Below are 144,179 nucleotides of genomic sequence, written 5' to 3'. Positions count from 1 at the left end.
CAGCAAAGGTGGGTGGGGGGAGCTCAAAAGGTTAAAATTTAGCCACATTAGGAAAGAGAATATTTGGAGACCCAACCGTGCAGGGGGGAGGGGGGGTAGCCCTTTATCTTCCCTGAGTGGATTCCTGCCACTGTCACCCCTACGCAGATCTACTCCTCTTTTGAATGCCTCGTCTGCAGGCTCTCTCTCTCCCCTGGCCACTCCCTTACCGTGGCTACTATCTATCGGCCACCTGGTCAAATCTCCTCCTTCCTCTCTGAGTGGGCTGACCTCTCCTCCTCACTCCTGTCCTCAACCACTCAACTCCTCTTTCTTGGTGACTTCAATATCCACTTGGATGCCTCCTGTCCCCCCACCGGACTCTTTCGTGACCTCTGCGACTCTCTCGCACTCTCTATTCTCCCATCTGGACCTACTCATTCTGCAGGGCACACCCTTGATGCTCTGATCTCTTCCAACCTTCCTCTCTCCATCCCTCTCTCCACTCCTCTTTCCTGGAGTGATCACTTTCTCCTATCCTCACACCTCACCCTTCCTACCCTACAGGCAAAGCCACCCTCATCACTGCCACCCACCTTCTCAGACATCCGTCCTATGAAGCGCGTGTCAGTTGAGGCTTTCGCTGCCACCTTCTTGCCCCCTCCTCCCTCTTCGGCTGACTCCCACCCTGACACAGCCCTCTCCACTCTCCACTCTGCTATATCTGATACTCTTGATATCCTTGCCCCTGTCATGAGAATCCGCCTGAAGCCCAAAGCCAAATATAACTCCTGGTATGACTCGGATCTTGTCACCCTTAAACGCAAGTGCAGGGTGGCAGAGAGGAAATGACGTGCCTCATGTATATCCTCTGACAAACTGGCCTGCCGCCTGCTCCAAAGGCAATACCGTCTCTCCGTTCTCACTAAGAAGAGATCCCTTATCCAAGACCGCATCTCTGCGGCATCTAACAACTCGGCCAAACTCTTTAAAATCTGCAAGGAGCTTGCCAACCCAGCTGCTGTCTCTACCTCTCCTATCCCCTCCCAGGCCCTCTGCACTGCACTGGCCTCTCACTTCATCTCTAAAACTCAGGACATCCTGTCCTCACTCTCCTCCTTTCACCTCCCTCCTTCTCTTCCCATCTCTTCCTCTGGCCCTTCTGCAGCCACCCCTCCTCCCTCCTTCTCTGCCTTTCCCCTTTTTTCTGCAGACGAGGTTGCCAGACAAGTCCGATCTATGAAAGTCTCGTCAAAACAGGTCCACCCCTGTTCCTCCAAAACTATCAAGGACCACATCGATGCCCTGGCTGACTTTTGCAACCACTCCTTCGCCTCTGGAGTCTTCCCATCCCCCCTTAAGCACTCCCTTGTGCACCCTCTTCTTAAGAAACCCTCTTCTGACCCCTCCTGCCCGGCTAACTATCGCCCAATCTCCATCACCCCCTTCCTTGGCAAGCTCCTGGAGAAACTGGCCATCTCCCCGCTTAACCTCCATGCTGAATCTGTTGGAAGTCTCCATAACCATCAATCTGGCTTCAGAGCTGCCAGAAGCACGGAAACTGCTCTCCTGAACATCTGTGAGGACCTGCTCTTGAATCTCGACTCCAACACTCCTTGTTTTCTCATCCTGCTTGATCTCTCCTCTGCCTTTGACACTGTCAACCATGCCATCCTGCTCAAGCGTCTTCGTGATAACCTGGGTATCACTGGTCAGGCTCTGGCGTGGCTGACCTCTTTCCTTTCCAATCGACCCTCCCAGGTCCAACTGGGGTCCTTCCTCTCTGACATCTTTTTCTCCACCTGTGGTGTCCCCCAGGGATCTAATCTTTCCCCCTGGCTGTTCAACCAGTATCTGGCACTCCTTGCCCACCGCATCGCTGCTCTCTGCCCCAACTTTCAATGTTATGCGGATGATACCCAGCTCATTTTCAGGCTACCCTCGGCCTCCTCCTCCTCTCCTTCCCTCATCTCTGACTGTCTGCTATCCAGGAATGGTGCGCCGCTAATGACCTCTGCCTTAATGCCAGTAAGACTGAGATTCTCCTCATCGGCACACCCACTCCCTCCTTCCCTGCAGCTCTCTGGCCGGCCTATCTTGGCCCCCTTCCTGCTCCTACCTGCAATGCAAAAAACCTCGGGGTTATCTTCGACTCCACACTCTCCTTCTCTCCTCATATCTGACGTCTCAAAGAAATCACACTACCAGCTGCACCTCCTCAGAGGTATTCTTCCCTTCCTCTCCTTCCCCCAGAAGCTCACTGTCTCCCGAGCCCTGGTTCTCTCAAAGCTGGATTACTGTAACAGCCTCTATCTTAATCTGCCTGCCTCCACTCTCCGCTCTCTGCAACTTATCCAGAACTGACTGCAAGACTTGTCCTTGGCCTCAAGCCCAGGGACCGAATCTCTCCAGGACTGAAATCTCTACATTGGCTCCCAGTGGCTGTAAGGATAAAGTTCAAAACCCTCTGCATTGTTCACAAGGCCTTCTGGGGCCTGGGGCCTAAATACCTTCAACTCTCTCTTCCTAAATATCTTCCTTCCCGAGCCCTTCGCTCATCCGTCTCCAACTCCCTCAGGGTCAGCCGCTTCTCGAAGCAACGAGCTGGGGGTAGATCTCTCTCCGCGGCTGGGGCCTCCCTCTGGAACAACCTTCCTGTCTCCCTGAAACTTGAGGAGGACCATCTCCGGTTCCGGAAGCACCTCAAAACCTTCCTCTTTGCCTCTGCTTTCTCTCTCCCCCTCCCCTGCTAATTCTTGCTGAAACTGCACTGTATCTGCAACTGGGCCACTCTTACCGACCCCGATCCTGGGCCCTGCCACTCTCGACTTGCACTGCCTACCTGGCAACCCCTCCCTGGCAATCCCTGCACTGCGGGACTGTCTCTGTATCCCGACATCCCCCACTTCCCAGCACTTGTCTGCACTTACCTTGCACTTGCCACCAGCTGGCCCTCTTTATTTATTATTTATTTATTTTTATTCTACTTACCTTGTACTTCACTTTCCCCCTTCCCCTTGCACCTTCTCCCTTCCCCCTACCCCTGCACTTGCGCGATCTGAATGACACCTGGCCTAGTAGGATCGTTGTCTGTCTTCCCTTTGTTCCCCCCTCCCTGCCTCGTCGCGCCTTGAAACACTTGTGTATAGGCGCGCTACAAATGCCATATCAGATCAGAGACATCCCTGCAAGGACAACTTCTCCCTTTTAGTTGGTGGGACCAATCAACTCCAAAGTGAGCTATCTGGACATCCTCTCAGAGCTGGTTCAAATTTCATTGAAGTCGCTGCTGGAACCAAATAGCCAGGGAGAGGTACACCAGTTCATGTGCGTTGCTTTTAAGCTAGCCAAGAGCTCCAGACTCCCAGGAAGCAGGACTGACCAAGCCTGAGCCCCCTCAATAGAGTGCGTTACCCCAGACACAAGGAAAGCCCATCTTGACAGCCAAGAACCGCAGTGTTGCTATTTGCGGTAGACCTGAGGCGCTGAAACACCGAAGTGCCACTTGTTTGAAGTTTGCCGTTTGCAAGCAGTGACCATCCGATTGTAATACTGTAGACCTCAGACATCCTCCCCACAACTGAGGACCAGGAACAACATGATCTGCAGCGATGCACAGGAACAGAAGTCATCTGCTGCACTTTTCTTCAACCTAAAGGTACTGTACAGTCTAAGAGAACTTACCTCTTGTGGTGTTATGTTATTTAGCATTTATATAGTGCCTTATATACCATTGGTATGGTCTGAAGGCGCTGGCGCCACTTTTCCTCAGAGACTTGTTGGTTGCATTTGTAGAGTTGCTATCAGCTTCGTTACCTCACAAGCCTAATCAGATTGTGGCCCTACTTTGATTTCTTCTATTCTACAAAGACTTTTAAAACATTGTGCAAGACTTTCTACCTACCGGTAAGAAGTGATTCAGCTCACCTTGACTTTGCCAACTTAACAGTAGCTGGCCTGGCTCCCTGAAGGACTCTTCTCCCTTCTGATTGTGTGTTTTGCCTTCTTTCCAGGAAAGGGTTAACTGACTTTGCATTGTGGGGTTATTTTGAAAGTACTTACCTGCTTAAGAATAACTGAATACTCGTTTTATTCTGAACTCTCTTCTCTTTAACACTACTCTCAAGAATATTCTAAATGCAATAGCCTATAGTGGCCGCCACACAGAGCATTCTGCAACCACTTGGGACTTACATCGACTTTACAACCCATCATTCAAGCTATGCCAACATATGTCAAAGACACTACCTATTTTCTTAAAATATTAGACGAGATCGTATTAACAGACTATATATTGTACACGATTGACGTAAGTCTGTACATGAGCATCCCTCACGATTTGGGACAAGAAGCTGTTGGAACTCTATTAAATACAGGAGAAATTGGAGCCAACAAAGAGTTTGATGATTCTACTGGACTTTATTTCTAAGCCCTCATTTCAGGTACAATCAAAAATATTACTCACAAGTATCTGGGACCGCGATGGGTGCCACTATGGCACCCGCATATGCGAACTGCTTTATGTATCAATTCGAAACCACACACATTCTCAGTATCAAAGATGGAAGAAACATCTGAAATCATGGGTGCGTTATATAGATGACATTTTCGGAGTGTGGAGAGGAAACAGAAATTAATTGGAGGAAGTACCTCAATGGTATCGACGGGCGGATACAATTTACCTTAGAGATAGGTAATCCTGATATACATTACCTTGATGTACAAACTGTAATTAAGGACAACAAAATCCGTACTACCCTTTATACCAAACAGATCGGAACAATATTCTACACTGGTTGAGTTTTCATCCTCCAAACACCTTACAAAATCTCCCAGATGGACAGATGTTAAGAATAAAAAGGATTGTCAACGATCCCAAAGATTGTCCAATACAGTTACAAAAACTACAAGAAGGGCTACAATCAAGAGGATACCCAGAGACCGATCTATCAGTGGCCTGCACCAGAACTAACACTCAAGAACGCAAGCAACTTCTAACCAAGAAGACTGAGCATAAGAGCCCATAACTTGTTTTTGTAACAAAAGTTTCCATTCAAAGTAGACAAATCAAGCCAATCATTCAAAACAGATGGAACATACTTACCAGCGATGAAAGAACAAAAGATCTGTTCCCGCAACCACCAGTGTTTGCCCATCAGAAAAGCAACAATTTGTGCAATATGTTGGTCTACACTGGAGGAAAAGCAATTACAACCAAACCAGACCAGACAAACATCCAGGTACATATCCATGCATGAGTTGCAGTAACTGCAACAATGTAATCAAAGGCAGTGTGGTAACACATCCATGAACAGGAGAAAGAATCAAACTTAAACAACACACCACATGTTTATCAGAAAATGCTATTTATGCGATCAAATGTCCCTGCAGGAAGTATTACGTGGGCGAGACGTCACGTAAGGTCCAGATACGCATGAATGAACATAAAAGAAACATTAGAAACAATAATCAGGCTTCAGCAGTCAGGTGACACTTCAAAGATAACGGACATTCCATCACACAGTTACGATTCCAGATATTGGAAGTGATGCCAACCAAAGGACAGAATATAGATGAAGAAATGGCAAGCACAGAAGGAAGCCTTTTGTATTGAAAGGCTAGACGCGTTAGCACCAAATGGAATGAATGAAGAACTGGATCTAAGCTGTTTCTTATGAATGATGCATAACCTTTGTTGAACCCAATTTTGAGATCAAGCGGGATGCAGTGCCGCACCTGACTAATGCACATTGGAGTCTATACGATGGATCATGGAGGAGTGGAGTTCCATGAAAATGGATATTGAATCACATTTAGGGTGACACCAGAGTGCTCAAAACAGATTGCCAGTGTAATCTTTAAACAATGAACATGAGACCCCAAGTAGGGTGACTGCCCAGATTGGTACTTGCTGGCAAAAGTTGACACCGTATAAGGTTTTTACAACAGGCTCTTGTCGCACATGTTTTGACAAAGGAAAGTTCTCATGGGAAAGTAGAATGGTAGGGCACAGTATTGTTAGCTCCTCCACTTTAATAATTGTATGGCTCCGACAGTAAACACCAACACCTAAACGTGTACTTACCTGCCTCGACCTCAGTAGTCAAAATTATCTCAGATGCAGCCCATATGGCATCTTGTGTCATAACGTAGACCACACCCTTTATTAACAGTGTTTTTACCTTACTTCTGTTCTAATCACGCATCAGGATATTCCCAAGTAGGGCGTATTTGTTACAATACTTTTTTTATATTTTAATTTTTTTTATATAATGCTGCTACAACGGTGCACAGCTAGTTTTTGTTGCTATACGGTAAATTAACTCCGATATATTGATAGTGCTAGGAAACACATTGCGGATAGTGTAGTACACTTTATGAGCTTGAAATACGAGGTATGAGCTACGAGCATGCATTTTTTAAGTGATGTAGAAATAGAATATTGCTCACATTTTCGTTGAGTACTCGTTATATTTACCTGAACAACACTATAACTGTTGCATATTAAGAAGATTAACATATACCAGCTGGCATGACCTTTACTACTCTAGGATGGCCGATGCCTTTTTCACCTGCAGCGTTCCCATGGTAACTTTCCAAAAAATTAATTTGCCCAGCAATGAGGCGTTTGCACCTTTGGCGTCTCTGGAGACAGTTATCTAAGAGGTAAGAGAATTACATGGCACGATAACAATCTTTATTTATATCAGTAATTTCTCATCAAGTTTTTACAGCGCATCATCTGCGCTTGTAACATAGAAACTCGTTCTGGAAGGCAATAATTGAAGCATACGCACACAGCATAGATAAATATCAGCATTCTGATGTTTATTTTTTGTGCTGTTTTACAGCGCAGGGTGCGCACTCTTAATAGTAATTTGCTTTGGAAGTCCATAATTGCTGCATATAGGTAAGATACAACAGAGATTCTATTATATATAAGGATTTTATAAAAAGCTAAACTGTTAATTGTGATGCACCGTCTCCATCCATATTCTTATCCATTTGTTTTAGATGATTTATTGGCAGCGAGGAACACATGTTAGTGTTTATGTCGGACCGTTGGTTAACATATGTGGAGTTAATTGATCACTTCAGGAATACCTTGCTAACTTAGGTCACCTTATATATATTTTTCTCTTTCCATTATTCTGTGGTTTTGATATCGCATGTGGCAACACCAACACATGTGTCTATACGTTCCATATACTCATTTATGACAATACCTCCTCATGTTTGCATACATATTATGAAAATCACAATTTGGTTTTATGCATCCCATATGGTTCGTTTGTATTGGATTTTGACAATGGGGGTTGTAACTGGTGAAAATGGGTCACATGTATATACAAAAAAAGTTTGATTTCTTTGATGGTTAATGAATTTGACAATATGATACTGATCATTCATGAATATGTGACCGATAAATTCTAGGAATATGGGGCATTCTGTTATGAACATTCTGCGATACTTTTCGTACACCCGTGTAAATGAATGGCGATTCTACGAATGGTGGTCTATTATCTAAATTGGTCAATTGGTTACAAAAAGGTACTTATTAGCACGAGCTGGCCCTGAGGAAGGATGTTAAATCCGAAATGCATAGGCCAATACAGCTCATCTAGTGCATCTGACACAACAGTGACTTTAACTTGTTGGACTCAAAAGCATATTTTTGAACAAAAATCACCTGGAATGGAGACACTTTTTTGAACAAGCTATTCAAACCACAGAAAGTGAATTTACCACAGTTGTGGTAAGTGGGAGCGCAGCCCAAACCGCTGGCTTCACAGCCAAGGTCCTTTTTTTGCTTTATTTAAACACTTGTCACTGTGAATCTCTGTGTAACTCCCCTATAGCTCACATTGAACCCTACTGAGATAGACCTGGCTACTCTACCACACTACCAACCTGTGTAGTGCAGACTTATACCAAAGGTTGGGTTCCCATTGCCAGGTGGTCAGGGATGTTGTAGTGCACCCAAAGGGTACTGCATACAATCTTGCCTTACAACGGTGGCAGGCGGCGAGGATCTATTGTAGAGTTGTTACACTAAGCATTTACTTTGCTTTTGTTCAAGGCTAAGCTCCACTAGAAAAGCAATTGTAACATGCCAAATATGGATAACTTCAGTCAGGAAGCCCTGATCGTTCTAACAGTAGAGCAACTGAAAGAAATGTGTAAAGTCGGGAGTCTCCCTGTTAAAGGAAAGAAAAATTAATTAATTGCAAGATTGTTGAATCATCAAGGTCTGGGTAGTAGGCCTGTCACACCTACTAACCCAGGAAACGTGAAAAATTATAATGAGGATGATAGAGTCCAACTCTAATGTCTTAGAAGAGTCAGAGGAGTCTCAGGAAGAGAACCCCTCTATGACCCAGCCTGCCCTTTTGCATCAACCTGTATCCACGGGGACCCACACAAGGTCCATCACTGAGTCCAGAATGTGCATCTCTTGAGAGAATGAGACTTGGAATTCAAAAGATTACAGATCCAAGCTGAAACCAAACATCAGGACATCAAATTTAGGGAAATGGAAATTCAACATGCGCTTGAAATTAAGAAATTGTCTCTTGAAAATATTTCTATCCCAGAGTCCTCTAGGTCGTCCAGTCCAAAGAGGCCATAAATGCCCAAAGAAGCAGTGAGTATGTATGATGTGAAACTATTTTGGATTGGTTGGGTGTTTTTCAGGGTTTCGCAGGGAAATCAGTTGATTCCTTGGCTTTTGTCTAGGCTCTCCCAGGTTGCAACCAATGCTGTAATGGAGGTGGGGGAACTTGAAAGATTGCAGTATGAAAATGTAAAGCTAGCTTTCATAGCTAGATTTGGGAAAACTTCTTCCTAGTACCTTAAGCGGTTTCGGACCCTCAAAAAGACAGATGGTACCCCTTGGGTCACCTGGGTGTGTGAATGTTTGAGTTAAGGGTTACAGAGTGAACTCCTTTGAAGGAATGAGAAATCAATTTTTGATACCTGCTCTCCTGTGCCGAGACAGCACTTGGCTGACTCAAAAGAGATTGATCCCAAGAAGCTAGCAAAAGCTGCTGACTGGTGGGTTGCCAACAGGGCTACTCAAGGATTCTGGGGCCACTTACAAAAAGGATGAGGGGAAGCAGCACAAGAAAGATGACCAAGAGAATTCTAAAACATCCCATCCAAAAGAGGGCCACAAATATAAGAAGGGTAATCCATATGGTAAACCAGGTCAGTATAGTGGAACCTCTGGTGCCAAACCAGAGGGAGGTCAGCAGAAACCCCCATTCCAGAAAACATTTGGTAAATGTTATACGTGTGGGTCTACGGACCATGTGAAAGGGGATCCCAGATGTAAACCTTCAGGGGTCCAAACCGCCTCCTTAGCCTTCACCCCTGAGGGAGAAGTACATATAGCAAGTGGAACATTTCATCTATTGGCTGAGGAGCCCATTGGAGTCTCAGCCAGTGTTTCTTTAGTGTCCCTGGGTCTGTGGGAACAGCAAAATTTAGATTGTATAACTATCCCAGATAACAAAAGAATACTACAAGGACAGTGTACTTGTGAATGGTCAGGAGATACCGGGGCCATTATCACAGTGGTGAATGAAACCTTTTTCAAACTGGAGGATGTTGCTAAGGCACCCAAAGGCCCCACTAAACTCCCTGGAGGCCCTGTCCAGATGGTTTCAGTACGACCAGCTCTCATCCAGTGCAACAATATGACTGTGAAGAACTGTCAGTGTACAAAGTGAGGTGCCTGGGAGAGTTCTGTTGGGGAAGGACTTAAAAACTCTGAGTTGTATCAAGCACCCCCAGTAAAAAGGAAGCAGGAGCAGACTACGAAGGCCAGAGAGCTCACTTTAGATGACCCTCAGTGGGTTGTTAGAGGAACCTATAATGCCCAGTCCACAGGAAGAACAATCTTACTTCCAGGATTACAAAGGGGGAACACAAGGTCTCACGAAACAAGAAGAGTAGCACATCTGTGTACAAAACCAGGACAGGTGCAGGTCACACCAGCGACCACTCCACCAGCTGAGGGTGAGGTCCAACCTAAAGATGGTGAATCAGCTACTGAGGACACAGAGCTGGAAGACCTTCCCCCCCCCCTGTTGGAGATCTGGATCCTAAAGACCATCCTGAGCTGCAGACTTGCTTGCAGAAGGTGGGCCCTGTAGGCCAGACTTCAGAGGTCAAAGAGTGTCCTACTCTTGAAGGACTTTGCCAACAGGCAGCTTCCCAGCTTGAAGGGCAAGAGACAAGGAAGCACAGGTTTTACTGGGAGGATGGCCTCTTCTAGTGAACCTATTGAGTCTACCCCAGGGGACTACAGAAGACTTATAGTGCATCTTGAGGAGAGACCCCAGTTTCTACAGTTAGCCCATGAGATTCCTATAGCTAGTCACTTAAGTTTTAAGAAGACTGAGGAAAGGATTTCTCTTTATTTCTACTGGTCCAAGATGGGGTCTGATGTAGATACATGCTGTAGAAGCTGTCACACTTGAGACTTCTGGCAGGAGTGGAGCCAAGAATGTGGCACCCTTTGTGCCTCTCCCAGTGATGGGATTCCCTTTTGAGAGGGAAGGAATCAACATTGTTGGTCCCTTAGAACCTCCCACAACTTTAGGCTACAGATTTATATTGGTTGTGGTAGACCATGCTACCAGGTATCCTGAAGCCATACCTATGAGGACTGTTCCTGCCCAGGCAGTGGCTAAGGCCCTCTTTGGTATTTTAACCTGGGTAGGGTTTCCTAAGGAAGTGGTGATCTCAGACAGGGGCACCAATTTTATGTCCCACTGCATGCAAGTCATGTGGAAAAACTGTGGGGTGACCTACAAGTTCAACAGCCTACCACCCCCAAACTAATGGGTTGGTGGAGAGGTTTAATAGAACTATGAAGAGCAGGCTAGGTGCTTTAGAAAAACCCCTTAGATGAAAGTGGGATCTTCTACTGCCATGACTTCTCTTTGCTTATAGAGAAGTCCCTCAAGAAGAGGTTGGCTTCACCCCCTTTGACCTCCTCTATGGTCATCCGGTTAGAGGTCCATTGGCCCTAATCGGAGAGTGCTCCTTCCCACAAGCCAGTGAGAGTCACCGACTATGTGTTAGGTCTCCTAAGAAGGAGGACACACGATGACAAAAGCTTCTGAAAACTTGAAACCAGGTCAGGCTCTAGTGAAGCATTGGCATGACCAGAAGACCAACATGGTTGAGTTTACTCAAGACCAGCTAGCTTTAGTTATGGTACCTACAAGGCAGAGAGCCTTACAGGACAAATGGATTGGACCTTTCCAGGTTGTGGGAAAACTTGGACAGGTCAATTATTTGGTGGATTAAAGCAACCCTAAGGAGGCATCCAGGGTCTTTCACACCAACCGCCTAAAGGCCCGTGTCTGTAGACCAGAATTGGAAGCTTTGCTTCTAGCCTCTGTTCAGGAGGAGAGTGAGCCTCTACCTGACCTCCTCAGTGTATATCCTTTAAATGGGAAGATAGGAGTTAATCTCTCTTCTGATCTGACACTGGAACAACAGGAGGAGTGCAAAGTTCTGTTAATCAGTTTGCCCCTCTGTTTTCACTATCACCATGCTTCACCCCTTGGGGCCAGCATGAGATTCTCAATGGTGACCATCTACCTGTCAGAAGCAGGGGTTACAGAATGTCAGACCATGCAAGAACCCACATAAAGGAAGAGGTCAAGAAGATGCTTAATCTTGAGATAATAGAGCCATCTACAAGTGCATGGGCTAGTCCAGTTGTACTAGTCCCAAGAGCAGGATCCAAGGAATTGAGATTCTGTGTGGACTATAGAGCTATTAATGCAGTCACCACGACTGATGCCCATCCTTTACCTAGGACTGATGAGCTGGTGGACAAACTTGGTTCAGCCAAGTACCTCTTAAATTTGACCCAACATCAGGCTATTGGCAAATAGCCCTGACAGACCACGCCAAGAATAAAACCCTGCATTTTCAGCACCAGCAGGCCTCGACCAGTTTAAGGTTATGCCTTTTGGACTAAAGAATGCACCTGCTACATTCCAAAGGCTCGTTAATCATATTCTGAATGGGATGGAGGACTTGAGCATGGCATACTTGGATGCCATGAGATAGGTTAACACCTAGCACACCGTAGCAAATCTTAGTAAGTAAATATAAGTTTAACAAGTAGATTTTTTAAGTCTAGGTGCGGGGGAGAAAGATAACAATCCTGGCATATGGATTGTAGATAACATGTGAACAGAATAAGTTCCCAATTCGGGAACTCCATCCCCTGAACACTGTATGGGGCTATATAGCCAAATTCCTATTGAATGAGGTCATAATTTTCTTAATGTTCACTGGCAGCGATCTTAAAACATTAAATTCCTGAGTATATTTTAGACATCGCATGGTCTGGTTAGTAATAACATTTTCAATCGATGTCGCTTTCCTAGACCCAAAACGACTGGCTGGTCTCACTAGCTGTGGAATCCATGTACAAGAGCCTGAGAAGTGGGGGAGACCCCAAGTTTGAGGGATCACGTGAGAACCACCCAGACACTAAAGCAGCAGGATAAACGGCCAAGCCAGAGTTAAAGCATTAAAAGGCAGCATGTCAGATGAGACGCAGCAGTAAATGCAGAAACACCTAGGTTTGAGTTACCTGGATAGAGAAATGCCCCAAATGGGGACACAACAGTAAATGAAGAAACATCGGTACAATGTCCTTTCATCGCGGGATTTTTTTTCACGGGTTTTTTACCACAGATTTTTTGGGGGGGTTAAAAAAAAAATTATTTAAATTGGGTGTGGGTGTACAGGAATATAAAACAAATTAAAAGGGAATGGCTTTGGGGGGTGGGGGGTAATCTCTCCCAAAAAAAAAAAAGTTTTGGGAAAAAACCCACTAAAAGAAAATCCTGCGATGAAATGACATAGAACCGAAACATCTAGATTTGGGATACCTGGATAGAAGGAGAAATGCCTAAAATGGGGACACAACAATAAATTAAACAGTACTTAAAGGTTGGTGGACAGCAGGGAATGGACTACAAAAAGCTAATTCTGCGGAACCACATTCTCTGGGTTCATTGCTTACATCTGGAACACCATGCCCAAAAAAAAATTAGAACCACAGAAGACTGCATCACATTCAGGAAATTACTAAGCACTAAACTGATACTAGGCCCTCCATACAAGTTGACCTTAGCTATTTTACGCTAAACTAATCTTAACCTATCATTGTAAGCTGTTTTAGCCCACTCGCAAAATTGTTCCCAACCCGCACCTTACTCAGCACACGGCGTCAGTGCTAAGCTTAGCCTCCAGCGAGCACCTTGCACCCAGCTACAAACCTATTGCCCCTCTCTTGGCAATCCATCTTAGCCACCACATTATGTACGCTAGCACCCCTCTACTACTACCAGCTCTTTTGCTCCTCGCTCATCTAACATCGGCAATTATGGAAATTAAATATGGACCCTGCCATCTCCAGAAACACTAGGCTTAACGCCAGACTCTCGCTCGTCCATGAACCCAAAGCGCCCAATACGCAACGAAACCACCGCAGCTACCCCAAAAACACTCCCACGGACCTGCCGCAAGCATCTCAACAAACCCCTGCTACTGCCATACGGAATGAGCGTACCTCCACTACCCTAAACATCAAATGCCTGTCTAAAACTACAACAATAGCAGGAGCCCTAATCGACGCAAGATCGATCGTGGCCCATGCAACTGAAATAGCTGATATCCTAACCTCAGATAATCTTGACCTCCTCGCGGTCACAGAAACCTGGCTGCATGATGCAGCAGGCCCAGCACAGTCACTGGCTATTCCAAATGAGTACCAACTCCTAAGAATGGAAAGACCGAACGCCAGAGGAGGTGGCTTAGCCATCATCACCAAATCCAATATGGAACTAAGACTCACAACGCTACCACCACTAAAATCATGCGAATTACTATCTGCTAAACTGCCTATATCCCCGTGCCGCACCCTGACCATCTACCTCATTTACAGGCCGCCAGGGCCCATAGGCTCATTTGAAGAGGATATCTCCAGCCTGATAGCCAGCAATACTAAAGAATCATCTCAGATATTAATCCTTGGTGACCTTAACCTAGGACTAAACAACCCTGACGACAAACAAGCCCAAGCTGTCGTCACCATGTTCAACGAACATGGGCTATCCCAAAAAGTCCTCACCCCCTGCCCTTGACTGGGTAGCCACCTCAAACTGCCCAACCAAAATTACACCCCAAACCTGGACCAACCATTTGATTGATTTCAGCTTAACACTCAAAGAAGTAAACACACTTAGCCAGAATAGTGAAAATTAGCATTTCCACACTTAGATACAATTGTGAATATTTGCATGCTCACACCTAGCCGGAATTGTGAATATTAGCATGTCCACACTTAGAATTGTGAACATTAGCCTGCGTTGCATCTGGATGGTACTGTGAACATTGGACTGCGTCGCGTCTGGATAGAGTTGTGAATGCTTACATGTCCACACTTGGATAGAATTGTGAATGTCGGCATGTCCACGCTTGGTTAGAATGGGAACATTAACCTGCGCCGCATCTAGATAGGTTTTGATTGAAGGATAGCATGCCCGAGCCTAGATGAAACTCGAATGTTAGCATGTGCCACACTTTGATCAGCCTGCGCCACTCCTTGATAACATAATGAATGTTAGCATGCCCACACCTAGATAGAACTGAACATTGGCCTGCGCCGCTTCTAGATAGGACTGTGATCACTTAGAGAGAAAACTGTGAATATTAGCATGCTAAAAGTCAGGTAACACACTAACCAATATAACCTCAAACTCTGCATACTTCTCTCACTCAAAACTCACACAACCATCTCTCGCACCACAAGCCGCACGCATTTCACAACACTGCAACAACACATAAGCCGGAGCAACAGCACACGCGGACTGACACCGATCCAATACCTGCACCAAAGCTCAGTATCTGGTGTATACCGAGCTGAAGCTGCCAACAGAACACCACTCCTCTCACTATCCTACTCCCTCTTCACCTTACTAACCCATCCCACCTTATCATTTACAGATCCGCCAGAGCGCCTGGGGACCAATTCCTTTGGTGACGGTGCGTGGTACAAATACCTTTAACATAACTTATAACTTGAATGTTTGATAGTACAGGATTTTACAATTCGGAAAGCTAAAGAACGCTGGACAAATCTTCCATCAGGACGTGCAACGAGAAATCATTGCACGTCCTGGTGCAACTTTGCTGGATTTTGTGGACTTTCATTTTTAACCTGAAGAGAGCGAGACTCTTCACACTCATGTATTTAATGTGATTTTGAACACTGTTTCTTATTGGTTGTGGAGTCTGACAAACTCCATCGGCATCTTTTACATTGCGTCACACAGTACCTTCAGTGCAGTGGCACAGGGAAGTCTTACAGATTTCCTCAAGGTTTAAATACCTTCTCTTGGATAAAATACTGCTTCCAAGAGCAGTAAATTGAAATTGACTACTTACATTTGTAAGTTTCTAGACCCAGTACACGCTATCTTACTATAGGGTGCTGGAAGGGTTACTTTGTATCCTTTTGTCTAGCTTCTCATGTAACAATATCATGTTACCCTTTCCTCGATGAATGGCTGGTGGCAGTGGTTTACTTTTAACTACCGTGGTGTGCTTTTACTGTGGGCTGCGTTCACAGCCATTGTTAAAATGGCCCCGGTCTTCTTTTTACGCCATTTCTTTGAGGATAGGTCCTTCTTGAGATTTACTCAGCGTCCCAAACCAGGTTTGGTACTTTTGTTAATTTTATCTTTGCCGGGATTCACGACTGAAGAAGGCCTCTGGCTCCAGGGTGTCTGGCTGGGGCAGGAAGCGAGGGAGGTGCCCGAAACTCCCTATGCTTAGTCTCCTAGGAGACAGGAATGCACTCTTAGGTGATTGGCCGGCTAGCTGTCCGAGAAGGACAGCCACCCTGCTGGGTGACAGCAAGGCTGGAATGAATGTGAGAAACCTGCATAAAAGGCGAGGCTTTTTGGCTTGGAAGGCGGAGTCGACCATTGGACGAAGAATTCCGAAGAATAACTTGGAAGAGGCGCCTGCTGCAACTCCTGGACTGTTGGGTTTGCCCGGTGAAGCCCTGCTGCTGTGCTGAAGCTCCGAATTCGTATTGACAGAAGCACCGCAAGGACTTCTCCTCCCCTTGAGTTTGTGGGACCAATCAACTTGAAAGTAAGCCACCTGGAAATCCTCTCAAAGCTGGTTCAATTTCCACTGCAGTCGCTGTTGGAACTGAATAGCCAGGGAGAGGAACACCAGATTGTGTGCGTCACTTTTAAGCTGGCCAAGAGCTCCAGGAAGATCCTCCGGATTCCCAAGGAGCAGGACTGACCGAGTGGAACCCAGATGCAAGGAAAGCCCATCTCCACAGCCAGGAACCGGTGTCTTGCCATTTGCAGTAGACGCGAGGAGCTGAAACACTGAAGTGCCACTTGTTTGAAGATTGCCGGTTGCAGTTGGTGACCGCCCCATTGCAGTGCAGGAGTCCGCAGAAGTTCTCCCTCTTGTCCCCATGACTGAGGTACAGGAACACCAGGACCTACAGAGCTGTACAGGAACAGAAGCAATCTGCTGCACTTTTCCTCAACCTAAAAGGTACTGTACAGTCTAAGAGAATGTAACGTTCAACTAAACTCCTCAGGAGCGTAGTGTCTGCTCAGCCTGTGAACCTGTATTTGGACACTTTTTGGATTACTTTTCTGTAAAAACGAGAATAGAATGGCTATAGCATCTAGTTACTGAGAAGGTACTGCCTTAAAATGTATACATTTATAATTCTCCCCTCACCTGTGTGCAGCTCTCCATCCTGGATTCTACAGGGGTGTGGAGAGATGGATTCTTGGAAAGCTGAGGACTCACTAGTTGCTTGCTTTGAAAATGCCTATACCTTTCCAGAAAAGGTCTTTGGGAAAATGCTGTATTCTTGTAATATTCCTACATTGGAGAGACCTCTTTCGAATAATTAACTTTTCTATTGTAGGTTCTCAGAATTGTGAAAGGTTTATGGCTGCGGATGACTAAGAGTTTACTCAGGATGAGGAAACGTTAATCAACGTAGGTTCAACTATACGGAGTAACTGCAGTCTTCAGAAAGAGCGCGGAAATAACTGTGCTGTGAGAAACTTAAATACATCGGTTTTATCTGCAAGTTTTCGGAAAGCGGAGGAAAATCCGTTCGGAAGGTGTGGAGGCTGCAGAAGAAACTTCTGACTGAAGATGCTGCGGCTTCGGACAAAAACTGCTGTCGGATGATGCTGCGGCTGTGAGTGAAACTTCTGACAGGTGCCGCTGCGGTAGCAACGACCACTGCTGACTGAAGATACTGCTTCAAGGAAAACTACAGTTCATTAACTGTTTTCTATATGCTCGGAGATTCGGTTGTCTTTTTCTGTGAAACTAATGTCTTATTATTTCTCTTCTTGACAAGTTCTGTGAGGAGAAAGTCTGTAGCGTTACCCGCTATCAGCGGAGAAGACACAAAGCGAGCGCTTCAGCGGAGGCGGGGTTTAAGCAGCTCCCTCTGCAATATCAATGGAACATGCTGCAAGATATGAATGGATCTTGCGGCAGCCATGTTTGGAGTGTAAGGCCAATGTTAACACTATGAAAGTCTATGGAAACAGATGCTGGAAGTGGTGCAAATGCCATGTATGCCAACACCCACTTTTGACCCACTGACTGAGGTGATTGGCTTATCTAGGATGTCCGAATGTAATCTGTGCTCATTGGCTGGGATCATGACAGTTTTCCCCCACCCAAGACCCCTCCCAAGGATACACCCTCCGGTCCTGGCTTAGTAGGGTGATTCTGATCTTTCGTAGTAAACCCTTTCCAATCTACAAGGTAAAACAATTTCAGACAATCTTGGAATCTAAGATTTTGTTCACTACGAATTCTGGTACTCCTTCTAGGACTGGTTGTGGTGATGGTTGTAGTCTGGTCCCTGGATTCATTGGTTTTAGCAAAGAGACATTGAATACAGGGTGAATTCACATGTGGGGTGGCAGGTTCAATTTTACTGCTACTGGATCGACAAAGGTTTCTACAAAAAAATGGGCCCAGAAATCTAGGCTGGAATTTACGTGGACCTTTAAGTGCAATGTGTTTAGAAGACAACCAAACCTCGTCTCCCACTTATACTCTGGAGATTCTCTTCGAAGGTTATTTGTGAATTTCTTTTGGCTTTCCTTTGCTGTGGTTAAATGTTTCAGGACCCCTTTCTGTACTTGGGTAATATTCTCGTGACGGTTCTGTACTGCAGGCATCTCAAGGGCTTCTACTGTGTCAAAGGTAGAGGTCCGAGGATGTGAACCATTAAGTATGTAGAAAGCAGTGTAACCTGTGGTAGAGTGTTCGTAGTTATTATACGCATACTCTGCTATCCAAAGGACATCCACCCAAGAATAATCTATCTGGTGGAGAAGACAGGTATTGTTCTAGAGTCTGATTGGTTCTCTAATCTAGTCTGTTTGGTCGTCAGTTTGTGGGTGGTTACTTGTAAATAAATGTACTTCGACTTTAGCCAACTCACATTTCCTCCAGAATTGGGAGACAAATTGACTCCCTCTATCAGAGATCACCGCAGATGGAAATCCATGGAGACATACTATTTGTTCCAAGAACACCTTTGCTAGGACTGACAAAGTAGGAAGCCCCTTGAGGGCAATGAAATGCACCATCTTGGAAAACAAGTCCACCACTACAAAGATCGTATTAAAGCCCAAACAAGGGGGCAATTAAGTAATAAAAGTCCATCGATATGGTGTGCCATGGTACTGGTGGGACAGTTGGCGGTTGCAGTAGGCCTGGGGGTCTCTGCTTTGAGCACAAATGCCACAAATTCATATGAATTCTATGATATCTTTGCGCCATGTTGGCCACCAGAAATGCCTTTGGATTTTGGCCATCGTCTTGGCAATTCCAGGGTGGCCTTCCAATACGGCTCCATGATAATCTGCCATAACTTTTTGTAGCTCCTGATTTGGTAGGTAGACCCAACTCTGGAAATAAGGTAAACCTTCTTGAACGTCAAACTTGGGTCCTCTGGATTTCTAGCCCTCTAACTCTGAAGTGGTCATGCTAAGGAGAATGTGTGCCTTTAAGTCTTCTTCAGAAGATCCTGTGACTCCTAGCACCTTTTCTTCATTTAACTATATTTAATGGGACTAAGGTACTTTGGGTTTCTTTCTCTCCAATCCGTGACAAGGCATCCACATAACACTTTCCGTCCAGGAGTACGTAATGGTAAACGAAATCGTATTCTATGAAGAACAATGCCCAACGAAGTTGTCGAGATGATTCAGCCTTTGCGTTGCGTAAATATTGCAGATTTCGGTGGTCTGTGAAAACGGTGACGCTATGCTGGGCCCCTTACAGATGGTGTCTCTTATCTGTAGTGCTGTAGTTTAATTCTGCAATTGAAAATGTCTGTCCAAAAGGCCACTAAATGCAGTTGTCCTGTTTTAGTATCTTTCTGGGATAATACAGCTCCCATTGCAGCACTGGACGCATCAGTTTGTACGATAAATGGTAGTTCAGGTCGTGGGTGTCTGAAAATGGGAGCGTTGGTAAATTTGTCTTTTAAAAGGTAAAAGAAAAGCCTCTTCAGCTTCATTGGTCCAGGAGAATGTCTTGTGTTTTTGCAATAACAAAGTTATTGGATGGACTAGTTGGGAAAATGCTGCTACGAAGAGTCTTTAGAAGTTTGAAAATCCTAGAAAACTTTGGACTCCTTTAACTGACGTTGGGGAAGGCCAATTTAGGATGGCGTCAACCTTTCGGTTATCCATTTGAATTCCCATTGGTGACAGGGTGAATCCAAGAAACTCCACTGAGGTTGCATGAAAGGAACATTTCTCTAGCTTAACAAATAGTTTGTTTTGCCGTAATTTCTTAAGTACTGCTCTTACATGGGTTATGTTTTCTTGAACCAAACGAATTAGGATATCATCAAGGGACACTACGGTACAAACGGAGTAATTCACAAACATCCATCAAGTTCTGGAAAGCTGCGGGGGCGTTGGAGGCCAAAGGGCATGGCTTGATATTCGTATATACCATATTTTGTGCAGAAGGCAGTTTTCCATTCATGTCCTTCCTAGATTTTCACTAAGTGGTAGGCTCCTCGAAGTTCTAGTTAGTGAAAATGTTTGCATCCTTAACTTGATCAATTAACACAGGAATGAGTGGAAGGGGCACTGGTTCTTAACTGTGATCTGGTTTAGTTGTGATCTGTGGGTTTTGTTTCTCTAACCATGGGATCCCTAAAATCACTTTAAATTGTGGAGCACTAATTAGGTCAAACAAGATCTTTTCTCGATGTCCCTCTTGGCAAAGCAAGGTGCAAACTTCAGTACACTTCGTCACAGGTCCGGATATCAGTTGAGTGCCATTTACTGCAGTGACATTTTCTGACACAGCCTTTTTGGTGCATACCAATAACCATCTTGCCTGCTAGTTCATAAACCATGTAGTTCCCCATCGCACCACTGTCCACATATGCTTCTAGAGCATATGTCTGGGAAGGTTGAAGGTCCCTGCTTAAGAAAACGAACAACAAAATGAGAGATCTGAATTTTCTTCTTCTGGCTCGACAAGTCGACCTCTACACTTGTTTTCAGTCAGCTCATTTTCTTTGATATTTATTGCCTGGTCTACTGCTCCCACTGGTTTCCAGTGTTTTCACTGGACAATTTTGCAAGTGGTGACCTGCTGACCCACAATAGAGGCATAGATTCTGTCTTCTTTTCTATCTTTCTTCCTTAGAAATGGGACCCCGAACAACTAACTGCATTGGTTCAAAGTGACTTTCAGTCACTAAACGAGTTCCACAATCTTCAGAAGGATCTAGGTTCTTATTTGGCCCTATCGGAGCACCTGTTCTGCAGTCAGTGATCCAACTGTATAGTTAGTCTATAAATTCAGCACAACCTGTAGGCACTACTTGTGCTAATATATCTTTGAGTTCTCCTCGATAAAAGAAGTTTCTTTTCTCCTCAGGCCAACTAGTCTCTGCTACTAATTGATTAAAGGAAGCTATGTAAGCCAACAATTCCTGGTTACCTTGACGTAGAGAGCAGCTCATTATCCAAAGCCTGTCCCTGGGCCGGATGGGCGAACCTGGGAAATTCCTCAACAAGGGGTCATCTCGATTGACTAAGGGTATAGACCAGTAGTCAGCAACATGTCTCTCCCCCCACCCCCAGATATAACACAAATGCCACCTTGGCTTGATCTGAAGGGAAAACCCCGGGTCTACAGAGAAAATGTAAATTATATTGGTTCATAAAAACTGCAAAGCACCGTGGATCCCCCGTAAACCTCTCTGGGGCTGCTAATGGAACGTTCCCGGGCAAGACTACCTGTAAAGGAGGACTGGGAGCGGAAATGGGACCCTGTGGAACCCCACTAGGGAGTGGTGCTTGTCCTGCTTGGGACTGTAGTAATTGGTGACCCAATCCGTCGGTGCATTCTCTGCTAACCACAAACTCTGAGAGAATTGGTTTCAGACCTAGCAGCGTGGACTTCTGCTCTCAACTCTCCTAAAATCTAGGATAAATTATCAATTCCTTTGTTCTCCATTACGCTCAGGTGGAGTTTTTCGTTTTTAAAAACATTTTTAAGTATGGTTTCGCGTATTGTATCACTTATCTTGACTCCTCAGGAGCGTAATGCCTTCTCAGCCTGTGAAACTGTACTTGGGCACTTTTTGGATTCCTTTTCTGTAAAAACTAAAACAATAGAATGGCTGGAGCATCTAGTTACTGAGAAGGTGCTGCCTTAAAATGTATACTTTTATAACTCTACCCTCTCACCTGTCTATTATGTGTGGAGCGCTCCATCCTAGTTTCTACAGAGGCGCTTGGAGGTGGAATACAATGAATCTTGGAATGCTGAGGACTCAATAGTTGTTTGCATTGAAAATGCTTATACTTTTCCAGAAAATGTCTTTGGGAAAACGCTGTATTCTTATATATCTTGTACTATTCCTACGTTGGAGAGATCTCTCTTTCTAATAATTAAATTTTCTTTTGCAGGTTGTCAGAATTCTGATAGGTTTATGGCTGCGGATGACTACGTGTTTACTCAGGATGAGGAAATGTTAAACAATTTAGGTTCAACTAAACAGAGTAACTGCAGCCTTCAGAAAGAGCGCAGAAACTGTGCTGTGAGAAACTTGCGGTACTTCAGGTACATAAGCTTATTTAACTTTCTTTTCTATTCAGTTTGTTAGATAATTAAATACCTCTTTTATCTGCAGATTTTAGCAAAGCTGAGGAACATCCATTCGGAAGGTGCGGAGGCTGCGGAAGAAACTTCTGACTGAAGATGCTGCGGCTTCGGACGAAAACTGCTGTCTGATGCTGCGGCTGTGAGTGAAACCTCTGCCAGGTGCCGCTGCGGTAACGACCACTGCTGACTGAAGATACTGCTTTGAGGAAAACTACGGTTCAGTAAGTATTTTCTACAAGCTCTGAGATTCGGTTGTCTATTTCTGTAAAATTAATGTCTTATATTTCTCTTCTTTGACAGGTTCTGTGAGGAGAAAGTGTTGGTAGTGTTACCCGCCATCAGCGGAGAATACGCGAAGCGAGCGCTTCAGCGGAAGCAGGGCAGAAGTAGCTCCAACTGCAACATCAATGGAACACGCTGCAAGATATGAATGATCTTCCAGCAGACATGTTTGGAGTATAAGGCCAATGTTAACACTAAAAGTCTATGGAAACAGATGCTGGGGGGAGTGGTGCAAATGCCATGTATGCCAAGCTAACACCCAATTTTGACCCACTGAGGTAATGTTCCTGGCTTATCTAGGATGCCTGAATGTAATCTATGCTCATTGGCTGGGATCACGACAGAACTTGCCTCTTGTTGTGCCACCTTGCTTGATCTCCGTTGAGACTTGTCTCGGTTGCTCTTGTAGAGTTGCTTGCATCTTCTACTACTCACAGTAGTAACAGCGTGTGACCCTACATTTGATTCTACTTTTGCTACAAAGATTTCTAAAACATTGTGCAAGACTTTTACTTACATGCAAGAAGTGTTTTAGTTCACCTTGAGTCGTGCTAACTTAACATTGGCAAGCCTGGCTCCTTGAATGACTCTTCTCTCCTCTGCTTATGTGTTTTGCCTTCCTTCCAGGAAAGGGTTGATGACTTTGCATTGTTCTTTAAAATACTTACCTGGTGAAGAAGAATTGTGTGAATACATGTCTTATTCTGAAACCTCTTTTCTTTAACACTCCTCTGAAGTATATTCTAAATGCAACAGCGATATATTAATGTCCACAACACCCTAGCTATTGAAGTCACTTGAGGGTGTAGGTAGTTCTGTGGGTCATTAAAATGGGTATTTGCCGATTTAGAAAAGAGTGTATTTTTGACGTTTGTGTGTTTGCTTTGTATTGCACCCTTCTGAAGAAGGCTTATTCTAACCGAGTGATAAATTAATAATTTTTTAATCAAGAAACCTTGTGTGTAAGAGTATATTTGAATATATGTCACTGTGAATCTGTAATGCCTACAGCTCACACTGACCCCCCCTTGAGATAAGCCTGGCTATTCGACCGCACTACCAACCTGTGTAGTACAGGCTTATAACGAAGGTTGGGTTCCTATTGCCAGGAGTTTCAAAAAAAGGTAGCAGGCGCTCCTCTCCAGAAAGAACATGGCATGATAACCTGTTCTGAGGCAGCACACGCTTTTTGCTCACCTATTGCCAGGAGGCCAGTGTTGTCACGATCTTGCCCAACACATCTCATGGTTTATGGACACATGGGTAGAGATTAGTCAGTTTGAGCATTGGCATTTGATATTTTAACTGATGGGTGGCTGCTGTAATCAAAGTTATTTTGTAATTTATAGCAAACGGGAATAATGCCAATGAACCCGACATATGGTACCTGAAGCACTATGCCTCAACATGACTAGGGACAAGGATCTGTGACTTTAGTACTAGTGGTGACTAGAGCCATGAACAACTGAAGGGCAAATTGCATACCGGTATCATCACTGTCTTAGTTAGGATCAACATTAATGTCCTCATTAATGTTGATCGTAACTAAGACAAGCTGTCAGTCACTGATGCAGACTCTGATACTGGCTAGTGATAGAGGACAAGATCACTGTCATCAATGGGGACCAGTGTGTTGGAACTGTACTCTGGAATCAACGTGTCTGGGTCATGAAGGACAGACTGCGATGGTGGCAGGGGTCACTGAATACTGGCGAACAACTTCGGAAGAGGTCACTCGCGCGCAGAGCATTTAATGGTGGTAGATAGCACAAATGATGAGTGTGCACCAGCATTGAGGACAAGTACTGGCAATCATGGCAATTAAGGAAAACAAAACACCTTATGGGACTGGTCTGGAGTGCACTAGTGCAGGTGGTCCCCCTCAATACAGATTGTGTCTTAAGGCATCAGCCCCAGACCACTGGCGCTAGCGAGAGTAGCACAGATGGCCTCAACCCATGTCAATGTCCACTGTACGAATTTCCCTTTCACAGAGGTCACTGCCACTTGCTGCATTCTTCCTGAAAAAGAGGATTGCAGTCAGGTAACGCATGCTGACTCGCCCAATACAGACATTTGTTGTGTCATGGTACAATTTAACACCTTCTTACTAGGTGACCATGCCTTTTCCAATTCTAGATATGTGGTCTAATGCTTTGTTGTTCAAGGACAGAACCGGCACAAAGTCAGAGGCAGCACTTCAATAATACAGATGTTTATTTTATTAAAAAAGTTACAAACGAGTGGGCTGTAGGGTTGTCTTACAAAATGGAAATAATGAAATCATTTACAAAGTGTTATAGGTAATTTCAGTTTTTGCACTGGTATTCCAGATTCCAACGAGCACTGATATGGATTACAGTACATTATAAAGACATTAGAATATCTTTCTCAGAGCCCGGACCCCAATTTGATTTCCTAACACAACCAATACATACAACTGCCTTTTATATTCACTCCTGATTCTAAATATGCAACATCACATGCAATCTAATATGAGGAAGACTTGGCCTAAAACATTTGGTCCCTTGTGTTTTCAAAATGTGCTGAAGAAACCATCCATCAGCTCATGTACAAAACGTGTGTTACACTGAGCCTGTTCTCAAGTCAAATACTCCGAAGTCAATTTCACTTAATACTATTCTTAAAAACCATCCCTTAGGGGACACTTTTATAAAATAACTCACCAACTATGCAAAATAATTTGCATAATCTATCACTCCTAGTTAAGATGTGGCATATCTCCTAAAAGATCTTTCACCACATACTGAAACTCAATGTTTGGTTTGTCTGATATTAAAGTGCAACCCTTGATGTTAACCCCGGCCTGTTTGTAATTATCAAGTGGCAGAAAATACATTTCAGTCAATTAACCATATCCCAAAATAAAATATTTTGATAGAATGACCTGAACAAAGTAAATGAAAGATGGGGCATTACAAGGTGTTGAGTGAAAAGACTCTGAAGAGTGACAGCCAACATGATCACATTCTACCCTGTTTGAAGTATATGCTACAGCCGACAATAGTTTTGCAGATACAAATAGCATACAGTATGGACTGTTTCGATGGGTTCGGGGGTCAGTTTTTTTCTGTTAAAGAAACGGCTGATACTCATTTAATGCCTTAGTATGAAGTCACAATGCATGGGCTGTGGCTTGCCATTAAAGATCAGTTTTTGCGTGTTTCCATTTACGGGAAGCATGTCGGAATGACTAAAGCTGGGCTCCTACGTTCTAGAACTTTGGTGCATTGGATGGGTGAGCTTTCTAGGTTCTGCTTAAACATGAAAGGGAAAAAACACTCTTCTGGTATGTTTTCATAAATGCTGCAATTCTGTGCAATCAACTGAACAATTTTTAATATCTGGTCTTTATATTTTTCCTCAGTTTTAATACCTGTGTTAGTAAAATGTTTCAAGTATTCAGACAATAGACTGATCAGGTAAACCTGAAAACCACACCTGCAGTTAAGGTCACTGAAGCCTAGTGTTGGTCGTCGACTCCATCCCACCCACCCGTTACATTGGGTTTGCCTCTATCCGTTCACTGAGAAATAACTAAAACAATTAAATCTGTGACAGCTAAAAGACCACGTTAAATTTTAAAAAAAAAAAAGAAAATCAAACTATAATATGTTATACTTTTTGATCTCAATGTGCAGAGGTCAGCCATGTCACTGACCTCACGAGGCAAAGCTTAACAGCATTTTGTTTTCATGACAACAAAAAATAAATGGAAAAAAGACTGGAGAGTCAGCATCCCTATTCAAATTATTAACCATTTCGAAAGTAAGAGACATGGAAGAGAGATTCCTGGGCATGGACAGAGCTACCAGGAAAATGATGGAAATAAATTATGTTCATGCAACTTCAATAATTCAGCATATTAACTGTTTAAAACAAAAGCACATCTGCTATGCACTCGTAAAACCTCTGAAATAGCTGCTTTTTCGGTCCACTTCAATGAAGTATCTTCTTGTCGGATCCGATCCGTGGCAACAGCATCAGAAAGATTGCAAGGCAATGAAAAAACATTGATACTGCATTCACACGGGGTGACTTGTTTAGGGGGCTTTAACAAATCATGCCACAAAGGCAATGCATTCATCAATTTGAATAAAGGGAATTTGTTTACATAATTATGGAGTGTTGTGAGGTAATATACAGAAATAACGTGTTTAAGGCTAAATGTCTCTCCAATTTTTTTTTTTTTAAAAAGGCATTGAGTAGGTAATACTGAGTTAAGTATTTAATAAATACAAGTTCAAACATTGATTAAGGAAATCAATTAAAACATTAAAAAGGAACCCTTGCATATTAGCCATAATGAACATAGAATGCTAGAAAAGGCTCGAACAGATTTTGTAATTTATGGTAAACGTGCAAAGCATTCCCACACAGGTCTGTGAATCTTAAAGCAAACAACTTCCGCACTTTAATCAGATGTATGGCAAATGTGCTGTAGTAGACAGGTTCACCAAGGCTCAGCTCTGCTACCTGGGGCTGTAGAGATCTACAAAGCAGCATCTGTGCAAATTTCCTCTGAGTTTTATCTGCGGGAAAATAAATTTTAAAAATTGTTAAAGGAAAGCAAATAAACAACCCCAAAATAATGCGACCACGTTTACAAACAATGACACTTTTCAGAAATGTCAGAACGTCTCGAGGGTCAATAAGAAAGTCAAGCAATGCATTACAAGCTCCACAGTAGAAATCCAAATACTTGGTAAAATCATTAGTATTCTCTGCATGTAAAGTATCATGAGTTCATGCCATTTAGTGAAATGAAATGCTGAGAAAACTATTGCAATTTCTTTTCAGATTAATACAATACAAAGTATTTTTGTATTTGGGTTTATATAGCTTAAACGTAGCTGGGAAGCTATGGAGCGAATTAGGGTTAGCAGAGTATCAAGAAAGATTCCTCTTTACTGCACCTTTCCTTCCATTTCTATGGACCCCAAAACGTTTTGCTTTTATTTTTGAATGTGTTCTTTTTACAGTGCAGTGAAGTCTTAAGCTTCACTAAATTGACTTTCTCATCTGTTATGGGGAACTTACATGTCCTTCAGGCTGTCGGTACTGGGAAACAGTATTACTTTGTTACTACTTTTAGTAACTGGTTATCACTCGTGGTAACCTTTTATTTGTACAATGCATTACAATGGGGTACACTTTTGTTTTACCCCAGATTTATACCAAGACGATTTTTTGGTTACTCTGGGTGTAACCAATGGACAAGCTGGAGGCAGAAGTTTCTTTTTGGTACTTGTTTTAGCCTTAAGGCGTTTGGCTACACTGTGGTGTTACTGGTCAAACATGCACAGTTAAATCTGGACAAAGAAAGTCGAGAACCTTACCTACACACTCACACCTGGTGTGGCACACTGGTTCTACTTAGGGGCTTGACAAATATCACATAATCGTATAAAAACAGTCAGAAATATTTTAATCAAAACAAACCCTTTTGATTAAAATAATGTTGGCTTATATTTATACAATTGTTGTGTCACATTGGTCAATCCCAAGTAGGACCAGTGTGCCACACCAGGTGTGTGCGCGCGCAGGTAGGTTCTGGACGGTCTTTGTCGAGACTTATTTAGTGTGATAATTACTTCAGGGACTTGGGAGTCAGTCATATGTGAAGCACTCTACCTAAGCACTTTTATAAATAATGACTTCTAATACCAGAACCTCCTTGATATAATTAAAATAACTTGAAAAGTACCTGGTTTTGAACCATTAAAATTGAGTGCAGTCCCCTTACTTCAATACTGGTCAAACAAAGCCATACCACGAGATTTTTCGCGTGTCCTTTGGCGATCTTGTCTTTTAGCCTTCTTCCTGACCTGTGAGACCAGGGAAATCTTTATATGGACTTCCAGTGCCCGTGAAAGCAGAGGCTTTTGGCGGGCTATATGTGTTTGCTGCCAGGAAGTGGGCTGGCACCTTCAGGTCCCAATCCACATACTGGTGCCAGTGTGTCTAGGTGGAGTGAATACGTTTTGCCGCCAGGGTCCTTACTGGATCACTGCTGTTGGGGGAGGGGGAGAGGGGTGTGAGAGACACAGATCGGTCATTGACTAGTGGGGGCTGCTGAGAGTTCTTGGAAGAAACTGAAAGAGCAAAGACCGGCAGCAAGTCCCGCAAGGAAACCTAAGACCCGTCGGAAGGAGGACTGGCGACCAACTTGTGCTGTTGTCCTGGGAGAGCCCTTTCTTGAAGGTGATCTCCAGCAGTCCTGTGAAGGAGCTGTGACCCTTGGAGTGGAGGGAACAAGTTGGCAACACGTTTATTAGTTAGATTAACTAATGTCCCCCGACAATTGGAAAGGTTCAGCTTCAAAGAACTGTATGAAAGTTTGTTGGGGTTTATGCATTTTGCCCTACACCAACAATTGTATATATGCATCTACTTTTAGTGCTGTGTGATAATATTACCTGTTAGAAGTCATTTTTCACTGTGTGTTTTGGCTATAAGTAAAGAATAATTTTTATACTGATTGTCCAAGTGTAATCTTTGACTGGTGCACTATATGTACTCCTTGTGGACCCCTTAAAAGCTCACCACCTCTTGAGACTCAGCCTAAATCACTCGCCTAGCTACCTTGAACTGGTTTGGCTACTGCTCCCCAGAGTTGTCCCTGTCACAATATAGGATGTCATTCTATACATTTGTCCACCAGGCCAGAGTATAGAAAATCAGTCCTAACCCAGAGGTTGACTAAAGGAGAGGTTATAGTAGCTTAGATGTCCCATGTTACAAGGGTTGCATATAGCTAGGAGTAGCAGGCCCTATGTGACTAACAGGAATTCCCCATAAAATCAGTACCTTTAGTTCCTTCCACAACTGCAGAACCATTCCAGATTGTGACAAGGATGGTGTTCAGTTGTTTGGGGCATACAAGTGAAATCCATTTCTTGGGATTCTCTTTACAAGCCAGTTTAGACCAGAACCTCAGAATGGTCTGGCTTCTAGAGGAGCACATTCCGCGTGAGCCAGAGTTGTGTGGCTATGTATGCAATGCAGTGTTTGGGAAGTAGTTGCCTTAGATTTGATGTGGGCAGTTTTGAAAAGTATCCTGGCTGAGACAGGAGGTCTGTGTCATTCTTTTAGGATGGGAAAACGTCACATTTCTTACACTTATGAGGCGTGCAGCTGTGGATGGCCATTGCCTAAAGGGTGCGGAGTGGTGGCCGTGAGGCGTGTGAGGAGGGTACTCCCTCCAAGGTGTGAAATTAAGTGTTTGCGAGATCCAAATATCCTTGGACAAACTGATCACCCAGGAAGTCTCAAAGAACCCCAACGGAACTCCCAAGGATCTGCAGGCCACTCACACCTTGACAGATTGATTGTTCAAGAAACAACTATAATACAAAAAAACAGAAGAATGATGTACACAGAAGGACAAGCAGGAGAAGGCACTGCTGTTAATAAAATTAAAAAATGCATCCGTACCATTGCTGGCAGCACATTTTTACACAAAAGGACATGTGGAAAAACGCCTCCCTGGAAAAAAAAATTAAATTTAGACCTTTGTGGTCTCAAAGTGAAAAGTTCAAATAGAAGAACTTCATCCCAACGGTCAAGAATGGCAGATGGTTTGGGCTGCATCAGGATTTGGACAACATGCAATCAAAACTATGAATTCTGAATTCTATTATAACATCAGATGAGCGTGTCAAGCCATCTGTCTGCAAACTGAAGTAGTCCAAGACAATGATTATAACAAACAAACACATTTTCAAAAACGGTGCAGAAATTGTTCCGCTTGTTTTTAGAAAGGCTTAGTCTGCAACCTTCAGCACTCCACATGCTATGAACTACTACTCCCATCAGCCATGGTTAAATAATCAATGGTTATGGGCCAGCCATGGCAGTCTTAGTAAAAAAGATAGGAGAGCCACAGGTTGCAACTTCTGGCTAGTCAAGGTACCGACCTTAACAGCAGGGTTGAAAATTGAGGGGCGCTGGGAGCCATGCATCTCCTGCTTGGAGCCTAGAAGTACCTAGTTAGCAACACCAACAACTACCATGAGCTACTTTTCGCTCCCCAGGCCCATCTGATGCCGAACATACATACCTATGTGACATTAACTCTATCCTTTTGGGACGATCTATAAATGAGCATGAGGACCCATTTACACAGTTTAAGCATAAGGGCCATGAATAATGGACAAATTGTGTGCATCTCGTGGTGAAGTTAGATTTGTGGAACGCTATGTATTTGCTTCTCGTTATGCATTGGTAGCTCCTGGGTCACGTGGGTGCAACAAAACCTAAATTGCTTGGAGGATGGGGGGTGGCGGGGGGGGGGGGGTAAATGGTGATGGGTGGCGCCACTTAAAAAACTGAGCAGGGCCAACTTTGAGGCTCCACCCACTCTGGTCTATCCCCAAGGGTCGTCTGGATTAGGGACCAAGTATCAAAAGGTACATTTTACGGCACAAGTGTTTTGCCACGCCTTAAACACCGGTGTATAGGCACATTATAAATGCCATATCATATGAGCGGAATGCAGGAGGACATTGTCCCCAGTAATTTCATGCATTGCCTTAGTGAATTAAACCCCTGGTTTGAATTGAGGAACCAATGACTGGAGAGTGTGCAGTCTGTCCTGAGAGGGACGCACTAGAGCCGCGGGTGTTGCAAATTGGGCTCCTAGAAAAAAAAAACACACTGGTTTTTGGATGGGTGCAGCAAGGATTTCTCAAAGTGCATCTCAAACCCTAGACGCAAAGCAAGTCTAAAACTGACGTGCGTGCCTTTGCGATGTTTGGTGTTCGCACTAACCAGTCCTGGCGATATGGGTATGTGTGCTGTTCTCCTCTTCGGAGGGCTGCTGCGACTGGCGCGAGGCATTTGGTGAATGTTTGTGGGGCGGACCTCAACTGATCATGCCGCTTGCCTATTGCGAATCGCAAGTACTTTTGATGTTTTGGATGAATTGGTAAGTGGAAGTACACGTCTTTGAGAACTAATGAAGATAGGAAGTCGTTTGGTTGTACTGATCTTAGGATTTGTTGAAGACTCGCCATTTTGAACTGCTTTTTTTGATAAATGTGTTTAGATTTCGCAGATCTAGTATCATGCGCCAGCTTCGGTCAGGTTTTTTCACTACAAAGTACCGGGAGTAAACCCACTTCCCCCCGTTAGTGTTTGCCACTTTTCGAATGCCGTTTTTTGAAGTGTGGACAACACTTGCAATGGCAGCAGAGTTTGCGGATTTAATAGCAGTTCTGGGGGCTGCGCTTGAAGAATCGGCCCAAGCATATCTTTAGGATCCTGCGGAAAACGTAGAGACCTGAGGGGACTAACTTGGGGTCATGAACCCCAGTGTGAAAAAACTGCAGACTCTTTATGGAGTGCTTTGAATTCGGAGTCCATGCCATACTGTAGAATCTCTTGAGGCATGATCTAGGAGTATGTTATAGGGGAGAGTGGAGATGTGATTGGCTGAGACTGCGTCCCGCCCTGCGTGAGGATGCAGTGTTCGGGGCATCTGTGCAGTGTCCTGGACCTGCATGGCCTTATCCATCTGTTTTGGTAGAGTTTTGCCATGTTGTATCACTTTGCATGTTGCTAGGTGTCATAATTGCTAGAATTGGTTGTCTTTCGGTGAACATTTTTCTCCCGTCGTCGACTAGCTTTGCCCGGGTGTTTCTTTGTCCCCTTTCCTAGAGCTTTTGCTGGTTGACAAATTGTTTCCCGTCTGATTGTTTTCTCGTCGACGACCCAGTCAACAAGTGCTTTCTAATCGGCGAATGCCTATACGGCGACTCGCCAACGAGGGCTTTTCTGCGTCTCAAAGCTTTTTCTGTAGGCTAGCGTGGCTTGTCCGTCGGTGGGCTCTTGCTTGCCGACTAGCACCGCTTGTCTGTCATCAGGATATTGCCTGCAGACTAGTGATGTTTTTCCACCAACAGTTTTTCTCCCCTGGCGGGTGTAGGCCCTTCACCTGGCTATCCCTTGTGGCCATCAACCTACCGTCAGTCTGTGGTTTGACTTTAGGAGACTAATTCTCTGCTGCCGATGAGTGTCATTGATGAGAGTCCATGATTAGCTGATGACTGCACCTGAGCAGTTAAAAGCGCTAATAAGAGCTCCTTTATCGAGGACAGCAACTCCTGTGGTTTGTTGCCCATTCTCATTATCAGTTATGGTGCCCCAGGTGGTATTTCCTCTCATCTAGCCCTTTTTGTGGTAGGCTCTCTTTTCTCAGCACCTATGGCCCGTCAGGCTTCTAGAAGATTCTGCTTTTGAAGGGGGTTGGTGACCTTTAATTAGCCAACAGACCAGTTGTATGTGCCAGTCTGAGTGGTTTTGTGCTAAACACCTTGCAAGTTTTACAATCCTCAGAGTGATGGATGTGTAAGCAGTAAATGCATTCAGTATGCTTACCCCCCCTCAAATATTTTTTAAGCCACAGGTGGCACAGGGTTTAAATAAAGATTTTTCCCTCCATTCTTTGTCACACGTTACCCTCACTTATCTGTAGACAGGTGGAATAAAGGTTGTGGAGGTATCTTCCAAACAGTCGAAGTTGAAGTTGTGGAGATTTTCATGGAGAACCAACACGAGGACTCCTTCCAGCAGGACATCTGGTTAGAATCTGAAGGTAGGCTGCAGGGGAGGAGCTATGCACTCAAATGTCCCATTGATGGAGGCCAAAAGCACCCAAAAAGGAGGGAGATGGAGGACTATTTTTTCTTGAATTACTAAATCTAAAAGTTAACCAAGGATTCCTAACTTGACGACTGGGAATGTTCACAGCATGTGAATCTATGAAAGATAGAATGCTGGCAAATGGTCTACAATAGAACATACAGTAATGTAACATTTGGGCCATTTTGTTAAGTGCTGTCACAACTCAAATGACAAATGGTGTACTTCTAAACAAGAGCAAACAACCCTAGACTGAACTCCATGGAGGGAGAAATAAATAAGCAATGTTTTCGATGGTTTGCTTACAGGCCATATCGCCTATATCTGTTAAAAGAAGGCAACACGTTCACTTTTAAAAGTTTCTCGCCCCTGGCCAATCGGTCATCTAGAATTAAGCATACAAGTGGCTCCCACTGTTTTCTGCAGCTAATCATCTATGATGATCACCAATGTCCTACCTTAAATGAGACTTTCCCTCCCTGCACTCTAAAAGCCTTCCCCAAATATTGTTGGACAGGTACAATTTTCAATTCCAACTCCAATCCTAGAAAATATAGGCAAAGATCATGGATTGTTGTGGTGGTGAAAATTTGGGGAAATTTCGCCCACTGGTGGCCTTTGCTGAATAACAGGAGCAGGCTGATGTGGTGAATGGACACGAAAACTGCCCTCTCCTAAAAGAACCAAGTATACAATGATCAATAACGAAACATGAAGTGACACCCAATAACCAAACTCTCCTTTATTTATCAAGCAGCAACAAAGCAATGAGGTGCGTAAGTGCACTGTACAAAAGTGACAAGATACAAAATTCACAAGTTATGAAGTACAGTACAATGTAAGCAAAACCATATAGACCCCGCCCAACTAAAATAAAAAAATAACCAGCACAGAACAAAACACCTGTAATCGCACAAAAAAAGTACTGCAACTTTAAAATACCTTATCCCAAACTCACATCTTCAAATATTCTGTCGTATGCAAGGAGGGAGCATTCCCGCAATAGGCTGCTCTTTATCGAGAAGCTCTTTGGAATGGAGAAGCTGCAAAACCTAGGAAAGACAGGATTTTCCACCTCTGAGCCTCTGGTCCCACTTGAAACTACCAACTTAAAGGGCAAGTAGCCAGGGGTATGAACACGAACAGGCTTCTGCACCAAAATGACAGCTTCATGCATTATCTGGACTACTTCAAGTGAAGTGGAACTAGGGAACCACACATGCATTACAAGCTATAAGTAACTTCCACAAATTCATATGCACCAGTTCCTTTCTGAAAGCTCCCCTACAAGAACCTCTCGGTGAAAACAGAACATGTGCCACTACTAGTATCCTTCTGAACGAAGTGGTGTTTCTCAGGTTAATTTGGCATCAGAGAACCTTTATTAGTAAAATGGGCGGTTACTTACTCTTGACAATTATTCAGAGAGAAAGGTAGCACTGGTTAGCTTGAAGATAACAAAAACACAAGTCTAGAATCCAGCTAAAATTGCTTTTTCATGAGAAATGTTCAGCACTAGAACACGCACAACTACGATCCGATAAATTATGGAGCAGCAACAGAACCAAGCAGTAGTGATTGAATTTAAAAATAAACTTCATCAAAGCTGCAATGATACTAAAGCTTCAACAGGAATAAAATGGCAAAACAAAGAACACCTTGGATCCAAATGTATAAACTAAAGATTAAAACACACTGATGAGCGCATTACCAGAACTTACAAATACGTACTGGGATCAACCAAATGGAAAAGAAAGGACACGTTTTATAGAATATTACAACATTAAATGGAACATGCATGTCATGCAAGTTTGAAAACTTTTGCATTTCCTGTTCTATACCAAAGGACATGTAAGGTAAAATGATGAAGAACGATTAGGTCTGCCCAACGATGGGAGTTATATTGATGCAGGGTACACCTGCTAACATGATCCAACGCTGAAAAATTGTACTGCAAACCGATAATTAAAAGCTTCACCGACCTGCTCTGTATGGCCATGATTGAGGTACGTCTTGAATCTTCTCACTGAATGATGCAAGTTGTACAACACTGATCTTGTTTTTCAGGCAGGGAGGCATAGTTCATTTGCCTTACTATTTCAGCAAAAAGTTCATCCACCATAGTTTTACTCTTGGCTGAGGTTTCAATGAACGGACAACCCCATTCCTGGGCCAGAGATCGACCTTCGGCAGCTAAAACCTCACGTTCAGATTCAAGATCCACTTTATTCCCAACTAGGATTAGAGGAACTCTTTCATATCGCTTCACTCTGACAATCTGATCTCTCATTGGCTTGATGTCCTGGTAAAGTAAAACAAATAGTTATGTACAGCTAAGCAAACTTGGTTTTCCAAAAGCAACTTAATGTGTCGGGGAGAAGGAAATTCAAAATAGAGAATATTTCCATGTAAAGCAAGAAAAGATCTTGAATAAACACATTAACAAATCTATATGGAAATTAAGAATTACAAAACAGTCAGCATATACAGAGAATTTAACTATACATGATGCACCACGTTAGGACAGTGATAAAGAAGGCAGGCCTACAGAAAACATCCCAGGACAGTGGGGCTAAGAATAATGTGCTCAGATGGGTGATCCATCCATAGTGACAAACCTAAACCAGCATATTAATTTATTTACAGTAGTGTCGCCCTGATATGGGTACACTGTTTCGATACATCTCTCCTTACGGGAAAGATATACCACTTTAAAAGATGCAAGTGTTGGGAAAGATTTCTCTTTACTGCACCTTTCCGTCCATTTTAATGGACCCCCAAATTTAGCTTTTATTTTTTATCCGGACCTGTACTTTGTACAACGCAGTGAAGCCTTAGGCTTCACACTGTATTTAGCTCATCTGTTATGGGGAACCGGACATGTCCTTTAGGCTTCCACTACTGGGGAACACGGTTTCCCTTAACTAGTTAATAAAAGTAGCAGCAAAGTAACAAGACTATCACTTGCAGTAACGTTTTTGTACAACGCATCTTACAACCAAACATGGCCATGCCACAAGGTTTTTCGCTTGTCCTTTGGCAATCTCGTCTTTTAGCCTTCTTCCTGGCTATGTGCGTTGGCTGGCAGGATGCAGACTGGGACTATCTGGTCCCGATCCACAAACTGGTTTCAGGGTGTCTGAGTGTTATGCATGAGTGTTCCCACCAGTGATCCTGATCGAACCACTGCTGGGGGGTGTGTGGGGCTAGTTCTGCCATTGGCTAGTGGGAGCTTCTGCTCTTACCTGGCTTTTGGGATAAGAAGAGGACCCCTGCACCCACTCTTGCGAGATCCTGGAGAAACCTGAAAGAGATAATCCTGTCCTGCTGCGAGACCCGTGAGGAGACCGGAGACCCGTCTGAAAGAGGCCTGGCAACCAAACTTCTGCTGCTGTCCTGAACAGCCCTATCTTGCTGTCGACTTCAGCAGTCCTGCGAGGGAGCTGCGACCCATGGAGTGGAGGGAACATCCTTTGCCGAAGTCTGCTCGGTACCCTGCGAAGAAGAGCCTTCGGATGTGCCCCATTAGTTAGCAACACCGGAATCTTTCACTGGACCCCAGAAACCCTACCTTCATATTTTCCATCATTACAAACTGTCAGAACTTTTCCTGAACATTTGGGCATAAGGCCGAAGAGGGAAGGCCTTTTGAAGCTAGGGTCAATTCTCTGTGGACCTGTAGTGCACTAATCTATTATACTTTCCTTTACAGGGGTTTAATCTGTATTATGCACTACTCTAGTAACTGTATAGATGTTTATTAGTATTGTGTGATACTTCTACCTGTTAGTCATTTTTCATAGTGTTGCGGGCCCATAAATAACTGCATTTTTATACATACTGTCTAAATGTAATGTGTCACTCCCATTGTGTGTACTCATCGTGGACCCTTTACAAGCTCACCACCTCTTGAGACTTAGCCTACATGTCTCATCACTGCTACCTTGAACTGGTTTGGCTACAGCTCCCAGAGTTGTCCCCGTCACAACATAGGTTGGCCTTCTACACATCTGCCGCCCCCTCACCCCCAGGCCACAATATAGAAAAATCAGTCTTAACAGCAAGTTCCCCGGACATCCTACAATGTTAGGGTTCCACCCATTTACGTTCTCAGTGGTCATGAGGCCTCCCAGGGTGCTTTGTGCCAAGGGAGGGATTGCGTACAATCACCACCTGAGAAGAGGCGGGCCATAAACAGTAGCATATGGCTTTGCAGAGGACTAGCATGCGGAATAGAGACTGGTAAAAGAATACATTCCTTACTCACTACAGTATCATTCCAGGTTACATGTGATTTGGTTAACAAGCAGCAGACAGGGAGGAGAGCGTTTTCCGGCCATCTTTGAAAAATGTTTGTCACCTTAGCCAGTTACCAATTAACATACATATCTAAACGCAATCAAACTGGATTACAGGGCACATGATCTTTGAATTAACATCCTTGCTGGTCCACAACAGGGAACAATATTAACCACCAATTTGGTCAGCTCTGCAGTTTTGGAAGGAGCCTAAAGATTGCTAGCTAAGGCCATAAACGTTTTGGTAATAACTTGGGAGAAAAAAAAAAGAAAAAACTTGACTAGTTTCAAATATAATTGCCCTCCGTACCCTTTTTAGTTTGTGTAATGTTTGACGCAGTTGAAAAGGTATAACTACCCAGACATCATGCATAGGGACAATACAAGCAGCCAGCCCTACAGATAAGGGGAGTAACAGCCACTTTTACTCCTTACCTACAAATTGGCAAATACTCCCAAAAAATACAAATAGGGAGTAGTAATACTTCCAACAGAAAATAGGAAAAAAGACATACAATATTGTACCCCTGCTTTCACTCTCACAGCTTCACGCATATTTTTGGACCAGTAGTACCACAGGAAGAAACTACTATTTTAACTGCTTGATTGGAAGAAGTAAACGTCCAGGTGCAAAGAAATAAATATTACAAACAAAAACATTTCCGGTTTTCAGTTAAGATTTTTGGCTCGCTTATAAAATACTCTCATCGGTTATTGGATGTATATTTTTACTCACAAACAAGTCATTTTACTCAAAAAAATAACAAGTAAAATACTCCACTTCCAAATCCCATCTGGAGCACTGCAAGCAGCTGACGTTATTAAGTCATCCTTTCCGATAAAGCCTTTCTCGTAACCAGGGAACTGGGGATCAAACCAGCTCAAAAACAGGTTACAAAAGGCACATCTTTCCAGTTCAGGAAACGAGGCTCAAGGGAAGAGACAAAAGTAAATTTAACACCTCACAAGTGATGTCCAAACAACCTCCACAACAGCTACAAACTATAAGAATGTGATTCTGCTACTCTTCAATGACTTATCTATGTGATTACTGCACCGAGCTGAAAATGCTTTTTCCAACCCCCTTTTCACAGCATATATATGCGAGGGGCGATCCCCCCCCCCTCCCTATCCCCACCCCAAGTGGTCCATACCCATATACCCTGAAGCTCTGCTTTTCGACTGCTCAGCATGCATCCTAACTGTTTGAACACCACCCCATCCGTGCCCCCTTGTGACTGTCTTTTTTTAATACGATCCCTCCCTAGTCTGTATTCTCGGCCAGTGCAGTAACCTCGGCGCAGTAATGGTATGATCCTTTCACCAACTCGTCTTCTAGAAATGGAATTGCAAGCAGCATAATCCAAGAATTCCTCCTTACATTTTAACAAATTCTGACCAATGGTTGCTGGACAATGTAGAATATAACTAGCATTACAAAAGTGATAACTCCCAATGCATCACTCTGGTATTCTAATGGTTCATAATTTGGGACAAACCCGGTATATGGATAGACTCCCACCGTATTCATTTTAAGGGAAAAGTCTGGTGGAAGGGGGGGGGGGTTCCCATTAATACTAGTGTAAACCTTCGAATGAGGTACTGCTGTCCTCGATGAAAAATCCTTGCATGCACTTGAGCTTAAGGCAAACATATTTGCCACTACATACTTTATTGCAGTTGAATTTTTCACATTAAAAAGCTGGAAAGTAGCTGGAATAAAAAAACGTTTTCTAATCGCATATTGATGCAGTGTAAAATTCTGATGAACCTACAAAAAACCTCCAAATGAAAAAAAAGATAGGGCAGAGAGCAGTTCAGTGCACTTACCAACAAGCACATGGGGGAAGATTCCTTACCCCAATTAGATGAAACACGTAACAAGGTCTCGTGGTGGTGTGAAAAAGGGAATGATATTTCAAGGGGCATGTGCCAAGGAAACCGGGATGGACACGAACATTGAAGTAAATGAATTGACAGCACTATGAGACGCTAGCTCGATCAAGATCAAGTACGTATCAGCAACCAATGTTATGCAAATAGAAACAATACAGAGGGTACTGCTATGGATTAGACTAAAGCCGGCAAGGGACTTTTAGGAAATAGTTTGGATGAAAGGAATGTAATGTATGACAAATATGGGCGCCAGATTGAAAGGGAGCATGCTTAATACAATTGGATGAGAAGGTTACGACAATGTAGAGGAAGGGCCTATAATTACTGTGATGTATCATATTGCAGTACGAGAATGCAAGTGTTTTACACTATGCAAACATATCCATTCACAATCTAATGTTGCTAGGAAGCAATTGTTAAGTATTTTGCATAGCGTCAACATAATTCGCATAAAACAGTCAAGGATTAGATTGGATCCATTTAACTTGACTAAAATCTTCTGGGACAAATGATCTTACATGATGGAGATAAGAAGGTTAAGGATACTTGTGACAGGGTGCAAAATTTGCATTCCCACTAGCCATTGGCTAGTGTTAATGAACTCTTCGGAGGGTAATAATTGGTGTGCTGTCTGTATACGCGTACAGAATGGAGGTGGCGAGTAACTCAGCTGGCTAGTAGCTTGCTGCTTGAAATTTACACCCTGCTTGCAAAATAGATTATTCTTTAAAAGGTGCATCTCTTCACATGGAAGAGGCCTTAAACATTTGCAAACCATTAGCCAAAAACCTATTCTTATTTGCAGATTAACTGTTAATCTCCAGTCTCGTATATTGGCGACCTTTAGAATACTGCTCTGTTCAGGCATGTAGTATAAGAGTCAACATTACTACTCCTAGAACAGCGCATAGTCTGGTCATCTGAATGTAACGTGGTCCATAGAGTCCAATTTACATCCTCTATTGCATTTCCTAATGCCATGAGGATTGACTCGTGCTACCAACACATTTTTCCTAATGAAACTACTATGTTTTATCATGCCTTTTCTGATATTGCGCATAATCATAGCAGTATATTTTTTTTTAACTGGGACACGGATCATACAAATAACTTTATTTGTGCAACCCACTCGTACAATGGCCAACAGATTTTAGGCATTTGTTCCACTCTAGCCATATTGGAAAAAAAGATCTACGAAAATACTGTGAAGACAGCCTATCGGATGTCATTATTTCAGAATATGACCACCAAAATGTACTATCATTCTGGTCGCTGGTGGGGAGGAGTGTACATGTTTTTATCCTTTCCTGGAGAGAGAACTGCTTCAGGTAGTTTATGTCCAGTTTTGGACCCCACAAACATCATTCATCACTTTATTATCAGTCAGATGTAGTCAATCAAATCAATTGAAACTGAACACAACCTGGCACCTGGCCGAATATATCGTCCCTGCATTTTTCCAAATACCAATCAGTCCTCCTGAACAAAAATAGTCAAATGTGATGCTTCAAATTCAGGGTACTTCTCTTGAGACTATGAATGGATGCAGGTTTTTTTTTAATAAGTGCTGGTTGGAGTCTTGTACTCCAAGTGAGATCCAGGTGTGGTGGATGCTTTCAGGCGTGCGACACCTAACTCAATCACTGAAATCCTCCAATTGCAGAACGCTAGCTGCAATTTACCCGGCACTGCAGTATTTCAAATTACACTTGATGAATCCCTGATGTCCTAATGCAAATTATAAACACTATCGGGATGATACTGCAGTTCATGGCTGTGCTAACCAAGATCATTGTGAACTGGGCAGAATCCAGAGTACTCTTTAATAATTCTGGGGTAGAAGAAAATCATTGCAGACATTCAACCGGATTTTCCAGCCATGGCAGGAGTTTCCTTTTACAAAACAGTATTTTCCCAGATCAGTTGTGCCCAGGAACGATAAGTAGGTTTGCAGCCAACCTGGACTAGCAACTGACAAACTACATGTTTTAAACAGGAGTCAACATGTATAGGCAGTGGATGCAATTACCATTTCATCGATAATCGCACTTGTGTTCCGTCTATCTTTTTGAGAGTAGTACCAAAAATAAGGAGGGGAGGGGTCATCATATTGTACTATGAGATACAGTATTTGTGAAACCGCACACCACTGGGGAACATTATTCTTCTAAAACCCAACCAACCTCTTACAAGTATTTGACCAAAGGCTTCAAAGGGCTTCCCGGGGTCCCTTAAGGCACAACTAGCTGCCATTACATGGATAATGGGATGGTATTGACTTGACATAACCAACAAACGCCAACAGGTGGGGACTTTAATGGGTTAAGTAATGCACAGAGCAGAGTTAGAGGCCAGAGCAAAAGCAAAGACCTCAACATGAGGTCTGGACATTACCAGACTCAGTAAAGCACCACACCCCAGAAGAGTTTATTGCCATCAGTATACTGGCATGGTTTGCTAATTGTTTTTTATGTTGCAGCATGGTTGCAGTTTATCAACATAAAAATAAATGCAAAATAAACCCACCACACTACAAACCAAGATGCCCACCATGGTGAAGAGAGAAGGGAGCTACAAGTAATCCATTTTCCCTTTCCAAGGTAGCTATTTCTGAACCAAGAAGCGCTGGAGCAGTGTTCCAGGTGCTGGCGAGGGCCCAGGCAGCTTCGGGCAAGTGGGGCACAGGTTGGGGAGAATGTGGGTGGGGTGGGGATTGAGGCAAGAGGGCGTTGGATTACTGATCCGCTCTCCTTAATTAAAAATCGCATCCACCCTTTACACAGGGGGGCTCTCAATACCAGATTCAACAGGCGGTAAAAGCGTCGAGCTACCCGACTGGCGGAGCAGCCCCATGGCCTTAACTGAGAGTCCCACTGACAGCCCCCTCCGACCCTCCCCACCTACCATGGTGCTAATGGAACTCTTGCAGTGTTCTTCTAGCATGCAAACCCAATGAACTCTATCCTTCCCTGGGAGCTGTCCCGAATGCTAAAAGCAACTCCTAATTAACAGTTTGAACCCCTGAATTAAGTACCCAATAAGTATAGTGGAAAGTTTGATTTTTGGTGGCCATTACATCAGCAAGAGTGTTGGGTGTGCACTTCTGTTTATGTTTATCCAAAGGTGAGGTATTAGAACCTCTTCTCCACCAATGCCGCTCCCCCCCCTGCCTGCTAACGTCGTATCTCAACGTCACCTCCAACAAGAGATGGGGCTTCATGGTTACCTTTATCCATTACAACTTCTGCATTAGTAGGGTGGGGAAAATGCACTTGGAATGTACTGCTTCTTGGCATGTATAAGCACCTTACAAAAACACAAATAAAAATCCCTTTTCGTTTCCTATGGCTTATAAGGGCTCTGAACAGTCCATCCCTCCCCTTAGCAGATGATTAGGGAAACTATTTACTCACATAGTAGTGACAGCAGTAACTTCCTCCAGGCTCGCTCCATGAGAAAAGGAGAAGAGTGGCTTCTGTTAGGATAGATGGTCTTACCATTGGGGGACTGGGCATTCCCCCATCCCAAATAAAGGAGGGGTCCTGCAGATATTAAACAGATTGTGGGTGCCAAGTCCCCCCCACAAAGTAGAGCAGCCTGAAGGCTACCTCTGCAGTACCAGCATCTACTACAGTGCTGTCTTGGTGGAGCCCTACTCCACTTCCTGATGTCAAGAAGACCCCAGTCGGTGCTTCGACCCCTAAGCCAGCGGGAAAAACCAGTCTCAGCCCCAGCTCAAGGATCTGCACCTTGCGACGTGTCCCTGGACCAACTGGTGAACTGACCAGCTCTCTCCTTGGCTACCTTGCTGCAGCCATCGCCGTTATGGAGTACATCCTTTGAACTTGGGAGGATCTTCAGCTTACAGAACAAGACGTGTCCTACTATATTTTCTGCCTTCTTGCATGAACGGAGGCTGGACCTGCTCCTGTGATCGTCCTCTGAAGATCACCTGTCGCCCCCACGAATGAAGTCACCTTTCCAGTGCACAGACCGAAAGTAAATGCAATGCTGAAAGTGACCTCTGTACCCTCGACACCTGGGCACTCGACAGGCAAAGCACATAAAATGGTGTTACAAACCTGCAGTGGTCTCTGGAAGAATCTGAGCTGGGGGGGGGGCCGAGGAAGGCCGGAGGAGTTGGTGGTGGGGCTGGGGGGGGGGTTTAATACTTGGTCAGGGTAAATCAACCCATCTGCAGTCCTCCGTAGGGTCAAATAGACAAAGTCCTGTTTTCAGAGTATCTTGAAGTGCTCCATTTCTAAAGCAACCGAGTACCTGCCTGTTTTACACCGGTCATTGAATCAAAAGCTATTCTATTTCTCCTAATGGTGAATGTATAGATCTGCTTTATAAGGGTTTTGTTTGAAAATATTTACAAAAGTGTTTAACTTGTGTTGGGAAGGAGAGACAACCACCCCACACCCGCTAGGGGTTCAATATACCGCTAAGACTGAGATGCACTGCAATTAAAGGCGCTCTAAAGATCTTTACACAATTACATTATTGCATGCTTTCGAGATGTAGTGCACTTAGATATTAGCAGCCATATTGAAACTCGCGGAACAGCAGCAAGCATCAAAGGCTGCGAACAGGACGGAAGAAATAGGCTGTATGCCAGGCAGTGTAGAGAAATGTCAGAGCAGCAGAGACCAATAAACCATTCATTGTCTCCAACCCAAGGTGTCCACATTGGGCGAACATTGTGCCATTTAGAAAGTCAACCGATACAACTGAAACAACCGTGGCAAGTTTTGAAATGCTCATCTCTGTGCTTAAGGAGAGGACACTTCAACCACCCACTACACCCCAGTGATTATAATAAACACAGAAAGAAACCCCTGTCTGGCATTGCTGTCAGTACTTCTGGTCAGCCTAGCTTTTTGGTGCTGGCCTGTCCTGGTGGGCGGAACCAGACTGATTTGTAAAAGGATTTCACATCTGGTATGGCACAGAGCACTAAAACACGACGCCCCCTCCCAAAAATGTTGCATATAATCACATAGAACAGGTCACGTAGCTGCAGCAGGATTTAAAAAAAGACAAGTTGTGGCAGAAGACTGCATTCTTGGCTGCAGTTTTAAATAAACGGTCCGAGATTCCCTGTAATCCAGTTACGCTACTAGGCCTTTCTGTTTTCAGTGAGATTGTGTGGTGGACTCCTGAGAAAAATTCACATTCTGAAACCAGTCAGCTTCACACTGACCCTCTGTTGACCATCTGGAAAATAGAAAGTCAAGAAAGCAGACAGATACACAGCATTAGTACCCGGCAATGGGGGTGTGGCGGCGGCCCAGCCAATGGGGATACTTAGAATGCAGGCATAACCATATGGTAATCCTGCTGCCATGAGCCTCCTTACCGCCGGCAGCCGCCATCTCCCTCTCGCCGGGAATCAGGTAAATCTCACCCCACCTACCCTCGCCCGAATTCCCTATCCCACCCTCCCAACCCCCACTTACCTTCTTTTTTTTCCATCCCTAGAGCGGACGCGCTGGGAACACTTCAGTCCCCAGTGCATCCGTTCCCGATCTGCGACAGGCCGCCATGGAAAGGGAGAAGGGACTACATGTAGTCCCTTCTCCCCTTCCATGGCAGCCATTTTCTTTGTTTACTATGGCCGCCACGGAAAGAGAAAACTTACGTTTTCTGTCCGCAGCGAGCATTTCTTGAAAACATGTTGTATTCCATTTCTAGAACACGTCGCACAGCCGGGAGATAAAAAAAACATTAGTACCCCAGTCTAACAGGCCGGGGTACAAATAGCAATAAGCCCCTCCACTGAGGGCTGATACCGCCTACATTAATGCCTCCAAGGCCTTCGTTAAAGCACTCACATGGGCCCATGGGGTCATTACCTTAGGCGGTAACGGCCCGCAGTCGAGGGGCTTACCGACACCAACAGATCACTTGCACCCTCCCCACAACCACTCCACCGACCCCAAGCCCCATCATCTTAATTGCCTTTGGTGCTCATCTCCTCCTCTGAAATCACGTCCCTTTCTCAAGCACATCTTTTCTCCCTTTAATTACCATTCTCTCCACATATTTTTCTCCCTCTGCTTTTAAGCTGGTGCTCCTTTTTCATCACCATGTCGGCTACCGTCCATCGCTTAAACACCAACATTTTTTTACCCACTGCATTCTTACTACTCTAACACAACCTTTCGAGCAATGCATACATCAGAAGCTTGCGCAGAAGAGATGGAGTGTTATGAATGTTGTTCAATAAGAGCAGAATGGAGCAATGCCCGCATTACAGACTGGGCAGGCTATATAGCTGCATAAACACAAATAATTGCAGGCTGTGGGTGTAAGTTGAGCACTAAGCAACACTTATAATGCTGGTAGGAACATGTACATACCCACTTCTGCAGACCAAGTTGCCATATTACACAGGAACATAGATTTGGAGGCGCCACCTCTACAAAATAAAGGTGGTAGAACCTCATCACCAATGGCTCCAAAAGACCCAAAAAAGGTTGCATTCTTTTTTTAATGGCATTCATTTCATTAGCAGTCAAGAGCCCAGATTATCAACATGTGTGTAGGACCTCACTTGCTTTTTAATTACATCTTGTAATACTGTCAGCTGACTCCTATGTGACTGAAGTCTGAAGCATCACTAAATGCATCCAGTAGTTTAAAATGTTGTAGGAAACTATTCTGTGAGCACAGCAGGCTGAAAATGTATTCTAGATGCCACCAGTCTGTTTTGTTCCAATCTTGCTGCCTATCGCACTGTATAGCAAATTGGGACATTATATCAGTGCTGGTTTAGGCTTATCCAGCTGCGCTTTTCTTAATACTCTTGCAATTCTGCTTTTGGATGATCTCTCGGATAGAAAGTTTAATTACATTATCTGACCAGGTTTATAACGCTTTAGGTCCGTTTCTGCACACTTTTCACTGCTGTAATGATAGTCGTTTCCTCAATTCAATGGTACTCAATTTATCAACCAAAAAGGATGGTAAACTAGGTAGACAACAAGAATCGTCCTCTCAACACTGTAAAAACAATCTTTTCAAAATATTACTCTTGCACAAACTACAGAATGGAAGAGAAACTCACTATTTGGTGGTGGGGGGGGGGGCTTCATGCATTTTCCCTTCTCCACCTGCACTTTTACAACAACACCGAAGGCACACAGATTAGAAAAGGTGTACGAAAGGTCCAGTGTTGCTTGCAGTGCCAAACGCCATGCAGCCACCAAATTTACACAAAAACATATCCAGCTTGGAAGTAACAGCCACCCCACGCTGTTTGTGTCAGGAAGATAGCTCAATGGACTAATGTGTTCTCTTGGGAGATCTGTGAATAACCTGAAGGTCACAGGGTCGAATTCCAATCAACTCAGCCTCATTCTTCAGAGGTTGAGATAGGAGTACCATCAAGGTGGGTGACAATGACTATCAGAACAGACGATTGCCATTTATTGTATGTCAAATTATGCTATATTTTGTTAAACGAGGACTGCCAAATGGCACATCATGCTATCAATTCCAATATGGGTCGGCAGCATCAAATGTTCAAGCACATTCACAGGCAATCACATGTGTGCAGTGGATCTACTGTGCCTGGTGATAAACTGGTGTCCAACTGTAAGGGTTTATATGTTAGTTGAATAAAAGTATCAGAATTTAGTAAAATTCCTAAGTGCAAATTTTATGCCGACACGATCGATGCAGAAACTTTCAAAATTCTAGAGACAAGTTCATCAGACCGTGGTCACACGATAAACATGACCACAAACAGCACAACATTACCACTAGCGTCTGATAATTCACAAATGTATAAAGCGCACTAGCAGCCCAGGGGCATCGAGGCACTGCTCAAAGGAAATGGGTTAGTTACATAGTACAGGGATGCTACTGGTTACAACAGGCGTAGCAGTTTTGGACAACCTGGAGTTTTTCAATGTTTTGGCGGAAGTGCCAGCAAGGAGGGCGTTCCAATAATCAAGGCGGGATCCAATTACGGCTCTGGCTATTGTTAGGCCATTCTGCTCAGAGAGGAAGGGTCTGGCAGCGGTTAGCAGTTTAGAGTGGTAGGCCGCTGCGGATGCTATGGCGTTGACCTGTCTTTGAAATAGATAAGTTGGAGTCAAGTTAGACTGCGTGTTTTGGCGGCTTGAAAGACAAATTTTGACATTGTCGATGGTGAAGGTGTTGTATTGGTTGTTAGTTTTTTTAGGGTTTCAGGGGAGCCAATTAGGAGAGGTTCGGTTTTGTCTCCATTTAGTATGCATACGCTAGTACGCATACAATATGGATAACTAGCATTCATCCTAAGGGCAGATGACATGCCTGGCTGAATGGTTCTGTTTAGAAGGGTCCATTGTAATTTTTTAAGGTGTGAAGAGGCCAAGGAGACCCTTTTTAGTTCTATGCAAGGGTAAAACCTAGGTTCCTAAGAAGTAAAAATATGTTTTAGCACACGTCGCATACAGAATTCTACATCGAAGTAGTTGCAGAAACGGCACTCGATAAATATCTGAATAGGTTAATAAATCCCACCGGCTTAGACAATCCTGCCAACGTTCATCTTAAATGAGGGGGAAAACGAAAGGTAAAGTATTTAAACAAAACAGATTCTCCCCGTAAAAATCAATATTGCAGCAATCTTCTATATAAATCCATGAAAGGACAGATCTTGGCTAGGGCTGATAATTCGACAAAGTGAGTTGTTGAAGTAGTGTATAGGCAATGTACTATTGGGCCAAAACAATAGATAATCTATTACTGATATGAATCATTTAGCCCTCTGCGTGTGCTTAGCACCTTAAGTGACAATGATGGGTAAAGTGTTATTCAATTTGTGACCAATAGAACATGGAAAGAGGCATTTATGAAATATTTGTTTTCTCCAGTAAGGACGAAAGTCCAGAAAGGAGTGTCTACCGGTTCAGCTATGTAAAACCAGCCAGCACAGTTTTACTTCAAGAACTAGATTATATTCGATCATTGAATGTTGTAGGTTTTGACAGTCACAATAACGCTTATTTTGTTAGTTATATCAACTTTTCTTGCCTTACTTTTCCAAGAAACGCTGCTACGGGCAGACAGTGCACGAGAGTGTCACTGTGCCAAATACACCACAAATGGAAACATTTGCCGAGCCGGGGGGGGGGGGAGTCAGGGGGTGTAAGTGGGGTGAAGTGGGAGATTGGGAGAATACCCTCCCCCCAATCTCATCCAGACCATGGCCTAGGGGATCACGGCCCAGAAACCCTCCACGAGACGAATTTGCCTACCTGCCAGATGACAAAATACCCTGGTTCAGGAACTTAAACATTAGAGGAGTATGCCCACCAGTACGACCAACACCAGCCCACACGGCTGATGACATCTGCGGCATGGATGAACTCGATTAGAACAACGACTACAAGTATCCACATCGTTAGAGATGCAATGACGACATAGCTAACAGACAAGAGCACACGTGCCACCATGCACACTGGTCACTCACACACCAATCTACACGAAGAACATACTCAGTGCTATGACGTAGCGGACTGTCACACCCACAGACGTGCATAGTTTTTATTTTTCACATAGGCCTCCCACAGCACCGCAGAAACGCAAGACGCCTGAAGAGACCGTGTATATGCTTGCTGATGCTTCCTCACCACGTATCTCTATGAGACGCTATCATGTATATCTAGTGCTACATATGATGATTTGTCATTCCGCTACCACCGTACTATGGATTATGTCCCGTGACACACGAACTAGGCCTGAGTAGGCTGTGAGCAAGAGTCCCCGGGCCGAGGCCTCGCAAACGAAAACCCTCTCAGAACGAAATACAAGTGCTGACATGCAGAACAAGCCCCTAACGAGGGCCTACAGCCAAGGCCAAGATGTTGCAACCCGCATGCCGAGAGCCCAGCGCCAAGGTTACACCTGCAAACGCCAAGTCTCCAGACATCGAATATAAAATCAAATGCTCATAATTCTGCTCCAGCTACGGTCTCTCTACACGTGACCAAGCCGAACTGACAAGCTGCCAAGCCTACGAGACAGAGAAGCCGCCAGAGTGACAGGTTGCAACAACGAAGCAGCAAGATGGACACCTACAGCGATGGGAACGACTCGCTTATGAGCAGATCCATCCGTTGTCTGCACAAACACATAGTTACACATTGTTGCTAATGACAGGTACACCGCGAGCTGGGAACAACGATGGTCCCAGGCTTGGGGGCTCGTGGGAGAAACCAATCAGAACACAGGGGGGCTCACTACAGACGCCATTACTCATAGCCAATCACCAAGGGTCCACTTGTTGCAATTCTGAAGTAACAAATGTTAGGGAAAGCCCAAGTATACCACCTGGTCTGGTTCCTTCCAATAACCTACATCCATATATGCCAACCATACTAACCCTACCACTCGAAGAAACAATCCTGAGTGGCAATAGGTTTTTGTACTAACTTTCCCAGGTGACACGGGTAGCGTGCCATACTGCAGTTGTGTGTGTGTACGCGTGCGTGCGTGCGTGCCATTTGGGGACAAGGGAGGAGTTGGGGCCTCCCCAGCCCGGAGGTCCGCGGACAGCTCTGCCGACCCCGGGATAGTCACCCCAACAGGAGGAACGCGGGTGGAAAGAGGCACTTAAATCTTTATCAAAAATGGATTGGCTAGCATTATGTAATGAAATGAAATCTGCTCTGCACCTACTGGGTTATTGTACTCCGAGTTAAAGCTACTAATCCGAGTTATAATTGCACACATTAACACTGAATGTGTGTTTTTGCAATAACAGACAGAGGTTTTCTCCTAAAAGACATAAAGAGAGGGTTTAAAGTTGGTGGGGAGGCCATACAACACAAGGGCTCGGTATTGTTAATTTTATATTTGATTTCACAAGCCCTACCAAATAAAAATAGGTTGTACAGAGGGGAACGCCTACTGATAATTTCCTTTTGTACAAATGAAGCAACCACAAATTCCACCTCAGAACAGGATTAAATGGATATCTGTTGACCCAGAAAACTGCTTGTACGACTAAGAAGTGACATTTTGTGAAATGCACTTTTTTGGTTTACATATTATTAAATTTGTCACGGGGCGAACCGTACATTTCTGAATAGATACTCCCATCTATACACGAGAACTAAAATGCTCATTGTTTCTGAACAACACTACCCAATCATTGTCACTTAAGGTGCCCATGTTGTTTGTACTGACCCATTTGATATCCACCTTCACCCTTTTACCTTTTCTTTTGCTCATCACTTGCTTATTTTTGCTCTTTTCACACCTTCCTTGCTTTATTCTGTCATTTTGATTTTTACACCCTGGTTTTCCCATTTCACAATCACTCTTTCAATCTGTTGCACGTTTGCTTTACATTGTGCCCTTCAAATAATTTGCTCTTTCGCATGAAAATAAAAAACACTTGCTTGTGGTGAGCGTTAGATTGTCACTTTTACATCAGATTATGAACCTAACCACAGTGCTCTGTTAAACGTATTTATTAGTGCCTTGATAAAGCGGCACACATTAATTTTGAAAAGGTATTTTCCGATTTCTATTGTGGAGCATGGGTCTTCAACCGTTGACTCTCTAGACGTTTTGACTGCATCTCTCAATGGCCTTAACCATCGTAGTGAATGATGAGAGATTATAGTAGTAAGTCGTAGAACAAAATATCTGGAGAGCTCCAATGGCAGACTCCTGCTGTAGAGAACTACTAGAAATATTCATTGGTTTTACAGAGAACTTACCAAAGCAATGGAGAAATCATGCGCCCATTAACAAAGATTTCACGAAGTATTATAAAAAAAAAAAGCAAAAGGTCTTTAGGAGTGAGAATACAATAGGCTCCCTTACCAAGTTGCTACTTTCAGCCTTCATATTATTCCAGGTTGGAGGAGAACTACAATGTTGCTACTAGTTATAAGGGCGGATTCGGGATTGCTACGATCATCATATTTAGGGAAAGTCGCATGGTTGGCATGGTTTTCTTGAGACAAAATTGGCAAAGGTTTCAGTTCGATTAGCCAGATATTATAATGCATCATCAACTAGATGCAAAGATGACGAATGGAAGAAAGTTGGATGTGGGAGTTTGCAGAAAGCAGAGAGTCTATTACACATCACAATTGTTTAGTGTAACAAAACATTCTTATTAGGCAAAATAATAGCAAGAGGGTATGGTAATGTTATATTTGTATGGTTTTGTGACCAAGTAGTTTCTCTGCTAATACAGCATATACCACCGGAAGCTCTGCAAAATCATAGGTCGACATGGTCATTGTGGGAAATTGGAAGCCAATAAAACAAAAGTGCCAAAAGGTTCATCATGCTGTGTTGCTTCATCGAGATGTGTCTGGCAATAATATTTACTAAAGTGTCAATTTATTGTTTGTTTGTTTTTATTACTTATATTGCGCACCAGACCCAAGGGTTACCGGGCGCATTTTATAAGACAGCTCAAAGCTTTGTTACAAGATCACATGGTCAAATAGAGCACCAAGAATAATATACAACAAAAAATACAGGAATATAGGCAAAATATACAGAAATATACAGCATGTAAAGAATGTAAAGGCATGTATTTACAGTCCTAAGCAGGAATTTCTAGGCTTGGGTAGGTCCAGGCAGTAGAAGATCTAAAGTGTGTCTGCGTTTTTGATCCACGTTATAAGGTTGTGTCTGAAGGTGGGGTAGGGTTGGTCAGTCTTTAAAGGTGGATGGTAGGGCGTTCCAGAGTTGAGCTGCCTTAACCTGAAAGCTGCAGCCACCGACTTTAGTCAGTTTGACTCTAGGTATGGATAGGTTATTGGAGTTAGCATATCTAGTAAGTCTTTTTGGTTTTAGTTTGGTGAATCTGGCAGATAGGTACTGCAGTGCGGCGTTGTTAAGACATTTGTGGACCAAAGAGGCAACTTTTAGTTGGATTTTCTCCTGCGTAGAGAGCCAGTTGTTAGCTCGTCTGAGTGCGGTGATGTGGGCTCTCCTAGGAATGTGAAGTGCTGCTCTGAGCGTGTTGTTCTGCAGAATTTGGATTCTTTTGATGACTTCCTTGTTAGCCCCAATGTAGAGCGAGTTGCAGTAGTCCAGTTTTGATAACACGAGCGCTCTCGCGAGTGTGATGCAGCTATCGTTTGATAGGAAGGGTTTGCCTGCTCTTATAAATTTGCAGGTGTAGGCGGTTGCTGAAGCCATCGCATTGACCTGCTTGTTGAAAGAAAGGGTGGAATCCAGGCAGAAACCCAGGGTTTTAACCGCGTGGGCGGTTGTGATTTGGTTGTTGTCGATATTAAAGGAGGAGTAGTTGGGGCCCAGTTTCTTGAGGGTGTACCCAGGATGATGATTTCAGTTTTGTCATCATTCAGGCATAGACCGTGTGTGGCCATCCATGCCTGGATGAGATACACTCTGTTCACCAAGGCCAAATCCTTGTCGTAATCACCGGTAAGTGGTAGGAGAATCTGGTTATCATCTGCATAATTAGTGTAGGTGATGCCAAGAAGGTCCAGATTATCGAAAAAGGGGCTTAGTGAAGATGTTGTAGAGTGTTTAGGGGAAACACAGGATCCTTGGGGCACTCCACATGTAATGGGGATGGAGTCTGCTGCCTCAGTGGTGGAGAAGACTCATTGTCCTGTTATTGAGGAAGGATTGGATCCAATTTGTGGCTTCTTCTGAGAAGTGTGTGGCTATATCTAGGTGTCTGCAAAGGACCTTGTGGTCAACAAGGTCAAATGCGGCTGATAAGTCCAAGAGGAGGAGTAAGGCTAGTTTGCCTTGATCCCTTAGCTCATCAATTTCCTCTTTTAAGTCTAAGAGGGCAGTTTCGGTTCCATGTTGGGGACGGAAGCCAGACTGTCGTACTCCTAGTAAATTGTTGTTTTCAAGGTGTTTCTGTATTTGTGAGTACGCCACTTTATCTATGATTTTTAAGAGGAATGGTACGGTGGTGATTGGGCGGTAGTTCGTGGGTATGGCAGGGTCTAGTGTCTGTTTTTTAAGCAATGGGAGTACCCAAGATTCTTTTAGGTTGCTCGGTATGGTCCCTGTAGAGAAAGAGGCGTTAATATGTTTTGAGATAAAGGGAGCCAGATCTCTAGCTGCGTCCTTTATCAGTTGAGGTGGACATTGATCCCCCTGGCAATTGGAAGGTTTGAGTGACAGTATGATTTTTTCTGTCTCAATAGTCGATACTTTAGAGAATTTAAAGCGAGGGTAGTTGGTGTTATTGTTAGGAGGGGTGATAGCTGTTTTGGGCTTAGTGTCGAGACTGAGCGAGGATTTTTTCGTGGCAATTTTAGATTGGAGAGTTGTTACTTTATTGGCTAGGGCTTGTTGAATGTTGGTGCACCAAGTTTTATCTTTGACACAGTTGTCAGGCACTGGGATGGGGGATTCTATTTCCTTTAGGATAATGAAGAGTTCTTTCATGCTGGAGTTAGCTTGGGCTATTCTAGTGTTGTATGTTTCCCGTTTGGCCGCCAGTATTTCCTGTTTGTAGAGGGTAGATATATCTCTCAGGGTGCTTTTATTTTCTTCAGATGGTTGTAATTTCCATGCGACCTCGCTTTGTCTTTTTTTGGAGCGAAGAGTGTTTAGGTGGGGGGTGTACCAGGAGTTGAGATGGGCTTTAGGTTTGCTGCGTCTCACTTTGAGTGGTGCAATTGTGTCCAAGGCAGAGGACATGACTCTGTTGTACATGTTCACTAGTGTTTCAGGGTCCAGATTGTCTGGTAGTGAGTTAAGTGTGGGGAGGATGAGCGGGAGTAGGTTGTCCGGGGTGATGTTTTTCTTGTTTCTAGTTGGGATGGATGGTGCTGGCTGGACTGGGGAGGTCGTAGGTCTGATAGTATCTAGAGCAAATGTTATAAGGCAGTGGTCTGTCCAAATTAGTGGGGAGATCGATAGGATGGAGACATTGCAGTTGTGGTCTGCCACCCAATCGAGTATTCTACCCTTGTTGTGGGTAGGGTGAAGTACTTTTTGTGAGAAGCCTAGTTCAGAGAGTAGGTTGGCTACTCTAGTTGCCTGTGGGTCATTTTGGTCGTTGAAGCCTAGGTTAAGATCCCCTAGCAGGATGACTTGTGATGATTGTTTTAGGTTGTACGATAGGATGGTAGAGATGTCCTCCTCAAAGGTTCCAATAGGGCCCGGAGGTCTATAAATAAGGTGAATAGTAAGGGTTTGGGAGTTGTTAATGGCTAGTTTAGCTGTTAGGCTTTCACATGAATTAGTGTCGTTCGAGGGCACTAGCCTGATGGAAAGGTTAGATTTAATGATAAGGGATATGCCCCCTCCGCGGGCTTCACCTTTGTCTGCCCTTAGGATGGTGTAGCCGTTGGGGGTTGCTAGCATAATGGCTGGTCCTGCGGCGGCATGTAGCCAGGATTCCGTGATGGCCAGAAAGTCAAAATTTTCGGTCTGGATAAGATCAGCAATCTCAATGGCATGAGCAATCAAGGACCTAGCATTAACTAGTGCGCCTTTTAGAGCTGGCTGGTGGATGGGGGAGTGCATGTCTTTTCCTGGGTTGTGGCAGAAGTGTGCATACTGTGTCTTTGGGTGTGGGCTGTGTGGTTTTTCTATGCCCTTATTAGGTAAGGGTTTGCTACGGTTAGATGTGGTCAGTGTTCTGGCGCGTGGTTCATATAGTTTTGCAGGTCTGGCTCGGAGTCTAGCATTTCTAGATATGGTGTTGCATGGTTTAGATTCGAGGGTTCTATGTAGTTGAGGTTCTTCGGTTTGGCAGTTCCGACTCAATAATGGTTGAGGTGGAGTCTGTGTCATGGCCGGGGAGTGAGCTGAGTGTTGGGGGTGGTGTATTCAGTGGTGGGAGTGAGTCTAGGTATGTTGACAAGGAGTATTGTTAGAGTGAGAAGGGCTAGTGTGGCTTGTAGGGTTTGCATCTTGTGACTTCACCGTGGAGGGTGGCGGATTGAACTAGAGTGAGGCTATGTAATCCGGACTGATCAGGGTTGGGGCCGGTGCAGATAAGGCAGATAGCTCAGGTATAGTAGATGGGGTCTAAGTTTGGGACGGTGGCAGTTGACTAGAGTACATTCGGCAGTACAGTTGATAAGTACATCTTTCAGTAGGCAGGCTAAATGTAGCTATCATAGGGGGGCTGAATGCAGCATAGAGTGCAGCATGATATGATAGCTAGTACAGGTATAGGTAATGGCAAACTAGGCAAGTGCAGGTAGAGGCAGACTAGCCAGGTAAGGATGAACTAGCTATGGCAGTGTATCACCTAAATGCGAGAGTCATAGTGCAGCCAGAAAACACATTGGGATACATGAGGTAGCTAGTTTCGCCTATTGACGACCGTAAGGCCTAGCACAAATCAGAGGCACAGCGCAGATCAATTGTGGTCTATTGGCGACCATAAGGCACAACACAAATCAGAGGCACAGCGCAAATCAATTGTGGTCTATTGGCGACCATAAGGCACAGCATAGATAAGGTGTGGTATGTTGTAGACCCTAGGTGCATCACGTGATGCAATGAGGCAGCGTCTGAGTCCAGAATAGAACATAGGCTGGGTTGTGCAGCGCCTGGGTTCGGGTTGGACACTTAGGCCAAAAAAAGCCGTAGGGCAGCAGTTGGGTTCCGAGTCGTGCCTAAGGCTGTTGAGCTAAAAGTGCCATGAGTGAAGACGGTAATAGTGTGCCAGAGCGCAAATTTATCGGTACCCGCTGGCAGGTTAGAATGCTAAGGTTCAATTATCTAAGGTAGGGAAAACAGACGTGTTGCCGAAATCTAAAGTGCAGCAGAGAGAGGCAGCTGGCCTACCTTGAATTTGGAATGGAACCCGGTCTCGATCCTATCGCCTGCTGCTTCTGTGGCGAGTGAAGAGAGCTCCTACTCCTCCTTGGTGCAGTCGGAGATGCTTCCGGGTGTGAGGGCTCCAACACAACAGATTGGTTCTGGTCAGGAATGTAGATTGGGTGTTGCGCTCACATGCTCACATGCGCTAAACAGGGGCAAAACAGGGCCTTATACTGGCCTTCGACTGGCCGCCGGCTATTCCGCCTGCCGGCGGAAGTACGTGTTTAAATGCACTCGTTGCTAGGCGACCGGGGGAAGCCGAGCCTCGACTTCATGCCGCATCGCGCCCGACATTTTGTTTCAGGAAGAAATGTCGACGCGATGCGGTGCGTGCACAGATGGGTCACCAGTGCTTGTCCTTGATGTGGGGGCAGTGTGGGCAGATGGGTGGGGGGGGGGGCCCTGGCAGGGCTGGTGGTTTCACCTCCAAGCCTGAGAGGGATGGCCCGTTGCGGTCGCGGTTGCTGCGCTGCCTCTAGGAGTTGGAGCGCGTGGGTGGCTGCTGGTGGGGGCTCCTGCCCGCACCACTTCTGGATCTCGCGTATTGAAAGGCCCTCTTCCACTCCCACACACCTCCAATCATCAATGAAGGAGTGTATGGGAGTTCACCATTAGGTTAATGTAATAGCAACAAATGACACTACAGGCAACACAATATACAACCGTTCATTTAAAAGATTATGAAGAGCAAGATAATGAATGGACAACAGAAAAATAAGAACGAGAAAAAGGGAAAGCAACGGAAAAATGAGTAACAAAAGCACACGCCAGAAATCATGACGATGAAAGCAAAACCAAAAAAGAGCAGAAGAATGAACAAAAGGTTGAAAGGGCAGAAGGAGTACAGAAAGCAAAGCAGTTCCCTGAAAATGGCACTGCATTCGCAAGGATGTCGAATCCTTATGTACAAACAGGAGACAGAACCATGAGCTCAGATAAGATGTTACGTGGAAAAATGTCGGAGGACAGCAAATGCATCTCCTGCTCTAATAGGTTTCCTTATCATTACAGTTACGAAATCAAGTGATATGGCAAGTCCACTCCCTCCTTTAATCAATTTGCAAGCCATTTTTCTGAGTTAACACAGTTACATGTTTTTTTTGCAGTTATCAGAGGTATAACCCACAATCACTTTACTGCTTTAGTGAAAGAAAAATTATGCATGGAAGATCTCCATTAGAAAAATGGAATTAATTACCTCCGATTCACGAGTAAACACATATGCTCCTTCTGTTTGAGGATTTTATAACCATGTTTGGGATTTGGTTTTCTAGAGTATGTCAGTTTAATATCTTCCAGATAGGAACGTTGGTACAATGCGAATTAACAAGCCTGGCACTGGTCCTTTACGAAATATTTGCAGCAAAGAAACTACAGTTGGTAAATGGGTGTATCCTTGGTGATTCTTCAATCAGGCATACATATCAATTGCAAATGGTACTGTTGTAGATTTAAAACATTTTAAGAACTTTTTATTCCATAAAAATAGGCAAATACTACCAAACAATAAAATAGGGAGTAACAATGCAACCAAAATGGGAAACGGACACATGACCTTGTGACCCTACTTTCACTCAAACAGCTCCATGAATGTGTGGGCCAGCAGTGAAAAGTAGTATCACAGGGAGAAATTGCCATCTGTCTGATCGGAAGTAGTAAACATGTATCCGTTAGTGTATGAATAACAATGCAAAGAAATAACTGGGAAAAACATTTGTAACAATTAAAAAAAAATGTACTCGCTTATAAAATACTTCCAATGGGAATTGGACTTTCATTTTGAAATCATTTTACTATCAACTTTAAAAAAAATAGGGAGTAAAATACTCCCACTTCAAAATCGTATCTGGAGCACTGAGGGGAGTGAACTAAATGAGTTCTCTCGAGGCTGTTCTGGCCTTGTTTATGCGTAACCCAGATGAAAGCAAGTCATAGCAGGAATGGGTCAGGAAAGAGTTCTACTTATTTTAGAACTATGGTTTGATCAAGATTAAGGTATCATAAAGCTCTAAAGCCCCCTGTCAATATTACATGACAAGACATACAGATCTCTAAGGGAAACTAGCAACAGGCAGATTAAAATACTGAAACCTTATATATACACACACACACAATATGAACAACAGAACAAGTCGAGACATTGATTTGACAAACCAAACAAAGTGTGTAACGCAGATGCTAATGCATAGAACAAGATGAGGCTTAAAAAAGTGGAGTCCTTACACAAACCAAGTATAAAAAGTAGCCAATTCTGTCATGCACTGGAAATTATTCCCCAATACCCTTCAGCATGATCTCCTTCCAGTCACATCATGCAATTGCCACAATCAAGTGCTGGTAAAATAATTCCTGGGATTACTGAGTTGAATTGTGTAGGTGATTGACTTCAGTAGAGTGGAAATACTTTCCATACAGAATGGAAAGCATTACCAGGAATAACGACTGCATTTCTTGATGATCAATTATTGCAGTTATTGATCAAATAAATGCCCACAATCCTGCTAGTCCAGATTAACAAGATTTTATCAAAACACCTCTTAAATCAGACCCACATAGATGGCTTAGGATTCAGGCACACTTGGAAAATACTGTAATAGGTTTGGAAATTAGTTCACCTGTCCCACCAAACCTCCATCTATTAGAAAGGTATTACATATGTTCCGTATTCCTAAATGACGGGTGTTGGCAACTATTGGCTCGTCAGATGTTTAAGGACTACAACTCTCACTGGAACTAGCCAGCAGTGTCATGGTGAAGTAGCATGGGACGTGTCCAAAACACCTGGCGAGCAAACGGGTGCAGACCCCTGTGTAGAAATGGTTTATCCTGAGAAAGCATAAGAATTGGGCAAACAAAGATGCATGCTTACGACCATTCAAGCAGGTTTTGGTAAAGGAGACTCCCTTTTCCATAGGTGCAGAGCACAGTGGCATCTGGCCATTAGGTATTTGAAGCAGGATCAACTGATTTGAGGGCTTCCACAAAGCCTTTGATCAGTTTGGGAGAAAAATCATTCTTGGGGAATAGCAACAATTTTACAGACCGTCTTAAATGCACTATATGAGGATAAATGGACATGGGAGAAGAATCTAAGGGGCATTTCTATATTAGTAAGAATTCCTATAAGCAGAATGAAGAGAGATAAAATAGTGTTTAATGTTGCCCATCCTGCCATTCAATCTTTTGGTTTAACATCTCCCTGAAATCACAGAAGGAAGCCATTGTAGTGGTAGAGCGTGTGCAGCCCATGAAGAGACTGAAGACAGAAGCAGGAGGGTTGTGTGTTTCATTGTGTACTGGAAGAAGAGGAGGAAGGGATAAGAAGAGGAACATCCGCAAAAGGAGCAGTGGCCTCTGGTCTGGTCCCATGACATCCAGGCAGATTGAAGTGTCTACCCAGCCATAGGGATCAGGGAGCCATGAATAATGCTTAAAGCAACATTTGTAAACTCTCTCAAGCATGCCTGGACGCCAATTTAAAAATGAAAGCCTTCAGGTGTTTGAATGATTCAGATCAGACTCGTCGAATGCCCTAGGAAGTTTCTATTCAAATCTAATTCCTTCTTAAATAAATTTCAGTTTGTCTGAGCCCTACAGCAAAACACTGGACGTCATAGCTGGAGCACGTGGAAAATCAAAAAAAGAGCCCAAGAAAGGAACCCCACAACCACTTTAAAAATCATACTTGCTGCACTGCATAGGCATAAAGCAATATGCCCTGTCACCCTGACCAGTTTGCAGCACGCCAACAAACAAAAAAACAGCTCTCTTATCACACCAATTATCTGTAACAGAACTTTCTACTGTAGCATGAAGCCTGTGGTCCCTCTTCTGGATACTGGAGTATTTGTTGGCTGTGCCCTACATCCTCACTGTTTCAGAGTTAATCCATTTTAAACAGGCCAAACCACTATATGTCACGTCACAAACGACTGTTTTCTCAACATGACTGTTTTGCACTGACAAACAAGAACTATTGGCACGATCCACATTCATCAAATGTATTGAAACGCTGCAAACGAGCTATGAAAGATTGTTCTGTGCCAGAAAACAGTCCGATTCCTAACTTTACTATTCTGTGCATTTCCTTCTTACCACACTTTCCCCCAAAGCCACAGAGATAATTCAACGATACACCAACCGTGCGTCCGACATTGATATTGTATTGCTTTTTTTTTTATAATTTTAGGGTCACTTCACTCAACGCCTGGCAATATTGCTTCCATGTTGGATCCCTTCCCTAGGTTTTTCCTTCCCCTAAGCATTCATTCACGTGTCTGGAAACGGGAAGACTGATGCGTGCAACAAGAAAAACGAAATAAGTAAGCACATTTTTTTTTTTTTTTTTTTTTTACAAAAAGTGGTTTGTGCTTAAGTCGACAGTTCACATTATACATATTTCTGTTCAGAATTCCAGACACAAATTTTAGATTTCAAAACAATAAAACAAGAGAACATGGATTTAACAGACACCAATTACACAGCAAAAGAATGATACAACTACAAGTGGTGCAAGAAATCGCTATATCGTTGGTTAGAATCTATAAAATAAGGTACACATCAATGAACAGTCTTTTTCCCTCTTTTGTGATGCCGATTATAACAAGAACCAGGTCACGTTAGTGCAGTGAAATCCATTTCTGCAAGGGCATCAAAGAGCTTGATTAATCACCTTCAAGGAGAGCATTTCAATAAGTCAACAAGTTGACGGAGCACGAAACCTGTTCAATATCATGCCAGAGATTGGTCTGATACTAGGGAGAATTGCACATGGTCCTGAATTTGATACTTTCCATGGACCCAACCCAAGGTCCTCTAATGTAGTCATGAAATACAAAAAACGTCAGTATGAGCTGCGAGGTGTTGCATGAGACTTCCCAAAGAGGGTCACCACGGGTGTCAGAATGTTACAGATGAGCTACTAATAAGGGCCACAACTCAATCACTGCAGTATTTTTTTTTTTATTAGATTCAGGTTTATAGCTTTATATACTAATGCGAAGGTCAAAAACACATTTCGATGTTTAGATGAGGAAAGCTGAAATTGTAAAATCACATTTACAAGATCTATAACGAAGGCCAACCAAATTTCGTTGCTATAGGTTCTCGGAAACTATTGGGACTGCATTTTAGTATTGGACATTATTCTCAAGGGCTGAACCCAAATCGTTACAATAAAGGTCTGACGAAAAAGAAGCAGACATGAAAGACATTTTCCATGGAACATTGAAAAAGTAGTGTAAGGGGGCAAGAATCACGGTGGCTTCGAGTGCATCCTGGCACGTTTCATCATTTCATCATTTCTGCTTGGTCACAGGCGTCCTCTGACAGCACACACTGTTTGAAGCCAAACAACTAATTTGTCATATGCATTTTGAGAATGTGCCCACCACTTAAGCCTAACCATTTCTCATAAATGTGGAGTGGAAAGGTGGAAAAGGGGGGCGATGGGCTTGAGAATGGGGGTGGGGGAGCGTTAGACATGCGTGTCTCAATAGCCTAAAGTAACACAAAAGCTGAAGATCAGCAATGCCCACGCAGCAATCGCACAAGCAGCCGACATTGCCTAAATCATTATCACCCACGACCTGGATGCATTTATCATTGCAACTTGGCTCAACCCCTCGACCTCCATCATACATTTCCTCACTGCAGGCTACAGCAGTCAACTCTCGACAAGCCAAACAAATACTGGTGGAGGACTCTCCCTCGTCCAAAAATCTTCCAGGCCCTGCACCAGACTAAAGGTAGCTACTATGAGTGCCTTTAAAGCCCTCTCCTGCCACTTCACCCTTCCATCAATTGAAACGTCACACCTTAAGCCACATCTACAAGCCCCCCAAACCTCCTTTGAGGATGTAGCCGACCTGGTCACCACTGTGTCCTTCACACGCCCCAACACGTTCCTCTGAGATTTCAACCTAGTACAAGGAGCTATAAAAATAACAAATAAAAAAAAACCTCACATGCAGTACAGCTACCAAGACTATGAAGAAAGCACTACTGAGCATATTGGACACACTGATCCCGACCCATTGCACAAGCAAGGCAACATCCCAGACGTCAACGCCGGCAAGCATTTCCATTTAAACTCCCATGTTAAAATTGACCTGCGAGACTCGCCGTATCTTGCACGCCACCCTGGCACCAGTATCCAGGCGACAGGTACTAGACCGCTTCCAGATGGCGCCATGCACAGCCATAAAGTTGCAGTATTTCTGGCACAGATCTCAAGAAGCTACCAGATTTGTGGCGTTTAGCCCTGGTGACAGAATCCCTTCCGAAATGCATTGGCTCCTAATGCCATGATAACTATCTGGATGCATACTGATTTTTAAAAGGATTAAAACATTTGGAACTGTTCTATACAGAACAGATTCAAAGTGGTTGTGTTAACTCTTTTGTGAAAGCGCATGAATGGTTAAGAGAAGTATTTTACATAGCTCTAAGTGAGCACACCACGAACTAGGAAGCCTTCCTAGTTCAATTTTATTTAATTTTGTGTGTGAATATTCTCATACCTAGGTGCCTAGGGCTCAGTGGTATGCTCCGATACAACATTGTGAGACAATGGGAAGAACAGTACCACAGGATTGGACAAAGTGATGCCCAACATCCCAGACCTTCACTGCCTAGCCGCCCCCACCATTACAACACACTTATACCCACTTGAAATGGTCTAATCACTTAGCCATTCCCTTTGCCACTGATCTTGTCGCCAACCGGATGAATACCATTTCAGCCTATCAAGCCGACATTCCACTCCCAGGAAGACTTACCCAGATTACCACTCATTAGCACCCAGGTTGGGGGGAAGACAACCAATCAGCTGGATCAGGTGTGATATTGATGGCTTCACCAAACTCAGGTCCTCCCTATCGGGACACCAGTACCAGGCACAAATTATGCAGTGTCGCATAGCAATTTGCTATGCAATTCTGTTTGTTTGCTAATTAAATTGATACTTGTGTAGCAAAGTTAGCTATTTAAGTTACCCAGCTCAATGAAAGCACTGATCACCCTGAATTCCTCTCTGGCTCTCAAGGCTCTTGCTACTCTTGGATCTCTAGGCAAGATTTGTTTTCTTCAAACAATTGAAAAACAAATGTAATCTGGATGATACTTTTATTAGTTATCTATATCCTCTTTGGCAAAGACCAGTATGTGTAACTTTATTAAAAACAGTCATGCAATTCCATTCCCAACAATTTAAGTTGCTCTGTAATGCACAACTACAGTATTGCTTCTGTAAAACACTGCATTGTCCCCATGATTTACAGTAATGTTTAAGTTAGTGTATAATGTTTAAGTTAGTGTATCTAAATCTCATAGTGTCCACTAGATTTGTCTTTGTTGGGGGAAGATGCATCATATTGACAAGTGAACACTTTTGAAAAATGACATGATCCCCTGGCCAACTGCTTTTAATAACACATCTAGGTTTGTGACCCATCTGTGCAACTAGTGTTCAACTCATGAGAGGTTTTATACCAGTTACCCTGAAAGTGAGATGGCAGCAAACTACAATATTCCACCTAGTTTGACCAATTCTCTGCCTGCTATGTATGCCACCTACTCTGCTTAGTCTCTTACTTACTTTCCTCTAACAAAGAATACACAAGGCTTAATAGATTTTTACGCAAAAGAATAATCAATAGTTGCATTCAAACCGTATATCGACATATCTCCTGCAATACAACACACTGTAGTTAGCCTCCAGAGCTCACTTTGCTGTATGATTATGATTGCCATAGCATATTAGCACCTGCAGGAGAGAGCTGGCCAAACTATTCTCAGAGCCTTTTTATCATATCTATTTTTTTGTTAAGCCTAACCTTTTACAGACACTCAGACGGAGCTCGCAAAGGTCACCTCGCCCACTCCTATTTGCAGGGGTTGTTTGAAACTTTTATGCAACACTTTTTTGCAGTAAATGTCAAATGTTCACTGCACTTAGCTGACAGCAGTGTGCCAAACAAAGTGGGTTTGTGGTGACGGTATTAGTTTTATGACGGTACGATAACCTTCTTGCCAAATGATGGTATATCATGATTATCGCGGTATAGCAGGTGGAGTTAACCAATATTTTCTAAAAAGGTCATAAATTGTCAGATTTATCATCGCAAACAAAACCAGGCACCAAGGGCCAGAATTGGGCTTTTCAACATACTTTCCACTGAAATGCCACCCCTTGCTTCCAGCAAACACAAACACATTTGGAGAGGAGGAGAAGGAGGAAGAGGGGATGAGGAGGGGAGGCCTGCTGCGCTGGCAAAGCAAACTGAATAGCTTTTCTTAAGTGGTCATTTAGGCTTTTAGCTCCCCCACTGGCTAATGGTGAAGATGAACATGTTGCCATCTTTATAACCTGCATGCCACAGATCAATGGAGGCTGATGGTAGTATACGCTTGTGCGCACACACGCACGCTCTCTTTACGATACAGCCTTTAGTTTACTTGAGGGCCAAAAGGTGTTCAGTAATCACGGACATCTTACCCTTTGGTATGGCAGCAGGGAATACCCACAGATGAGTGAACTTCGCAGTGTGACTTATATGTAAATTCAATGATAGAACCACGGAAATCCCCTATTGTCATATGTTTAGCAAATATTATCCATTATAAATATTTAAACCCCACAGCTGCCAACCCAAAGTAAACCCTTTTCCCTCTTGGCACTGTATTTATTCTTCCTATTGCTAACCTACTGATTTTGTGTCAGGCACGTGTGGTTTATGGAATGGCATTAAATACTGCTCCAACTGATACTGCTTGCAAGATGGCACATCCAACAGTGCAAGACCAAGACTACGCAACACTTGCTTACTGCAGCCTTTCCAAATCAGATTGAAAAGCACACTTAACGGTATAAACGGTATACCGGTATAAACAATGTGACAGTTATTGTTGTTCAATTAAGTGGTTCACGGTATCTTTAACGGTATACCGTTACATCCCTAGTGGTGACATGGACCACTTTACAGAAAGCAAATTTACATTGTCATCTGTTTCGATAGGTCATGTGCATTTCTTTTAGGTCGAGTAGGTAAACTAAATGACGTAACCTGCAGGTCTACTAGTAGAATTTTTAAGAATTTGCAAGGCCTGATTCAACACCTAAACCAGGTGCACCGCGACGCACTAGAATTGCAAGACTCCTCAACTACAGGGATAGAGACACAATCCTACGGAAAGCAAGAGAGGCGGGAACACTCCAATACGAAGAGTCTTGCATACATATCTACCCAGACTTTTCTGCGGGGGTTCAGGCTAGCAGAAGATCCTATGAGCCGGTCAAGAGGCTCCTAAGGGAGCGCCAAATCCCATACGCTCTGTTTTTCCCGGCCAAAAGGAGGTTCCAACATGCAGGCAGGGCACACTTTTTTGAATCCCCGGCCGAAGCTACGCAATACATTGAAACCTCCATACCCCTACCTCGCAGAGGGGGCAGACCGACACAAAAACAGGCCCAGACCGGCGGACTAAGTAACATTCAAATGGAAAATGTGTAAATTCTACTGTTCATCAAAGGCTGTAGTCAAGATTTAAAATTCAAGCAGCCCAGGCAATGTGGTTAAGTGGAGGTCTGGGACCTAGTCCGCGGCCATGTGAAGCAACATGGATGGCTACCCTTGGAATATTCCATGAGTTTGGTATGGTACATCGTCAAGTTGGGGGAAGACGATGAGGATGGTGGGGAGGGAAGAGGAGATGGGATTGGATGTTTTAGTTCTAAAATGGATTTATTGTGGTACAATATTTGAGTTTGTGGCCACTTGAAGACGTCATTTCCAGGTGGAAAGTTGACAGATAAACTTGTTTGAAAAGTAAAAATGTGGTTACATTTAGACTGGAACTGATCAAGTTGCACGAATACTATAAACCTGATAAACGAGACAATGTCAAATACTTACTCGCAATGCACTGGTGATGGGTTGAAGATTAAACTGTTAACATGGAACGTACGGGGGTTAAATAATCAAATGAAAATCAAGAAAATTGGGAATTACATTGCCAGACATAGCCCCCAAAGACTTATGTTACAAGAAACTCACATGGTGGGGGCGAGCAACATGCATATACTGCCCAAGTGGGGTGCCCTGAGGTTTCACACAAACTACTCATCTCAGTCTAGAGGGGTGATCACACTTATTCATCCGGGCTTGGGGTTCAAGTTAGAAGACCACAAGGTCGATCCTCCGGGTAGATGTTATAGTATGGGGGAAGGTCGCTTCCCAACACCTACTCCTTGTTAACACCTACGGGCCTAACATTGATGACCCTGCGTTTTACACGGATATGTATCAGGTAATTGTCTCACTCGATGTATCAAAGGTTATTTGGAGGTGGGGGGGGGGGGGGGGACTTCAATGTGCCCCTGGACCCTGTTCTTGATAGAGCCTCGAAAACTGTTAGAGCCCCAAGCAAGTCAGTCCTAAGTTTGGGGCATATCCTATCACAACTCCTGTTGGTGGATGCTTGGCGGGAGATCCATCCCAACAGTAGAAGATACATGTTTTATTCTTCAGTGAATGACTCTGAATCCAGAATTGATTATTGGTTTGTCTCCTCTTCCATGACGAATGCATTGAAGGGGTGTGAGATTTTGCCACGTACAATGTGTGATCATTCCCCAGTGCTGTTGGAACTATTGCTCCGGAATATACCTGGACCTGCTAGAAGGTGGAGAATGCCAGGCGGCATGCTAGCTGACCCCGGGGTGGTGGAAACACTGCACGTTGATATTACAGAGTTTTTTTTCCAATAATGTGGGATCGGTTGAAATACTCAACAGTATGGGAATCCTTCAAGGTCTGGATAAGGGGGGTATTGATATCCAGGTCTGTGGGCATGTTGAAGGGGTTGAGAACCGAGCTATCAGATATTGAAAATAAACTAGATGCATTGGAGGAAGCATACACACGCACAAAATATTGGCTGACATACACACACCTGCAGGAATTTGACAAGCTGGCCAGCAGAGCAGTTCACTATATGGCTGCCTCCATACGGGCACGCTGATACAGGGGAAGGAAATAAGGCAGGTAGAACACTATCCAGCTTACTTAAACACGATAAACAACCCACTCAGATCACATACATACGGTGCAGGGGGACATACTCCTCAGTGATGAAGATATCAATGGGGAATTTGTAAACTTCTACAAAGAACTATATTCAAATAAAGATAGGAAATCACTTGTGATAATTAAGGCATATCTTGAGGCTCTCTCCTCAGCTCCCCATTGACCATCGCCTGGCAATGGACCAACCGGTGACTCCGGAGGAGATCACAGAGGCAATCAAGGCACTGGCATCAGGCAGGGCACCAGGGTCGGATGGGATAGGGGCCGAATTTTACAAAGAGTTCCGCAAAGAACTCGTTCCGATATTGATGCAGGTATGGGAGGAAGCCCCCCTCCCCCCGAGAGTAACATACTACCCCCATCTATGAGGGAGGCTGTGATAACTGTACTCCCGAAGCCTCGGCGACCTCCACAGGATTTATAGTCATACAGACCCCTGTCACTTATAAATACCGATGCCAAGATATTCGCAAAGGTTTTGGCGAATTGACTTCTGCCGGCAGTCCCTACCCTGGTCCATCCTGGCCAGAACGGGTTCATCCCCACGAGATCCATGGCCCTGAACCTCCAAAGGCTCTTTGGCGTAATGGCGCAAATAGACCCGGGAGAAGTCCGGCGGCCATCTCTCTTGATGCTGAAAAACCATTTGATTCTGTCTCATGGGTCTATCTTTTGGCGGTTCTGTAAGCGTTCGGGGTAAGATACGTAAGGCTGCTATACACAGAGCCTGGAGCTCGGGTGCTAACAAACAGGGTCATCTCTGAAATGTTCCTTCTGGGTAGGAGGACTAGACAGGGGCGTCTAGTTTTCTCCCCTGCTGTTTGCACTGACCATTGAGCCAATGGCAGGCGCGGTTCGATTGAGACATGCAAATAGAGGGATTAAGATTAAGGGGTCCACCAAGTTGATCTCACTGTATGCAGACTACACATTATTGTATGTTCGGGAGACTGAGATAAACATAGCACCCATTATTGAAGAGATACAAGTATTTGCAGACTACTCCGAGTATACTATGTATAGAGCCAAATCTGAAATATTCCCGCTCACCCCGGCCACCAAATGTCCCGACATAAGAGGAGGTCTCAAATGGTCGGAGCACCACATCAGATACCTCGGTATTCTGGTCTCCAGAGATAAACTCACACTGTACAGACAATTATGAAAACGCGCTACAAACTTTAAGCACAAAACTCAAGATGTGGGGACGCCTCCCAATTTCACTAGCCGGTAGAGTCGATATCCTTAAAATGATGATCCTGCCCAAGTTACTCTAATTTTTCGTTAACATCCCCATATGGCCGGGCAGAACCTTCTTCGCCAAACTCCGATCCATGGTGGTGACATTTCTCTGGAACGGGAAGACAGCGAGGATAGGATGGGAAAAAATTATGGAACTTTATTCCACAGGAGGTATAGCGGACCCTGACTGAGCTTTATTATTATGTTTCCCAAGCACAGTTTGCAAAAAATACTGGTATGAGGCTGCGGATAGTACACCCCACGCACGGATAGAGGAATATACCACGCACCCCACGAACATACAGTCTGTCATTTTTGATTTACAGTACAGGGATACTTGAGAATACAACCCGGTGAGTTGCACAGTCAGGGCATGGGAGGCTATATACAAAAGATTGAAAATGGAAACACCCTACAACCCAGAGATATCTCTGTTGAACTTCCCGGGCTTACCCCCCACGCATGACACAAGTATACAAAAATCCTGGGACCCTAACAACGAAATGAAATTGGGGATATGTTTGTTAATGGGAACTTTGTGGACTTGGGGTTATTCTTGAGGGCACTGGGAGATGGGCCACTTAAAACACTCCAATATTATCGTATGAGATCCGCATTTCAGAAAAAATGGCCGCCGTTTCCGGATGAGCCTGTGCCACATCAGTGTACACAGCTAGCAACAGCTAAAGACGGTCTGGGAATCTCTAGGCTGTACTCTGCGGTTCAGGCCCACACCCCCACAGTGAACTAGGTTATGGAGAAATGGGAAGTAGATCTACAGATGCCCATTGAGGAGGAGATTCTGGGTTGAGGTTGATTCAATTTAAAATACTGAATAGGCTACATTATACACCGGCCAGGGTCGCAAAATGTGCACTAGAAACCTCAGACACCTGCCCCAAATGCAATGCACCTCAGGCTGGTACTTTTCATTTGTATTGGGGATGTCCGGTGGTGGCGGGTTTCTGGAAAGCTGTGGCAGAATTGTTGGAGGAGATAACACAGGTTCCCCCTGAATTGACCCCCCCTCAGAAATACTGGTTTGGTGACATTGACAAACGTTCAGAAAAAATTAGAAGACTATTTAATATCACTTGTGCTGTAGCCAAAAAATGTATCCTACAGAAATGGAAAAGCGCCGCACCACCCAGTATGAACCAATTCTTACAAGAACTAACACACGTTAATGAGGCAGAAGAACAGTTTGTTTCAACCCAACCTGCGACATGCAGGCCCAAAGACACCTGGGCCCATTTAGAGTTTACTTTTAGTTTGTGTAACATGATTGCTGATGATGATATGTCAATGTAACGTTGAATGTACTCTTGTTGTATACGTGAGATAAATTGTGCAATGGTGCCATATATCTTTTTGTGACCACTAATAAAAAATTAAAAACTCACTCTGGTCTTGGCCAAAGTCCAGCAAATAGGTAATGGCCAACTATCAGCATCCCTCCACCTCACTGAGAATCCCCCAAGCTCAATACTTCTCAAGGCACTCGCCAAGCCTGCCCCTTAGCTCCCCTAATATTTCGCTCTCTCAATGGAACCAATTGCAACTAGAATCCGGGATAACCAACAAATACAGGGGCTACAACTGGGGGGAACCAGTACAAGTACTCCATGTATGCTGAAGACGTCCTCTCCCTAAACAGATTGAGTTCACTGAAAGCACTTGGCAGGAGGTCTCAGCAATTGGGGAGGCCTCGGGCTTCAGGGTCAATTATGTGAAGTCAAGGACCTTGGGAATAAACATTACCCGGGAGCGGAGAGAAGCACTAACAAACATTAGCCCCATCAGATGGGCCAAATCACGAAATCGCCTACCTGGGAGTCTATTTTCCAAACAGAACTGAGAGAGCATAACGATCCAACTTCCCCAGCTGTTGCGAATCCTGCGAAAGGACATGGAGCGATGGCACAAACAGGAGGTTTTGTGGCTGGGGAGAATCGCAGCACTGAAAATGATCTTGGTTCCGAGGCTTCTCTACCAGTGCCTAGCATTACCGGTAACCATACACCCAAGAGAGCTCCAAAAGCTACTAAATGGGGCCTTGAACTATGTCTGAGGAAGAAAAAGGCCAAGAATTGCTATGAGAGTAATGCTCAGAGGGGCAACAGTGGGAGGCCTGGGGGTCCAGATGTTTGTAGATGTAGCCTGGCAGCACAATTATCACACGCTTTCATGTCGACATGAATACACCCCAGTGGAAACAAATAGAAGAGCATTCCTCCCCATCTACACTACCACACCTCACGGCATTGCGCAGGGTTCCGGATACCAGGCCGCTAACGGCCACTAGAAACACAGTCCAGTGCTGGAAAAGGGCAGCAAGCCGTTGGGGCCATAGGGGATCACTGGGGCCACTCACCCCAGTATGGAATAATCAAGACTTCAATCGAACAAGTAAACATCCAGAGGCACGGAAACTGCTCTCATGAACACCCTTGAACTGCTTGCAGATGCCAACTCACCTGCTGTTCTCATTCTACGCGATCTCACCTCCGATTTTGAAATGGTTAACCACTCCATCCTCATAAAACAACTCCACGATACCCTTTGTATCTCGAAGCGGGCACTGGACTGGCTAACTCCTGCCTCGCTGACCGTCCCGCCCAGGATATCGCAGGCTCTTTCTCCTCAGGCACCTGTATCTGCACCTGTGGCGATCCCCAGGGCTCTATCCATTCACCATATGATATGATATATGGCATTTGTAACGCGCCTATACACAAGTGTTTCAAGGCGCGACGAGGCAGAGAGGGGGGAACAAGGGGAAGACAGACAACGATCCTACTAGGCCAGGTATCATTCAGACCGCGCAAGTGCAGGGGTAGGGGAAGGGAAAAGTGCAAGGGGGAGGGGGAAGTGCAGTACAAAATGGTTCTTTAACATCCATCTTGCTCACCGTATCTCCACTTTGTCACCATACTGCCATTTTTGTGCAGACGACACCCAACTCTTCTTCAAACTAACACTATCTCTTCAGACCTCCTCTACCATTCCCGATTGGCTTACCGCTATCCTATCATGGTGTACCTCCAATTACCTCTGTCTCAATGCCAGCAAGACAGATTCTTCCTATTTGGACTCCTGTTCCCTCTTTTGGCCCCTCACTCTGCCATACTCAATCGGCTCTCCCCCCTCTCCTTCCTCTGAGAACAGAAACCTGGGAGATACCTTCGACTCCTCTCATTCATTCCTCACATTTTGGACCTTGCCAAGGCCCATTTCCGACTCTACCTCCTCAGGGGCATCCTCCCTTTCCACCAGATACTCACTCAATGTTTCCAGGGCTCTGGTACTCTCCAGGCTGGATTACTGCAACATCCTCTTCCTTAATCTACCTTATTCCTCTAGCTGCCCCCTCCAGCTAATCCAGAACAGGGCAGCAAGACTTACACTTGGCCTTAAGCTCAGGGATCATATCTCTCCAGCCCTAAAAGCTCTACACTGGCTCACGGTTGCTGCGAGGATCAAATTTAAATCCCTCTGCATCATCCATAAGGCTGTCTGGGGCAGGGGGCATGTTATCTGCAACTGGCTCTCACCAAATACTCCCCTTCCGTATCCCTACGATCTTGTGGCTCTAACACTCTGCTTGTCAAGCGCTTCTCTAAGCAGAGAAGCAGGTGGCCATTCCCTTTTCTCAGCTGGCTCTCCCCTCTGGAACAGCCTCCCATCTTGAGCCACAACTCCTCAAGTTCTGCGAACACCTCAAGACTCGAGTTCCACGAGTGCAGGGGCAAGGGCGACGATATTGTCCCAGGCACTTCACCCTCTGTGGATCCTCTAGAACTTACCCCTTCCCCTTCTCACCCTCTGCACTTGCACAATCCCAATACTCACAAGGCCTGGTAGGACTGTTTATTAAATTTATTTTGAATACCCCATTGTCTTGCTGTTTCCCCTTGGTCCCTTCCCTTTGCCCTGTGGGCGCTTTGAAACTATTTTCTTGACCTACAAGCGCCTTACAAATACCCAATAAATAAATGAAATAAACCAATACATAAATGAAATAAACCAACAGCTACTTTTAACTCCTGTGGCAAATGGTGCCATACAATCCTAGCTATGTGATGTTAACTGTATGTTTGGGAACGTATATAAAAGGAGAATAAGAGGGCGCTAGAGAGTCCAGCCAGGATGGCAGCTCCTCTGTGAGCTCCAGACAGAGCTCCCATAAATCCTGAACAAAAGTTCGTCTAGAAGGAGATAATCATCTTCACAACCTTACTTTTTAAAACCCTGGCGACCAAACTCAGCAAGGGAGAAGCCACGAGGTGCCTTCATACAGAAGAAAATGCAACTTCGACTTCAGGTGGGAAAACAGCTCTGGCCCCTGCAGCATATCAACGGCCAACCTAGGGGCGGTGCAGACGCAAGCCGAACAACCTTGATCAGTGGCCTGCGGTAGGCGTGGAAAGCATGCCTCACTGAGGAGGCACAGGAGTGGCAGTGCGGCTGTCGGGCGGTACTGTCCCACTCTACATGCATCCCTCCCGGTGCGCGTTCATCCACAGAAACACCAACAAAGTCGACTGCAAATAAACATAAGAACGCAGCGCCCCCAGATCAGCCGACAGCTCCCAGGAGAACCCGCAACATTCACCAGCAAGTAAGTGCAGACGAACATGACCATGTGGGGGGGGGGAGGGGAAGGGCCTCTCAGCGAGTTCCAGGAACCGCCCGGGGCGTCCAGTCAGGCACCAGGGAGGGATTGGAGGCACCGGGGACAAATGTGCATGGACAGGCAGCGACTCCTGCCACAGTGTAATTACCTCGACTGGAGCGGGGTTGAAGCGTGACCTGCTCCAACTATCGGGTCGAGGGGGCCGCATACTGGAGAAGCCGATTAGGCGCCAAAAGAGGGCCAGGAATATACCCTCGCCACGAGCGTACCACAGTGACAGAGCATCCCGGTGCACCCCTACAGGAACCACCAGGAACTGCCCCAAGTCACAGCACACCCGAGAAAGGAATGACCGCTGCATATGATACAGACCCCCAAACAAGCCTGCTTACACCACAACCGGCACGACTGCCGACTTGGCACCCACACCTTTCAGCCACGTTCCTCGAGGTAAGTAAGGTGTACTAGATGTATCCAGCAGCGACATGTGCCCCGGCCCGGAGACACCCCGTGTAACTGATCCTTGTAACACGCAGCCAGTGGAGGAACCATGCGACAACTGCTGCGACGTTGGGAAAACAGTAAATGCAGTCAGTACAAACACTACACCCCAGCAGATTTGCCAGCCCAGGAACCGTGTGAGGCGACGGTGGAACCAAAAACCCACAATAGGCAACATCCCGCGTTGTGTAGCTGCCTCAGAGACCACAAGTCAGACTCAACCAGAGAACACACATCTCTGCCCAAGCTGCCGGCGGCACACTGGACCCCCAACACAATGCAGAAACAGCAGACCAGAAAGTGAGGTGGGTCTTCTCTCCTGGCCCCTTAGCGACTACAAGGTCCCTCCTCTCCATACACCGGTGGCCCATTTCACAGAGGAGTAGGGGAAAAGAATAACAGTCACCTATAACCAATCACCCCTCACAGTGGACACCCCACCCCCTGTCGCCGGACACAGTGGCCCACAGCGAACTTTCTGCTGTGCGGAAGGGACAGACCTCCGATGCCCCCCGCACCTCCTCCCCCGCGTCAAGAAACCCAAATCCCCACAGTGGCAAGAGTTGTACATTTGAAGGACCCTTACAAGAAAACGCCATCAAGTAGATATGCAACTAGCTGCAGACTCAGCAACTAAGCCCTGGCGGCACCCCGCTCAGGGGGACGATCACCAAGCAGACCCAACAAGAATAGAAATCCCACCAGCTGATGGCTAAAACTAGTTCTTGGCCCGTCCTAAACGACTTCTGCAGACCTCAGACCACAGCGTGAGCAGAGACTCCAGACACCCTTAAGCGCCTACCAGGGGAGAATATATACCCTCCCGCCAGACGCAGAATAAACCTACAGAGTGAGGGCTAAGCCCGGATCAAACCAAATAGCCCCAAACATATCCAGTAAGAATAGTCAACGGTAACAGTGCTGTATCAACACGGTCCAACTCAGCCCCGCTGAAACCTCCTCAGATAGGCTCACGCCCCCCCCCCAAAGACATCACTGGGCCACGAGACAACCCTTCAGGAGCACACCCAAGTCCCCCCTTGGCGACAGCAACTGAGTATGGGCAAATGGACAAATCCCAAAGGAAGCAAAATTCTGAACCCGTAGCCATAGTCCAGGCCCCCAGACCGCATCCACAGTCAAAAGTTGAGCAGCAGCAATGGACCAGGCAATGGAACTAACCCAGACCCCAATCGTTGATATCCGAGAAATCCTGCTTGATCTCAAAGCTGGCATTGGGAAACTCGATTGCAAACTTGATGCGCTTTCATCCAAAGTAGACCTACTGCAAGACCGCCTCGACAAACATGGGGACAGACAAGAAACAGTTGAACAAAGAGTATCTGATTTGGAAGACAGTAGTGCCAAGCTAGCGACTGGAGTGACAGCACTGGATGTGCAAATGAAAACAGTGTCAGCCAAGAATGAAGACCTGGAGGGGAGGGCTCACCGCAACAACATCCGGCTAGTTGGGTTGAGAGAGTAAAAATCCTCCAAAAAAAATATAGCACTTCGTCGAATCAATATGTAAAGACCCGCTTACCGAGTCTTCACTATGCCAGCTCTTCATGGCTGAGAGGGCCCACAGTGTTCCCACCAATCACCCAATACCGGGGGCAAAACCGCGCCTGATCATTGCATGGCTGCTTAACTACAAACACTGTGATACCATCCCGAGGCTTGCCAGAGACGAGGGAGAATTGAACCACGATGGAGCCATTATCCAAATCTACCCAGACTGTGAGAATCATTATTGTTAACACATGGGGCAACAGGCCGGACCACCCCACCGTTCTTCCAGCGCTCACACCACAAAACTACACATGCAGACGCAACTAAACACAAGCTTTGAGAGGAGCTACTGAACTTGGGTAGGCACTGTCACCCCGAGCTCAGCAATGTTAGAGAGTTGTTGTTTAACAGGGGAGGGACAACTGACAGGCAGGTTGGGGGTGGCCCATGGGACATGGGGAGGGGCGGGAGTACTCCAGCTGCAAGTTACCACCAAAAACACGCAGCATGTTGGGAAAGGGAAGTTAGAAAGGAAAGTTAGAAAGGAAATGCGTTACCCGTGGGCCTGGCCACCGCCGACAGACCCCACATTCATATCTCACCAGACCACAAAAACACATACACATTAGAGGCACAACACCCGGAAAGAGTCCACACACCCTGGGTAAACATAGCAAAACCCCACACCATTCAAGTTAGCGACATGGAATATTAGAAGGGTATCACTACACATTATCCCCACCAAAAATATTGCTGTATATATGGTCGCCTGGAATGGCCATATGCAATATTATTGGGGGGTGGGGGGGTTAACACATGTAACCATTAGAAGGGGTAATAACCCTGTAAAAGGCCGGAAAATCTCAATACCTCAAGGGCGAAAATATATCGCCTTCATTCAAAAGACTTGCCTACTTCCATCCTCCGAAAGCCAATGGGCACCCGATTATAGGTGCCACAGGTATTACTCATCCTACTCTTCCTATGCCCGAGGGTTGACCATACTAATAGGTAAGAGAGTGAGGTTCAGACTACTGTCCGTAGCGAGAGACGAAGAGGGCAGATCACTTCTTATCCAGGGTGTATTGAAGGGTAATACAGTCACCCTAACTCCTATGGCCGTACATAGATGGAGCCAACATCTTTGAATGGGTGATGACACACCTAGCTGGAACAAGCCACAATTATATGGGTTGGCGACCTTAACACCACAATAGACCCCAATTGGGATACATCACACACAACCACCAAGACTCCCTCCAAAGCAAGCCCCCAGGTTCAAGAGATCTGCAAAGCATACAGACTACCTGTTGGTTGGGAGTGCCAGATACTCCCAAGGACGCTCTCCGACCACTCCCCAGTAACTCTAGAATGTGTCCTCATAAGCAACAAGAAGCAAAGTCCCAATTGGAGATTTAAGTCAGGAGCTCTTCAAGATCAGTGTTCAGTTCATCCAAGAACTCCGAGCCATATCACATCCTTCTTGGCCAACAACCAAGATTCCGTATCATCAAGCGGGACCTTGTGGGAAATGCTAAAATGCTATACGAGAGGGATATGTATGGCCAAAGATCGGGATTCTAAAAACCATTAGAAGAGAACTATCTGAAAGCAAAACTCGGCTAAAAGAATTAGAACAGAGATACACCACCCTAAACGACCCCCCGAACATTAGCCCTTCTCAGAGATGAACTTGACAAGTTTAGAACCAAAGCTGACCGCGAAGGCAGTTTCCTCGCACAGGGGCATCAGATCCGACAATATGGGGAAGGCCAGAAACCAGGGGCCCTCTTAGCCAGGCTGTTAAGATGCGGATACCCCACACAAGTAGAATACGTCTGCAACTCCCAGGGGAAATTAGTTTACACAGAAGACAAAATAGAGAGGTTCCGCGTCTTTTTTAAATTCTTTACAGCTCAAAATGCTTGAATGAAACAGGACCTCAGACAATACCTAGACGACACATAACTGTATTGGGTAGATGGGGGAATTGAGAGAACCCCTGAACACGCCGATCACGCCAGAAGAGATACTAGCGGCAATAAAAGAGCTGCTGAGCACCAAAGCACATGGCCAGACGGTCTAACGGGGGAATTCTATAAGAAATTCGACCCAACCCTAGCTCCAAATCCTACTACTAGTATACAAAGAGGCACTAAAGACAGGCTCCCTACCTCCCACACTAAGAGGCGAACGTTATCCTACTTCCCAAACCAGGGAAACTACCAGAACGAGCCTCATACAGGCCGATATCACTGATCAACAATAATGAAATCCTAGCTAAGATCCTCACCTCTCGACAATCGCCCCTGATGCAGGGTCTGGTACTAGCAGACCAGGCATGCTTCATCCCAGGTCGAAATACATAATTCGGAATCATGCGACTCTTTGGGATCATCGAAGCGCTTGATCCATCGTCGTAGCTGTATTCCTAGATGCAGAAAAGGCCTTCGACTCAGTCAAATGGCCAAACCTCCTGGCAGTACTAAACAAACTTGGAGCTAGTTTCATTCCTGTACAAACACCCCTTATCCACTATCATACTCTGAAAAGCAAAATCAACACACAGAACTAATGAGAGGGACTAGACAGGGTTGTCCCCCGTCAGTCCTATTCGCGCCAGCAATGGAGCCCCTGGCTGCGGGTCTCCGAACCGGACATCTGGACAAAGGCCTCACCATTGGCCCCCACAAACTATTTCTCTCCATATACGCAGATGTTGGCGCCCTTTTCATAAATGACCCAGAGACGAACCTAAATCCAGTCATGAGAGGGGTATTCCAATTTGGGGCACTCTCGGGACTCAAAATTAACCACACGAAATCTGTCATATTCCCTTTAACACCAGGAACCACAAAATGTAATGACTATTTTGGGTTTAAGTGGGAAACCACAGGAGTCAGGTACCTGGGGATACTGCTGTCTAGAAACCACGAAGACTAATTATGGGAGGGTGATCGAAACTCTGCCCGACAAAATAGCCAGGTGGAGGCACCCAACGCTCACGCTATGGGACAGGATCTCAATAGTAAAAATTGTCATATTACCAAAATGCTATACCTGTTCGTAAACATACCATTACTACTGTCAGGTAAATTCTTTCAACACCTACGCAGTCTAATACTCGAGCTAATATGGGCAGGTAAACCAGCGAGGGTAGCCCACGCAACACTTACACAACCAATAGCAAAATGCAGACTAGCCCTGCCTTAGCTTGAATGCTACTAGTGGGCGGCACAGACCCAATTCCAGGGGCACTGGTACGCCACTTAATTTATAAACCTACACGTCCAAATAGAGCGAGCACTGGTGACACCCAATCTATTAAGAGCGGTCATTATAGGGGAACTCCAAATATCCCCCAAAAGAACCTGCAAGATTCATCCCAGGGGTACCGCTCACAGCAGAGAAACTATATCTTCAGTGGGCCAATAAACTGGAGATAGACACTTAACGACCTGTTTATAGATGGGTGTTTTCTGACCCGCCCCCCAAGCACGAGATCGAGGCAGACACAGCCCTAGACACATACGTATATTTCCGACTTCGCTATACACTCCAATCACTATTCCCCACGTTCCTGCCACAGCTGCCTACATGGCAACTCCTACAAGTGATCCAATCTCAAAGGGAGGGGAAATTGGTGTCTACCATCTATAAAGACCTAACAGACACCACAAAACAGCCAACTGCTCCAAAAGGAGAGATGGGAGTTTGCACTAGGAGACAATACCGGAAGATGACTGGTCATTTATACTATGGCAGACTCAAAAAGTGTCCCTAAACTCGAGATACAAATGTATACACCACAAACAACGTTCACATTTACCTGCAGCCTGTGCGAGATGCGGCGAACTCTCAGCAGGAGTCTTCCACCTAGCCTGGGAATGCCCATCTATAAATCGCTTCGGGATAAAGTTTTCGATAAGATCTCTTCAACAACGGGGGAACCCTTCGAACATACCCCTCATGTTTCAATGCTACGATACACCAAAAACCTTCTACCCCAGTGAGAAGACTGGCTGGTCTACTGCTGGTACTAGCTAAACGAGAGTGGCCATAACGTGGGGAAAAGGCTGCCCCACTACTCTACAGGCATGGCTGCAGGATGCAACATTGTCAAGACATGGAATCGAACTTAATTAGGACTCTCCCTCTATACACACCCCTCAGACATATGGGGGCTCTACATTAATCATATGCTATGGGTATTAGTTGACTTCCCCCACATAGGTCGCACTACCCTCTTGAACTGCGGCAAAACCCCTCCTTTCAGAGACTACGGGCGCAAACTGGCATAACCAATGTTGTACTGTCGTAAAATCACACGCTCATGCTATGAAGGTGGGGCGGAGGCCAGGTACCACATGACGCACTGTTGATGTATGGAATTGTTGATTTGAAATAACCAAAAATAAACGCTTTTTAAAAAATAAAATAAAGGAGAAGAAAAGATCACACCTAAAAGGGACACTGAGGATATTGGATAATATAAAATTGACAAAAAGTAGAGTTTGCATCTTGTGCAAAGTTTGATTTGCTGTGCACTATGTACTAGCTTCTGTTGCCCAGAGGTACTCCTGCCTAACTGATTATGCCCGATACCCAGGAGCTGCTTTTTGCTCCTTATCAACAAATCCCAATTTCGATCCCTGCTCAAAATCCCAAAGGAAAAAACTGAATTGATGGCCTTCTCACAAATGGCCACAGGAAACTTGGGAGCTTGGATTCCTGCCTCAGTGCCACATCAGAAGAGTTACACGTTTGACCCTGGTCTGAAATGTTATCAGTGAGCTCAAAACCTACTTTATTTTGGATTTGTCTGCGACTGTAAACAAATGATTAGGGTGGTCTGTTGTGATTCACCCTCCCAGCCCCCCCCCGACCCCTGCCCCCACCCATCTACTTTTCCCCTCCGCAACCCACTAGTCTCTAAATAATAAAAAGAAAGGCAAACAAGGTGCAGCTGTAAATATTTCAGGAAAGGTTATAGGAAATGTAAGGATACGGCCAATCAAAAAGCAGTCACAGAGAAAGGCATGCAGAGGCCTGGACAAACTAGGAACGGAGAACACAACATGCAGAAAACACATTTGAAATAAAAAAAGAATGTAAAAGTATTTACCTTTTTGAAAGCTGCCACCAGTTAGAACAATTAACAGCCTTGGTTACAAATTAATTATCTTTTGAAAAATCAATAAGAAGGCTTTTCTAACATCTAAAAAGGTGTGGTTCAATAATTACCAAAGATCATGTAACTAATGTTATGCATAAATAAGACATTATGATATTTCATTGGACACACTGTATTCATTTAGAAACAATGATGGTTATTTAATAAATGGTTAGGTGTAAAGAATACTTTCACTCAAAATGTATTGATGTGCCAAGGGAACCGCCGGTTTGCAGTTGCTCATGAGCAATCACAAATCAAAACGTGTTCTTCTGTGCCCAGACAAGTCTTGATCAGCACCATTTAAGGTGTGGAATCTGCCTTATATAATCGACAAATTAAAATCACTTAAAGCGGTCATACTGCTCCATGTCAGTAGTGACTAGCAAGAATAAAGTCACATGAAATATTTGGGTTTATCAATCAGGGGGTTGAAGGCATACTTGGTGAAGATAATTTTCATTACACCAGTAGCGCATTTTACAGCTGCCGTTAGTCATTAACTGCTAGAAGACAGCTTAGAAACAATACTGACATGACAAAATATGATGTATCTGCTTGATCAGGAAAGCCTAGAGATCCCAGCAGGATGTGTTTTGGGCGAGCAAAGGCAGTTACTGGATGGAACTGACCATAGGAAATAATATGGCCCTGGGCAGTATGGGCGAGCAAATAACCAAACCACACCTAATACAGGTGTGTCCCTCCTCACATAACATGTCCCTCCTAGCTGCATCCATATTTGGTTTATATGCGGCACCTGCAGCCTGGGACATGCCTGCCTCATGGTACTACATCTTTCGGCTGCCTTCAGCACAGTGGCTCATCAACCCCCCACATGGACATACTGCACAGCCACATGGGAATTGTTGACTGTTCTCTAATCGTTGACCTCAAACATAGACCAGCCCCAGGTAGTCTAGATCAATACCTCAAGGTTTCATCCTCTCCTCGATCTTCAACCTCCACATTAAGATTTTGGGATTCCTCCTTGCCACCACCAACATCCGCATCCACCAATGTGCAGATGATGCTCAACTACCTCAAAATATCTTCCATCAAGGAGCTCAAGGACTGCATCCCACATACAAACCTGAATGTCCAGTGCACATCTCAACTTGAACCACACCAAAATTCAATTCCTCTCCTCCGCAAAAAGGCTACGCACACCCCACACCCCGGACATGGAGCGCTTCAACTCACACTTTCCAGACAATAAATTGCAAACCAGAGAACACGCTTTGGTCCTCCCTCACCTGGATGGTGTACACGTCCTGCTCACAATCCTACCCACCTCCACCAATGTGTAGCATCCCGCACGCTGCAGCCTGTCTCAAAGGCCTCTGCAAATTTGACTACACACTAAACTACACTGGTTACTCCTACAAGAATGCATCGGCTTGAAGAAAAGCTATAACCATGCATGCTCGCACCGACATAGCCGAGATCACCATCTCTGGCGGTTAATGACCCCAAAAGAAGACGGGACCTGATCAGATAACTGCAAAAATGCAAAGAAAGAAAGCAAAAAAAAAAAGTTTCCCTCAATCTGTACGTCCCCATAATCGTTTGAACCCTTATACCGGTCAACATTAGGCTCACCCACTCAAGCAATTCAGAAAGGATCTCAAGACCCTCTTATTCAATGAGCACATTTAACACCGCCAAGCACCTCTTGTTGCTTAAAACGTAAAAGTCCTTTTGTAACTTGGACCCAGGCTTAATTGTATTAACAGGATGTACTACGTACGTCCAAATACCTAAAGTAAAAACAAAGTTGTGGTCGTACAGCCGTCTACCATGCACATTTTCCATTTTCAAACGTCCTTCTGGTTTGTGTCCTTATAGATTAGTGCTGTGACACAGAAAGAACATGCAGCTTGTTCAGCAATAAAATAACACTCTGTATTTCTTACCTGAAAAGACTGTTGATTTACCAGACTGTAAACCAGGATGAAACCTTGGCCATTTTTGATGTAGAGGTCTCGCATGGATGCAAACTGCTCTGTTCCAGCGGTATCAAGAATTTCAAGTACTGATGGTGAAGAGTCCACTTCAATTTCCTTGCGGTAAAAATCTTCAATTGTGGGATCATATTTTTCAATAAAAGTCCCCGTTACAAACTGTACAGTCAATGCAGATTTGCCTACCCCTCCACTCCCTAAAACAACAACTTTGTATTCCCTCATTAGTTTTGATGTTACTTGCTCACAACATAAAAAGAAAGCTACTTAAAAAAATAGGCAGCAGCTAAGTTGTCCAGAGGCTTTAGAAAACAGTCCAAATTTATGTCTTCATAATGGCAATTTAGGAAGTCACCATTTCGGTCAATGTGGTTCATCGGACAATCGTCTGCAAAGGAGGCAACTACGTGTGGGTAACGGCATCAAAGAACAGTAGCACACGGGCCAGGCATCCGCAAGGCCCAGGTCGCTGTTAATACACAACATAAAAATAGCCTCACGATAAAACAAGCAATATAGTGGTGTGCATTGCAGCTCCGGAACACAGAACCGTACAGCCGAGCAGCAGTGATCCAGTCAGGTGAAGACAAAAAAAAATATCCTGCAACTCCCCCCAAAGGATCAGTTAAGGAGCAGAAGGCCGGGCACTGAATGGAAACAACGCCGGGGGTGACCCTGCAAGGAGATAGTTGTGCGGAGGGCAGCTGCGTGGTTGTCTGAAGGGAAGAAGTAACGAATGAAATGCGGGCTGGTACTTGTTGTGGTCATGAAAGAAAAGGCTGCCACTAGAAAGTGTGTCAGAAGGACCCGTAGGAAGGAGTGTCCCTGGATGAGTGGATGCAAGAGTTGTCCTTGTAAAATGGAGGCAGTGTTATACGTGATCCGTATATTTTGGTGCAGGGAGAATATATGAAGGAAAGTGTGCAAAATAGGCACACGTAGGCCCCTAGCAGGGCGTGTCAAGAGCCGCAGCGGGCGCAGCCCGATCCTTTCGCCGGTCAGGCCCGGGGCGCGGCCCCTCCTCGGTGACGCCGCTTGCTGTGTTCCCCAGAGTACGTGCGATTAAGAGAGAGGGACGCTCAGTATCTGCACAGATTCGAGGGCCCTGAGCCGCCCCCGCCCGGGGCTCCTTACTCCAAACACTGTCCGTTGCGGGTTCTGTCTCTACATCCCCACCAAGTACTCTGGCTCTTCCGCAAACTGAAAGCGGCCGGGCCCGCCCAGCTACATACAGAGGAAAAGATAGCCGCACACCGGAAGAGGAAGTGTGTCCCTCAGACTCTCCCAGAGACAGCTTGAGGAACCTCCTCAGTTGCGCAATCATCCGTCGCTGCGAGCTACAATCCACTTCAGCACAGCCTGAGAGTCATTCTGCGTTAAATCGGCGACCATCTTGGAGTGGTGTTTGTGTCTCTTTACACAGCATAGGGCTCCCAGGGGTAAAGGGCGCATAGTATTATAATCCGAATCATGTTAACGATACACCCCTAAAAATGTGAGTAGGAGATTGCTTTTTCGGAGTTCCCACATTTTACAGATTTTACTGATAGAAAGCTACATCTTTACACTTGGTCCCCAGGACTTGACCACTATTAGAACTGTGTTACGCCTCTGACCACTGTGCAGCACAGGACAATGATGTAGAAGACATTACCTTTAGTTTAATATTACTGTCGCGCTGTGCTTTAAGTGTGCCGGGGCTAGCCAGGGCATTCTTCAGAAAGGGACCCGAGCCAATGCCCTTCTGGGATCCCTGACTAGCGCCAGCCATGCTGACACCTGAGACAGCCTGTGTAGCAGGTGCACAGTTACACGGGCTGCCTGCAGGTGTCAACACTTCGGATTAGAAAATAAGAAAAGACATCGCTGTTTCTATTTTCTAAACCAAGTGCTGACACCTGCAAGCAGCAGGTATAACGTCCAGCATACTTGCCAACCCTACAGATTTAGGCAGTAGGCAACTTCTTTTTAAGAAATCCTACCACCTACAGATTTGGGTGACCTATCTTTCTGCTTTTTACAGTGGCAGGTAATTTATGTGACTCTAAGGCAGGCTTCTTGAGACCGGCCCAGGACAAAGCATGCAAAACGTTAGTCGGTCTGTGCGGTCGGCATGTAAGTGATTACTTCGAATGATGGACTCAAACCAATCCACTGACCTGACAGCTTTGTGACTCTGCCCTGCACTCTGGCCGAGACAGGCCTTAGGTAAATCCCCAGTGAAGGCAAGTGGCAGAGCATACCACCATCACACAGCATCTGCATGTCAGACTGAGGAAGGTATCAGTCTCCATGTTGTTCAGTTATTCATCTTGCACTGCAGGAATAAATATGCATTGCCTAAGCTGTTGCTACAGAGCAGTGGCAAACGTTGCCTACCAGCTCTGTGTGATTACCTTCTGTTTAGTTAGGTAATTGAATTCAGTGTTAACGTACAATTCATAATTATACATTTTAAACATTTGAACATCTTTCCAAGTTGTGGTGTTGGGTTGTGTATTTTAGAATGCCCCAGTGGTGCCAACAATGTATGTTTTGTATTTTCCTGTGATGTCATTGTTATGCGAAGTATTATTTTTGGAACTTGAAAAATCCTACATCTTTTTGGTCACAGAATGTTGACAAGTATGCGTGCAGTTGGCTGCCTGATGGTTCGGTACTCTGAAACAGGAGGAGGGCTTGGGGCTGGACTGCCCATCCCTCCTTTTGTTTCCGAGTAAATAGCCGTCACCCAGCATGAGAGGCCTGGGCTTTTAACATTTGAAAATTAAAGCCACAATGATATTCTTTTGGCTTAACATGTTGCTATGAGGATTTACAGGTTGTCATGTGGCTTTATAGCTCACAACAATGACACTTAAACACAGTTTGAAGCTTGCCTTGTTGTTGCTCAGCTCACTAGTATAGCACTGTGACAGTTAAAGTGAGTAATATGAAGCACCGATTTAAAGGTTTATATCCTTGATGCCTACTATCTTGACATGCACAAAAATAAAATTGCTTTAAGTCACTAATCAAATGTTTTCAACATTATTGATAAGAACAAGCTTGACGTTTGTCACAAAGAATCTGTATATCTATGTTTATTACATATCTTCTTTTATTACATGTCTTAAATCACTGAAAGTACAGTGGGCTTAACTAGATTTTTGAGGTTGGCATTATCTTGCATTCTGGGAGTTATAGTTTACCATTCAGGATGTGAAAGCCACAATGGTGTTCTTTTGGCTTAGCATATTGCTATAAGGATTTACATGTTGCCATGTGACTTTATTATGCAATTTGTGTTTTTTGTAAGTAAACTCTATAAGACATTATTACTGTAGACCTTGAAATGCAACAATGTGAGCAAAGTTTGGGATCCTGGTCACCCCCTGACACTCACTTGATACCCGTACACTGCCCCCTCCATCTGGCCATCCCACTCCCTCCTTTTTGATTACAGCCAGCCAGGCAGAGTACAACTAGTTCAGTGTTTTAACTTCCTTTGCACTTGCACTTACCAGCCTTCGAGCCCATGGTGGGAACTAAGTAGTTACGCAAAAATGTTGGAGGGTGGGGGACACAACTAGCTTCAGATGAAGTTGATCTAAAGTGTATGGTTATTTCAGGTGCAAAAGGGGAATCAGTCTCAAGGCCACCCGAGACTTTGGAAGAAAAAACAAAAACAAAAACAAAACCTGTTGATTGCCAACAGATGAGCCCTATATGCACTACAAATGGATTAAAACATCCCCAAATTATTCACCAAAGGTAGCAAGGGCTAGACCCCATTCAATGGATCTCTCAATTACGTTGTACAGTGTCAGTAGTTTGAGCAGTTCTCAATATGCAGCCTAAGCCAGACAATAGTCTCATATATAAACATTCGTAAGTAGTATTAGACCTTATACAGTCCAAACAATTCAATATTTAACAATTAAAGACTTCAGATTCACCGGGTTTGTTTCAAAATATAATCTCAATGATAAGTAACAAGAAGGGAAGAGTTCTTCAAATTCAATGGTATGAACAAAGCACATGTAGAAAACACATATGTACACAAAAAAAGGGTTTAGGCCATTCAATGGTGAGTTGTGTTACATGCTTCACTCAACATTGTGTAACATCATTAGTGTTTACAAAGTTCCCATTGTGGGTGCAATCATTAACATTCTAATAAGCTCCACTAATGATAGTCTTGTCATTGATTGCGAAATTGCTTCGGATTATTGCAAAATCCTTCTTCAGGGACTTAGAGACTATTATTTCACATTCTTGTAGTCAGTGATCGGAGCCTGTATGCGTTTCTATAAGGTAACACAAAGGACTAGATTCAGTAAAACATAGATAGATGATTTCATGTAACTGAACAAATTACATAAAGTATAGTAAGAGACTAACCTTCAGTCTCCTTGTGTATATTTCCAATAATTGTAGACTGCAATACTGTGTCTAGAAACCAGGAACACAAGTCTCTATTTACTGCTCTGTTGTTCCCAGCTGCAACACTGGAATTCTACTCATCTATTTTCTTCCTTGACGTAACTCATCGGGAAAGGTGAAGGTCTATTGCCCTATTGTACGTAGCAAAAAACGCCGTAATCTACAAATAAAGAAAAGGGTCAGCCAGGAGGCTCTGTTTGTCACGTTCAAATAAATGTACCGTACTCAACATCCACCCTTATGAGGTTAGTGCACATGTTATGTTAAACGTATCACACGGCTATGCACATCACTTTGATGGTTCTCTAATGGGCACCCTAGCAGCAGAAGGTGGGCAGAGCCCAACAGAGGGAAAGCCATACAGAGAGTACTAGTGCAGGCTTGGGACCTTTTCACCCAAGGCAGGAGCTTGGTGGAGGACCTAATCACTTTGTCCCAAGGGATGCAAGCCCTGAGAGGAGAGGCCCCAGACAGAAGTAATGCCGGGCAAGGGGGAAGAAAGAAAGCTTATAAGGCCTTCAGTAGCCAGACCCCCCTGGGCACACTAAAAAGAAAGAAAAGTGGCGCTAAAAGAATGAGGTATTAGAGGAGGATGGGCAGGCATTACACTGATGATGAGTCCAGTTCAGAAGAGCTGGACGATGGGGATTGGGACGAAACTTCTATTGAAAGCTCTAAAGATAGAGAGCTATCACCTCTGAGCCTTTCAACAAAGCATAACACTGCCAAGAAAAGGAAAAGACAAAGAGAGGAAGATGTGCTGGGTGAGGTATTCGACCCAGGCTCTCTAATCCACCCCGGGACGGCAGAGTGGGATCCCCCCGCTAAGATCGCAAACTACTTTAAGAAGAGTTCAGAAAGTAGGATCGGCTTAGATTTACAGTTGGTCTGTTGGGCGACTTTAATCTCCCTCTGATTCCAGCTTCAATATTTGTAACCAAATTTATAGTCTGTGGACAGGAATAACCCCTTATTTCCTCATATGCAATGTATCGTCGCAGGTCACTGGGTTGACGGTAAACCAAGGAAAACCCGTCTTAAACTTGTAGTAACAGAAATGCCGAAGCGTACAAAAAGACCCAGGACTTTGCGCCCTCTCTTTGAAGCCAATCGCCAATGACTACGGGTGTTTCCCAAAAACACTCTTAACTGGGATTTGTCCCATCAAACTGCTACCACATACAAGGAATTAATGACCCCTGGTATGGCATGACCATACTAGCCCTGATTTGATAAAGGCCAGGAAAGGCCGAAACACGTGTAATAGTAATAAGGGCAATAATCTAAGATTGGATGCTTAATATTAGATGAAATTAAAACAAACCTTTCTTGAACCAAAGAGGGCTCAAAGTCCTGGGTCTTTTTGTATGCTTTGGCATTTCTGTTACTACTACTTTAAGAAGAGGATTCTAAATCCACTATCGAAGGAGGCCAGGAACAAACTCTGGGCAGAATACTGCAGGCCCCACGTGCCAGACAGTGTGGCAGAAACACCACACATTGACGAGAAGATGCTATCCTTCATGGGAAGGTATGGCAGAGATATGAAGAAGGGCAGAGACAGATCCTGGCGGTCATGCCAGGATAAGGTCTTGGATTACAAACAGGAGATTGGGTGGTGAAGATAGACCTCAAAGTCTATTTAACAATTCCAGTCACAAGAGAACATCAACAGTTCCTTCAATTCTTGTGGAGAAGTCGAAAGAGGCAGTTCACATCAGCGCCTTGTTGTTTTACGAACTGATGAGAGCAGTGGTCAGTCACCTGAGAGAGCAGGACATCAGGCTGATAGTATATTTAGACGACTTCTGTCTGATGGGACAAGACAAGGTAATTTTAGAACAACAGGTGATGATAGCAACCAATCTGCTTCGGAGCTTGGGATTCATAAAAAACTGGGAAAAGTCTGAATTGGCACCTGCTCAGTCGCTAGAGTTCCTAGGTTTCGTAATAGACACGAATGCGGCTACTCTCACCTTGCTGATAGCAGAGGAGAATCTGATCAAGAAAGAGATCAGGACAATACTAGCGAGTGAAGTTATCTCATTGAGGGAGCTAGCTAGGTTGGGAGGGAGACTGGCCTCATCAATTCAGGCGATCTTTCCAGGGACTCTGCATTACAGGACACTGCAACGTCTAAAAATGCCACACCTCCGGAGAGGCTTATCTTATGAACAGAGAGTACTGATCTCCACAGAGGCGAGGACAGAACTGTGGTGGTGCTTCAGACACATGGAGGCCGGGAACGGGAGAGCGATATTTGGCTCATCCCGAGACTTCATAATAGAATCAGATGCCAGTCGATGAGGCTGGGGAACCTGTTGCAGGGACATGACAATGGGAGTCAGGTGGTCAGAGAAGGGGCTAGAGCTCCACATCAACTGTCTAGAGCTAATGGCGATGTCCTTCCCTGTGAGATGCTGGACCCAAGATAAAGCAAATTGTTGCATTTTATGGAAAATGGACAACGTCACTGTGGTACGATACATAAACAAGCTGGGCGGGACGAAGTCCAGGATGCTAGCAGAGCTATCAAAATATTTTTTGCACATGTGCCTACATCAGGATCAGCATTACAGCAGAGTATCTCGCCGGTCTGCAGAATCAGGTGGCAGATTGTAACTCAAGACATTTGAGGGTCGCCAGAGATTGGCAGCTGGACAGAACAGTGTTTCATACCCTAATGAAGCTACGGCAGTGTTCTTCAAACTGTAGGGCGTGCCCCCCAGCGAGGGCGCAACACCGTGCCAGAGGGTGGGGGGTGAAAATCCCTCAACTTGAAGAACAATTGACAGCCGTTTATCAATGGTATTGCCTGCCTTACAGTTAGGGTGTGCTTTTCAAGAAAGAAACACAGCATGGTGCACCGTTTACTTCTTGAAAGGAGCATCCCGACTGAAGGGCAAAATGCAAAGGCAGGGCTGGCCGTAACAGAGCCCCTTATCAGAGGTTAATCGGCTCTTCTACAGCAATCACTGCCATTCCATTTTGCCTTTCAGTTGGGTGCCAGCCTCCCTGTCATGAGTGTACTGATATGATATATGTCATTTATAACACCCCTGTACACAAGTGTTTGCTGCAGATAACGAAAGTAAACAGAGCATGGAAGAATGAAGTGTTTGCTTTCTCTTACCTGCAGCACACTTCTGAAAGAGAGGCAGGGGCTATAAACCTGTTCCCTCTCCCCACCACATGTTTAAGAAGGACTGCTGCTGGTTAGGGGGAATCATCTTCCTTAACCTGCAGCAGTCCTTCTTAAACATGTTGTGGGACGAGAACTGGTTACAGTGCCTGTGAGCAGGTGCGCAACTAGGCAAACATTTCAGAGGAGGGTAAGGCGACGGAATAACCCTTCAAATGGTGAGAGGGATTAGCTTCAGCGACTGCCGGAGGAGGGGCAAACTTACTTGTGTAGGTGCACCTAACTTCTTTACATATTCTGAGGAGACTCTTTTAGTGCAGTTTAAATTTTACAAGCTATTAACTCTCTGTGTCTGAAACACACACTCAACTTCTGTGAGCATGAGCTGTCTCCTGTCCCCCATAACATGCTAATCACTGCCCAGACATGAAAATACTAACATCCCATCATGATTTCAATTGCCTAAAAAGGTATGCACAATGAAGCGCTTTACATTAGTAACTGCCAGACCTTTGCTAATAATGCAGCCGCAAGCACTGTTTATTCTCTATTTCCGGTCCTCTCCTGCAAGGTTCTGTAGTTCAGCCAGTAAAGTCAACATAACCCACCATTTCAGAGGTGGTCAGGGGGCTAAATCCCGGACTACATTTGAAAAAGAACAGGCCAGAAACAAAAAGGGCTAAGGCAGAAAGGGAAGAGAGCAGTGCCATGACAAGATGAGGTAAGTGGAAAGAGGCCCACAATAAAGCTGAGGGGGGAATGAGAAGGACAACCAGGATTCTAGAGAGAAAATAGGACCAGGGCGAGAACCTAAATGTCAGACAGCAGAGAAGGGAGAGCAGGAGTAGAGTAAAAGGGCGTTTGGGGACAGAGAGCGACAACCACAGAATGGGACAGGACACGGCGGGAGGGAGACAGAATGGTTTTAGAGAGTTGGAGCTAAACTAGGAAAGGAGGTAGAGAATGCGAGGGACAGATAAGAGAGAAGAGGAGGCAGAATGTGAGACAGAATAGGAGGGAGATGGAGTGAAACAACAGGAATGAGTCAGACAGAATAGGAGCCAGATGGAGTGAGACAGAATAGGAAGGAGTGATTGAGATAATAGGAAGGAGTGAGAGAGACAGTTTAGGTATGGGAACGGAAACAAAACAGATTGAGAGGGAAAACTGTGTATGGGGAGAACAGAAAAAAAAGAGTGTAGGAATGGGGAAAGAACTTACAGAGCACGGAATATTGAAAGATCAGAATATGGAAATGAGAAAAAAGGGGAACATTTGGAACAGTATGGGAAGAGATAGGTACAATGCGAGAAAATCTAAAGAACGGAAGGGGAAAAATGATTGGTTCAGGAGCAAAGAGCAAGAGAGAGAGAGAGCAGAAAAAAAAGGAGGGAGAAAAGGAGAAGACACAAATCAAGAATGATAAGGAGCTAACAGACAGAATGAGAAGTTTAGAGAGTCAACAGGCCAAATGGGTGTAGGGCTAGATGAATAAGACTCAAATGGAAGAAGAGGAGAAACTGAATGAGGGGTATGAATGGAAGGGAGAATGGAGAGTGGGAAGTCTGTGCGGAGGAGAGATGAGAGACTGAATTGAAGGGGATGAGAAGGAAAATATATTTTAAGTGGTAAGGTGCGATAAAAAGAGAATGCCTCAGAGCCCAGAGAGGAAGATGGGAAACGGAACAGGTGCAATAAAGGAGAAAGACAACAGCAAATTAGGAGAGACCGTGTAAGGAAGAATTGTAATACAAAAGGGATTAGAGGAGGAGCTTCTGCCTGTCCCCTCCCACCACATAACCAAACTTCTGAACTCTCTCATTTGGAAACTCAATAATTTGGAGATGAGTGTGGGCATACTCCATGCTCAGAGCTACGCCTGTGACCATGGGTAGATGGTTTCTGGAAAGCTTTTTCTGCCTCTCAACCAAATGACCCAGGGGGAGAGCCCAACTTCAAACATTTTTCTCAAGGGAGGCTTGGCATGATAAAGTTTGAAGACCATTGATCTATGGGGTCCATGCAGGACGGACCTGTTCACACCCAGGCTGAACAGTCAGCTGTCTCAGGTTTTTCAGCTGAAGACCAGATCCAGCAGTGGAAGCGATGGATGCTTTTCTCCAGAAATGGGGACCAGAGGGAGAATACGCCTTTCCGCCGTTCGCTATGATTCAGAGAATGTTAGCACAAGTAAGAAGGCAACAGGCAGTGGTAGTGCTGCTGACGCCAGATTAGAGGTGTCAGGTACGGATCCCAGACCTTCTAGAGTTGTAATTGGACAAAATACTGATACTCCTGCGGTTCATAACAATAATTCAGGGTCCAGCGGGCAAGATGCATCCGCTGGTAGAGGAAGGCAACCTGAGAATGATAGCATGGGCAATTTCTGGGGAGCCTGGAAGAAGCCAGGACCTTTGGGCAACACTGAGAAGTTCATTGAAGAGGCATGGGCGCCAGGCATCATGAAGGCTTACAGGTCAGCTTGGTCAAGATGGAGTAGCTGGTGTGTGGTACGGGACATATATCCCTCTGGAGCAAATATAATTCAGGTAGTGAATTTTCTGGCAGCTTTGGCAGCCCAGGGTAAAGTGTACAGGACAGTGAATACCTGTAGATCAGCTATATCAGCGGGACACCCTAAGATAGAAGGCATGCCAGTAGTTGAACACCAATTAGTGTGCAGACTCCTTAGAGAAGTAATGCTTATGCGGCCTCCAAGGCCCAAGTATTCTCAGACATGGGACATAAATGTTGTGTTGAATCTATTTAATAGTTGGCCAGACAATGAAAAGCTTTCGAGGAAAGCGTTATCTGCAAAGCTCACTACATGCTCTGCCTTATATCTTTGTGAAGCTGCAGCTGCTATTCCCCTGGTCCGGCCAGCACTACGTTTCCCATGGTGCATCGTTTCCTGCCGTGTCCCACCTCCTGTGTTACTGTTCGTCCCCAGAAAACGAGATACGCAAGGCTATATCGTGAGGAGAGTTTCCTGGGAAAGGGCAGTCCTGGCCCCACAAACGGCCCACGTTGCAGTTGCGGCTGTCCCTAACACTGTAGTGATCAGGTGTCACGCCGGGGTGGAGCCAGGCTTGGACGAGGTTTTGCTACCTGAAAAACGGTACCACCCATGGTGGTGGGAGGGAGACAGCTGGAGCACCACACGTAGCGCGGCGTCCATCGAGCCCGCTGATTGGACGCAGGCCGGGATGAGCCCGGCTCATTACGAGAGCGCTAATGTTTGTTTGTGTTCTTTTTCTGGGAATTACAGACCGAGAGGCCCACCGAAAGGTGGAGAGAGGGTGCGGAGGGATTTCACTGGGCATACTGAGGTGCCGTTCAAACAGAAGAGCAGAGAGCATCCGTACTCCAGAAACCCTGCTTCGGACCTTTGATATTTTCAGAATCATTAATCTCCACCTTGAGCGAGCAGTTATTTCAAACCTGAATAAAGGACTTTATGTTAAGGCAAAACGTCTCCAGCCTCATAAATTCACAGTGGTGGTAGCAGTGGAATAAGGCAATGGAGACCTATGGAGACCTTTATCAAGACACTGGTAGATGGCCAGCAGCACCTACAACAACTGATTCAGGTGCACCAAGCAAAGGCAGATCGCCAAATACTGCAGCAGGCTTTAAATCAAGGCGATTCTCAAGATCAAAGCCGGGAAGTGCTTCGAGTACTAGGAGAAGCCGTGGCTGATAGTAAGACCCTACCAGCCATACCACCCACCATGTTAAAGAAGTAGCAAACCAGTGATGACCCCAGTTTTTTCTTTGTGAATTTCGAACGGATTGCCATAGCCGCCCAATGGCCCTCAGAGGGATGGGGTTTCTTTCTTGCTCCTTTGCTTACTGGGGTGATGCAGGGGGCTTATCAAGCCGCCAACCCAACAGGAGTCACACCTTATGCAGACCTCAAGAAGACCATACTTGAGACACTGCATATGGATGAAGAGACGCATTGACTGCAGTATAGAGAGACCTGTCAGAAACCCGGCGAGAGCTCACGTCAGCTTATTTACAGAATCCAGGACTTGGTCGAGAAGTGGCTCCAGACCAATACAGCCACGGTCGCCAAGATAAGGGACAAGGTTCTCCTAGAGAAGTTTGAGGAGGCCTTGCCAGGACCCATACAAAGATGGGTCCGACAACATCATCACCTATCGCTATCCGAGGCTATTGTGGCCACTGCCTATCAGAAGGCTGGACTACCCAGAGTGTTTGCAGCCAACTCGGGAAGGGTTGGTAATGAACCACCAGCCAACCATAACGGCCCACCTAGATGGTTACAGAGTGAGCCAAAACCACGACCCGATGTTTCAACCACTCCTGGAGGACATATAACAAGACCTCAACAACCCCAGTGTTTTGAATGTGGCGAGTGGGAACACATCGCCTGGTTTTGTCCCAGAAAGGTCAAAACCAAACCAATGGAAATTCAAGCCATACACACACAGGAATATTGATGAAAACGTCTGCCTTACACATTTGAAGTCACGGTGTATGGCCGACCGGCACAAGCGATGATAGACAGCGGCAGTCGACAAACCACAATACAACCTCAAGTAAGTGAAAAACCCAGTAGTCGGAATAGAACAATTCTGGTAAAATGTGTGCATGGGGATGTTGGAACCTACCCTTCCAGGCACATAACATTGGGGATCCATGGGGCATCGATAAGAGTACGGGCTGCTGTAATCCCGTCCCTGGCTGCTCCAGTTCTGCTCAGCACTGACATCCCCGGTTTCTCAGAGTTACTCACCACAACAGAATGGTTACAAGAGGCCCCTTTTTCTAACAGTGATTTGAACCACTCAACCCTACCTAAACTGTGTAAACCCTGTTCGGTTAGGAGATAGATGAAGGCCAGGTGGAGAGAAGACCTTCAGGATATGGGTTTCATGGATTGGAGACACGAAGACCATTTACCATTCTTCCGGACCAAAACAGGAACAGACGAAATCCTTAAAAGAGCATGGGAACAGACTCAGGGCATTATAAACAAACCTCCTTCTCACCCTTACTTCAAGGGAAAATAAGGCCTGTTGTATAGGGTCACAATAGGTGCAGATCAGACAGAGAAGGAACAACTACTAGGTCCTCGATCATAATGGAAGGGCCTTGTCCAGTTAGTCTATGACCACACCTTGGGAGTATGGGGGGAATGTGGCAGAAAACAAGAAGCTAAAGAGGTTTCTACTGGCCAGGCATATACTCTGACATGGCCAAATATTGTCAAGAATGTTCCATATGCCAGAACACGAGTGCCCATATCCCATCAAGAGGCCCCTTACAAAGAATGCCTCTTATAAAGGAACCTTTCCAGAGGATAGGGATGATATGATAGGTCTCCTGGAACCCAGCAGCAGGGGCTATTAATACCTATTAGTAGTAGTAGACTACTCCACAAGGTACTCAAAAGCATTGCTTCTGAGAGGGACCTCAGCGAGACAAGTTTGTGATGTATTATTGCCATTCTTTGCACGGGTCAGGCTACCACAGGAAATTGTTACAGACCGACGTAGCAATTTCATGGCCCTGGTTATGAAATAGGTCTGCAAAACCCTGGGAATCTTACATCTGAAAATCTCGGTCTATCGCCCCCAGACTGATGGCCTCGTAGAAAAGTATAAACAGACCATCAAGCAAATGCTCCTAAGCGCAACGGGACCTACAGGATTTTGTTGGGACCGAGCGCTACCCTGGGTGCTAATGGTTCTTCAAGATACCCCTCAATCCTCCACCAGATTTTCTCCTTACGAGCTCCTCTTTGGAAAGCAACCTAAAACCATTCTAGAGATACTGAAGGAAACATAAGACGAGACAAACCTAACGGATTATGTGTGCGACCTCCAAGATCATTTGAGACACTTAAGTGAGTTTGCCCAAGACAATTTAGGACATGCAAAAGGGCAACAAGAAAACTACTAAAACAGAATGGTTCGAGTACGCTCACTTAAAGTGGGCGATAAGGTATTAGTTTTACTCCCTAACTGTGGCTCAATGGAAAGTCCCCTACAAGGAGACTAGAGTATTGGGACCAGTGAATTATGAAATCGAACAACCAGACAGACAAGTAATACTGCGGAACTGTCACATCAATCTGCTGAAATACTGGAAGGAAACCCCGGTCCCAGTACTGAATGCTACCAACGTGGATCTATCATTACCAGAACAACTGGTCACAAGCATCCAAAGCGATATCAATGATGTACTCCTCAGAGACCAGTTGAGTGAAGCCCAAAGGAAGGAACTACTCAGGGTTTTGGCCCCCGTGGTTTCTACCTTCTCTGGCAGAACCGCAGAGGCAGAACATGCAATCAGGACGGAAGCAGGCAAAATTGTCCGGCTACGACCCTATTGGATACCAGAAGCCAAAAGGACCGAAGTATCAAGAGAAATCAATGAGATGTTGATTGAGATGCTCTGTGCGCTCTAGCAATCACCCACAAATGCCTGTCTAACTCAGCTCCCAATTACTTGGTCGACAAGTTCTCCAAACACCAACTGGCCCGTCCTACTAGATCCACCCATTCCCAACTCCTCACAGTCCCGAGATTTAACTTAAAAACCGCAGGTGGTGCTAGATTCCCAGTTTAGGCTGCCAAACTCTGAACTCTATACCCCATACCATTAGAATGCAAGCTTCCTTCGGGATGTTCAGAACAAAAGTAAAAAGCTGGCTCTCAGATAAATCCAACATCTGAGGCCCATCAGGCACTCCTACCTAGACGTGTCTATCTGGCTCTCATATTCATGCCGTCTTTAGCTATGATCATATGTTATTTTTTGTCATGCCGTCACCTAATTTCTTATTTATTGCACCAGACCTACCTGTAACCTTGGTCATCCTAACTGTGATTACCTATGTATGTACTTTTTGTAACATGTTAAGCCTTTCCAGTGCCCAGTTATCTCAGGGTTAGGTGTGCCTTATAAATATTAAACAAATAAAAGATTTTGAAAATGGGCATCATAGTGGCATCCTGAAGCGCATGGTGTTCACCTGTCGTATTTGTCCCAAAGCTGGATGGCACAACAAGGATCTGCATGGACTTTCGACAACTGAATGCTATTTCCCATTACGAGGCATATTCTATTCCCTGCATAGACGAGCTGTTGGAAAACCTGGGCTCTGCTATGTGTTTGAGCATGATAGACCTAACCAAGGTAAACTGGCAAATCCCTCTTAAGTCTGAAGACCAAGTGAAGACTGTTTTTTTGACCCGACAGGGTCTTTTTCATTTTACAATACTCCCTTTCGGACAGCACGGGGCACCCACCACCTTCCAAACCTTAATGGACTGAGTACTACAGCCTCATAAGTCCTATGCTGCTGCCTATCTAAACGACATTGCCATCTACAGCTTGTCCTGGGAACAACACCTTCACCATCCCGGTAAAGTGATCACAGCCCTCAAGGAGGCAGAGTTACATATCAATCCAAGGAACACCTTATTGGCTGCTGAGAAAACCAAATATCTGGGTTATACTGTGGGACGTGGGATGATAATACTTCTAACTGAGAAAATACAAGCCATACAGATGCTTCGAATTCCCACCACAAAGAAGGAGATAGAGGCATTCCTGGGCTTCATGGGGTAGTACTGTCGCTTCATCCCATATTTCTCCACTATTGCTGCTCCTTTAACTGATGCTCTTTGAGTAACCGTCCAGCGGTTCTACGAGATGAGGCTATCCAGGCCTTCCACCCCCGATCTCTACGATCTTCTGTCGCCCAGTTCTACACTGCCCTGACTTACTCCAAGACATTCTTTCTACAGGCCAATGCTTCAGGTTGCGGTCTAGGAGCAGTTTTGTCTCAGGGTAGTGAATCCGATCTCTGTCCCATTGTGTTTTTGTTGTCGAAAGTTGCTGCCCCATGAACTACCCTATTCCACTCTGGCGAAAGAGTGCCTTGCAATCAAGTGGCCCATTGAATCCCTAAGATATTACTTGTTGGGGTGACATTTCACCTTGTACACTGATAATGCGGTGGCTGGCCGTTCAAAAGGACTCCAACCGTCGGGCCCTATGTTGGTTCCTTACCCTCCAGCCTTTTGACTTCCCTACTGTGCATGAACTGGGTAGTTTCTAACTGGTTGCTGACTATCTGTCTCGTTTGGTGGACTCGCCCGAACAGCCTAATCCTTTGATGGGGGTATTTGAGGGTGCAGCTGCTAGTCCCCTGGTCCGGCACCGCACTACGTTTCTCATGGTGCATTGTTTCTTGCAATGCCTCACCTCCTGGGTTACTGGTTGTCTTCGGCAAACGAGACATGCAAGGCTCTATCGTGAGGAGACTAGTGCATACTCACGGTTTGGGAAGGGGCTGTCCTGGCTGCACAAATGGCCCCGTGTTGCAGTTGCAGCTGTCCCTAACCCTGTAGTGATCAAGTGTCATGTTGGGCTGGAGCCAGGCTTGGACGAGGTTTCGCTGCCCGAAAATGGTACCGGCCATGGGGGCTGTGAGGGAGACGGCTAGAGCACCCTACGCAGCATGGCATCCATGGAGCCCATTGATTGGATGGAGGTCGGGAAGAACCCAGCTCATTACGAGAGCGCTAATGTTTGTGTTCTTTTTCTGGGAATTACAGACCGAGAGGGACACCGGAAGGAGGAGAGAGGACGAGGAGGGATTTCACTGGGCATACTCAGGTGCCATTCTGGCGGAAGAGCAGACGGCATCCGTACTCCAGAAACCCTGCTTTGAACCTTTGAAACTTTCAGAATCATTTAGCTCTAGCTTGAGCTACCAGTTATTTCAAACCTGAATAAAGGACTTTATGGTTAGGGAAAACGTCTGCAGCCTAATAACTTCACAATCTTTTAAAAAGGTTTCAGATATTAGAGCATTAGAAGTGGACCGGAAATCTTTTACTCCCTTCGGGGTCACATTTTATGTTAATAAGAGAACTAAGATAAGTATTAAATCGATTTCATAGTCAGCATTTCCAGATCAACCCAGGTTATGCCCTGTGCATTGTCTGAAGACTTATGAAACAATGACCGCTAGTTTTAGATCATCAGGGGTGACTCAACTGTTGATCGCATTACGACCATTTGCAGCAGTATCTATGGCTACCCTAGCTAAGTGGGTAAGATGGAGTATGCTCCAGGTGGGCATTGACATCAGAGCCTACGGGGCTCATTCAGTTAGAGGAGCAATGGCCTCAAAGGGGTATAACCTAGCAGCATGGTTAGAGGACTTCTTGAAAGCAGCTGACTGGCCAAAGGAGTACTCTTTTAAAGACTTCTACTTTCGACCAGTAGATCAAATGTCTGCGTTAAGTAAGCTTTGAACAAGCATAATCCGAGCCTCCATTTTTGACATAGAATACTGATTTTCCATAATAACCATCAAATAATAAAGAATGCAGTCCTAATGGAGTTATGTCTAATATAAAAGGGCCTATACTACAAAAAATATTATGCCAATCCTTACTACTAGCTACAAATTGTGTGGGGTACAGTTCATGAAAAAGAAAGAATTGTTCACAAAATTATAATCAGGATACTTAGGCCGTTGGCCTCCATTCCCCCAAGTTTTCAGCACAGGGCAAGGCGGTTCACTCTGAGCAAAGCGCACACTCTGGTGTCTGCGGTACAAGGATATAATGGCAGTTCCAATATCAGGGCCTTCTGTGTTCAAGTCTCTTTCCATCAAAGTCTCTTGTTTTAGAGGGCCTGATGTGCAAAACAAAAACGTTGAAAGTTCCTTTCTTCTTCTAGTTAAACAATTTTGGAGGTTTCTTCCTGGATCCCCCTCAGCAGGGCTCAGATCCCCTTTTCTTGTAATTCCAAAATTATTCCTTCTCGGGTGGCTCACGGTTCACCCTGTATCCCTCTCAGCTGCGTTCAGATCCCTCTTCACGTTCAACTAGTCTCCCTCAGCCAGGCTCAGACCAATTATAAGTTAACCTTTTCTTCTTGGGTGACTCATGGTTCACCTGGATCCCCCTCAGCCGGGTTCAGATCCCTCTACACTTTCAATTAGTCTCCCTCAGGCGAGCTCTGACTAATTGTAAGTTATACTTATCGAAGACTTTCGATTGTGCACAGGTTTGAGTTGGACCCGTCAGAGGATCACTTTGATTCAAAGGGCCTCATTACGACCCGGGCGGTAAGTACTGGTCATTACCGGCATGGAGCAACTACCGTGTCTGTGCTGGCAATAGACTGCTAAAAGCGGCCTATTACGAGTATGCGGGCATGAGCTTTGCGCCATGCCAGTAATGATCCCACCGCCATGCCGTAAAAGGGCAAAAAATATCCCTTTCCGGCATCGTACGAAGTGCAAATAGCTCCACCGGCATCCAAGCCATCGGCATTAGCGGTAATCGCTATTAGCGGTCAACGCTAATAAGCGGAACCGGAAGTAGCGTCATCACACAGGAACGGGAAAGAGCACTGCAGCCATCTTTAAAAACACAATCCATTGCCATCCACCACAACCAGGAGCCATCTGACCCCCAGAACTCTACCACACCTCCACCACTACCTGTTGCATCTCACCATGCCGAAAGCTGTTAAAAAAAGCACAGATCGCCTGCGCAAGGAGCGCTTCTCCCGAGCGGAGTTGACCATGCTGGCAGACACTGCAGGAACATGTGGATGTCGTCTTCTCCTCCGACATGTCCCGCCCTGCAGTGCAGCGCAAGAAACAGATATGGGCGGAAGTTGCCCAGAAAGTAAGTGCCATTGGCACCACACCCCGCACTCCCAAAGATGTCTGTAAGCGCTGGGACGATCTGCGTTTACGCGTGCGGAGCATCCTCTCTGCCAACCGCAACCTGGGGATGGCGACAGGTGGAGGTGCGGACTCCCCCATGGGAGGAGATCTGCGCCAGAACCATAGGAACGGAGGCAATTGAGAGAGTGGGGGACATGGATCGAGGAGCCCCGTCATCGGCCGATGCAGGTAGGTGTCCCAAATGATACAATGCTAATACCAACGCGATGATGTCCACCTGAACTGACAGTGCAATGATGTAGAGCAGGGTCCACCAGACACATATGTACAAGACTGCCTACAGGCAGTGCACAGCATCATCTTGTCCACATGCATAATGCACCCCATATGTGTTTCAACCCAGACGCTTCCATGCATCACCCACCCAAAAGCCAAGCAACCCGTATGTCACTCCCACAATGTTAATCAACTGCCATTCCATATGAATGCAGCCACCCCAATGCACGCCTGATGCCTGTAGACCCATCACTAACCCTCTCCCTCTATTGGTCCCCCACAGGCACGCATTCAGACAGCGGTGACGAGGACACTAGGAAGGATGATGCCACACTACAAAAGAAGGCCAGGGGTGAGGAGGGAGAACACCGCCCCTCGACTTCAAGGGGTAGAGGCCAACCTGCACCACTGCAGAAGGCCAAGAAAACCCCAGAGGCCACAGCAACAATGTGCACTACGGCCCCCACAACAGCACCCACACCAGCCACGAGCACCCAGGAGCCAGTGGCAGAAGGCACTGCATCGGCTGCCAGCAGCACAGTGTGTGAGCCAGCTGCCACAGCAGCCGTGTCGGACTATGAGGCAGATGTTCAGCTGCATGGCGCAACTACCGCCACAGGCCCCCTGCATTCACCACAACTCTCCCCATGCAGCTTGCACAACAGCATCATGCAGGGGCTGTCTCCTGGTGATTCATGGCCCGCAAGTTCCAGCCCCACACCAACTGTGCATGAGGAACAGAGCATGTTGGAAACCCCTCAGAGATCCACCACAGTTCCAACCAGCCAAGAGGGGATGAGGCCTATTCAGAAGCGCAAGGAGGAGCTGACAGGGCTGTTGACACAGCATATAACGGAATGTGGCCGGGGAAGGGATGACATTAGGGAATGTGCTGCATCCCTGAAAACAGCAATCAAGACCACCTCGAAGGACATTTGTGTCGAATTGGCAGCAGTGCGGCAGGTCCTCTCTGAAATGGTGGCAGCAATGCAGGCCACGCGTCCACCACAGTTGCCAGAACAACCTGGGACATCTTCCAATGCAAGCTCAACCAGGGACCAGCCCCGTGCGTAGGTCTGCTCGGAACCTGCACAGATCGGATAGGGGTGCACATGATGCTGGAAGAGGGGGAGGGCTGTAGGTACAGCCAGGCATACTGGTGCCATGTGGACTAATGGTGCACGCTACTGCACACCATGTGTAGGGAAGTCAAGGGGGGAGGTGGAGGGGGGAGAGAGTGTGTGGGGGAGTTGAGGGGGAGGGGGGAAGAGGGTGTGTGGGGGTGGAGGGCTTGTGAACTTTGTTATATTTCTTTAATACACCTGTTGGGAAATCATAATTTGCATGTGCGGACATTGCTTATTGTGTATGTGTGCTTTATTGGTGAACAGTCTACAGTGTCCATGTCCCTGACACACCCAGTGCCCTGAGTGCCACCTCCATGTCACACTCCCCGACCATGTGTGCTAGAAACATTGGTTGATCAGAGTCTGACACATGGCACGTCCCTCCTGTGCATCGCTGCCTCCCTGAAGTGCAGCCCCATCTCCACCTTCCTCATCCTCATCGTCAGGTGGTTGCAGTTCAGCTTCAGGGGGCAGAGGCACATTCGGTCTGATGCACATATTGTGTAGCATGACACATGCCATGACGATCTTGGCCACCTTCTCATGGTCGTACAGGAGTGCCCCACCAGACCTGCTGAGGCAGCGAAACCGTGCCTTCAAGAGGCCAAATGTCTGCTCAATCACCACACAGGTACGTGTATGCGCACAATTGTAGTCCTCCTCGTGCCTGTTCCGTGGGTTCCGGACTGGGGTAAGGAGCCACCTCTTCAAGGGATAGCCTTCATCACCTGTATGTGGGCAACAATGTATATGTGTAAGTCATCACATCATATGGGACCTGTATCAATGACACCATAGCATGCATTTATTTCCTGATTGCAACCACATTTCCATGCATGAATGGAGAAACACGATGTGACTGCTATGTGTGTATTCCTCTTATGGACAGGTGTGCGTGCCATCATCTAGTGGGTGCAGGGGGGTCCTGTTCCTTGTGAGTGCTCATGCACTGTGTTAGTCCACGCCGGTTGTTTCCATGATCTGGCTGATGTGCAGTCATTTGTATGCTTTCATCCTGTCACCGTTGATGTCAGCCTCATGATGATCTCACTATGCACAACAAATGGTGACATGCAGTTTTGTTGGACATCTGTGTCAGTGTAGTTGTGTATTAATGTATTTGGCCCTCATGTGACTCCTTTGTACGCAGTAATGGAGGACTGTCCTTTCTGTTGATGGTATTTGGTGCTGTGTATTGGCCATACTAATTGCTTGTAGCTGCATTGTGTTGCGGGGGATACGGTCTGATTGAGTACAGTGCACATGTAGATGGCTATGGAATGGTTGTGACACTGCATCATTTACATGGTAGGGCAGCTTACATCTTGCATTATGTGGTCAGGTGTCAGGTCCGGTCTGGCCTGCTTTGGGGTATGAGCATGATCCATTCTCTCAGGCACTCGCAGCCAGTGAAGTATGAATCCCCCCCCATCTCAGCCAGGTGAAGTATGGATCTCTCCTCCCCATCTCAGCCAGGTGAAGTATGCATCTCTCCCTTCCCCATCTCAGCCAGGTGAAGTATGCATCTCTCCCACCCCCCCATCTCAGCCAGGTGAAGTATGCATCCCCCCCCATCTCAGCCAGGTGAAGTATGCATCTCTCCCCCAATCACCTACCCACATCGCATTTCCATGAGCCTAACATGCAACTCACCGAGAAGCCAGGATCTCTGCCCTGCATGTCACTCCATGTAGCGTGGTATCGTGGAGTTCCGCAGGACCATTGAATCATGGGTTGATCCGGGGAATCGGGCACAACAACGTGTGAGGATCTTGTTTGAGTCACATACCATTTGCACGTTGATGGAGTGGTATAACTTACGGTTGCGGTACGCTACCTCCATGACATGTGGGCCCACCAATTCCACTTGGGTGCAGTCGATGACGCCAATGCAACCAGGGATGCCGGCCAGTGAATGCGAACCAACTTTGGTGTTTGAGATCTTCTGGGCAGTCCGTGGTAAGTAAATGTGGTCGCCTGTGTACTTCAGGAGGGCATCAAGCACTTGCTTCAGCGTACGTGAGAATAATGGTTGTGATATGCCATGCATGTGCCCCACTGTGTCCTGGTAGGTGCCTGTGGCCAAGAAGTGGAGCACATACACTACCTTCAGTAGGGGTGGGATGGCGTTGTTTGTTTCAATCAGGCTGACAATGTCGTCATGTATCATGTCCATAATGGTGGTGATGGTGTCCCGGTCCAGACGGTACAGGGTGTGGATCTGCTCTGGTGTTAGGTTGTATGGACTGGCTCTGATGCAAGGGATTGGGGGCTGCCTGCGTGGTACCACTGGCTGCAGTGGTGGGGCATGCTGGGCCTGCCTAACCCTCATTCTCCTCCTGCGTCTCCTCTGTGTTGCCTGTTGTTGTTGTTGTTGTAGCTGGAGTTCCACTGCAATCATGTCCTCCAGCCCCAGCATTGCTAGTAGTATGGGAATCATTTTGGTGTGTGACTGGGTGTGGGAAGGGGTGGGATTTGCTCCTTTTGTGCTGGCCCTGTCTACATTTCCTCTGCCTGTGCTGATTGTGTGCACCTGTGGCAGTTGGGAACACTGCACATGGCCGTTTACGGGTGGTCCGCGATGCCGGTATTTGCTCCATGCGGAAAGGTACTTTTCAGCCTTCAGTAGGCCGTTATTTGCATGGCCCTCTGACTTGTGATGTCCTCCTGTTTACGCAATGCCAGTATTGCCGACACGAAGGGTCGCGTGCCCACGCCCATGCCACTATTAGAGGCACCGTTAATTACGGTGCTGCTAATAGCGGATTGGCGGGTCATGATCGTCCGGAGCGGTAAGCGGTGCCGGTAATCCTTTACCGGCATCGTTGTTCCCTTACCGTCCGGGTCGTAATGAGGCCCGTTGTCTTCTCCTCTGACATGTCCCGCCCTGCAGTGCAGCGCAAGAAACAGATATGGGCGGAGGTTGCCCAGAAAGTAAGTGCTGTTGGCACCACACCCAGCACTCCTAAAGATGTCCGTAAGCGTTGGGACGATCTGCGTTTACGCGTGCGGAGCATCCTCTCTGCCAACCGCAACCTGGGGATGGCGACAGGCAGAGGTGCGGACTCCCCCATCAAGTTGCAACCATGGGAGGAGATCTGCACCAGCACCATAGGGACAGAGGCAATTGAGGGAGTGGGGGACATGGAGCGAGGAGTCCCGTGATCGGCCGATGCAGGTAGGTGTCCCAAATGAAACAATGCTAATACCAACACGATGATGTCCACCTGAACTGACAGTGCAATGATGTAGAGCAGGGTCCACCAGACACATATGTACAAGACTGCCTACAGGCAGTGCACAGCATCATCTTGTCCACATGCATAATGCACCCCATATGTGTTTCAACCTAGACGCTTCCATGCATCACCCACCCAAAAGCCAAGCAACCCGTATGTCACTCCCTCAATGTTAATCAACTGCCATTCCATATGAATGCAGCCACCCCAACGCATGCCTGATGCCTATAGACCCATCAATAATCCTCTCCCTCTCTTGGTCCCCCACAGGCACGCATTCAGACAGCAGTGACGAGGACACCAGAGAGGATGATGCCACACCACAAAAGAAGGCCAGGGGAGAGGAGGGAGAACACCGCCCCTCGACTTCAAGGGGTAGAGGCCAACCTGCACCACTGCGGAAGGCCACGAAAACCCCAGAGGCTACAGCACCAATGTGCACTACGGCCCCCACAACAGCACCCACACCAGCCACCAGCACCCAGGAACCACTGGCAGAAGGCACTGCATCGGCTGCCAGCAGCACAGTGGGTGAGTCAGCTGCCACAGCAGCCATGTCGGACGATGAGGCAGATGTTCAGCTGCATGGCGCAACTACCGCCACAGGCCCCCTGCATTCACCACAACTCTCCCCAAGCAGCTTACACAACAGCTGCATGCACGGGCTGTCTCCTGGTGATTCATGGCCCGCAAGTTCCAGCTCCACGCCAACTGTGCATTAGGAACAAAGCATGTTGGAAACCCCTCACACATCCACCACAGTTCCAACCATTCAAGAGGGGATCAGGGCTATTCAGAAGCGCCAGGAGGAGCTGACAGGGCTGTTGACAAAGCATATAACGGAATGTGGCCGGGCAAGGGATGACATTAGGGAATGTGCTGCATCCCTGAAAACAGCAATCGAGAGCACCTCGAAGGACATTTGCGGCAAAGTGGCAGCAGTGCGGCAGGTCCTCTCCGAAATGGTGGCAGCAATGCAGGCCATGCGTCCACCACAGTTGCCACAACAACCTGGGACATCTTCCAATGCAAGCTCAACCAGGACCAGCCCTGTGCGTAGGTCTGCCCGGAACCTGCACAGATCGGACAGGGGTGCACCTGATACTGGAAGAGGGGGAGGGCTGTAGGTACAGCCAGGCATACTGGTGCCATGTGGACTAATGGTGCACGCTACTGCACACCATGTGTGGGGAAGTCAAGGGGGGAGGGGGAGGGGGAAGAGGGCGTGTGGGGGAGTTGAGGGGTCAGGGGGAAGAGGGTGTGTGGGGGAGATGAAGGGGGTGGGGAGAGGGTGTGTGGGGGAGTTGAGGGGGGAGATGGTGTGTCGGGGAGTTGAGGGCTTGTGCGCTTTGTTATATTTCTTTAATACACCTGTTGGGAAATCATAATTCGCATGTGCGGACATTACTTACTGTGTAAGTGTGCTTTATTGGTGAACAGTCTACAGTGTCCATGTCCCTGACACACCCAGTGCCCTGAGTGCCACCTCCATGTCACACTCCCCGTCCATGTTTGCTAGAAACATTGGTTGATCAGAGTCTGACGCATGGCACGTCCCTCCTGTGCATCGCTGCCTCCCTGAAGTGCAGCCCCATCTCCACCCTCCTCATCCTCATCGTCAGGTGGTTGCAGTTCAGCGTCAGGGGGCAGAGGCACATTCCGTCTGATGCACATATTGTGTAGCATGACACATGCCATGACGATCTTGGCCACCTTCTCATGGCCGTACAGGAGTGCCCCACCAGACCTGCTGAGGCAGTGAAACCGTGCCTTCAAGTGGCCAAATGTCTGCTCAATCACCACACGGGTACGTGTATGAGCACAATTGTAGTCCTCGTGTCGGTGGGTTCCAGACTGGGGTAAGGAGCCACCTCTTCAAGGGATAGCCTGCATCACCTGCATGTGGGGCAACAATGTATATGTGTAAGTCATTACATCATATGGGACCTGTATCAATGACACCATAGCATGCATTTATTTCCTGATTGCAACCACATTTCCATGCATGAATGGAGAAACACGATGTGACTGCTATGTGTGTATTCCTCTTATGGACAGGTGTGCGTGCCATCATCTAGTGGGCGCAGGGGGGTCCTGTTCCTTGTGAGTGCTCATGCACTGTGTTAGTCCACACCGGTTGTTTTCATGATCTGGCTGATGTGCAGTCATTTGTATGCTTTCATCCTGTCACCGTTGATGTCAGCCTCATGATGATCTCACTATGCACAACAAATGGTGACATGCAGTTTTGTTGGACATCTGTGTCAGTGTAGTTGTGTATTAATGTATTTGGCCCTCATGTGACTCCTTTGTACGCAGTAATGGAGAACTGTCCTTTCTGTTGATGGTATTTGGTGCTTTGTATTGGCCATACTAATTGCTTGTAGCTGCATTGTGTTGCGGGGGATACGGTCTGATTGAGTACAGTGCACATGTAGATGGCTATGGAATGGTTGTGACACTGCATCATTTACATGGTAGGGCAGCTTACATCTTGCATTATGTGGTCAGGTGTCAGGTCCGGTCTGGCCTGCTTTGGGGTATGAGCATGATCCATTCTCTCAGGCACTCGCAGCCAGGTGAAGTATGAATCCCCCCCCATCTCAGCCAGGTGAAGTATGCATCTCTCCCCCCCATCTCAGCCAGGTGAAGTATGCATCTCCCCCACCCCCATCTCAGCGAGGTGAAGTATGCATCTCCCCCCCATCTCAGCCAGGTGAAGTATGCATCTCTCCCCCCCATCTCAGCCAGGTGAAGTATGCATCTCCCCCACCCCCATCTCAGCCAGGTGAAGTATGCATCTCCCCCCATCTCAGCCAGGTGAAGTATGCATCTCTCCCCCAATCACCTACCCACATCACATTTCCATGAGCCTAACATGCAACTCACCGAGAAGCCAGGATCTCTGCCCTGCATATCGCTCCATGTAGCGTGGTATTGTGGAGTTCCGCAGGACCATTGAATCATGGGTTGATCCGGGGAATCGGGCACAACAATGTGTGATGATCTTGTTTGAGTCACATACCATTTGCACGTTGATGGAGTAGTATAACTTACGGTTGCGGTACGCTACCTTCATGGCATGTGGGACCACCAATTCCATTCGGGTGCAGTCGATGAAGCCAATGCAACCAGGGATGCCGGCCAGTGAATGGAAACCAACTTTGGTGTTTGAGATCTCCTGGGCAGTCCGTGGTAAGTAAATGTGGTCGCCTATGTGCTTCAGGAGGGCATCAAGCACTTGGTTCAGCGTATGTGAGAATAATGGGTGTGATATGCCATGCATGTGCCCCACTGTGTGCTGGTAGGTGCCTGTGGCCAGGAAGTGGAGCACAGACACGACCTTCAGTAGGGGTGGGATGGCGGTGCGTGTTTCAATCAGGCTGACAATGTCATCATGTATCATGTCCACAATGGTGGTGATGGTGTCCCGGTCCAGACGGTACACAGTATGGATCTGCTCAGGGGTTAGGTTGTATGGACTGGCTCTGATGCGCGGATTGGGGCCTGCCTGCGTGGTACCACTGGCTGCACTGGTGGGGCATGCTGGGCCTGCCTAACCCTCATTCTCCTCCTGCGTCTCCTCTGTGCTGCCTGTTGTTGTTGTTGTTGTTGTTGTAGCTGGAGTTCCACTGCAATCATGTCCTCAACAAAGACCTTCGAATGAGCACTCCTCACCCCCCACACCCCTCTGGTGCCAGACCACTCTGTATTTGGTATCTGACTTAGCTTTCAACAGTTCATTCACTCCTTAAACTTCCAATTGTTCCCACCTCTTAACACATGCGCTTCAAAAACAGTCCTTTGTAGAATTCTTCATACAATATTGCAGCTTGCTACCTTGATTGAAACATAGGGTGATTTCATATCGGTTTCTCCGACTCACTGGGTTCAAACATAGGGTGATTTCATATCGGTTTCTCTGACTCACCAGTTGTGCTGCTTTTACTGGCAAGGCTTTCTGGCAGGAGCCAAGGGCAGTACCACGGCTGCAATCTCTCCTCCCGGCCTGGGTTATCAACACGGGAGTGCCCCGGATACCTTTGATGCACAGCGTAGGTCGGCTCAGCTTCAGTTCCTTGTTTTAGACTTTTCACTTTCCAAGGCTTGTGAAAATAGCAGTTTCTAGAGGTCTAGGGCACTTCCCTCCTTGCAATCCTCTCCGGTCTTTCTACCTTTGTCTTCATGTTACATCGCCACCTTGGAACTGCTGCTTCCTCGTGTGCTTTTCCTTTCTCAGCTCTCAAGGTTCATAAATAAAGGCTTCCCTCATCCAGGTTTGAGCGTTCCCTCTTGCAACACTATTCACTAAGAAAGCTTCCCTCAGCCGGGCTTGAGCCTCCTTTCAAAGTTCACAAATTAGCAAAAAAAGGTTTTTGGGACTTCTAGTCCCAGAATGCACTGGGCTAATTTCTCTCCCACTTCACAACTTCCCAAAATGGCATTTTCGGACTTTGGGAGCAGCAGGAGTTAAAAGGGGATGTCAGTTGGAGGTCAGGGTATCACCCTCTGCCCGTCAGAGACCTGGGTTCACCCGCCTGGCAGAGGGGAGAAGTTTTGCTGTTGCTACTGCCAGGCACACCCAGCTGCCCCTGGTGTTGCCTTCTGGAAGTACATCTCCCTCCTCCACACAGCAGTCTCCTCTCAAGTTGGCAGTTTTCCCCAATTCCAGGTCTGTCAGGGTCTATGCAGCTCATTAGGTCCTTCTCTTGCTTCCTGGCACTTTCCAACATCCCCAACTTGCTCAAAGTGTGCTCTACTGCTCCTCTTTTTATACTTACTGGGAGTGGTAATTATGTTCAGGTGTGCCTGGTTGTAAAGGGAAGACTGACTTTGCCTAGCCTCGTTAGTAGGACAGTCTACTATAGAAAAAGGAGAGTCTGTTTTCTGTGTCTGTGGTTTTATGTTGGTAATCCTCATCCTCCCAATCTCTCTCATCCTCATCTCAGTGTTTGACAGAAAAAGGGGTGGAGGGGGTAGTTGGAAATTCAGTAACTCCTGTATAATAGGATGTGGAAGCGGTGGGAAAGGGAAGGGGATACCGTTTTTCATCATTGTGTACGCTGCTCCCCGAGGTTCTGTACAGGCAAAATCCCTGAGGTTTTTCACACTACCGGTTGGGACATAGGAGTTAAAGTTCAAGGCAGACAAAGAAAGTGGAAGGATAGGGAAAGGAAGTCAGGGTAATGGACTTGAGGAATGGATATTGGATGATTTAATCACATATTAATATTTACAACATATAATAAACAGGCTACAAAAAAGACTGTTCCATGGGAACTTTGAAGTGGTTTATGTTTATTGTTGTTTGTTTTTAAGGCTTCTCGGGTGAAGTAAAGAAAGAAGAAAGCAAAATCCTTTGCTTCCTTGTCTTTAATATAGTCTTGACTTTCTATAAATTAGTATGGAAAATCAGTATTTATCTCTAAAATACTGCTGGTGGTATTTCTATTGTTTGTAAGACTTCCATTCTGACATAGACTCAATAGGTACAGACACATCATAAATCGACAGTGTTACATAAAATTCATTTCAATTTATAAAATATCCTCCTACCAAAATTCATAGCAAATGCACAAAAAACTTAGCCATTTGCGTCTTAAAATTGTTGCTGCAGAGTCAATATAAAACCCTTGCCTACAAGTATAAAATATTTAAAAAACAAAACTAGCATATTAGACTTAATTTGTCATTTAGGACAAAGTAGGACCGTAATTGTAATCTTTCCCCCTTGTTCCGCACCCTCCACCCTTTTTGTCTTATGGCACCTTGAAACACCATTTGTTTTATAGGTGCCTTATACATATCCAATAAAATAAATACAATAAAATAAATAAATTAGGGAATTCCTCCTACGCCATGCCCGATGCAAATACTTAGGGACATAGTATTCCACGTACAGATTTGATATTGATTTACGAAGGTGCAAGGCGGCCTCTTGAGTTGTAGAAATGCCATGCCTGATAAACAACGGTTTGACATATATGATTCTTAGGGATTTAAGACTCTTGCAAATAAGCATAAAACGGAGAGGGTTTTGTACCTCTGCAACGCACAAAGGACAGCTGGTGTCTGTGGGCCTGTCCCAGCAACAAGTGAAAGACTGTAATAATAAACTGCCAATGCAGAACTTGGTCTATAAAGCCTGTGCACAGGCTGGAGAAATTACATCGAGATATTTGTCATACCCGGGCAAGGTTTTAAAGCTCAGATATTCCGGGCCATATACCAGTGCAGAGCACTTAGACACCAACTTGCTCTTCTTGTATTCAGAGTAGAACAATTTTGCTCTTAGTTTTGACTCCCTGGTTATGAGGGATGCTATTTCTGAATATTATCCATAAAATTAGCATGCATGCCAACGTTACGTTATCCATTCATTTTGAAAGATAGTAGTCAAGCCCTGGTTTTAACTTTGCATTCTGGAATGTGTATGCCTTGATTTCTCCATTATAAATCCAGGACTACAAATCCAGAATGCAACGTTTAAACCAACCAGAACTACAGAAGCGTGTCCCGATTATGATGGATAATGTTGGCATGTTTTCATATAAATACATTTTTTTTATAACAAAGTTTTTATTGAGTGTTTGTCCGTACATACAAAACACTCAATATTCAAACAAACAAAAGAAATATAACTCTGCATACGTATGAAAGAGCATTGTGAATAGTTACTACGTGCGTATATACATATATATGAAGAAGCATTATACATATACAAAGTCAACTTCGGCACATTCTTGGTTATCACAACCGGGTGTTGACAGGTAGTTGTGTTGCGTTTTGGAGTGATGGCGAAGTTGCACGCTGGAGCTCGTTAGCTCGTTCTCTGCCTGTTTATGACGTTTGTTCCCATTTTCCCCATATTTTATCCGCCTTGGCCGGGCAGCCTCATGCTTGGTATATTCGGCGTTCCATTAGGATGATAGCATCTACATCTGTGGTCCATTTGTCATAGTGTGGGGTTGTTTCTGATCCCCACCGTTGTGCGATGTTTCTTTTGGCAATTCCTGTGGATGTTGAGAGTAGCAGCTTTTCGAAGCGAGACATTTCCCCTTCCTCTTCAATCCCCAGGAGGAGGAGTTTGGGGTCGTTTGGTAATGGGTGGCCCATGACCCTCGAGAGCCTTTCACTGCATTGTCGCCAAAAACGCTGTATTCGCGTGCATTGCCATAGGATGTGGTAGAAGGTTCCTTCTTCTCGTTTACAGCGTAAGCATTTGGGGTTGGTCGCTTTGCCCCAATTGTACAGTGCCAGTCGCTCGTAGTATATTCTGTGAAGTATCTTCAGTTGAATGAGCCTGATTCTGGCCGAGATTGCAGTGTCTCTGGGATACATTAGGGTCGAAATCCATTCTTCGGCCTACCTCTCTTTCCCATTTCGACTTCAGACTCGATAATTCTGTCGTGGCAAATGAGGAGATGGCGTTATACATGGTGGATGTGACTTTGTTTTTCACACTGTCTGCGACTATGTTTCTTTCTATTGGTGTGCATTCCGGCATGTCTGTCAGTTGGTCCCTTTGTTCAGAGAGTGCATGTTTCAGCTGTCCATAGTGGTAGCACTTGGTGGCCGGAATACCGTATGTGATGGAGATCTCAGCAAACGGCATGAGTTGGTTGTTCACATATATTTGTTGTAGGGTTTGTATCCCGGCTGCTGCCCAGGTAGGCCATATTGGGAGTTTACTGAGACCTGTGAGGTGGACGTTGTTCCAGATGGGCTGGACTGGGGTGATTCTGTTATCCCAGCCGATATGTTTGTGTGTTTCTTTCCATATTTGGGCTGTCTGTGCCATTATCGAGAACTCGGGAGGGTGATACTTTTTGCCGTAGAGGCTTTCGATCGGGGACATGTCATGTCGTGCAGCTATTTCCACTTGAATATGGGGAAATTTCGGATTGCCATGAAGTATATCATTTACCCTCGCCATGTGGGTCGCCTAGTAGTAAACTTGAATGTTGGGGAGTCCTATTCCCCCCTCCCAGACTGAGCGTTGGAGGGTTTTGAGAGCTATTCTCGGGCGTTTCCCTCCCCAAAGCAGATAACGTGTCCTTTTATCTATTTTGCGGAATTCCTCTTTGGGGATGTGGAGAGGGGCGTTTTGGAGGATGTACAAGAACTGAGATAGAGCCAGCATCTTGAAGAGCACTGCTCTGCCTAATAATGTTAATGGTAATGCTTCCCAGTGGACCACATCTTGGGCAAATTTCTTGACTAGTGGGTGTAGATTTTGGGAGACGTAGGTATCCAATGTATTGGTGATTATGATGCCTAGATAACGGAACTGTGTGAGTTTGATTTGGTATGGGGAGCCGTTTGGTGGTATACAATCTACTCCCTTCACTGGGAAGAGCACAGATTTGGGCCAGTTCACCCTGAGGCCGCTAAAGGCTCCGTATTTTATTAGAATTTCAGTGACTATGGGGCCTGAGATTGCCGGGTCACCTAGGTATATCAGGAGGTCATCTGCGTATAGGGATATCCTGTCTTCCCAATCTTAGTTCCATCGGAAACCTGTTCATGTGGTTGCGTCCCGCAGAGTGACTGCCAGTGGCTCAATTATCAATGCGAACAGCATTGCCGAGAGGGGACACCCTTGCCTGGTGCCTTTTCCCAGTTGAAAGATGCGCGAGGGCCACCCGTTCACTCTCACCTCTGCCAGCGGGTTGTTGTAGAGAAGCTGGACCCATTTTATGAATGGTTCACCGAAATTCATCTTTCTCACGATTGCCCATAGATCCTCCCAATACACCGAATCAAAGGCTTTTTTAAAATCTATGGCTAGCAGCGCCACTGATTGCTGTAGGGTGGGCGCTCTCTCCAGCACCAAATGCAGCCTGCGGATATTCATTCTTGTTCATCTTTGAGGCATAAAGCCGCATTGGTCCGGATGGATCAGTGCTGTGATGACCGTTTGGAATCTGTTTGCTAATACTTTGGCCAGTATTTTCGCTTCGCTGTTGATTAGTGATATGGGCATGTAGGAGCTGCACTCATCTGGGGGTTTGCCTTTTTTGGGAATCACTATTATTGTGGGTTTGCGGAGGTCTGGCGGGAGCTCGCCCTCTATTAGGGAGTGTTCGAACAGGTTGAGTAGGTGGGTGGATAAGTCTAGATGGCTTAATTCTTTCCAAATGTCGATTGGGAAACCATTGGGGCCTGGGGTCTTGCCTGCTTGAAGTTGGGCGATGGCTGTTGAGATCTCTTCTTCTGGTATTTTGCTGTCTAGCACATTGGCTTGCTCCATGGTGAGCATTGGGAGATCGGTGTTATCCAGCATGGAACTGTCTGCTGTGCCATTTGGAGGCGCATAGAGTTCTTCGTAGAAGTCAGCAAAGCGTTCTGCTATTTCTGCATCGGTGGAGACTATTCCTGCATTTCTTGTCCTGATGTTCTTTACTTTGTGCTGTCCTTCATCACGTTTTTCCAACCATGCAAGCATCTTGCCCGCTTTTTCCTCTGTTTCATATAGGCGTGCTTTCATTGCGCTGTGCGCTTTCTTGGCACAGTCTAAGGACAGATTATGTAACTTTTTCTGCGCCAGCATTAAAGCTCTGTTTGTCTGGGGGGTGTCGCTGGTGATGTGCTCTGTTTCTTTGATCACAACTTCTTTTCCGGCTTCAGTGATCAGTTCACGTTGTGTCTTTTTCTTGGCGGAATTCCACGATATGATCTCGCCTCTCAGGACTGGCTTGTATGCTTCCCATAGAATAGTGGGGTCATCTAGCGAGCCTGTATTTAACTCGAAATAGTTGGAGGTGGCCATCTCTACTTTCTCTTGTAGGGAACCCTAGGTAGTAGGAGTTAAGCCGCCAGGTGGGCGGGGGGTGTGGCCTCTCTGTTTCCAGCTCCAATAGTAGTGGAGAGTGATCATATATGCCTCGTGGGAGGAAGGATGCGTTGCAGGCTTTGTGGATATTCTGAGTTGGAAGAAATAAATAGTCTATTCTGGACATTGAGGCATGCGCTCCTGAGTGGAAGGAATATTCACGTTTCTCCCCATGTAGGTCTCGCCATGTATCTCGGAGCCCCAGTGCGGACGCAAAGGCGGCAAGTTTGGTGATAGTGGTGGGGTTTCTGGCCCTCAGATGCGTGCGATCTGAGGCATTGTTCATTACTTCGTTAAAGTCCCCTCCTATCATGCATGTATCTGCCATGCTTGTCGGCAGGATGGGGGTAATGTCGGCTAGCAAATTATTGAGGAGGGCTGGTGGAGAATATATTGCCATAATCGCCAGAGTTTGGTTCCATAGCATAGCTTGAATTTGAACATATCGGCCACCACTGTCTTGCTTTATGTGATTGATCTCAAGTGGTAGTCTTTTATGGATCAGTATTAGTACTCCTCTCGCCCCCATGGAGAAGCGCGCATGTATCACTGTGCGGTAATTGGATCTATGGAATAATTTACATGTGGTTCCCGCCAGGTACGTTTCTGTTAGGAGGGCTATATCTGGGGAGTGCCTGTTTTTGTGTTGTAGAACGAGTCTTCTTTTGAATGCTGGAACCCATCCCATTCACATTCCATGTCAGGAGCGTTTGTGATGTTTTCACCCACGCATCCAAGCCCCACAACATCGCTGGCAGCAGAAACATTAGAGTGGCCACCAGGAAGCATGATGCTCGCCAGAAATCATCCAAAAATGCACAGTAAAAATCTGAAAAATAGGCTGCCACCCACTTTTGCCTATATGAGTGAGCACAGGAGGTCACTGCCTAAAACCACCATTGAGCTACACACACAGTAGCCTGAAACCATTTGGGAATAGCAATATGGATTGCCAAAAGCAACCCAGAGCTGTTGGGAATTCATTTTCTTGATTTCAAAAATTGCTAAAATCATAGCTCACCAAAACCACTAAAAAGGTCCCACCTCCTTGTTGGGGGGTCAACATCATTCTCCCACAAGAATCTACATGAATCTGAGGTCCACAGAAGTGTATCTATATTTGAACAAAGTATATTTTGAGGATTGCTTACTGGTAAGACAGCTGTCAAAAATAGGTGCAGTACCAGTGCTCGCCACCGACTGGCGCTGGGGATCTAAATTCTGACAGGAGACAAGTATTTCAGAAGCTAAACAGTAACCTGAGTTAGCTGAGACTTCAAAAGGCTTGTTTTTCTATGAGAACTCTTCACACCTAATCTTCTCAGCAACAAGGCAGGAAATCGCATGGTCATGTTAATTAGATGGAGAGTGGCACCCTGGTATGCTGGCAGGACAATAGACTCTTTCAATTGAATAGAATATTCTGATTTTGGGTGTAACTGTCCACACTGCTCTAGGAAAAACAAGACATGTGACCTCTGAATCAAGCCAAGCTTCTAGGGGCGGGGACAAACCAATGGGTGTACTGAAGTGAAGGCCAATATATGTTTTATAAGAATACTGATAACTAATTGTAACCTGCTGATAGAAATGTACAATTTTGAGATTCTTAAAATGACACCTTCACTCACAGTTCAAGACTAAGTTGGATGCCGTGGGATGTTCTGAGGCCAAGCCCCTGGGCCTCATTACGAGTATCCCGGTAACAGCGTGTTCAATACCGGCATGCTGAAACGTGCAAGTCCGTGCCTGTATGAACCCGCTAACAGCAGGTGATTACGAGTGCGCGAGAACGCGCGTTCCCCCATGCCGGTATTGGCAAAACCGCCATGCCGGTAACGGGCCACCAACCCCCCTATACCGGCATTGCGGGTGCCGCCCATTCCGTAACCGCGTCATAACAACCACTAAATACCGGCACGGTAATACCGGCACGGTATTACCGTGTTCGCAAAAAAAAGGACCCGGAAATTACGTCATCGCGCAGGAACGGGAAATGGGCCGGCGGCCATCTTTAAAAACACAATCCATTGCCATCCTCCATAACCACCACTACTCTCGTGTTGTTGAGTGCCACAACAGAAGCAGGATGTCGAAGGCCACCAGGAAATCCTCCCAAAGGAAGAGAAAGCAGCGTTTTTCTGACGCGGAACTCACCATGCTTGCCAACACCCTCGAACCCAAACAAAAAAAAAAGAGGTCTGGCAGGAGGTCGCACAGAGGGTGTCGGCAGTGGGGAGCACCCCAAGGAGTGTGCGTGAATGCCGGAAGCGCTGGGACGGCCTCCGGGTGAGGAAGATCCTGGCGGAGAACAGGAGGGCCGCAATGGCGACAGGCGGTGGCCCACACTTCCCTGTGAAGTTGACGGCATGGGAGGAGACCGCAAGTGCAGTCATTGACCCGGAATCAATTGAGGGAATAGGAGACCAGGAGGTTGGCGCTGCATCTACCACAGAGGAAGGTGAGTGAACCATCACATCCACGTATACTAAACCATGATGTGGCACAAGTGATGTGGAAGTGAGACTAGGCAAGGTAATGCATGTCCCAAGGCTACATCAACATATCCATTGAAGAATGAATGCCCCACCCTGCCCCACACGCATGCTGAGTGACAATCCCAATCCCAATAGAGGTGCAACATGACCCAACCATGCCCATGGAACCCACCACACAGACACCAAACCAATGCTATGCCACCAGCCATGCATCGATTGGCCACATGTCCCCTCAGGACACCAAATGCCACACCCCAGAAATGAAATGATGCCTGAATGTATGAACATATCACACTGCAATACATCATAGCTGCCATTTGACAACATCACTGATGACCTGCATCTCTTCTATCCCCCAGGCACCGATGAGGAAGGTGGAACACAGGACAGGGGTGCAAGTACATCCAGTGTACGCAAAGGGACCAGGGCCACCGCCACCCCCCAGCCCAAGAAAATGCCTGCAGCAACAGCCAGTGTGCCACGCAAGGCAGTAACCCTGCAGGGGACACCTGCAGCCACAGAACAGCAGCAGGCACCCACAACAGTGGGAGCCGTTCCGCTAGCCACCACGGATGTTGTGTCCACAGAGGTGGATGATGAGGCTGGAATCATGTCTGGCACACCCACCCCAAGCCCCATTGCCAGCCACCCCCCCCCTGCGGAGTCTGAGAGCCTGGACGATCCGTACCTCCATGACTCGGACCTAGGAGAATCAGACATTGCCATCTTTGAGGAGGACAGTGCCCTGGACGAGGGCCCCACGCAGGTGCCTTTCACCACCCTTCCAGCCAACACCCTACCAGCCACCACCCTTCCAGCCACCACCCTTCCAGCCACCACCCTGCCAGCCACCACCCTGCCAGCCACCAGTACACCTGCGGCCGACAACTCTTTCGAGGCTCGCCTGGCAAGGGTAGAGGGCCGCCAAGAGTCCATGCTGCAACTCATGCGGCAACAGGTTGACGCTGGGAATGAGGCCATGAGGGCCATTGCCACGGCCATTGCAGCCAATACTGCTGCTGTGGAGGCATCTACGTGTGCCTTCAGGGAGTGCATGGGGTCACTCACACAGGCCCTTCTTGCAAATCTCCCACAAATGCAGCGGCCACACCTTGGGCCAGCCATGGGACTGACAATTGACACCTCCACTACAACAACCCCTTCCACCTCGGCGCAATTGAGCCCTGTGCGGTTCACGCGGAGGAGCTCACGGCGCTCGGCCATGGCACCCCCAGACCCAAAAATTGCCAAGAAATAACAGTACAGGCAATGACATTTAGAAGAACTACTTTGGTGAAGGGAACACTGTTTGTTGAACATATGGTGAGATTTGGGATCTGTGGGGTGGGTGAGGGAGTTTAGAGGGGTATTTTCTGGGGTTTGTGGGGTGGGTGAGGGAGTTTAGAGGTGTATTCTCTGGGGTTTGTGGGGTGGGTGAGTTTAGAGGGGTATTTTCTGGGGTTTTTGGGGTGGGTGAGGGAGTTTACTGGGTGTTGTGAGGGGATTATGTTCACCATATCAAGTCTGCTGAAAATACACCGTTGTGTGCTAGCAAATCATTGGTTGGACATTGTTCATTTTGTACATGTTCATTTATTGTGTGTTGGTGTACAGCGGGGCAATTCTAAACAAAAAGTGTGCATGTCCACATTCAGCCAGTGTGTTGTAGACACATTACTCACATTTTGTCCATGCATTTCAAAAGTATTCGTCAATTAGTGCTTGGCGAGCAGCATGGCCATCCTGTGCATCACGTACTGGCAGGGAGGCTCCTTCGCCTCCGTCTCCATCCCCTTCATCCTCACCCGGCCCATGTATGTCAATGTCAGGTGGCAGTGGTACATTCCTTCGGACGCACATGTTGTGCAGCATGACACAGGCCATGGTGATCTTTGCAACCTTCTCAGGCCTATGTAGGAGTGCCCCACCAGACCTGCTTAGGCAGCGGAACCGCACCTTCAGCAGGCCAAAGGCCTGCTCAATGACAACACGTGTGCGAGTGTGCACACAATTGTACTCCTCTTCATGGCTGTTCTGCGGGTTCCGCACAGGGGTAAGTAGCCAAGGCCTCAAGGGATATCCTCCATCACTTGCAAGAAGAAACAAATCGGTGTGTGTCACTCTGAACTGCCACCTTCAGGGAGCACAGTCATGGCAGCAGCTACTTGGTGTGGGCATGCACATGTCCCTGTATGTGTAGAAAATAATCACCTAGATGCAATGTATACTGTAATGAGGTGTGGTACACTGGATGGGATTAACTAGATGATGCAGGGTGTATTCCTGCATGCCGAGGCAGATGTGCTGTGGTATTGCGACAATGTTTAGTCTCTAATTCATGCAGGATATTGTTTGCTATGCATGGTCACACTTGCCGCATTGGCACAGTTGCCATCCTATTCAGTCATGCATTGCTTGCCAACAGCATGGTGCCCTGGTTGTGCCTCTTACTTATTATCATCCATATGCATTATTTGTGATATGTAGCCCAGTGATGTGTCCTGTTCCGTTTGGCTGGTTCAGGTGAGGAGTGTTTAGCTCTGCATGCATTCTCCACTCACTGGCTATTGGTACCCTGGTGACCTTTTGCCACCCCCCCTTTTCCACCCTGGTGCAGTAGGCCACCCCCCCTTCTGCATCTGCACACATCTGTACCCCACAGCATGGCCATGAGCCTCTTGTGCAACTCACCGAGCAGCCAGGCACGTGGTCCAGCATGTCGCTCCATGTGACGGGGTAGCGTGGAGTTGTGCAGTACCATGGCATCATGTGTGGATCCAGGAAATCGGGCGCAGCAATGGGTGATGATCTTGCTGGAGTCATATACCATTTGCACATTGATGGAGTGGTATTGCTTGCGATTGCGGTACACCGCCTCTATGGCATGGGGGACTACTAATTCTACATGGGTGCAGTCGATGGCACCAACACAATTGGGCATGCCTGCCAGTGCATGGAAGCCTACTTTGGTTTCGGCTATCTCCTGGTTAGTCCGTGGTAGGGATATATGGGTGCTTGCGTGCTTCAGGAGGGCATCCAGCACTTGGTTCAGCATGCCTGAAAATAGTGGTTGTGAAATGCCATGCAGCTGGCCCACTGTGTGTTGGTAGGTGCCTGTGGGCAGGAAGTGTGGCACGGACACCACCTTTAGTAGTGGGGGGATGGCAGTGCGTATTTATATGTGGCTGGCAATGTCGTTCTGTATCATGTCCACTATGGTGGTGATGGTGTCACGGTCCAGCCGGTACAGGGTGTGGATCTGCTCAGGGGTTAGGTTGAATGGGCTGGGTCTGGTGCGAGGGATTGGTGGCTGCCTGCAAGGTAGTGTGGCTGCCCTGGTGGTAATTGCTTGGCCTGTCTCACCCTCCTTCTCCTCCTGCGTCTCCTCTGTGCTGCCTGTTGTTGCTGCTGTAGTTGTTGTTGTTGCTGCTGTAGTTGTTGTTGTTGCTGTTGTTGCTGTTGTTGCTGTAATTGTAGCAGTATAGGCATGTCCTCCAGTGCCATGATTGCAACTGCTAGTGTTAGCATTTTGGTGTAGGAAGGGGTGTGGTGTGTAGGTGTGCTCCTTTTGTACTGGGCCACTCTACATTGCCTACACCTGTGGGGGGGTTGTGATGTGTGGGTGTGCTCAGTTTATACTGGCACAGCCTCCATTGACTCCACCTGTGGGGATTGTGTGCACCTGTGGCAGCTGCCTTGTATCTTGCTTGCTGTTTGCGGGTGGTCTGAGATGCCTGTATGGCCGGCATCGTGCAGGCCGTGATTACTGGCTTCGCGATGCCGGTATTTGCATGTATGCGTGGGTTGGAATTACCCACTATTACCGGCATGCCGGTATTTGCTCCCTGAAGGGGCGCGTGTACGCGCCTATGCCGCTATTAGCGGCACCGTTGTTTAGTGTTCCGCTAATACCGGGTTTGCGGGTCGGAATGCAACGGGACGGTAAACAATGCCAGTATTAGCACACCGGCATCGGTTTTGCCTTACTGGCATACCTCGTAATGAGGCCCACTGTGTTTATGCTAGAAAAATGAAAACTTACTGTAATATGCCCAGAGAGGGGGTGTACCTCTGTGTAAGATTTGGTGCAAAACCAATATTGCGAAACCCACTAAAATCGCGGATAGGTTGTCATTTCTGAACCCAAGCTCTTAGAAAGATCAGGGTTGAACAGAGACCTACCTTAATTAATTTGTGATGTACACATGTATTCTCAACAACTTGTGTATCTGGGAAACATATTTGGTTATGAAAAATTGTTTTCTAAGTAAATGCACAGGGGAGGGACTTCAGCCAAGCCATGAACATAGCATCACTCTGACTCACTACTCCTTTCTCCAGTCAGAGGAAAGTAAATCCTTTAACCTATCAAATCCTTAGTGGGTTGGGCATAGAAAGCCAGCCTCCACACCCCCTTTGGAAACACATAAAAAGAACCACTGAGACCCAGATAGGGACACTCACTTTTCCACTTCAAACGATTTCCTGCGCAGCACGCTACCCGACCATATCCAGACAAAGACTCCAGACTCCTGAGACTCCGGATTCCAGACAAACTCTAGAACCCAATCTCTAGAACCTTGGAGAAGCAGAGACCTAATCCACAAGCTGAACTCTTCTCAGCAGGCCTCAGAATCCAGCAACCTAACTAAACTATTCAACAGCCGGGCAAGCTGTTTTGCTTCTGGCTTGAACCCTGTGCCAGAACCAGACCCAGAAAGCAGAGCTGTATCCAGAACCCGTCCGACCCAGACCAGACTGCTGTGCATTGCCGATAGTAGACCAGAGAGCGTGCTGTGAGCAGAACCTAGAGGGCCTGAGACCGTCCGGTGGCGAGTGAAGTCCAAACCTGACCAGATCGGTGACGAGGCCCATTTCCCTTCCAGTCCAAAACTAGGAGTGAGTATCCCGTCTAAGAACTGTACAGAACCAATCTCTTAGTCTAAAGCAATCTTATCCCATCCATTTCAACCTGTCCAGAACTGCATTAATAGAATCGTGTGTCCATCCTGTGATTTCAAATCTGTAAAAGCGCCATCTGTCATTTTTGAAAATCTACCTCCACAAAAGCGTCAGTATCTTTTGAACCTTATCATTATTCCGTAATCGCGATATACGCACACGGAAAAAGTGCAGCAAATTGAAAAATTAGCCCCATTTCCCCACCTGTCAAAATTGCTGTCTTTTGCTTGCAACTGCTGAATTCCGTTTTCGATCTGATAATCATTCATGAATCATTGCTAGTGTTGACCTGTACCAATCTAAAGTAACTATCACCTACCCTGAATATCCTTTAACAAACTAAAATCATTTTTAGCATATTTTTCACTTCATTGCAATCACATTTAAAAGTATTTTGCCTGTTTAAAATCATACCAGTTTTCTCTAAGCTTGTTGGGGGGAACTGGAACTGAACTGCATTTGATTGTATTCTGGAAACCTGTGTGCCCTCCTTTCCATCTATCCATATTGCATAGGGGGGTATTGAGTAGTCACAGCGGAAAAAGTGATTATTTTATCTTCTGATTGAATTCATATCAAGTTTATTTCTGTGTTGCAATCTTTCCCATTTTGCATTTCCTTGAAACCATGCAAAGCATTCTCTGATACCTTATTCCTTCTATACCAGCTCCTAAGTGATTAAAGAATTGTGCTATTGTAATATTATCCATTGTTGATCACTATTATATTCATAAGTGTGCTATCAAATATTAATTTATTCATAAAAGTGTGCTATAAATATTGTTTTATTCCTCAAATAAATCTTTTAATTTGCAAAACAAACTTACTTCTTGGCTCGGTGAGGTCAGGGGGATTCAAAGAGAGGGGCGTTATATAAGGGTTTATCATCCAGATTCAAAGAACTTGACATAAAAATATATTAATAAGGGCTTCCATTGGGCATCCCAGACTAGGCATTGACTTAGTTGGATTGCTGGATTGAAGTCACTTACAGAGTGGGGGCTCGTAGCCAGGGATTTTGGATTAGATCTACCACTTGTGCAGCTTAATACAGCGTGCTGACTAATAGGATACATAAATCCTGTTGGGCTACTACGCTGTGTTATGCTGTGAAAGCACCCCTCAAAAAGGAACACTCTCAGGAAACGGTCTGTTTTGCAAGCTAATACAACAAAATTCTGTACGTCAGGAAGGAAATAAATTTCCAGAATGACGACACTGGTAGAAATGAAGATAGCCAGAGAGCACCTCTTACATAAGCTATTTGTGAGCGGCGAATGGACGGAGCAGGACCAGAATGTGTGGTTGCAGGCAATCACACAACAGGTCACTGCAACTGAGTTAGATATCTGGAGAGATCAGGGTCCCTTACATGTGGCCCTGAGTGAGCTATACATGGCCTCTAAGGCCAAGGATGAGCACAACAAGATTGTCAGGATAGCGGCATATTTATATTTATATATGGGAGCCATACAGGACAAATGTGCTGAAGGCCAAGATCTGGAAAGTATGCAGCTGATGGCATTAGAGAAGGCCCAATCTGACCTGGTCTCTTCTGAGCAGAGGCTGCACAGGAGCCAGGAGTCAGAAAATGATAGTAGACAGTTGGCCTCATTACAAATCAGGCGGTCTGGAAATAATGGTTGCGTTAAACCCGCCGCCACCGTTGTTTCCGGACCGCCTAATCCCGACTCCTGCAGGCGGGAGGTGATGTTCCTGCCATGTTTGACCTCGCGGGTTTAACACCGCCCGCCTGCAGGACGAGGAAACACCGGCAGCATTACGAGATGCTGCCGGTGTTTCCATGATCCCCATTCCCATTGAGTCTCATAGGACTCATTGGGAATGGGGATTAACACCATTCCGCCTCCGTGATTCCCGGAAAACCAGGGTTGTAATGCCCCTGTAATTCCGGGAATCACAGAGGCAGAATGGTAATACGAGTTTTACCACCTCGGTTACCGCCGGACTCGTAATGAGGCCCTGTATATCATAAAAGAGGATATGGGTATCCTGCAACAGGAAAGGGCAGACCAGAATACCAGAATTCTGGCTTGCAGAAGGAGCATCAGGAAGGTTTGGACTCCCTACTGCAGAGCCAGAAAAAGCTGGAGCAACAGATAGATTTCAACAGGGCATGCACAAAGCAGGTAGCCACCCTGCAAAGCCAATTGGATAGAGAAAAAGAGAAGAGCAATACATTGATTTTGAAAGAACTGGATACCCAGGCAGAGTTTGATGAAGAGAGCCAGAAAGCTGGTGCCCTTCAAAGGCAGAGGGACGACCTGGCGTCAAAGATGCAGGCTCTTACTCAGGAAAGGGACACCTTAGGGACACCTGGCCCTCCAGGGACTGGGTGACCTCCAAAAAGAGCATCACAACTTGTTAGAGCACACCAGGAGGGTGGAAGATGCTCTGGCAAGAAAGGAGCAGGCCAGCAGGGATGGGACTCAGGGGGTAACCCTCCTGCAGCAAAGACTGGCCCAGTACTCCAAGACTAACCAGGAAGCACAGAGAGAGAATGAAACTCTCTGCCAGCACAATGATAGGCTCCAGCAACAGGTAGCCATGCAGGAGAGATTGATAGAGTCTAGTAAGGCCTTGATTGAGGAACTGAAAGCACAGGCTCTGGCAGGCCAACAGGAAGCAGGGGCTGATAGAGATGAGGTTCGCTGGGAAAGGGAAACACCTGAGCATAACCTCAGGAGCGCTAGTACCAGAGGCCTCCATCCCTCCCAGTCCCTGGACTCTGCCACCCCCAGGTCTCCTGGCGCACAGGAGCCCAGGGCCATGGGGATGGCAGATTACTATCCAGTCAGAAATATGGGGCTCATAGGTCAGTACCCCCCAGGAATGGATGGGCGGGCATCCGGTATGGGCACCCAAGTACAGCGCAATTTAGTGGGGAACCCCGGGAGAGTAGGCCCTCTAAGGGCATTCTGAAAACCTCTGCCCAGTTAGGTCAGTGGGGGGGTACCCATCAAATCCGGGCAGCAAGGAGGAATCTGAAGACTCCCCTGAGCGTTACAGGGCACAGAAGACCAGGTCCCCACATTCTGCCAGCCATTCCCAGGCTCGCAGAATCCTGGAAAACCTGGAAGAGCAGGCGGGCACCTCTGGGAGCAGTGCCTCCGAGTCAGCGGATGAATGGACCAGGGTTACCCGAACCAAGAAGGCCAATAAGGCAAAAAGGGCCTTGCTTAAGGACCCCTTAAAACAGATCAAAGCAATAAGGAGCGTCATCACTCCTTACCATAAGAACTCCAGGTATTCTGTTTGGGAACACTTTGAGCTCTTTGAGCAAATGATGGAGACTTTCCATTTGAAAGACAGCAGTAGCTGCATTCAGTACGTAAAATGGACATTCTCCCCAGAATACTCCAGTTTCTTTGCGGGGCTGGAGGACCAGAATCATTCAAGATGGTCCACATATAGGGCAGCCATCTTGAAACACTTTTTTGTTCACCAAAATCCCCAAGAGTTTCGCAAGGCAGCCTACAATTTGCAATGTGGGGAGGATCAGGCCCCACAAGAATTTGTGCAGGAGTTGAAGCGTGCTTTTGCGCAGACTACAAAAAGGGTCACACGGACAGTAAAGAGTTTGTAAATACGTTTTTCCATGCCTTGCCAAAATACATATGACCCAACTAGTGAGAGACTTTCATGAGAAAAGGTCACTAGACTGGGTCATTGAACAGGCCACTCGAATCTATGAGGTGCAGAAGCCCATAGAAAATAAAAGTAATGCTCAGAAAAAACCCAAACCGACCAGCACCCCCTGCTGCTGCTAAGGTGGCAGAGGTAAAGGTTGCCCCCATTTTGGATTTGGAGATGGGGAGGCCTAAAAACTTGCCTGCACAGAATAATTCCAAGCCCAGAAGGCCCTTGGGCCAGTCACAGACAGGGAGCCAAGGAGGTAGTCCCACAAATGGGGTCCCTCACTCCCCTGACTATGTAAGTCCCCGCTACAAGGGAAACAGACCCATCCTGGGTTATGTGTGGACTCCTCCAGCCCAAGGGGGGGGGAATCCGGCCAAGCACCTAACCCAGGGAACCTCCCTCCTAACTTCCCACAGGATGGCAGAAATTCACCAAATCCTGGACAGAACTTTTTCCCCAGGTATCCACCCAATTTCCAACCCCAAAATCATCCATCCTTTTTTCCCCACTTCCCTGATCCCAGACCACCTAATCCGGGAGAGGGGAGGCCAAGGGTGGAGGGGTACCCAAATCTTCCCAACTCGTGGTACTACCAGAGAAGGGATAGCTACCCTTCCCAGGATCAGCCCAGGGGAGAAAACAGAGCCCCGTATCAGCCTGAGCGGGTTTCACAGTTAGAGCGCCAGGTCCAAAATATGGCACAGGAGCTGGGTTGCGTGCTGAGGGCTCAGCAGAACCTTCAGATGGGCATGCCGGCGCAGAATGCCCCAAACTCTGGGCCTGGTGCTTCAGAACAATGACGGGGGCAGCACCCCGATAACCCACCGGTTCCCAGGGAGGAGGCACAAGGGGAAGGGGGGTGTAAAGCCTCGGAGGAAGCTTCTTTCCCCACTTGTGAACAGCCCCTGGAAACCCAGGAACCGGAAACAAAATCTCCTACCCCTGAAAGTCTGCCACCCAAGAAGCAGAGAGGAGGTAGGAGAAACAAAGGACCCAAACATACCCACTTTGAGGAGGAGGTACAGATCTTCCAATTTGAGGGAGAGGGATCCTCAGAGGATCCTGGGAAAAGGATCTTCTCCTTCAGAGATGGGGGAACTCCTCCCAAAGAAAAATGGGTCCCAAGGGATTCACATCCAGACTGGGTAGATGTGGGGTCTGAGCTAGCGCCGCCCATCATCTCATCCCAGAACCAACAGCATCAAAATCCCCTGGTTCAAACCCATTCTGGTGACTGCTGCCAAAAAGGGGGGGGCGTCCCAGAACCGGAACCAGGGGAACCCAAAACTTCTCCTATCTCTAGTTGCCAACTTTTTCTTGCAGATTCCCATGACTCTCCACAGAACTCTGCCTAAATCTCTTCTCTCTCAATGTCCAAAACCAGAAAATTGGCTCACCAGTTGTCCAAAAATGTGCATTATCTTTGCCCTCTTGAGGAGAAGGAGGGAAGATACTATGCCCCGGTACAAGTACAGGGGCAGGGTACAATTTTGGCACTGGTGGACACTGGATCCGATTCGATGAGCTCAATTCAGGAAGGGGGGAGAACTACCAAATTCCTCTCACCTCTCTTCCTGGACAACTTCAGAACTTTGACGGAAAGGAAATTCCCATCGAGGGGACTGCGGATTTGGACATTAAAATTGGGCGACACAAGGTGAAACACCCGGTCATAGTAGTGACTCCAGAGGGCACCCCTTGTTTACTAGGGAATGACCTCCTGAGAAGGTTATCACCCCTAATAGATTGCGTAAACAAGGTCCTCTGGACCCATACTAGCCGACAAATAAAATTAAAACAGAGTGTTAACCATGTTAGTTTAAACGGCACATGCCACATGGTTGAACAAAAATCTGACCAAGTAGAATTTCACTTCCAGAACAACCAAACTCCGACGTGACAATAATAGCAGTAGGACAACAGACTGGTGATGGGGGGGTCCTCTCTATTTCTGCAAATCAACCTTCCTTCCAGTTTTATGGTGGTATTCCACACTAGAAGGAAACACTCTGAAATTCTTTACCAATCCACAATGCGACATTCCCTCTCTAATAGTCCAGAAAGAAGTGAAATCAGCTCAGAGCCTTTCTGATATTCAGCAAATTGGAGAGCAGTTGTCCATCCGTGTTCAAGTAAAATAAAGAGAAGGACTCTGTTATCGCCCGAGTGTGTGTGACCAACGGTAAGAGCTTCATCAGCGAAGCCATGTTCGGCCAACTCCCAAAAGATCCAGCCATTCCCACATTCAAACTGATAGACAAATGGGAAATGGATCTGGAAACACCCAATTCCAAACATCTCCTGCCAAGCAGGTGTATGCTCAAAATCTCCATTGGCAACAAGAGCATAATCCATAATTGTTGGGTCGTGCGAGACGTCACTGCCGCCTTTTACTTAGGCAGTGACATTCTCAATCGCTTTGCCATTAGTTTGGACCTAATAAACTTCAAAGCTTGGTCCCAATTAGTGGATAATCCCATGGGCTTTGATGATCCAGAGAAAGCATTTAGGCCAGCTCAATTGCTACCTTATGCAGTTGAAATTCAGATTAAAGAGGAAGTCACCATCTCAGAAAGGACCCGACAATTCTCCCTGGAAGTGAAAGTTAAAAGAGGACAAAAATTGAAAAACCCTGATGCTTATGTTCATCTAAATGCTTCTCTCCAACAGCAACGGTTGGGGGTAAACCCAACACCATTAGTCAACATAGAACATGACACCATTCCAATAGAGGTGGATAAAAGCGACTTAAAGAGTATTACTCTAGCCGCAGGCACCATTATTGGAATGGCGGTTGATGACCAACATTTTTCCATTGATCTAGGAAATTAACTGTTAGGACCAATCCCCAAGGACTGTTTTGACAGTGACAGTGATGACCATACAACACCAGACAGGATCTTTACCCCGCATGGGGGGAACCTCCTGGTGTACACTTCCTGCCCTTATGGTAAGGAAGATGTGACTTGTGACTTCAGAGGGGATGAGGTGATTTTCCAGGTCCATGAGGGCTGCCTTTCCCACCTGAAGCCACCAGTCCAAATCAGCACTCTGACCAGGGACTTCTCCACCCAGCTGGAAGAGGCCGCTGAGGTAGCGAAACCAGAAGTCTTTCCAGGCTTCAGGCACATGGTTGAAGAGAGAGCCAACCTAGCTGATGCCTGTGTGACTCTGGAGCAAAAACAAAAGTTGAAACAAGTTTTCTTGGATTTTCAAGATCTCTTTGCGGTGGACTCATATGTGTCTGGTGGCACCGACATCCACACAACAACAATTCCCACAGACCAAGGCATGACTCCAGTGTTTGTGAATCAATATCGCTTGCCTCTCGCATCCATGGAATCCCTTACTGAAATAATTAAGAACCTTGAGTCCCGGGGATAATCCGTCCGGTCCACAGCACCTTCAATAATCCGGTGCTGGGAATATTGAAGCCAAACGGCCAGTGGAGGATCTGCGCCGACCTTAGGGAGCTCAACAAATGGGTCCATACTTCCCGATGGCCTCTTCCCTACATTGACCAAGGGCTGGCCCAGTTCCAGGGGTCACAGGTATTCACGGCAATAGACCTGACCAATGGATACTGGACTGTGACTGTCAGTAGAGAGGTCCTGGCTTTTACCTTTATGGGCCAGCAGTACACATGGACCCAGACTCCCTTCGGATACCTCAACTCCGGCGATGAATTCAACATTTTCCTACTCAAGGCCATGCCCGATCTGGGTCCGAGGGGTAACCTGGCTTATGTAGATGAAGTCCTCATCAAAAGTTCATCTGTGGAGGAACACATAGCGGAGATCTGTTATGTTCTGACACAATTGAGGGCCGCCAGAGCAAAACTTTCCTCTCAGAAAGCACAGTGGTGTAGAACCCGTGTTAATTTCTTGGGGCATGAGATTACTCCTCAGGGTATCTGTCCCCAGGAAAAGAAGGAAAAGAAAGTGGAAGCACTTCAGAAACTGAAAGACCCCACAACTCTGCGGGAACTAAGGAGCCTCCTTGGACTGACTAATTACAGCAGAAAGTTCATTGAGGGCTACGCAGAGATCACTAGACCCCTGATTCATCTCTTGAAGGGGGGGGTCAAGTGGGAATGGGGTCCAGAACAATCCGAGGCAGTAAGACAACTCAAAATAAGCCTCTCACAAGCGCCCTGCCTAGCTTACCCTGTCAGAAACAAGGAGTTTTTCTTGGAGACAGGGTTCTCTAATACATGCTTGACTGCAGTGTTATATCAAAAGCATGACAAGGTCAATAAAGTAATCTCCTATGCGAGCAAAACTTTATCCTCTGTGGAGGAATAATTCTACGATTGTGAGAAGGCATTCCTGGCTACGGTGCGGGCATTGAAGAACTACTGCCCGTTTATCCAGGGGGAACACAACATAGTGGAGACTCCACACCAGTGTCACGCTCACCTGATTCCCACAGAGGCGCAGGTCTGGCTTCGAATGCTGATGCTTCTTCAATGGTGAAGCGCAGGACTCTGAAGATGGACTCTCTGGCTCGCAGGAATATTCCCCTGTGCGTGAAAAGGGAGTATTAAATACTGACGGAATAATGCTCAAGCCTCCCACTCCCTTCCAACCCTCCATGATACCCTTCCTCGATTCCCCGTGAAGTCTCACCTTAGGGTCTGGAAGGATGAGTTCTCCATCCTGCTTCTGATGCAGGGGCGCGTTGAAACCCAGTTACTTCACTGGATTGAGGTTTGATGGGAGTTCAAATAAGCTTGACTATTCAGGTAAGGCGCTGTAAGAGTTCTGTAGCAAGTTCAAAAGTTCAAGCTTAATAATAATGTTCATTGTCTTATTGCTAACGCTTATGTCTTTTTCCCCTTAGGGGCCGGGGTTCGGAATGCCGGAGATATGGCGCCGACCCAAAGTGAAACGTGCAGTTCCAGTAAATGACAGGTAAGTTCTGGATGAGCGTTCGTGTAATGTCTTTGCATTCGCTCATTCAATGTCTTCGTCTTTTTTCCCCATAGGGGCCAGGGTCCGGAATGCCAGGAAGCGGCAGGACCCGAAATGAAATGGGAATGACCCAACAGGTAAGTCTTAGAAGGAAACTGAGCTTTTCCTATTCCCTTCCTTCTCTCACCTTGTGTTCTTGTCTTCTTCTCTCTAGGCTCTGGGAAGTGGCTGTGGATCCGGATGATCGCTGCTGAAGATAGAGGTGCCCAGGAAAGGTGAGTGAAATGCAGCGCTGCAGTGATCGAAGCGAAATGCTTTTAAAATGATGTCTTCCCTTTCAGGATTGTCGGTGTGATGTCTCCGTGATGCAGCTTTAGCAGGTAAGGTTTTCTTTCTCTCCAATTCTCTCTTTGCAGGTGACCCAGGAGGCTGACAGGCGTGGCTGAAGTCCAGATGCAGGAGCTGACACGGTGAGCGTCCAGCTGCGAGGAGCAGAACAACGCGAAGCGTGAGTTGCTGATCGGGCGTGGTTTAATAGCTTTGGAAGAAGTTCCAGGTATGTATCCTTCCACCGATCAGGTATGTATCCTTCCCCGACCACACCCAGGGGCGTGTAGTCCCACAGGTAAAGTAGTTCCATTCAGGCCTCAAGAGGGCCTGGATGTAGCAGCATGGTCTGCATCAGGTAAGTGCACATTAAAACACTTGAACACTTGTCTAGCTTTATGAGCCTGGCGCTTAAGGCGCCAGGACAGGGGTCCAACATGAGCCTGGCTCCTAAGGCGCCAGGACTGTGTCCAAAGGGCCCCAGCTTGGGCCCGCTGGCACTTCCCTGGGGGGAATGATGCCTGCCTCTGGGGTTGCTGGGTCGGACCTGGCTCCTTGGAGGTAGGCATCATGACAACCAGCCTCTGCAATATCTCCAAAGTGACAGAATCCGGGCCGTAAATGTGAGTAATTTCGGAATTACTGTCATGACCGCAGCCTCCAAGGAGTCAGGTTTAGCCCAACTGCCTCGGAAGCTGGGTCACAACTTCATTTCCAGGCACCCATCGGCTCCCATAGGGGCCTTATGGACCTTGTCCTGGCGCCAGTGGCGCCAGGCTCATAAGGGGACCCAGTCCCAGCACAGGACGTGCCGGGCTCATGATGTAAGGAATGGTGCTTGGGTGGACCTACCTGCTGCAGACCATGCTGCTCACTCACCTGCAGGATGAAATCCTCATCCATCCATGGCTGGAACTCCTTTACCTTCTGGGTGTGGCCAGCACCACTCCCTGGGACTGGATACTGGAACTATTCTGGAAGCTGGGACTTCTTACCTGGGCGAGGCTGCTGTGGAAGGAGACACCTAAGCACTCCAGTAAGCTATTTAAACCACGCCCGATCAGAGCAACGTGCTTCGCGTTATTCTGCAATAGCAGCAGGACGCTCACCGTGTCAGCTCCAGAGAATCTTCAACTTCTGCATCTGGGGAAGAGAAATCCGCAATCTTACCTTCTGAAATACCATCTTCGTCTTCAGCAGCATCTGAAAAGGGAAAAGAACACCAGGTTAGCACGAGATAAAAACCAGCGCAGCACTTACCCAGTCCATCGGTGCATCTCAAGCCACGGGCTGCAGCTTTCCATTTTTCCGGCACCCTGTGGAAGCAAAGACATTGGTTAGTAAACCTCCGTGAAACTTTCCTTACCTGCGCTGCATTCTTCTCGCCTCCGCCGACGCTGCTACTTGCATCTGCAAAACAAAAGGACATCATTAAGAAATGCAAAACTCCATCTATACGCACGTGTTTTGGGCAGCGCTCATCTTTCTCATTCTTCGGTGCATTCCTCGACCTCCATTTTTCTACCCAGCTGCTCCTGCGACCTGAAAAAGGAAAAGAGACATTAAGAAGTGCTTTTAACTTCGAATTGACATTTTTTACTTACTTGCCTGCAATACCTTCGCCATTCCATCGCTCTCCGGACATCCATATTCAAGCAACCGCCGTTCGTGCTGCTAACAACGGCCTAGCTCCAAATCTTCATCCTCTGCAACCAAGAGGCTGGACAATTAACCAGTGAAGTAACTGGCTTCGGCGCCCCTGCACAGACGCAGGATGGAGAGCTCTGCTTTCACCTACATAAGGTGAGCACATTTAGCCTACGAACTACTTGGGAGTACCAGGAAGGGGAGGCAGCTTACCCAGTCAGGCTTATATATCCATATTAACCCCTTGCTCTCATAATTGCAGACACCTCACCCTTCAGATCAAGATCTCAGTGAGGAAAGGGCCTTTCCAGGGTGGCATTCGAGTCCTGCGCGTGACCCTAGAAGACTCCGAGAACCCCCAGCCCAGACCTGCGCCTCCGAGGGATTCAGGTGAGCGTTACAATTACTTCCTGGATCCTGTCAATGCAAGGCTTTCCTTTGGAGGTCATATATGGCCAAAACAAGAAGAGTCCCCTCGCGCAAGGTCTGGCTGACTTGCATGATTGTGCCAGAGAAAACTGTCTCGAGGACGAAAGTCTAAAAATCAAGGACAACATGGAGGCATACCTTAAATCCCCACACAAAGTCTTTGAAGAAGTTAAGTGTGAGGGAATGCCCACTGTCTATGTGGATGGATGCTCTTATCATGTTGAAAACAACGGGGAGAAAGAACTTGTGGCCGGCGTGGGGAATGCATGGGTGGATGAGTCCCCAGAACCCTCTGCTGGGTACAAGATTGGTCCCTGAAGTAGTCAGGTGGCAGAGTTGATGGCTGTGCATCATGCCATCCTCACTGCTGTCCAACATCAACTCCACGAACTGGACATAATCACAGATTCGGATTATGTACGGAACGGGTTCGTGGAGCACCTGGTTAATTGGAAAACCAGAGGCATGCTATGTGCTAATAACAAACCCTTGAAACATGGGAAGTTAATCCAAAATATTGATGATCTGGTCACCTCGAATGGGATAACCAACTACTGGAAAAAGATCAAGGGTCATTCCAAAGTAGAGGGACCAGACACAACTGGAAATGACTTACCTGATCAGCTGGCCAAAACAGGGGCCATCCAAGGGGATCTAATAGAAATTGAGTCCCTGTTGGGGGAAATCCAGGTCACTGCTATCACTAGGTCCCAGACAAATGCTCACAATGATCTTTCAACTGCACAATGGAGTAAGGAGACCCCAGATGCTGATTTGATTACTGCTCAGAAGGGGGATCCAATAATTGGTAAGTTTTACCAACACATTGCGGACCCTGAGAACTTTCCCCTGACGGATACCGATTACATTGGGAAAGAGGACCTCAGAGTGTTGATGAAATGTCCAAAAATGTTCCGAATCCAAGACGGGTTGTTGGTAAGGAAATCCCAAGCTGATCATGATCAGTGGGTGGTTCATACCTCATTCCGAAGCATGATGTTAAGTCACGCCCATGATGCGGCCACAGCCGGTCATAGGGGGTTTCAGACAACACTTGAAATCTTATGAGAGGTTGCATACTGGCCACACATGGGGCAGGACCTCGACCAATACTTGAAGGGGTGTCTTGTGTGTGCACAATTTCTGCCAACATTCCTCACACACCGTGCGCCTCTCCAAAAGAGGGGGATGACACTGCCATGGTCAGATTTGCAAGTCGACTTCATATGGCCCTTGATTCGCTCCTCTAGGGAGAATAAGTACATGTTGACTGTGACATGCTTATTCACTAAATGGGTGGAATGTCTCCCAGCTCCAAACTGCAAGGCAGAAACAGCAGCTGCTCTGATGATCAACCACATCTTTTCGCGTTTTAGACTACCCCAAAGGATTGAGTCAAACAGAGGTAGCCATTTCACCAGCGAAGTAATGACAAAGATATGGGAGATACTGGGGCTTAAAAGGAAGCTACACATTGCTTACCGGCCAGCCTCTTCTGGTGCAGCAGAACGCTACAACAAAACCATTGTTAGCATCTTGAAAAAGTTTGGGGCAGATTCTGGGCCAAGTTGGAATATCCGATTACCTCTTGTCCTAATGGCCATCAGATCTACCCCTTCATCTGCAACTAAAATGTCACCAGTTGAGTTGATGACTGGACGCAGAATGGTGCTCCCCCAGCATCTGCTTTACAGGACCTAAGAGCAGACATTGATCAATGCCTCCACAACTCATGAGTATGTTGAAAATTTAAGAAGACACCTTCAACATGCTTTTGCCTATGCTCAGCGAAATCTAGAAAGATCAGCCGATAGCATGAAGACCCACTATGACCTGAAGACCACCAGGAAAGAATACAATGTAGGAGACTGGGTTTATCTGTACAATTTCCAAAGGAACCAGGCCAAACAGCGGAAGTTTCTGCCTACCTGGAAGGGAACTTTTGAAATTGTAGACAAGATCTCACCAGTCGCCTACAAGATCTGCATCCACAAAGGCAGTTTGGCGGAGGGGGAAGACATTTTAATCAGCTAAAGTGTTGCCATCCCAGGCACACTCTGCAGCAACTGGAGCAGTCCTCTGGAACCCCAGAGGGGGCCGCTCCAGAACAATAAAAATTCCAACCCTAAAATATCCCATGCATAGTCCATAAAATATTATGATAAGAATGCAAATGTCTCCTGATTTATAAAATGTATATGTTCACCCCACTACATTAATAGTGGTGGGGAAATGTCTACGAATATGTTTCTGCCGCTTTGCTTTGTCATCCTAGGAGAAATAAACCATGGAGACTGACCAAGGAGGACGACCCGGGGACCGGGAGCAAAGATCCGAGGGGCCCGGAGTACGGTCCAGTACTCCCATCAGGACCGGCGAGGAGAACCGATCGATCCACCCTGATGGAGGAAAAGATGCTGAACTTTGCCATCTCCGGAATCGGAAGAAGATGAGGCTAACATCCCAGTCTTGCGATTTCTATTGATGGAAAATCAAGGCCATCGCAAGAGGGGGGCTTGTGGGATGTTTTCACCCAGGCATCCAAGCCCTACAAAATCGCTGGCAGCAGAAACATTAGAGTGGCCACCGGAAAGCATGCTGCTCATCAGAAATCATCCAAAAATGCACAGTAAAAATCTGAAAAATAGGCTGCCACCCACATTTGCCTACATTAGTGAGCACGGGAGGACACTGCCTAAAACCACTATTGGGCTATACACACAGTAGCCTGAAACCATTTGGGAATAGCAATACTGATTGCCAAAAGCAACCCAGAGCTGTTGGGAATTCATTTTCTTGATGTCAAAAATTGCTAAAATCATGGCTCACCAAAACCACTAAAAAGGTCCCACCTCCTTGTTGGGGGGTCAACATCATTCTCCCGCAAGAATCTGCATGAATCTGAGGTCCACAGAAGTGTGTCTATATTTGAACAAAGTATATTTTGAGGATTGCTTACTGGTAAAACAGCTGTCAAATATAGGTGCAGTACCGCTGCTCGCCACCGACAGGCGCTGGCGATCTAAATTCTGACAGGAGAACTGTATTTCAGAAGCTAAACAGTAACCTGAGTTAGCTGACACTTCAAAAGGCTTGCTTTTCTATGAGAACTCTTCACACCTAGTCTTCTCAGCAACAAGACAGGAAATTGCATGGGCATGTTAATTAGATGGAGAGCGGCACCCTGGTATGCTGGCAGGAACACAAGACAATAGACTCTTTCAATTGAATAGAATATGCTGATTTTGGGTGTAACTGTCCACACTGCTCTAGGAAAAACAAGACATGTGACCTCTGAGTCAAGCCAGGCTTCTAGGGGCTGGGACAAACCAATGGGTATACTGAAGTGAAGGCAAATATATGTTTTATAAGAATGCTGATAACTAATTGTAACCTGCTGATAGAAATGTACAATTTTGCGATTCTTAAAATTACACCTTCACTCACAGTTCAAGACTAAGTTGGACGCCGTGGGATGTTCTGAGGCCAAGCCCCGTATTTATTAATATTGTAGACACTGTGTTTATGCTAGAAAAATGAAAACTCACTATAATATGCCCAGAGAGGGGGTGTACCTCTGTGTAAGATTTGGTGCAAAACCAATATTGCGAAACCCACTAAAATCGCGGATAAGTTGTCATTTCTGAACCCAAGCTTTTAGAAAGCTCAGGGTTGAACAGAGACCTACCTTAATTAATTTGTGATGTACACATGTATTCTCAACAACTTGTGTATCTGGGAAAAATGTTTGGTTATGAAAATTGTTTTCTAAGTAAATGCACATGGGAGGGACTTCAGCCAAGCCATAAACATAGTGTCACGATGCCCGCTCCCGGGGAGCCGGCTCAGGCCCTGCGTCCCCGAAAGCGGACATCAAGTCCCCGGGGAAGGTCCCAGCAACCCCTTATAGGGGCCCTTTGGACAGCGTCCTGGCGTCTATGGCGCCAGGCTCATAGAAAACGTCAGTCCTGGCGCCATAGGCGCCAGGCTCATTATGAAAGTGTTTGGGTGCACTTACCTGATGCAGACCATGCTGCAGAACCCCGGCCTCCTTGAGGCCTGAAAGGAACTACTTTACCTGTGGGACTCATTTACCACCCGGGCGTGGTCGGGGAAGGATACATACCTGATTGGAGGAAGGACACATTTTAGGAACTTCTTCCAAGGCTATTTAAACCACACCCGATCAGCCACACGTGCTTCGCGTTGTTCTGCATCTAGCAGCTGGACGCTCACCGTGTCTGCTCCTGCATCTTGACTTCTGCCACACCTGCCAGCATCCTGAATCACCTGCAAAGGAAGGGAACAAGAGAACAGAAGAAGGAAAAGGCCTCACCTGCTAAATCTGCATCCCAGAGACATTTCGCCGACAATCCTGAAAAGGAAGACATTTATTTTTAAAAGCACATCGCATCGATCGCTGCAGCGCCGCATTCTACTCACCTTTACAGGGTGCCTCCAGGTTCAGCAGCGACCATCCGGATTCGCAGTCGCGCCCCCGCGCCTAGGGAGAAAAAGACAAGAACAAAGGTGAGAGAAAGAAGGGAAAAGGGAAGCTAAAACTCCATGTCAAGACTTACCTGTTGGGTCATTCCCTTTTCATTTCGGGTCCGCGCCACATCCAGGCATTTTCGGACCCCGGCCCCTAAGGGGAAAAAGACATTACCAAAACACTCATTAAAGACTTACCTGATTTCCACAAGGATTTCACCGCTCACCTCGGGTCGGTGCCTGTTCCCCGGCATTCCGTACCCCGACTCCTATGGGGAAAAAGACACTAGCATTAGAACATTAATGCATGGACACAAGGGGAACCACTTATAGAAAAACTTACCTGGAAGCTAAGCAAGTTTGGTTCTCACCCATCCGAAAATCCAGTGACGTAACTGGATACCAACGCGCCCCTGCATCAGAAGCAGGATGGAGAGCTCGTCCTTCCAGACCCCAAGGTGAGACGCTACGGGGAAGCACAGAAGGGTTTTGAGGAGGGTGAGAGGGGTAAGTGGGAGGCCGATTGCATTACCCCGCAGACAGTTAACCCCCTATTCTCACTTACAGAAGGATACTTCTGCGAGTCAGACAAGCCAGATCTGGGGCCCGGTCCAGTCCGTCTTCCGAACCCTGCGCATCACCTTAGACGAGGTCACAGCAGCGCGAACCAGGCCAGCGCCCCCGTGGGAGTCAGGTGAGTGTTACAGAACGCGAAGCCTTCCTACAAATTCCCACCCAGGCGCTATGGAAACTTCTGAGACTGATCAGTTGGCCCAATTACTGGGGGAATTACGGGCCGAAGTACATGCCGCTCGTCAAGAGACTAATGCCCTCAAGAGGGAATTAATAATATCAAAGGAAAGAACTGATGACCTGGCCAGACAGCTTTTGCAAGGTCAAGCTGGACAAACTCCTCTACCCTGTTCCGGAGGGAACCCCGCTCCTGTGGTTCCCAGTAACCCTGTGCAGATTAATCTACCTGGAAACATGCCGCTGGCCCCACCTGAACGCTTTGCTGGGGACCCCAAACAGTTCGCCGTATTCATGAATCAGTGTCGTTTGCACTTCCTATTCAGACCTGGGGCCTTCCCTAATGATCAGACCAAAGTAGCCTTTGTATTGTCATATCTCAGCGGCTGCGCTGCCGATTGGTCAGTTCCACTGGTTACTCAAGATGACCCGATTCTCCGTGATTTTCAAGGATTTCAAGCAAGCATGGAAAGGTTATTTGCTCGACACTCTCAGGGGCAGGCTCTGGATGACGAACTTCTATCCCTGCGACAGGGCAATCAGGACCTCCTATCCTATATTGCAACCTTTAATAGACTAATTGTGGAAACGGGATGGCCAGAGGATAAAAGAGTCACGTTATTTTATTGAGGTCTACGCGGAGAACTTAAAGATGTCTTGGCCCAAGTTGTAAATCCGCCCCAAGAATGCACAGAATATATAGACTTAGTGGTCCAATTGGATCACAGACTTCAAAACAGAAAAACAGATCGGTCCAGGTTTGAGACCCGGGTGTTGGTCAAGACCCACGCTAACCCCAAGGGAGTTGATGTCTCTGAGCCAATGCAAATTGGAGGGGTTAAAGAACCCTTAACTCAAAAGGAACGTGAAAGGAGGCGGCAGTTAAAATTATGTCTTTATTGTGGGAACTCTGGACACTTTCTACGAGATTGCCCGGCAAAACCGCCCCGAAAAGCGGTAGGAGCCGCTGATAAAAACCATGAAGACTCTGTTTCGGGAAACGACTCAGCCCGACAAGCGTAGGGGTCCGCTTGCCTAGCTTGAAAACTAACTCTCAGACCTCGCATTTCATTGTGTCAATGGTTCTCGTAGATCCAGAAAAGCCTAAGCGGTTGCATGCAATAAAGACATACATCGATAGTGGGGCTATTGGAAACTATGTGGATCGTGAATTGGTCTCTAGGATTAACCTCCCTCTCCGTCCTAAAACCAGCAAAGATGTCATCACCACAGTCGATGGAACTGAAATTGCCTCTGGACCGGTAACACATTCCACTAAAGAGGTGCCTCTTATTGGTCCTGACGGCCATCGGGAGGCAGTTGTTTTTGATGTAATCAAGGCTCCACAGTTTCAGGTTATTCTTGGAATTCCTTGGTTAGAGACACATAATCCTCGAATTGATTGGCAAGATAAGAGAATAACCTTCCCGGATTGTGCACAAACCTGCTACCCAGAAAACCTGAAGATTAATCTAGCATCTGTAACCTCTGCCTCCATGCAATTACCTCCGGAATACCAGGACTTTCAGGACGTCTTCCAAAAAGAACAGGCCAACACGTTACCTCCTCACCGATCGTACGATTGCCAAATCGATCTGGTGCCCGGTGCACAACCCCCTTGTAGCAGGATTTATGCCCTTACCGAACCTGAGAACCTGCATTTGAGACAATATTTGGATCAATACCTCGCCAATGGTTTTATTCGCCCGTCAAAGTCCCCGGCATCCTCGGCTTTGTTCTTCGTGCCTAAAAAAGAAGGCGACCTTAGAACTTGTATCGATTACCGCACATTGAACCAGATAACGGTTAAAAACCGTTATCCTCTGCCTCTGATTCCTGAACTCTTTGACCAGGTGAAGGACGCTTGCATATACACCAAGTTAGATCTCCGGGGGGCATATCATCTGGTGCGAGTAAAAGAAGGCGACGAATGGAAAACAGCCTTCCGTACAAAATATGGATTATTCGAATACCAGGTAATGCCTTTCGGGTTGTGCAGTGCGCCTGCTGCCTTCCAATTCTTCATGAATGATGTCCTTCGGGAACTCATCGATGTTTGTGTTGTTGTCTATATCGATGACATTCTAGTGTACTCCTCTTCGGAATCTGATCACAGAAAACACGTTAGGGCAGTTCTGGAAAAACTGAGCCAACACAAACTATTTGCTAAACTGGAGAAATGTGTTTTCCATACCACAGAAGTTGAGTTTCTCGGTTTCATCCTGACACCCAAAGGAGTCCGAATGGACTCAAGAAAAGTGGATGCCATCCTCAAATGGCCATCACCTAGCTCTGTAAAAGGGGTTCAAAGCATGCTCGGCTTTGCCAATTTCTATCGCAGGTTTATCCCGGAATTTTCACATATAGTACAACCCATTACTGCACTCTTGAGGAAAAATAAACGTTTTGAATGGTCTGAAGAAGCCGAGCAGGCCTTCCAGGATTTAAAAGCTAAGTTTACCTCCGCACCTATATTGAAACACCCACGTCCAGATCTCCCGTATGTCGTCGAAACTGACGCATCCAGCCTAGCCATGGGAGCAGTTCTGTCTCAAAGAGATCCTGAAACCAACCAACTGCATCCCGTAGCATTTTGGTCCAGAAAATTCTCGGCACCAGAGATTAATTACGCAATCACTGACAAAGAACTGTTAGCCATAAAGTCTGCTTTTAAAGCCTGGCGGCATTACCTGCTTGGCGCTCGACATACCATCACGGTGATCACTGATCACCGGAATTTACAGTATTTGAAAACCGCCAAGGCTCAGTCATCACGGCAGCTCCGATGGGCTTTGTTTTTCGCTGAATTTGATTTCGTGATTACCTATCAACCTGGCTGCAAGAACTGCAAAGCAGACACCTTATCCCGAATTGGAATGGGAGAATCTGATACAAACTCAGAACCAGTACCAATAATTCCCGAACAGAGAATTCTAGGCATGACTTTGTTACAGACGCTTGAAGACATTCAAGTCAGAGTGAAACAACTCCTGGACCCTACAGTCCTACAGGATTGGATACAAAAGGGATCAGACTTTACCATAGATAATGGTTTACCTTATTACCAAGGATGCTTATTCCTGACATTGGATTTACACAAACTAGTTATTTCAGGTTATCATGATACATTAATAGAGGGACACCCCGGTACTGCCAAGACAATGGAAAAGGTGAAACGACAATTCTGGTGGCCCTCTTGGCGAAAAGATGTTAAATCTTTTGTGATGTCCTGTGGTGTTTGCGCCCAAAATAAAGGTCAAAAGAAAAGACCAGCCGGTCTCCTTCAACCTCTAGACATACCGCCAGCACATTGGCACACCCTATCAATGGATTTTATTACGGACTTGCCTCCTTGTTCGGGATACAATACTATTCTGGTAATTGTGGATTTGTTTTCCAAAATGGCCCACTTCATTCCTTTGAAAGGTTTACCTTCAGCTTCTGTCCTAGCCAAAGAATTCCTCGAAAATATTGTTCGGCTACATGGATTCCCATCTATACTAATCTCTGACCGGGGAAGCCAATTAATTTCCCACTTCTGGCGCAAATGTTGTCAAATGGCACAAATCGACGTAAGATTATCGACCAGTCACCACCCTCAGACCGATGGTCAGACCGAGAGGACAAATCAGACCCTTGAGCAGTACTTACAGTGTATGTTACAGCAATCTGAAAGCAACTGGAAAGACATCCTTTGGATAGCCGAATACGCATATAATAATTCGGTACACTCTGGAACAGGCTATAGTCCTTTTTATACCTTGTTTGGCCATCACCCTCGAACCTCAAACCTCGACTCACCTCAGAACCTCGGAGTGCCCGCAGTAGAACATCTGCATTCTACCATTACCCGAGCCTTCAAAGAGGCAACCACGCATTTACAACAAGCCAAGAGAAAATACAAGGAGAATGCTGACCTACATCGGAGTGAAGCACCTCCGTATCAGATTGGGGATCAAGTGTGGTTAGCTACCAGACATTTACCGCTCAAAGGGCCTCGAACTTTTAACCCAAAATATCTGGGACCTTATTCTATTACGGCAATAATTAACCCAGTAGCGGTTAAACTTGATTTACCAGCTAATATGCGAATTCACCCTGTTTTTCATGTGTCACTTCTGAAACCAGTGGTACCCGCAACCCGACTACTCAAACCTCCAGAACCTATTCAAATAGATGGGGAACCCGAATTCGAAGTGAAGAACATTTTAGATTCAAAAATGTTTAAGTCAAAGCTTTTCTACCTAATTGATTGGAAGGGGTACGGACTTCAGGAGAGGTCGTGGGAACCCAGTGACCATGTGCATGCACCTCGATTAGTCAGGAAATTCCACCGACTCTTCCCAAATAAACCAAAACCCCCGGAGGGAACAACCTTGGGAGAGGCCTTGGGGGGGAATGCTGTCACGATGCCCGCTCCCGGGGAGCCGGCTCAGGCCCTGCGTCCCCGAAAGCGGACATCAAGTTCCTGGGGAAGGTCCCAGCAACCTCTTATAGGGGCCCTTTGGACAGCGTCCTGGCGCCTATGGCGCCAGGCTCATAGAAAATGTCAGTCCTGGCGCCATAGGCGCCAGGCTCATTATGAAAGTGTTTGGGTGCACTTACCTGATGCAGACCATGCTGCAGAACCCCGGCCTCCTTGAGGCCTGAAAGAACTACTTTACCTGTGGGACTCATTTACCACCCGGGCGTAGTCGGGGAAGGATACATACCTGATTGGAGGAAGGAGACATTTTAGGAACTTCTTCCGAGGCTATTTAAACCACACCCGATCAGCCACACGTGCTTCGCGTTGTTCTGCATCTAGCAGCTGGACGCTCACCGTGTCTGCTCCTGCATCTTGACTTCTGCCACACCTGCCAGCATCCTGAATCACCTGCAAAGGAAGGGAACAAGAGAACAGAAGAAGGAAAAGGCCTCACCTGCTAAATCTGCATCCCAGAGACATTTCGCCGACAATCCTGAAAAGGAAGACATTTATTTTTAAAAGCACATCGCATCGATCACTGCAGCGCCGCATTCTACTCACCTTTACAGGGTGCCTCCAGGTTCAGCAGCGACCATCCGGATTCGCAGTCGCGCCCCCGCGCCTAGGGAGAAAAAGACAAGAACAAAGGTGAGAGAAAGAAGGGAAAAGGGAAGCTAAAACTCCATGTCAAGACTTACCTGTTGGGTCATTCCCTTTTCATTTCGGGTCCGCGCCACATCCAGGCATTTTCGGACCCCGGCCCCTAAGGGGAAAAAGACATTACCAAAACACTCATTAAAGACTTACCTGATTTCCACAAGGATTTCACCGCTCACCTCGGGTCGGTGCCTGTTCCCCGGCATTCCGTACCCCGACTCCTATGGGGAAAAAGACACTAGCATTAGAACATTAATGCATGGACACAAGGGGAACCACTTATAGAAAAACTTACCTGGAAGCTAAGCAAGTTTGGTTCTCACCCATCCGAAAATCCAGTGA

General features: G+C 46.2%; 1 protein-coding gene across 1 annotated transcript; it reads right to left on the bottom strand.

Annotated features, from left to right (window-relative positions):
* Positions 1–24,720: 24,720 nt before the first annotated feature.
* Positions 24,721–83,647, bottom strand: RAP2C (RAP2C, member of RAS oncogene family). The gene is made up of 3 exons (XM_069612840.1): positions 82,251–83,647; positions 35,169–35,488; positions 24,721–27,074 (listed from the first exon to the last, which is right to left on the bottom strand). Exons 1-2 carry the CDS (start codon positions 82,521–82,523, stop codon positions 35,210–35,212), a joined length of 552 nt encoding a protein of 183 aa, XP_069468941.1. The 5' UTR covers positions 82,524–83,647; the 3' UTR covers positions 24,721–27,074; positions 35,169–35,209.
* Between the last annotated feature and the right edge of the window lie 60,532 nt (positions 83,648–144,179).

This window comes from Ambystoma mexicanum, chromosome 5p, assembly GCF_040938575.1.
Source record: "Ambystoma mexicanum isolate Mex_15411 chromosome 5p, UKY_AmexF1_1, whole genome shotgun sequence".
Taxonomy (NCBI): Eukaryota; Metazoa; Chordata; class Amphibia; order Caudata; family Ambystomatidae; genus Ambystoma; species Ambystoma mexicanum.
This window is presented reverse-complemented; position numbering and strand designations above follow the sequence as displayed.

Bases quoted from the DNA above. Each gene is read 5' to 3' on its own strand.
- RAP2C (XM_069612840.1), bottom strand. From the start codon at position 82,523: ATGAGGGAATACAAAGTTGTTGTTTTAGGGAGTGGAGGGGTAGGCAAA. The intron at 35,489-82,250 runs GTAAGAAATACA...TTACTTTACCAG, and splicing joins TAAATCAACAGTCTTTTCAG to GACATCAAGCCAATGAGAGA.